At 37.9% G+C, this 102,399-nt stretch overlaps 6 protein-coding genes across 6 annotated transcripts; all 6 read right to left on the bottom strand.

Moving 5' to 3' along the window:
* Positions 1-10,857: 10,857 nt before the first annotated feature.
* LOC106156185 (polycystin-1-like protein 2) lies at positions 10,858-32,004 on the bottom strand. Its single transcript, XM_086997860.1, has 27 exons — positions 31,869-32,004; positions 26,824-26,881; positions 26,009-26,189; positions 25,167-25,387; positions 24,712-24,927; positions 24,072-24,407; positions 23,697-23,782; positions 23,453-23,482; positions 23,047-23,181; positions 22,706-22,793; positions 22,368-22,453; positions 21,800-22,021; positions 20,859-21,330; positions 20,366-20,511; positions 19,643-19,876; positions 18,892-19,062; positions 18,309-18,463; positions 17,040-17,904; positions 16,630-16,735; positions 16,073-16,320; positions 15,328-15,502; positions 14,544-14,639; positions 14,174-14,287; positions 13,543-14,007; positions 12,774-13,343; positions 12,063-12,367; positions 10,858-11,701 (listed from the first exon to the last, which is right to left on the bottom strand). The coding sequence occupies exons 1-27, from the start codon at positions 31,878-31,880 to the stop codon at positions 11,276-11,278; spliced, it is 6,219 nt and encodes a 2,072-aa protein (XP_086853986.1). The 5' UTR covers positions 31,881-32,004; the 3' UTR covers positions 10,858-11,275.
* Positions 32,005-39,682: 7,678 nt separating this feature from the next.
* On the bottom strand, positions 39,683-51,543 carry LOC106156191 (uncharacterized). Its single transcript, XM_086997585.1, has 6 exons — positions 51,276-51,543; positions 48,717-49,484; positions 43,101-43,234; positions 42,610-42,843; positions 42,156-42,250; positions 39,683-41,810 (listed from the first exon to the last, which is right to left on the bottom strand). The coding sequence occupies exons 2-6, from the start codon at positions 48,781-48,783 to the stop codon at positions 40,949-40,951; spliced, it is 1,392 nt and encodes a 463-aa protein (XP_086853711.1). The 5' UTR covers positions 48,784-49,484; positions 51,276-51,543; the 3' UTR covers positions 39,683-40,948.
* A 2,612-nt stretch (positions 51,544-54,155) lies between these two features.
* LOC106156194 (uncharacterized) lies at positions 54,156-72,149 on the bottom strand. The gene is made up of 15 exons (XM_013531315.3): positions 71,964-72,149; positions 68,395-68,617; positions 66,981-67,301; positions 66,324-66,570; positions 65,111-65,258; positions 62,879-63,076; positions 62,485-62,648; positions 61,981-62,134; positions 60,937-61,035; positions 60,408-60,621; positions 59,387-59,594; positions 58,685-58,835; positions 57,802-57,930; positions 56,672-57,024; positions 54,156-56,358 (listed from the first exon to the last, which is right to left on the bottom strand). The coding sequence occupies exons 1-15, from the start codon at positions 72,000-72,002 to the stop codon at positions 56,304-56,306; spliced, it is 2,703 nt and encodes a 900-aa protein (XP_013386769.2). The 5' UTR covers positions 72,003-72,149; the 3' UTR covers positions 54,156-56,303.
* Positions 72,150-83,719: 11,570 nt separating this feature from the next.
* Positions 83,720-88,449, bottom strand: LOC106156187 (techylectin-5B-like). The gene is made up of 7 exons (XM_086997435.1): positions 88,278-88,449; positions 87,332-87,852; positions 86,899-87,032; positions 86,354-86,450; positions 85,907-85,990; positions 85,629-85,793; positions 83,720-84,927 (listed from the first exon to the last, which is right to left on the bottom strand). Exons 1-7 carry the CDS (start codon positions 88,349-88,351, stop codon positions 84,650-84,652), a joined length of 1,353 nt encoding a protein of 450 aa, XP_086853561.1. The 5' UTR covers positions 88,352-88,449; the 3' UTR covers positions 83,720-84,649.
* Positions 88,450-91,651: 3,202 nt separating this feature from the next.
* LOC106156188 (microfibril-associated glycoprotein 4-like) lies at positions 91,652-94,534 on the bottom strand. The gene is made up of 6 exons (XM_086996459.1): positions 94,385-94,534; positions 93,787-94,070; positions 93,334-93,467; positions 92,997-93,093; positions 92,427-92,591; positions 91,652-91,944 (listed from the first exon to the last, which is right to left on the bottom strand). Exons 1-6 carry the CDS (start codon positions 94,456-94,458, stop codon positions 91,667-91,669), a joined length of 1,032 nt encoding a protein of 343 aa, XP_086852585.1. The 5' UTR covers positions 94,459-94,534; the 3' UTR covers positions 91,652-91,666.
* Positions 94,535-95,880: 1,346 nt separating this feature from the next.
* On the bottom strand, positions 95,881-102,167 carry LOC106156190 (microfibril-associated glycoprotein 4-like). Its single transcript, XM_086997596.1, has 6 exons — positions 101,999-102,167; positions 101,363-101,625; positions 97,728-97,861; positions 97,322-97,418; positions 96,764-96,928; positions 95,881-96,241 (listed from the first exon to the last, which is right to left on the bottom strand). Exons 1-6 carry the CDS (start codon positions 102,070-102,072, stop codon positions 95,964-95,966), a joined length of 1,011 nt encoding a protein of 336 aa, XP_086853722.1. The 5' UTR covers positions 102,073-102,167; the 3' UTR covers positions 95,881-95,963.
* Between the last annotated feature and the right edge of the window lie 232 nt (positions 102,168-102,399).

The raw sequence follows: 102,399 nt of genomic DNA, 5'->3' as shown, positions 1-102,399 counted from the left end.
AGAGATAACAAAGATATCTGATTTTTACTGACGACTTGCGGAAATCAGGCACATTTTGCCAAATTGGTTAACGGGCCTTAAATTTTCCAAAATATGTAAACAAAAAGTACACTGGCGAAAATGGAAACGGTTTGAAACGACGAAGAGGGACACCTTATAGATTATGACAATTTCTTTGTGTAGACAACAAAGGAAAATCCACACAAAAGGGAACTAGCTTTATTTGGCAAGGGCTTGAAGTGTTTTACGCCTTCTTTTAGGTCACCTAACGTTAAGAGAAAGTGGGTGTACAGGTAAGAGATAATTAAATACTATTCATTAAGGATAATTACACACGCGGGACCTCTTAAAACATACAGTTTCATAAGCAAAACGTTCATTAATTAGCTTGTAAGTTTACCCATAAATGAAAATTATCAAAACAAGCAGAAAACGTCCATACCGTTAGGTTACGACCCAAAAAATTACATGGATTTTAGATTTTCTTTTAAACAGAAAACAATCAGTAAAAGTCGGTTTTTACTTCTCGGACACAATAGTTTTAAACACTGGCACACCCCAGTCACCTTGTTTATATACGTTATTCACCCACGACTGTGTGGCGAGGGAGGAAAATACATTTTTAATGAAGTTTTGCCGATGACACAACTTTAGTCGGCTTGATACACCATAATGATGAGATGTCATACAGGTAGTCGGTTACAAGTTTAGTAAATTGGTGCACAGACAATGACTTGATATTAAATGTGAGCAAAACAAAAGAAATGATCAGAAGAAATCAGATAAGTAAAAATCCCTTAGAAGTTAACGGTAAAGCGGTCGAACAGGTTTCTAATTATAAATTACTAGGGATTCAGCTGAATAATAGGTTAGCCTGCGGGCGATAACATCACGAAGGTATTGTAAAAGGCACGTCAACGAATGTATTTCTTAAGGAAATTGAAAGCTTTTACCAGAAATGTGTTTATTTTAATGAACTTGTACAGGTGTGTTTTAGAGAGTATTTTAACTTATTCAGTAACTGTTTGGTATAGACGTGCAACTGTGGGGGAGAGAAACAAGTTAAAAAAGATCGTCGAAACTGCAGGGATTGTAATAGGAACAGATCTAACTCCCGTCCATACTTTATATCTAGACAGGACTAAAAAGAAAACATTATCAATAGTGACAGACAGTTCCCATCCAGCCCATAACCTTTTTAATTTTTTACCTAGCAATTCAAGACTCTTGGCTTTTAAGGGTAGTAAGCGATTTTTAAATAGCTTTTATCCTTCGGTAGTAACTATTTTTAACTCTTACATGTAATTTTAATGTTCATTCTTTATATTTCAATGGCGCTACTACAGGGCAAAAGATTTCCTATTTTATACATTTGTATTTTATTGGTTTAATAAATTATTATTATTATTTTTATTACATTTCTTCTTTGTTGAAGACTTTTTTGATATTATTTTATTATTTTTTATAGTTTCGATAACATGGGAATGGGCAGGTGTTAGATGTACCGTACTTGGATTAAGAATGTGTACATTTACCCCGTGGACCATTTGAAGATTACACTGCGATTAATACGGTGGAAAATACAATAGAGAGAGTGTATAATGATTGGGTCGCTAAACGATTGTTGACGGCATATAGTAACTAGCCTAATCCCCTGGTCGCCTGGGTAGCCACGCCCCCTTAGAGTACTTATGTAAACAAACGGTCTCCCGTAGCGAACTATCCTTTTGTTCAACAGCTTCGCGCGTGCAGCTGATTATGTATGTAGTGACACTATAGCTAACTGCATATAAATTTGTGCTAGCTGTTATTTGATTCATTCTGCTGTGTCGGATGTTGTGGATCAGCCCACTGGTTCGTCGACTTATGTTTTTCTGAAGTTTGGTGGTGCAGATTTTGAGTGCTTAATTATTTACCCTCCTTCTAACAAGAGAAAGGGGAAGGGAGATAAAAAGAGAGAGTGTCAAATGAAACGGGTAATGAGTAATACATTACATTAAATAAAGGGACTCGCGGTGGAAGAAACGATAGACTGTTTTGCATCAAGGTATGCCATTATAATCCGACATGGCCCATAACATGATCCATAACATGACTCATTGTTGTATGCCTTATATTTGTGCCGACTTATATTTTACTCTCGTTCATTTCGTGAAACTATTTCCTTGAATAAAGTTTTGCCTGTATAAATTAACTTTGTGACATGAAGTAATTAGTAAAACGCGCCTGTTGAAAAGGGGGCTTTTCGTAACTAATAAAGGTTCACTATTCAGAAAAATATCGTCGCCGTTCGTCGCGGCTACCTTCAGGAAAGCGTACCCTCCGCGTGGATCACCGGCATTTTTGATTATCTGACAAATTAGCGCAATTTACGTTTTAGCTAATAATTCTGAATTTACTAATATGTTGGACTAAATTCGATGTCAGATTAATAGCAACGACGGAGAGCCGCCAGAGTAACTGTTTAATTTTCTAAACTAATCAAACTAGAACGCGTGGCGATAAAATGTGTCGCTAGATCTTGTAAACACTCAGTGAAATGCACCTAGTGACTATATTCAATTATAACCTTGAGAAAGACATTATGCAACTTAAGGCAAAGGAGTTATGCAAAGTTCTTTCAACTCGTGTGTGAATACAACACTTTCTTTGTCACTTTTACAAGACAATGGAGGCGAGCAAGTAGAGTAATTACAATATACAATAAAAAGGACATTAGTATAGAAAGCTTACTTCGGGTCAGCCCTTTGCTTGTTCGAATGAAAGAGATAGATATCGCGCCGCAACTCCCTTTATTAAACCTTCGTGTGATTGTGTAAAAGTGTGAAAGACAGACAACGGTCTTTAGTCGCTGTTGATATTGTTCGCGATTAATATTGAAGTATAACTCCTTCGCCTGCATGTAAACGTGTTACTTTTCCTCATGTTCACTATATTTCTTTTAGGTGGTTAAGACAATGGGATGAGATCGATAAAAGTAAAGGTTAATCTAAACAATATTAGATGCGATTTTTGTGAAATGACTTATTAAGTGATGTGCATGTACCTAGCATGTTTAAATTCTTGAATTTCTAATTTGTTAAATCTTTCATACACGGCCTCATATATGTATTACTCTCAGGCCTTCAATATTATTGTGTTACACGGGACTCCTGGAAACCTGAAGCACAGGTCTACGGAGTCTTGTTATCCTTCATGCAGTTTTATGGCTGGGATGAACACTGCGAAGTAGAAACAGGCTTTAGTTAGCTTTACTTGATGCACGACAGTTTAAACAAAACCAGTCTGCAAGGCTTGCTTTGATTTGGCGTTAACCTTACACTGGGTTTAAAAGAACAAATATTAACCCATTGTAGCCCTCGTCATCAAAACAAACGGCAGCCATGCTGGAGGGAGACCGGAATCGTCTGCTGCGCATGATCATGTCTACATGTACAATTCAGTATTTTATTTTTGTGTTTTCTTTGATATTAAACCGAGTAAAATGATGAATTACTGCAGGGTATATGATAGAGAGAAGATAACTAACTTAACAAGCGTTCACAGACTGCCTGCAGTGGTAACAATCCAAGGTGTAGGGACGGAAATCGTAAACAGAGGAGAGACCGAGGAGTGGCTTTGAATCAAGACTCATCGGACAAGTAAAGGATAAAACTAATTTATTTTACAGCAAAGAATGAAGACCCAGCAGTGCAGCCTTTACCATAAATGAAAAAAAGTAGAAAACCAAAGACCGAGGGGTAGAAGTTTGGAGCGCACGTACACTGCATGTTACTAGTACCCAAAAAGTTTGGGTGGAGACTGTGTTGTAAAAACGTGTGGAAATACCCAGGCAAGGTTTCGACTTACATTATAAAGGCTCTCTTCATTGGCTTGGGTGTAATTTGTTATCAGTTATGGTGCTCTTTGGATTTTATCTGCTGTCATCTACCTCTTTAATACCTGGTTAGCATTATTGTCAATTAGTGTCAAGGCTACAGTACAATGTACATTTGTACACAGCTCAGCTGGCCCAATTAAATCAATTACCTGTGTCATGTGTATTTGTAAGTTATAGTGGCTTGATTTTAGATTTGGTGTAGTGTTAAGAGTAAATCTGTTTTGAAAGTATATATTCTAGCTCAGGTATCATTTAATTGAAATATAACTTAATGAAATGAATTTGAAAAATGTTAAATTCTGTGTTTTCCTACTGTATTTCAAGTTACAATATGAATAAAAATAACTATTGTTACCTTTTTTTGTTAATTTACATTTAGGAAATTGATCTGGCATTTTCCCACCAAGCCACACTGAATGATTGGGTGCAAGTAAATCTTGATTATCAAAAAAAAAAAAAAAAAAAAAAAAAAAAAAAAAAAAAAAAAACAGGTGGCAGGTACAAAAGGCAGCTAGATGGCACACAAGGTAGAAGCAGCAAAAGAATATACTATATCTTTGTGACCAGCTGAGGAGACAGGATCTGAACATCAGGAGAGTGAAATTCAGTGCATGACGAGTTATTTAATTGGATTTGTTTGTTTATTTAATTGTTCATTTGTCGTTTTAAAGTTATCCTGATAGCTTGCAAACAACAAGGATAGGTATTCTATTTATTTAAAATTGTGAGCAGAAGCACAAGAAGAAATGAAAACACTTTTTCTTCCTCATATTTTTAAAGGCTATATGGAAAAGTTTGCAAGAAATATAATACTTTGTATGCTGCACTTCTCACAGATGGTCTGATATGAAGAAACAGATGGCTGTCCTGTATCAAGAAAGGATTAAGCTCTTCTAGGTTGCGCATTTTTTAAATTTTGACCACCAGTTGTGGAATTCTCCTAAATGAAATTACAAACTGCTTAGTAACACCATCTAAGGACTTATATGTACATACCTACACACAATTATTGCACACAGCACATATCAATTTGAGTCTTCAATCAAGCATTTCTGTAGACATAGATAAAAATATACCAAACAGGTTTCACAGATTATGGTGACTTGATTTGACTTGATATGCTCATGTACATGTTGCATTGCATCATTAAAAGTATGGAAATATTTTTCATGTCAGTGTTATCAACCAAAAGGAAAGGGACCCTGATAATCTGTCATTGAATTGTGCAACAATGTCAACAATGTTTTGCATTTTATGTTAACTTTTATTTATACAAAAAGTGCATTTTCCTATATTTTTAATTAAATGAAGATCAATTCATGAACTGACTTGTTGTTATGCTACATTGGATATCATAAGTTTGAAAAATGCCTTGCTTCTGTGAATGTCTGGACTTATAATAAAATGTTGCTAATGTGAATGGTTGAATTCATAATAAAACTTTGAACTCTCAAACAACAGCCATGTTACATGTACTTCCTAATGAACCAAAATGAAGTACAAGAATACTGAAATAATTTCTGACAGCTTCACGCTGTTCAGTTAAATCATATCTGACAGCAATATTTCTTGTTATAAGACAACCCTGCATACTGTCTTCTTTCAGTCCTGAAGGGTCGATCCCAATGGTCAGCTCAAATTTCTCCTTACATCTATCCTTTATGTAAAAAGTTGCTTCTATGAAAGGTTGAACTTATGATTACACATTAAACTCTCTAAAACAATAACTGTTATTATCCAGTGAACAAGAAAAATGAAGTACAAGATAACTGAACTAGCTTCTGACAATTCCACGATGTTGGGATAAATCAGGATTTCTTGTCTTTGGACTGTCCTGAGTTTATATGGGTCGATCCCACTGATCAGCTGTAGTTTTCACATGTATATACACTCTTCCTTTTGGTGTACTTGATCGCGATATGCATTTTAGTTTATTTTATTTGGTTTACCTATATTTACGCTACTAATCCCCGTAGTTCTTTCCCTCCAGTATGGCTGCTGGACTAGTGTTACGGAGCAAATATGACGTCACTGTAATGGGTTAATAAATATGTTCGATGGATTAAATGCCGGCTTCGTTATATTTTAACTAAATGCGTTCATTTGCACAGTTACACAGATAATATTTTTAAGTTGTCTGTCGTTCAGCACGCATTATAGGCGAGTAGCTAAATAGTGACGGTGATCAATCCAAGCTCAATCTTGGCAAGTATCGTTTACAAAATAGTTCATGTTGAATAAACTTAATTACGCTTTAATAAATAATCAACACACGGTTCGGTTATTGTCACTTGAAAGCTTTCGATCAAAGACGTTCAATGAAATCACAAATCATTTGACGATTAAAAAATGGACATGTTCAAGGGGCAGTTTTTGTTTCAGCTAAAGGGACTTCAGGTACAGGTAGAGGGTTCAGTTACGTGTTTCATCGGATGATAGCATCATGCCCTAGGTCTAAGCGAGTTGAATAGAAGTTTTTTATCCAAACATCCTATTCCTAACTACTGAGTTAGGACAAAGGTCTAGTAACATGCACTGTGCAATTACTATTAAAGGATCAGATGCATACTTGGTTGTTTTTCCTCTGGTGTCGCACGTATGCATCCTTTCTTGAGTGATCTAAAACAAGTCGCTAGTGTACCATGCTTCTCACTGTAGCAAAATATGTTCGACATAGTGTTTCTGAACGGCAGCCGGAGACACAGTAATTGTATAGGCACGCTTTAAGCTTGTTCGAAAGATAATAACAGTCGGGTTTAACAATAGATAGCGAGCTATAGTAAGTAGTACCTGCGTTTCTCACTGCATATTTAATCAATTCAAGGTTATTCCTATAGAATAGACAGGCCAGCTGTGTCTGTTGTTTCAGCTGACACACTGTTTACCCAAATCCCGTGAATGGATTTTTACCTTTCCTATTTTATTCACTTTAAGTTTGTAATTACGATGTTGTGCAATATTAGGTGCCATGAATGCATTTTGTTTTTGTTATAACTGAGGAAATCAGAGGGGATGTATACTGTTATTAGTTTGCAGGTCAAGATATGAAGCCATTTCGGTTATAGGAACAATAAAGAGGCCATATAATTCGTAAAGGTACATTCACCTCAAATGTATGTGGAAATAGCCCTAAGCCTTGACATATGACTCACATGGTTTAATGGTTAAGTTTTTTTTTTTTTTTTTTTTTTTTTTTTTTTTGGGGGGGGGACTATAAAGTATCTACGCTTTTGTATCGTACGTATTAAAGTGACCCGCCCGGCTATGAAGTCATCCATGTCGAACATATACACATGTGATTCAAACCAAGTGGGGTGTCGGCAGTATCTCTGTTTTGTTGGAATGTGGACGGAACAATACGTTTTATGAATGTGTTCCTGACAGACCGAATGGCCAACCAGGTGGAATAATAGTAGCATCCATGTTTCCAGGATACCCAGAACACCCATCACTACATTTGTCTACCTGGGATAATTGCTCTGAAGACCACGCCTATATTGACTGTCAAAAAAGGGGCTCTGCATTTTGGATTCAATCACCGTCTATGTATACTTTATCAGTGACGTTGAAGAACATAGTATTTGTCAATGGCAGCACAGCACATCAAGTCGAAATACCATGCCGTGGATCTGCCATAACTGTCAGTGGTCCTGTTAAACTTACACTAGAAAACATAGCATTTTACGGGAACTACAACGACTCCCATGTTTCTACACCGAATTCCAAACCTTCGCCTGTCATCTTTGTCGAACACGTAGCTCATAGTTCCAGTCGTTTTCTTTTCCTAACCCTAATTGGTTGTGTGTTTCAAAATAATTCTAACGGGGTTCATGTCATTTCAAACCAAGACGTGACAGCTGAGGTTGAAGGTTGTACATTCCTTGACAACGTTGGCCATTACTCATCAAGCAGTCTGTATTTTGTAACTAAAACTCGTCTCATTCTATGCATGACTGAGTGCCATTTTGAATCCAACTTGCAGTTACAAAACGGCAGTGTCGTAAACATCCAATCAGGCCGTTGGAGCTTTATATCTGTAGTTGATGTAAGCTTTGTCAATAATAGAGGAGTCCTGTCTACTGCCTTAAACACAACATTTGACATTCTTATGGGTGTTGTGTTGATCAATATAAATCACTCCCATGTTTCTGCAGAACACTCTCATTCCTCAATCAATTTTAAAAGGGTAAACCTGTCTAATAATTACTTTCCCCATCAAGGAAGAGGTTTAGACATACGATGTTACTATGGTCGTTCTACGAGCTCAATGGATATTGTCATGGATAATGTGTACTTGAAGAACAATACTGGGTATTGGCATGGGGGTGGGGTCACCATCATGACCACATCGAATACCCTTGTTGTAATTTGGAACTCGACTTTTATAGGTAATAAGGCATTAGGAGAGGTAAGTTATGGTGGTGCATTGTATCTTAGCGGTAGCAGGAGCGTCATAGAATCGTGTACATTTGTCAATAATTCTGCATTAATGGGAACCACTCTGTTTCTAGACGAGTATCACAACACATGCGACATAAAAGATTCTATCTTGCTATCTGACCTGGCTCGAAACGCGACAAGTATTGTTCACTCATTATCAGGAGATTCACTGCGCCTGTCTAATTCCACTGTGCATGCCACCAGTGGCTCTTCGTCGCCAATAACCATTATGACTCGGGAACCACTTGTACCGGAATACAAACCCAAACTTTACATTGAACTTGTCCTTGGCTCGACGATTGTGTGTCCTGTGAAATACAACTCTGTTAAAAATATGACTATGTCATTTGCTCATGTGAACATGTTCCAGTGTTATAAATGCCCCAAAACTACTTACACGCTAGACGCTGCACAAATATCTGATCATGCTTCTGCTAACGAGACTGATTTTCAATGTCTGGATTGCCCTGGTGGTGGTTATTGTTATGATGGAGATCTACACGCACGGTACAATAATTGGTGCCAACAGGTAGTTTCAGGCAATGAGAAACGTTATGTATGCATAGCATGTGCGCCTTATACCTGCTGCGACGAGCTCACTTGTAACAATCCACAGTGGTGTAGCGGGAACCGTGAGGGTACGGCATGTAGCCAATGTAAAGAAGGGCATTCGTTTGCTTTCAGACTCTTTGACGCCATCACCGTGACAGACAAGTGTTATTCGAATGATTTATTGCGTATTTAGAAACTTATAGTTCTGCTAATTTCCATTTTATTTATAACATGTATTTATTTTGTCTGGCAATATTGCTGTTCCTGCACGAAGAGCACAGAAGAGGAGGAAAATGGTGGAGACTTCACAGAAAATAAAAAAAACGCTGGGGTCTGCTCTAAAGACTTTATATGTGCAACCCATGGAACGTATTGCTTCTGGGCACCCACTAGGTATAAGTAAGGAGGTATTATATTGTGTTGATGTAGTGCAGTTTGGATTGTTTCTTTTTCCAGTTTTATGTTTATCGATTTTAATTTTTTATTGTTTTGTTATTCTATTTACAGATCTAATTTTATGCATTTTCAAGTGTTGCAAAAAAAATCTATGCAACCTAAAATCTATGCAACCTAAAATCTATGCTGGAGATACATATAACATGATGGAGAAAGATTGTGAAATGGTACCCCTTTCACCAATGGATGAATCAAGCTCACAATATACAAGCGATGGACCTTTAAAGAGTTATTATGGGTCTTGTGTAAGTGTAGATAATCATGAAGAAACTGTAGTAAAGTGTATAGACGGTTAGCTTCGGTTGGAAATATGTTAACAAAGGTTCCTCAACTGAACTTCCAATTGGAGGACATATATTTTCTGACTCAAAATGACATTTGAGGTTATGAAGATGCAATGATGTTATTGAAGCATTTCAAGGATTAATTTGATATTTTAACCATTTGATGTTTGATTTGATATTTCAATGTTTATAGGTTGACATTGTCATGTATTTTAGCTATTTTTATCATATACAATCCTATTAGTTACAGAGATAAATAATGATGATTATGATTATTATTTTTTATCATTATAAACAAAAAGCAATAGTTTGTTGAGGCCCTGTTGGTTTTTTATATAATTATGTACAATATAAGCTTTTTGGTTTGGTTTAATTAAAATGTGTGTCTTTGTACATGTGGTTATAGAAGTAAACATAAAAATGCATTCCATTTACAACATGCGTATTACTGCCTTTCATCAAACGTACGATTTTCTATGTTGATATGAATTGAGGCATTATATAGTGACTGGCCGTTGAAACACACTCTAGGTCGGTTTTACACGTTTTAAATGCATTGATTATTTGATTAATATTTGTGACGTAGAATAAATTTCCTTCTCACAGATAATATGTTGTTGATGTATAAACCCCTATGTATACGAAAACAATTTTAGTTTGTTTTTTTTGTTTTTTTTTTCACCAGCTAATGCTATGTGCATGTCACAAGTATACTTTCCATACAGAGGAAATGTTCCATGTCATATTAACATTGTAATATTTTTGCTTTTGCGCAATTCTTATTTCCTGCACTAGAATAAAATGACATTTTACTCCCTGGTTTGATTGTTTGTTGACTTCTTTATAAAGGAACTGAGAAACGCATATTATTCTTTAAATAAACGGGGTTAGCAAGTTGATAGTATACACAGGCGCGGATCAAGGGCAATCGGCCATCAGTCGTGAAGTTAATATTGTAATGCTCCCTCAGTTCGAAGACTACTCAAAATCGGGGACGGGAAAAGGATGGAGAAGCATTGCAGAGTAACCTCTCAAAAATCACCATGCATGCATGTATGTAAAATCTTGATCACTTATCCAATATACAATCTTCAAAGATCTCATCTATTACCGGTAGCTTACATGGAAGTCACACAAGTTTTGTAGCTCGAATAAGCAGAAGAGCACTGACCTCACAAGCGATTTAATCAGAGTATTAAACGTGAAGAGAAACCAATCCACTGGTTAAATGCGCTGTAAAATTAGTAAATTACCTGAAAATATTTATTTGCAAAATTTGATGAATTCCGTTACAATATACTGTATTGCATATTCGAATGTACACTTATGTACCTTAAGATCACATTCCAAGTTTATTCCAGGGACGAAGGCACCAGAAATAAGCACCGATATATCCGAAAGTACGTTCAATATTTAAAAATTCACTCGGTCAGTATACACCCCACCAAATATTCAGTTGACCATTTAACCAATCCAACGGTTAACATTCATGTTACTTTTAAACAATACATTCAGTTAGGTATAACCGCTTCAATTATAACGGTTTATATACGGTTGTTTTTATCTATACAGACTTCTGTGAAGTGCTAAGTAACGCGGCAGAATTTCAAATAATTATATGCTCTGATATATCCTTTATGGGGCTGTATGAAGTTTTGAAAATTTAGTGATTTGAAGGAGATTCGTTCACAATCCATGCATCTGAATGCCCCGGAGTATGCCCGTGATTTGATTGTTCTGTCTTTGAAGATATCAGCTTGTCATGACCAGATTTTTCAACATCCACCAAGTGACCGTTCTGTTTCAGTGGTGTTTTATCACTCTGTTCAATATCCATTGCCCAGGCCACAGAGTGTCCACGTTTCCCAGTTCTCTTATGTTCTCGAGAGTTCTCGTCGACAAATGATATTGGTAAATTGCGCGCGCACCTTTTTGTTTTACGCTCCATGTATGCGCTTTCTTCTGCCTTGTTTGCCGCTTGACGTTTTTCTAATAAATGTTCTTCCATAATTTCGCGGAACATTCGCTCTGGCGAAGTTTCCTCTGCGACAACAAACTGGTCAAACAGTTTGGAAAATTTGCTCCTCATCTGAAAAGGGGAACGCATTTATTAGTACACAAAAATTACAAATGTGATGATGAAAAAGCCCCTTAATATTATACTGATACACATACCAGTAGGATTTACGTTTGTTTATATTTTATAATACCATTACAAGAATGTAGAGACAAATGTAAATCTAAATATAGATCTGAAGTAGTAATAATAAGCTTAACGACCAGGTGGATCTTTCAGGCTACCATACGTCTGCATACTAGCATAAGTTCAGCCAAAAATATGTAGAGACCTTCTAATATTGTGAGAGAGAGAGTTAGAGATAGAGAATGCCCCAGTAATTTCCGAAAAAAAAAACTCAAAATATCTCGCTTAAAACTAAAACAAATCACACCTTGTCCAAGAGCCCCAGTGTGGTATCTACGTCACGATCGACCAAGTTCTGCCAGACTTCCCCACTTTCCCTCGTCCCGCTGTCCAATATGTACTCCTGGGCAGTCTGGCTGTGGATAACAACATGGCGCCTGCTGGCAATTACGTTCTTCGTGTTATTTTTCTTCTTTTTTCTTGGAGTTTCCGAGGACATTTCCAAGTAGAGTTTAGACTCTTTTGGCAGCACGTGACCCGGTGAAATATCTCTCGTCTGTTCATTGGGCGAGGTTACTGTTATGGCGGGAGTTTCTTCGGCACTCATTTTCACTACAGCACATAGAAAAAAGCGTGAATAAAACTGAAGAAATAAACCAACATTAGGGTGTAACTTACACTAACAATTGAAGACTATAACCCACGAAAGCATTCATGCCATACAGTACATTAGATATTTACATACATACTTGCTAATAAATTTAACTATCCGTTAAATCTACGAACGGTATTTTGTGTTTTTTAATGTTGACTGGCGACTTTTAAAATATTTTAATAAGTTATATCTTTGGATAACAAGAAAATGTTTATATAAGAGCCAAAACCTATGCAAAAACATCTCAAATGCTTCGTGAAGGGACACTTTTTAAAAAGCCTTCTTTAAGTCAATCTTTTTCATTTATTCTTAAGTTGATTTGTGCTTTAATATTTTATGTAAACGCACGTTTATTTTACTTACTTGAATATTTCCGTTCGGGACGCACTTGTTGATGTTTTGGTTTCTTTTTGAAGAGCGACCGGAACCAGGTATCAATCTTCATGGTCAAATGATCCGCCAGTTCTTTGTCATAATCCTGTTTTGAGTCGTCCAACTTGATCTCGTACAAGGTATCATTTATCACAGATATAAACATGTTTATTATGAGAAAGTTCATCACCATAGCGAACATCATAAAGAACACTTTTAGCAACAATGTGTCTTCCGGCACGACGTCCTCGTAGTCCAAAACGGCCAGCATGACCCCGCAAAGATTAAAGAGGGCCGCCCCGAACGTCCGGAACGATTCCAAGGTGGCGCCACTGAGTAAGTGAGTCCCGATTCCGAACGAGGTTAAAATTATGACGATGATAAGGCCGTAGGTAAAGAGGTATATTGACGACCGTGAGAGAGACGCCCGAAGAATGGCTAGTTGCTTATTGAAGGAAAGCGGTCGGAAAAGCTGCAGAGTGGCAAGAAAAAGGCTAAATGCGATGGTTATTGAGTAGCCATAGTCCCAGTTGGCTACAATATCGAAGCCGACGAAGCGACCTAAAATAGATGGTGCCATGGTAAATAATGTGTGTATAAAAGTACTGAGAGCACCATGTAAAGGGCCAGAGGCAAATATCTGTTCTGACATCTTACCAGTACTGTTCTAACACAAGTTTGAACACAACTTTCTAAATACTAAAAAACGGTTAAAATGGCAAGCATACACTTTAATTGTCTTTTAGCGGTGAATAATTACCTTGGTTATTTTTTACATCTTCAACTGAGCGAATAATGTACACGGTCCTGAGGACAAAACAGACCATACTGGTCACAGCAAAGACTAGGTCCAACAACTCCACGTAGTGCCACAACTCCCTAAAGTACTGGACCCCCGTCTTGACCATCTTAATGACCTCCTTGACCAGCAGATAAAACACCACCAACGCCCAAATCACCTGGATGACCAGCAGGACGAAGTCGAATGGATTCACGTAGGGGTAGGGCCGAAAACTGACCAGTTCCCTGGTGGTGAAAATACCGCCCACAACCGGAAGTTCCACCTTAATTCTCACCATGGAGAAAACGTTGACGTTCATGTTATTAATGGTGAATTCGACGAAGATGGCTCTGGTCAGGCGATCGATCCAGCTGTCCGCCTTTAACGTGGCCAGAACACTTGTCCCCTGTGATAAGGAGTTAATTTCCACAAAGTAACCGCCCCCTGCAAAAAATCAGCATAATACCCAGCATTGTAAATTCAAATCATCTCCTTACCACGCATACGCATGACCAGTGAGGTAATGTCATCGTATTGGAATTGTTGCATTAATTTTGGTACTATTTCGTGTTAATGATTAGTTGACGAAAGACAAAAATAAATCAGTCACCTTCATAAGTGGCAAACATTCCCGTAGCCGCCATGTCTTTGTCTCCGTCCGGTGTGGTGTAATTAAAGCCAAGAGAGGGTGCTCCTGTGACGTTTGCTGTTGGAACCTCCCAAGCTAAACATTAAAGGTTAGTATTCAAACATTAATTATAACGGGTTTTCAAAACATTTGATATGATGATTAAAAGCAAGAGTAGCTATTAAAAATAAAAGCAACTGCAATCATCAAAATTGAGATTGTCCGTTTTCTTGTGTTACAATGTTAAGAAGGCTTTGAACGCGTGTATTACAGAAAAACAGAACGCAGTTCCTTAGAGATAAATTCCACCTTCAAAGGTATACTCAGAGAAGAAGCACGCGTGTTAACTCACCAGGTTCATAACTATTCTTGTCTTGTTTCAACACGCGGTAATCTGAGTTGCAAGAATTGAATGACATCTTAAGGGGAAAATCGGCCGTGCACAACTCTGAAACAGATGATAAGACGTGTGAAAAAAACCTAGCAACACAGACAATGGTGAGTCTATAGGGGATAATATACAGCGTAATCGTTGTCTTCTCTTTACTCCAATGGTACCCTATTCTGGTGTTGAGAAACTTGGGGTCCGGTGTAGCAGGAATGGATGTCCTAGGAATGGAAGTCCGTTCTCCCATATGATTAGTAAAGCTGAGGGTTAGTTGGAGTATTGGGGTTAGTATATGGGACGAATGTACAAAGTAATGGGAAGCGGACTACGGTTCCTAGCGGACTTCCATTCCTGTTACTCCGGCCGCTCTCCGTCAGATTCAAACAGCGTTATGATAAACTTGATGTCACTGGGTTAAAATCTAGGGCAGGATTCATCAGTGCATATCAACGGGACTTAGACCCCGAATCACTGAGATCGGGGTTGTATGCATGGCACCAGATATTTCTTTATATATGAATATATACTATGAAATGTATTTTTATTTAAAAATGATACTATCAAATCAATCATGATGGCATGGTCGGCAATATCATATAGAGAAAACCCAGGCAATATATAACAATAAATATGTGTGGTGTTATTAATTTTACCACGGGGAGATACGTAAGAGTCTAAAGCATTACTCCCATCCCATGGTCAAAACTATAACTCCTTCAAACAGCACTTTATACACATATAATCCTACCTTCCACCACTCTCTGTTGTCGTATACGCAGTGGTCCAAGTCTCAGGCCATAGATGTCCTTCATGAACTGCTGGTCATACGTGTCCAGGGCATCGTTATTGTAATTTACAGTAGGAAACACGATCGGCAAGATACGGTCGCTCAGCCAGGCAAAGATTGCTTCGAACCGTGAAACCTACAAGAGATTATGGGTACGTATATATTATATATATTGACAACGTGTATTCTGTTAAAAGTTCCCCATTCAAAGGTAGCAAATGTATGTTCAGCTAACTCACCCTTTAAAGTTTAAACAATATAGTATTTTTCTCTAGTTGGAACCTCTTATTAAATGCAAATTCAATAACGCCTGTTTAAAACATTTCAATGTACCTGTACCTCTATATAAATCAAAAGTATCACAGGAATCAAGAAGTTTCAAAATAATCCATACGCTACACACACTGGCGGATCCATGGTTTTGTTTAGGGGAGGGGGGAACAAAGGAAAAGATATTTCAACAACGAAGTGAGACAAATATAAAACAATGGACAACCTTTTTTCTGTTATACACGTTGGGCAGATTTGGAAAAATGTCTTAGTGTTGTATCGCTCATATTTCTCCCTTCAAGAAGGCGGGTGGATAGGGAGAAAAGTATGGGTACATCCCACTCCGAGAGTCGAGCACGTGCCCTCTGCCCCCTGCCCCGTACCCCCCATACCCACCCCCGGGAATCAGCTAACGCCATACACAACATGCACATACCGAATTCGAAGAGGTCTCGTACTGATCCAAGCTGTTCCGCAACGCCTCGTTTTGAAGGAAGAAGTTATTATCTCTGTTGGCAAAACAGATGAAGATGAGCAGAATCAGATAGATGATATGTATGAAAATTTCTCTCAGGGATCCGGACAGCTGAGCGTCGTGTTTTCGTCGTAGTCGTTTACGCTCCTCCGAGGCATAATCTATTGTGGTGTCGCCAACGGGAATGAAAGGCGGCTTCGGTATGGGATCTGAAAGTAGAGAATGAAATATATATGTAATGTTTTACTTGATGAAATAAAAATCACCATAGAGAACGTTGTATCATAGCAATGATTAAATGGTGTGGGTACACGTTTTTGGTGCGTATTTTTTAAAGATTAAGACATGCACAAAAAATTTCCTTTTGTAAGTATTTAAATCTGTACAGCGTAATGCGTACATAAAAATACCGACGGGTTTTCTCCAGTTAATAAACTTTCTAGCGCGTGTTAAATCAAACATCTCATTGTATTTATATATTCCATTAACAAATATCACGGATATTTCTAAAAGCTTACATCCTCTAGGCGGAAGCTCGTGATCAGCAATCACGACGTCATCTTCCGTTTCTCCGTCTCCTGACATGCGCAGTATCATCGACATCACCACAGCTACGGCAATCACCTAGGTATAATAAGGGGGATTTTAAGTAAAAACTACCAAATCAACATATATATTTCGATAATTATAAAAAGAAGAGGAAGAAGACAGAATTACTAGAATCCAATTTACCTACAGACACAAGATCGTGTTTCTAATTTGACTATGCTGAAGCTTCAAATTAAAATACTGTGCATGTATATACTTTTAGTTCCCTATTTAACACGCTATGCAAAAACGCTCTAGCACTAAAGGCTAATTCAGAAGGATTTTTAACACATTTCTGCCAGATACATTCCATTTTAGTAGTATGTATACACACACATACCTTTAATGGTTGAACGATGATCACAGACTCCGTGAAAGCAAAGAACATCGATAAAAGCCAGTTAGAAGACTTGGTGGCACCCCAATCTAGACTGTACAACAATACAAAGAAAGCCGACGTTGCAATAGCCAGAAATGACAATATATAACCAAAGACGATGGCCCACCAGGGGAAACGAAGTGGTTTTCTTGACTTCTTTCCAGATGGCGCTGTCGTCGCCTCGGGAGGGCTTTTAATATCGTCTGCAACAGCACCTTTCTCTCCAAAATGAGAAACCTGGTTTTTGAATTCCAGCTTGTCGTGTTTGACTTTGTAATTCTGACAAATCAAGAGAGCTTTTTCCACCGCTTCATAATATTCGCCATTTTCTTTCGAAATGGTACTCGATGACGGATGTTTCACTTCCTCTTTTGGTGCATGCGTTTTGGTATAAGGAAAAATAGTCCTGCTCGTAGTCTTGGGTTTACTTCTTCGGAAGATTTCCAGAATAACAAAAGTTGGCGGAACGACTAATAAACTACTGATTAACCCTACATAGACTTGTCTGAATGTTATAACGATGGGGCCGATTACAATACCATTCGCCGTATCCTCACTCTCTGTATAAAACATGGCGTTGGATATCATACACAGAAACAAGACGGCTAGACAGGCCGTCAGACGCTGGACTCGACTCAAGCGGCTCGGTGTCGGTCGCTTGGCAACCGAGAACCAAAGGTGATCGTCAAAGAGGTTTTGGCTAGCGTTATTTTTGAGGAGAAAGTTAAAGTCCTCCAACGAACCATCGTCTGCGGCCGACAGTAAGTGGTCTGTTTGTCCACTTCCTTTGTCCAGGGATAACCACTGGTTACAGAGGAAGAGTGATCTGGAAGTTATGAGAAAATGCCTATTTTACCTATATCCCGCACAGAACACGTAGATTATTTATAAAAAACGAAATAAACTATTAAATTGACAGTTGCGTTGGTGAATATGTACTGTTTCATAGCCAGGAAAATTCCAAGCTGTAAACTGGATCGAAAGAGCTTTTTTTCAGTGTGTATTAATTGCTCATTTTAACTCGTGATTACCTTTGAGACAACATGATGTCCAATTTTTTTTTTCATAAATTGCTTCGAAATGTACATATTCCATTTCCCATTATCACCGAAACAACTAGGCTTTAAATGGGTGCTGATTTAATCAGTTGGGCGGACTTACTCCTCTGGGTCTGTTTTCTTATTCATACATGTCCTTTTTCTCATTTAAGTATACAATATGGTCCCATACCTCTCTTTCCTTTGCACGTCGTATACTATAACCCGATCTAAAAACCAGTCTGCCTTGCTGTCTAGATCACAGTGCCAGACATGGAGGTGAGTCAGTTTACCGAGGGTACGAGGTGTAGACAGAACAAAGTTATACACGCTTCCCTTCTGGTAAGTCTGAAAAAAGCATTTTTAGATCTTTTATAGCATATACATGTAGCCAATTTATCCATTGCACTGTTATGAGTGATTCCCAATCGCTAACATAACAAATATAACACCACCACCAGTTACGTTACAAAAGTCTTTTCTCTAAAGTAATTATTCCCATTCAGAAAACAATAATAATGGTAATAATCCATTTCTTAAAACCACGCTTCACATGCGTTTCTGCATTGTTTGCATATGCATATAAAACAAATTAAAAACCACAGGTTCAAATATATAAAATGAAAACTAATATAAAAGTGGTTAAAATTACAAGATAAAAGTAAACCAAATATTATTTAAATACAAAGGTTATATACACGTAGATTCTTCCTTTGTTTATCTTTCATAACTTCGCAATTTCATCTCAACCAGCTACGTGTACATGTTGTACAGACCTCTCTGCGCAAGTCCAGAAGTACCTTGGGTCTCGTCTTACCCTCTGTGCCGTAGAGGATAACAAACGGCACCACCTTAGTGTGTTTGGGGGACTTGGACCCAGTGAACACGCTGATCAGGAAGTGCTGGTGATCCATGCGCTCGTTTTCCAACACATGGTGATGTGTCCACTGAAAACATATGATATGATTAATATATAATTAAGAACGATATACAACAATGTGCATTTTATGAAAAAAAGGGCTAAAATGTGGACTGTTCGTCAAATGTAACATTTTTATCAGCAATGCTCTTATTTGGAAAGAACTTCATGGGCGACAGCTAGTGCATTTGTTTAGACCAAATTTCAGCTTTCTTCTACCCAAGGTAAATCAATCATTGTCCAGTAAAATAAAGTGCTGTATCTGTTTTATTAAATGCAGGACTGGTCAACGGTTAGAACGTATTGCTACTTTACTTGTATCAGGTTTAGTTTGGATCGAAAAAGACCAAGGTATAAAGTTTAAAATATCAATGTTTGGTCTTACGATGTTAATGAAACATTGCTGCTGCTTTGGTGTGACAGGAATGGTAGTGCTAAGAATAGACGTCCGACGTCCCAAGTGATAACTACAAGTTATATAGGACGAATGTCATCTGTATAAAGTAATGGGAATCGGACTATGATTCCTGGCACACCAGTAGTCTCACATTGTGTTACCTGCATTGTTAATTGCGCTAGGTGTGAAACTGCTCTAACCAACCACTCACCATCAGCATGTCCTGCTTGTCCTTTCTCCTTGCCCAGATCAACAGTAAGAAATACAGGGCCACAATGGAACACATGAGAATGAGGACGTGCGGAGACTGGGCCAGGAGAGCGCCGAAGTTGCCAAATACTTTATCGAAGTCGATGGTGTTGGGAGGGATGAAAAGTCCGGCAGCGAAAGAACCGAAGAAGTTGCTCTTGAAGATGATTTTGCTTGACTGTGACGCCCCGCTTATCTGAAACAGGAATTGATATATATTAATATAATTAAATAAAGGCTTTGGAGCTTCGTAATGGTGAATTTATTGTACATATATACACATTTTAGTAAAAAAAATAAACACATTAGCAAACTATTTATTACCTCAATGGCTCGTGTTTGACGATAAGTTGTATAAGGAAGAAGAAAAAAAACAAGAAAAGAAGGTCTGCGAACTACAATAACCATTGCAAGATTTGAAATATGAATTATGCCAAATATTGAATGAGACATTTATGTGATACTAGTGAATTTCCTGTTATGTCGATCCCTAGGCGCGATTTTTATAACCACAGTCATATACAAAAGGAGCAAAAATTTCCAGGTTTACTTTTACTCACTATAAAAACAATTTCAAGTACTGGGGTATCCATATCTTTGCCCATACATATAATACAAGGCGCATATTTAACTCTCATATACTAAAAGCATGAGCTCTAAATTGCAAGACGAGCTGATTCCATACCTGTAGCCCGGATGACGTGCCCCACGTTTTAGAACTGCTGTTGTAAAAACTCGGTTTGATGGCAGTTGACAAAATGGTGACATTGGAATCGGCGACCGTCGCCAGCAGTCGTCTCCGGCTGGTCCCAGTGGTTTGGGCAGATGAAGCTGCATTTAAGAAATATCGACTTTACATCCAAAGAAATTTTTGGATACGTCAGAATTCAGTGTCATCTGAATTAAAATTTCATGCAAATAAATACAGTAATTAAAAGATTTATGTTCAATATGTAGGTATTTTACTTTTGAGTAACTTGGGATTGCTGTGTCATTTTGTAATAATATAATGTATGATATTACGTAACATTTTTAATGTTAAAAATTAAAAAAATATAAAAGACCGCCCAATTCCAATACGTTTTATAATAAATTAACTGAATTCTCATTTATTACTCCTACAGTAAACAATGCCCCCTAAACCTTATAATTATAAAAAACACTCCCACGTTAATTACCTGTCCCTAGGAAAACAGATATACCCAGCGTGGAAACGCCATCTATCGTCGATTGAGGTATAAACATTTCCAGGGAGCCGTTCACGAACGTTGTTGTCAGGTTCACTCTCTCGTCCCTTGACTCGATCACTGACGACGTGGAATACTTAAAATCATAGCTCTGTTTGGTGGCCTCGCCTCCCACCTTCCCGAGGACGACCAGATTCAGACTTGTCGGGAGGGTCACAACGACATAGATGGCCGAATTGTCAACGGTCAACACTTGGGAGACGCCTCGGTCAGTAGTCATGTTGACCAAGCTAGCGATTGCCTCGGCGAAGGTCATCGGGACGGTCATTTCGGCCTCAACTTGAGATGACCCAAGAGGGACTAACTCACCTGTCGCCGTCTTCATTTCGAACTGCAGCAGGCCTGTTGTGAGGTTTTCACCCCCTGAAGACGCGGTGAACGGGTTCCTCTTTAAGTACATTAGCTGGAATAGGTATAGTAGGTATGAGGAGTATTATATAATTAAGATCAAAAGCAAAATGGATCAAATGTGTTATTCAAGTAAGTTTCTTTTTCAATTAAACCAAACATTAACCAAATATAGTACTGCGCAAATACCGGGGGTATCCCTATCTGTATATCTTCCTTTAAATGTATGTATGCACGGTCTGACCCTTTGTAACGCTCGTTCTTTCTCATTAACTCTTCTTAATTACACAAATATTTCGTTTTAAATACGCATCCATTTACAAGTACTTCTTTGAACATTTTACAAATCACCAGCTAAAACCGACATTTTAATCTCTGGCATTACGTTTCGGTTTTCCTACTCAGTACTTTGCATCAAAACGTAAAATATGCGTATAAATACTTCTTCGCACACATCCTAAACTACCACAACAATCATAATTTTCATCCCCCCTCTTATATAGATATGATATCAAACAATTTACCTTCACGTCAACAGAGCTGTTCGTCTCCAAGTTCCCCGGCACGGAAACCTGGACAGCGGTGGTCGTAAAATTCTGTACACCTGCTTGACTGCCGCCCACCCTCTGGGCGATAATGTCCACTAGGGCGTTTGATATAATGACCGGCGGTGAAGTCTCGTTTAGGGTGTCTATGATTGTGTCCACTACTGTGTTGAGAACCTGGACGGCTTTCTCTGCTCTTGCCTAGTAGGAGGGAGTATATATTGTGACAACGTGCTTGTAAAAGAAAGTAAGAACGAAAGAAAGACAGAAGGAAGGAGGGAAGGGGGGACGATGAAAGGAAGGAAGGGACGGAGAAAGGAGAGATAAAAGAACAATAATGAGTGATTCCGATAAAAATTAAAGCGCCTTTGACGTCCATTTAAATCCGTTTTGGACAGAATGCACCACTGGCTAAAATGTGAGTGGATGGTATATATACCTGTATAAGGTAGTCCATCTAGAAAAAGGACATCACAAAATTAAACCTAGTGTCATTAAGCTTTATAGCGTCTATTAACTACAATATTTAAAAGCAAATTTGACATACTGTTTTCCCCGCAGTTTCATTGGCGGTTTCGTTGCCTGAGTCCGTTAAGGTGTTGTCCATAACGTTGCTGATCGAATTGACTACCTCTGAAACATTTAATATCATGGAAACCATTATAAAGAAAGTGAAAGTGGGTGTAGTATTAGGTACTGTATATATGCAACTGCTCCATAACATAGATATACAGATTTATTTAGGAGTTTTGTACGTGCACAGGATCATCTTATCAAAAAGACTATAATTAATACGCCATGTTTTTGTGGATACGGTTTTTGTTGTATTTATGTATGTTATTACTATTATAAAATTGTATGAATTGAATTGCCTCAGTTACTTACCTATACTTATTGTAGTTAACTCAGCAGTGCTGATGTTGGCGCTGGACAGTTTCAAAGTGATCGCCTCTGCAGCAAGGACGGATTTATCCTGCAACGATATGAAATTGATTTTAAAGACTCTATAAAACTGCAATGCTTTCAATGTAAATATCAACCTCCCTACTCTCTCTCTCTCTCTCTCTCTTTCTCTCTCTCATCGTCTGTGTGTGTGTGTGTGTGTGTGCATAAACATGTCCACTTTATCCACATTTTCCATTTATTTTAAAAGTACGAGTAGAATTAACATAGACTCCTTTAGGACTCCTATCAGAGAGATTTTAAACGTCTGTGCAAAGTCTCACCATGGTGTCCTCAGTGATGGTGTCAGCCGAAGCACTAGTGATGCTGGACAAGGAGGAGGCCAAGTTGTTCAAACCCGCCGCGTCGTTCACTGAACTGATTGTGGAGGAGATGGCTGTGACGACGACATCCCTCGCCTGGGAAATGGTATGAGTGATATAATATGGTAACGCAGCAATCATATAATACAACGTGTGAAATGTTATATATATATATATTGGTGGCGATTCATTTTTTTATGATCTGATCAATGTCGATGAGACCGCAGTGACCGATGATATCCAAAGGAAATCATTTTACTTGTCAAATTTTAAGACGTGGGGGAGGAAGGGCTTCGCCATGATTTGGTAGGTACTTTAAGAAGTTTTATTTTATTATTTGTGATAAATAGAGAACTTTATAACTTACCTGTTGAAGTTCTGAAGCCGTGGAGGAGGTCTATAAGAAAAACATCACAATATCTTAAAAATCAAGCAGCATTAAAGGACACTTTTTTGGCATTTCCTAAACAACCAGTATATTCGAAAAACATAATCTCCGCATTTTGAGGGGACATGAGGATGTATCACTCATTCATAAAAAATTATTTCGAATCACTTTATATGTAATTTATATGTAATTTCTTATTTTTATAATCAAAGCGTATACCTACCGCATTCGCCACAGCCGCTACTGCACCGCTCACAGCTTCCGGTGACGTCAGCGCTGACGCATTGAGTGACGTCAGTATACTTGAAGCTGATGAATAAAATAGGCAAAGTTGAAATCATCGGAACAGAGAATCCTTTGTTGTCGACATAAGATACAAGAAGCCAATATTTTCAACAAAAGCATCCCCAAAATTAACACCCCCTCTGTCATAAAAGAAGAATTACATCACATGCACTTTCCTCAATTATTTAACGAATCAACGTTTTCTGTAAAAAAAAAAAAAAAACACAGGGCACACATCTTTATCAGGAACAGGAAAAGAACTATGTGCTGTACCTTACCCTCCCTGGAGATAAGCTTTATATGCCCAACTTACCGGTAGTGGCCATATTGGCTGTCGTCGTCAAGGATTCGTTTGTAGTCTCACTAGTCGTTTCAGGTATTGTGACTGTGGTGGTTGGGGTTTCCATCGTGGTTACCTCATTTGTTGTGCTAAAATCGGTTGTCGCCGTGCTTAATTCGGTCGTCGCCGTACTTATTTCGGTCGTTTCCGCCACTGTTGTTATCGTTTCCGTGGTGGTTTCAAGTACGGTAGTACTGTCGGGAAGTGTGTCGTTACAGAACTCGGTATAATTGCCGTAGTCTATGGTACCCTCTAGGTAAGCTGCTTGAAGAGCACTGCAGTTAACAGGCGGAGCTTGGGTTGGGGGTTCTAGATATAATGTGTAAAATACAAAAATATATATTTTTAAAGTTAAAGTTGCTTGTTTTAATATGCTGTTATTGTTTAAAAATATTCCCCAACCCTGGAGTATGCAACACAAACCATGTTCTACGTTAGAACAGAAGAAACGCAGGCCATCTGTAGATTTCCTAACGCAAAGAAGTTCTTACGTTAAGGATTCACAATGAGTATACTCAGTATAACACTGATGTAGAATACAGGACTGGGCTCTACAAAGCGACACGTTGTCGCACAGCCATGGCGCCAACCAAAGTGACGTCATATCACTCACCCTCGCAGTACCCAGTAGAAACATCTTCGCTGTACGAGCCGCCCACACACTGGATAGTGGAGCTGTTTAACCCCGTCAGGACGTAGCCATTGTTGCATGTATACGTCACATTGGCGTACTCATTACAACATAAATTGCTGCAGTTAACGCCGGCTGTAGCTGTCCATGTTGCGTTTGGAATCGTTAGTGGTGCGGAGCAGAAACTAGGTGACTTGTCTATAAGAAGAAATTTGGGATTTTAAATGTCGGACGGTTCTTTATTTGTATATGCTTTCATAATAAAATGCCAAATAAAAGGCTATCGTTCCCTCACTTGACATTCACTTAATAACAGATTGAACAAAGTTTAATTTCAGGGCTAAAGGGTGAATACGAAGCAGGTTCATATTATACTGTTAAGTATTTTGTGAATTATTTTTAAAACGAAACAATATCAAACTTAAGGGCCTACTTACATTGAAAACAAATATAATATCCATCTTCAGTACAATTGTGTTGGCTCCACGCAATATTTTCGTCCGATTTTGCTGCATAACACTCGCCAGATGGCGCTGTGGTACTACCGGTATAGCCGACGTCCCATTTCCCGTTGTCGGTCACGCTGGTACCCGAGTCGTACACCCAGCCGCCCCCGTCACTACTAGATATCCCTATCCAGGCTCTCTGTCCTGTTGACCTAGTTTTAAATAAAGGGGCACCACGTGATCAGCACGTGACTATTATGTCATTTATTTGTCAGTGCAAAATCCGGGCTGCTGCGAATCCCGTACAAAGCAAGCAAAATAGAGGGATGTGAGGCGAAACTCTGTGAACGGTTTTTAAAAACGGCATATACAGTTGTATACCAGATCTTGACGAGAAAGTGAAATTTCTTGAAGAATTAAAATGTCGCTTAAATGGATAATAACTGTTCGTTTTGGCCAAAAAAATGAATTTTCCCGGAGTAAACAACAATTTTCCCATACTAACCAAGGGCTAATGAATCCATTTCTGCATTCAAAGTTACTTCCTGTTTTTTTCTAAAAAGTTTGATTTTATGTTATAATTTCCTAAGAGATTACTACAGAGTATAGCCATCTATGGAGGTCACGTGGTCTGACGACAAGCTCAGATGTCAGAATAATACCTATAACTGCTTTTATGGTAAACAGAATATTTTATATTTCTATAAGTTGTTAACAATGTTTTTATTGTGAGACATAGATCTCTTATGAAGAGTTATTATCTCTTCAATTAACTTCAAGCGTTCATCGTGCGGCTTTTAAGCACTACTGCACTGCACCAAAAATTCACTTACAGACTGTTTCCGATCAAAAGATCGTAGGCAAAGTCGACTACGTCGCCTGAGTTAGAGGACTCCGGGAGAAAGCCACATAATGCGTTACACGCGGTTCTAGCCGCGTAATAGTCGGTTTCGTAGTCGGATATACACCAGTCTAAGTCTGGGTCAACGTTCATCGTTGGACATGCACCATACGCTGAAACAAACCAGAGTTCAGGGTTAAAGATAATACAGCCATTTATTACGTGATAGATACAATACAAGTACCTGAGCTCTACGTGAAATATTACGAGTGTATTGTCAAACCGCAGGTGAGACAATACACGAGTAATTTTCACGTACAGCTCGGCGACGAGTGTTGGCGACGAGTAGCTGGCTTAAACCACGGCCTATGATTGGCTACTACAGTACACTACAGTACTACTAGGAGTGCAACAGACCGTGGAAGGCACTCGTACACAACATGCTTGTATGTCGCATGCCGAGTCTTTTGTTCTGCGAGCTAGCCGTGGTTTAAATACACGTATAACGGAAAATAATGATAACGCTTTGGTCAGATGCTAATGGCCACAAATTGATCACATATACAAAATAGACAGTACTTTCCAACACATAAATATAACCCTTCGTGAATTTAGGTTTATTTTTCATGCATAAATTTATACTTTATCATTGTTGCCGCCGTGATGAAATCCTCGCCCTGACCTCCATCTATAAGAAGGTGTGACAGAATAGTAGTCCGTTAGGAAAAGTAGTCCGTTCCCCAGCCCTTATTTTGCAGATGTGACATATGAAATACACGAAATATACTTATTTGATATCAAACTCACCATATGTATTGATAAATGTAACCACTACTAGCACCTGAATTGGAACGAAACGCAGGACCTGAAAAAATAATGAATGATAGATGTATTTCAACAGGGGCAATACGCGGCAGTTCAATTTTCAAGCGACAAAACACAAATTTCAGGCATATTACAAAATCATAACAACACAAGCATAATATTACGAAACCCCGTTCATATATAGTGACTTGTTTGTTGAAAAAACGGCGTTTTAACTGTAGCTGTGCCCCATTACACGTTTTTCAATAGTTTTGTTTTGTTAAGATTCAGACAGTTTTAACAAAGCTGCTTTAAGACTGAGTATAGACTTCACTTCAGTGTACGGTATCACATGCATTACTTTTACCACTCTCTCTAAATTCTAAGTGTTTATAATTTTGATATTTATTTTGAAGAATGATTCTACGTTTTACTGGTTCGTTGCCCAGTGAGTGAAACAAAATCACTCAGGCAACCCAATGGCTTCCATTTTCGAAAATGGCAGAATTCACACGCTATCCGGGTTTTTTTTAATAATGTCACGAAGAAACAGATCTGCGTATGAAAAGAGATCGCTCAGCGGTTGTAGAGAGAGAGAGAGAGAGAGAGAGAGAGAGAGGCTGTGACAGGAATGGTAGTCCCCAAGGAACCAAAGTCTTTTCCCCATTACTTTTGTACAAGTCACATTCGCCTCATAATCTAACCCATGCTTTCGACCCAAACATTAAGTCGAAAGAGTGATTTCTATATTATAACCAGGACTATTTAGAGATTGATATCACAATACTTGAAGAAAAATGGGTCTCTTTTTTCATTGTCATAAAACACCAGGTGTGGTCTTTCAAGGCCAGTCCACAGAGCAATGCCACTTAGTTAGTCCTATGGACGATACATGCATATTCCTGATCTTGAAAGCATTGTAATCAGTGAACCGTAAGGCTAAGAAATTTGAGAATTTGGCAAGGTTCATTAGGGTCATTCTTTCAATATCTCGTATTCATATCGGCAAGAGTTATGGGGACAGAGGTAAATATTTCAGTGTATTTATATCACATGGCCCATTAAGTACCTTATTTACTTGTTTACTCGCCCTCCCTTGGGGCGACAAAGTTGAATTGTCATCCCGCTCGCCTTATAAATTCCGGAAGCAGTTAAGTAGCGCCATACACTGAACGCCTGCATTAAAACGGTCATGCATTTAAAGTCTGACGTACGAGCAATATGAAACCAGGTACTAGTATTTGTATTAATAGTATGAATACTATTAATACTATTAATAGTATGAATACACGGTTTTATTACTTGATTTATTAAGCGTTGATATTAACTTTGGCTTATAAAAATCAACGTCTTGGGGTTTTTTGGAAGGCATCGAGACATGTATGCGTTTGGTAAAACAGCAATACTGGTGGCACAAAAAGTGTTTTTGCGAATAAAGATTTTCTTTCTGAATAACTTAAATAATAAGATAACTTTACCTTAGGCATACAAAAATGAATAATGGCTCCATATCTAATTGCCTATAGTGCGTCAGATTTTAATTTTCAAGTAGAATATCATGTTAAAATTTATCCGATGTCACTATGTCAGGATAACTTTAGGATTAATTACGTATCTATAACAGGGAGAGACAATAAAAGCGAGCGCACTTAATCGATAATCGATATTTTGCCACTCAGATCGCTTGTATTCCCATCGATCGATACGTCCACGTGTCGATAATTAGCTAAATGCTGGGATGAGTATACTGCAGATGATTCGCTCTGGTGCGTCCGTATGAATTTTTAACCACCCTATCTAAGTACAACATCACAAGAATGATAAGGTTTTAGCATTAAATACACCTCATCTACAGATGGTGTTTAGAGCATTTGTAGCATATGGATGTAATATATTAACTATGGTATGACCGTGATTATAACGTAACTTGGTGTCATAAATGACCTTTAAAGAATAATTAAATTTTTATTGTTATTTCATACACAAAGTCAATACAGGAAGTTTACAACACAATGGGTCAAAGACTCCTTCCTCATGCCATTCACACACTGAGAAATAATACTTGTAAATGACGATGAAAAATGCACGTAGATATACTTTTAAGTAAGAGAATCTTGGTGGGCTATAACAAAGCATGTTCTTTTCCAGCCATAAGGATGGTTTTTCTACAGGTATACTCTCCCATTTTTCCTCAGATCGGCCAGGATTCAGTAGGTATAATGACTAAAAAACTTTTTTTCAAATACATTTTGCAGGCAACTTAAAACTTAAAAAAATATTATGTTAATTTTAGATTTCTCTCCTTTCTGAACTGTATATATTTAACTGTCTCCAATGACAAACAACGAACGTTTCCAGGCACGATGTCAACGTGACACAGTCCTCTCTGTAATAGCATGTCCAAAGTTAAAAATCAATTCAGAATATTGAGGAAAAATAATTTGAAAAAAAACTTTAACATGATCTCCCATTATTTGAAACGGCTAACTGCGAACGCATATTCTTTGTGTTAACCAAAATTTATACTTGTCGTTAATTAAGTAAGGGTGGCCCATTGATTTTTAGGAGTTGGGTTGCTTTTATAGCGTCCGCCCCGACGACTATACCAATAACAACACAAAATAACTGACGCACAACTACAGGTAAACGGTTAATGAAAATATTTAGGATCTATTATGTTACGAGCCATGTGGTATTGGTCCTTATTAGCGATCCAATGTAAGTCCCCCTGTACCAGTTTTTGACGCACGGCAAGATATAGATGAATACACTTTTTTGTATTAGCTGAGTATACGTTCACGTGTTTTAATATTGACTTTAAGGCTCATGGGCGCATGTTCTTTTACTTAGGATCTAATTGATAGAAATGTATTTGAGAAAAAACGTTACTGGCGGTTGATTCTATAATAGTAATATAATAATAATAATGTTTCTTTCAGTTTAAAATCCCAGATTTGATCAGTAGAGTTTACAATGCGATTTGAATAAATAATGAATAAAGCTAGGAAAGGAAAGCAAAAAAATAAATGAAAACAGGAAAATGGATTAAAACAAATAACAATACTGATACTGACTGTTGTCACTCCGTGCAAGGGAGTCCGCTTTTTTTTTCTTTTTTTTTTTTTTTTTCTTTTCACCCTCATATTACAGGTAAAGTGATATTGGTCTGGAAATTATTTTCTTGTTTGAGATAGAATACCAAAGGAAGGCGATCCTTTAAAAAGCTGCCGTATTTTTAACATAACTCCGTCAATTTTAAGAATCAAACAGTAGGCGAAATGATGGCGATTGCTTATCCATAAAGACGATTTTGCCTTGCTCAATGATCATTTTATTATTATTATTATTATTATTATTATTATTATTATTATCGGCTCTTCGCACATTGCAAACACTAAGTAGCACAAAGCCTATTAATTTAAAACTTTTTCGTGCATCAAATCTTTTTTCTTGCCTTTAATTTTGCTACAATAGTTTTAGTCTCAAATAAAAAAAAAACTACTCGATTTTTGCTATCGCGATGGCAACTAAATGATCACCGATGGCAACTAAAGTGACATTCTAAACAGCGGAATCATTTGCACTAGGCGGGGGGGGGGGGGGGGGGGGGGCACACAATAAAACTTAGCCTCGCTTCACTCGGTAAATATTGAACAGAAGGACAAAAACAAGCTAGGGCATGGATGGAAAGTTGTATTGTCTCGTTCCACTTGCTATAGAGATTTTTAGGGGCGGGGGAAGGGTTATCTCAAATCAAAGACAGGAACATATCTCCGATGCTAACCTCCCTACCCCCATCCCCTGTCCTCCATTTTACTTCATTCATGAGAGACAGAGTTGACCACTGGCGTGATCTTGTGCGTGGCCTTACTGTTTATTTGAGTTCAACTGAGCTTGGCGACAAAGCGTGTAAATTATGATTGCTGATCATCGTAAATCGAAGATCAGTAGTGATAGTTTTTGTGTGATGAATGACTCTGTGTTCACGCCCCAAATCTACAGTAGTTGAACACGTTCAGATGTCAATGTTTGGCGACGGTGAATTCAATTATGGTCCTTCTTGCTCGCGATAAACACTCACGTCGCCAATCGTCTCTTGGCGGAGTTTTTATCAGTTTAATTTCAATATTTAAATCAATATGGAGACCCTATAATTTGATATAAATTTTATAAATTTACCCGGCCATACATGTACCTTCGATTATATTGTAAATATTGGAAAAAATATTTCAGATTCCCAAATTATCGGACAACATTTAAACACCACGTTTTCTCAAAAAAAAAAATTGACAAAAGTATAAAAATTCATCCCAACATGGACACATGACATATAAATGACAATAAATTGTTATATCCCTTACCAAATGACATTAATTTTAAGACCCCGAATTCAATGATGATATTTATAGACAACGCTGAACAAGTAATTAAAATTACTGCCTAACGTAAACGATATAAGGAACATCGCAATCACTAATACCTAGGAAACGTCATCCTATTAGCTAATTATCCAATTAGGCAAATTATTTGGCTAATGTCATAAGAGACGATATATGGATTTATAGTAATGATTATTTGTCATTCTACATGTATGTACACACGGGGTACATTGTATGTGTGGCTTATGTCCAATGCCTATATGCCTACAACTGATTGAGTGTATTTACAACTTACACAGGGATGGAAAATTAGAATTATTTGGTTTGAATATGCTGTTAGTAAAGACGTAGTGTTAAGTCGTTATAACTCACTGAACTAAAAAGTCTTTAATCAAACTAAGCGTATCATGATAAAATAAATTGGAATCCGACTGTTTGGTCCATGAATCAAATTCTTGCCTTATTAATTGCAAATAAAGAATATGTGAAAGTTTCTGTACCACGCACCTTGGTTTTCAACAATACATCATATGTCGTTCCTAATGACGATGTGTCAAAAATCGCCAACTATCTATTTGCATTGTTTTCAAGCTAAGTTTAATCTTCTCCTTATTTCCATCCAAAGAGTATCATAATTAATTACTCATTAATTATCATCTTATCACTTACCTTAAGAATCATCTTTCCGTCTTTTTATTATAATCCTTCGGCGAAGAAAATCGTCTGTCCATATGCAATAAGATAAAAAGTGAAACTTGAAAAAAAACGTACGTAATCCTTTATAGCATTAAAGAGAGGAACGTTCCATTAACGTAGTCCAGGTGAGCGTGTTCCGTTGAAGACGTAATAATATAAAACTGCTCTAGAATGAAAGACAAGAATGAATTCCTCTCTCCAATATGAATACTCTACATACGTGTTATCATCACTTGCAATAAAAATACAAGGCGGAAGAAATAATGGCACCGGGCAAAGTAAGTCTTCTTAAACTTCGTAGAAATAGTCTTCCGTTTATATCCCAAACACAGTTAAATAGATGTATACCCTCCTCACTTGCATTAAATGTAATTTACAATATCCAGGAAAGAAATGTCACGTCTCCTCTTTACAGCCTTCAGTGTTCTGTCGTCCTCGAGCATAAGCATGCAAAATGTTCCGTTTGTAAACAGCTTTTAAACGCGGAAGGAAACGCCAGCACTATGGCAAGGCGTTCGTGTTAACACTGGCCCCTTAACACCATCGTGTATTGTGTTTTCGATATGGATCGCCTGCTGTTGACCTTATCGATTCCCGAATGTTTTTCAAGAAATAGTGAGTATCGAAGACAGTGACGTCATTGGCTTTCTTTTGAACACGTGATAAAGAAGATGGATTCAGTGTTGCGCACACAAAAATCACGATGCGCGATCGTGTTTTCGGGGACTTTAGGTGAATGAGGTTTTGTTTTCAGAAAAAAATAGCTATAAATGGCCATGTACTAGTGAACAGTATAGTGAAAATGCAGTTTATATCACAATTACACATATGGTAGAATATACTGGTATTCTACATCATCTTCAGGACGGACGCACTACAGTTGCAATGCTGTTTGTTTAAAACATCCGCTGTTTACCTAACAAACACATTAAAAACCAGAGCTAACAGAGTCATGCAACTGTACTTTATTCACCCTGCACATCGTACCAAAATATTTTAGCAGCGCGTGTGCTGAAAACAAGATTATGCAGCCCCTACCCCTTAGCTGAAAAGACACCCCCTGTCTTTCCCCCCCCCCCCCCCCCCCCCCCCATAAAAATAAAGATTAAAACGAGCAAAACGACTCAAAGCCGAGTAATTCTCCACCCGGGTACCCTACAAAGTATAGATTTTTCTTTCTCTCTGGTGTTTTTACATACAAAATCAATAAATAATATATTGACATTTTATTTGTTTTTTATTGTTTTATCCTCCCCCCCCCCCCCCAAAAAAAAAAAATAATAATAATAATAATCCCGACTCTGGACACTTATTTCCAACAACTCCACCATCCCCACCTAAGCTCTTCCATTAACTTTCCCTAGCCCAGGTGCCCCGACGCCCCGGGGGTGACTCCACCCCCCCACCCCCGACACCATCATTTGCCGGGGGTTATCCATACGCAAACAGCAATGCAAAAAAACTTTCACTTAAGCTTGTTTTTTGTCGTGTCACATCACAATGTCTAAGGTGGGGCCATATGAGGTCGCGGCACTGAATAATTACAATGGTATTTATTCACGGTTCTAAAGCGCTGTTTGGGAATGAGGTTCGATTCAGCCCGCGGTTAAGTCGTTTATTGTGTTGCTTTAATTAAATAAAAATGAAAAGGTTTGGGGTATAACCTTCTTAGTTGACATCGTAATAAAATGATGTGCGTTCAAAATAGGAGCGAATTAAGATACGGGTACACTTGAAGTGTCTTTAAACTGAATATGAACGCGATCAGAGTTACGTCAATATATACCGTATTCACGCAGCATTGTCATTTTTGTTTACTATTATTATTATTTTGAATTGGCCTTACACCTTTTGCCCCCAAACTTTAAACTTTTCTCTTTAATGAAAATTGAGTTGACGCTGTTGAAGAATTAAATTTCCCTCCATGATTAGATTTTTTAATGATGTAAAATGAACACCGAACTCGGTTGTTTCATTGAGTTTGTTGTTTCAGTTTATGGCTTTGGAGTTTGTCAAATAGATTTTGCTTAGACGTAAAATTTCCGATAACAACGGCTGCTTTTTATATTTACTGCGTCTTTGAAAAAAGCATGATCGGAGTGTTCCATGAGTACAAATAGAATTCCACATTTTCAAAATTCTGTCTCATAATTATTTCTCATAATTATTGATAAAGAAATAAAATTAGGGTTTATGAGCTGCTATTTCTCAATTATTCCGCGGGCGTTCATTAAGTCATTGATAAAGACAACTTTAATATTTTAAATGTATGTTATGTATGCGCTTGGAGATCCATGATTTTGATTATTATTCTTTCCCTCAATCGACAAATATAAATTAGCTGACGGGAACAATTCTGTAAGATTTGTGAGGCACAGGGATGGAAAAATGTTGGGTTTTATCTGGTTTTGATTCTTATACTAATCCTTATTTTTCCATCGGTTGGGTTGAGAAAATGGGATGCCTTCTAAGCTTATTAAGATGGGCACTTTGCCCCTCTGCCCCCCCCCCCTCCCCCCCCCCCACCATATCCGCTATTGATATTAGTAATCGATTCTTGGTGGTCTACCAAAAATATGTTTTATTTTCTTTTATTTTCGTTTTTCCCCGATATTGATATTCGCCGTGGGGTTTAAGGACACTGACATGGGACCGTTGATGAAGTCACGGCTCTCTATTTGCGCTATCGATGGTGTGTCTGGATGAAATCCGACAAATAAAATAAATCTATAACAAACAATGTGTGTTTTTAGATCAGTCTTTTTTTATATTTGAACCCGTTGCATTATTTATAAGTTTCAACAATTAAAGATTATTTTCTTCGGGTGACGGTTCACTATTAAAACAATCAACTGGCGCGTAATCTTAATGACATATGTTTTTTTTTTTATTTTTAACGGATTTAAACAATTGAGAAAGCAAAAGTCTTACCTGATAATTAAATACAATTTGGTCAATTTTTTCCTGACAAAATTTATTTGACGCTCTTATTTGAGGTAAAACCATTTGTTGATTTATTGGGCAAATGCCTTTTTCAAAATGAAGGGAACTTGTGATTATGTGTTCTTTCCATTGATCTTTTTCACAGCCACCTTGTAAAAAACACATCCGTTTACTAAAATTGCTTCAATAAACTTAACTACTTGATTTAACGTTTGATTTTTAATAAAATAAACAGTCAAAAACGTACATTCTGTGTATGCACAGGTATTGGTTTTTCAGGATATATCGAAGTCAGTGACTGATAAAGGTTAAGAAAACTGCTCAGGCAGGGGCGGATCCAGGATTAACTAAAGGGGAGGGGCTGTGAAGCCGACTCTCACTCCCCCCCCCCCCCCCTCGGCGTGGGCGGGGCCGCGCGAAGGAGCCTGAATATTTTGGATATTTTAGAGGGCGAACAGTACAATTGGTACGGTTTAGAACTATGATTCAGATCATCTAAATTCTAATTTTAAGAGGGGGCCATTGGTGGGATTTTTTTCAGAAATCGAAAGGGGGTCAGGACCTCCCTGACACCTCCCTCTAAATCCGCCACTGTTAGGGGAAGCTGTAGAAATCCAGTACACATCAGCAAGTCACGTATATCCTCCTGTAGTACTCTAGACTCTGGCTGAAGAGAAAAGGGAAAAGAGATTTTTGATTGGATAGGAGAAAGGAAAAGGCTAACAGATCCCGAAAAATTGTATTTCAAAGATCTCAGAAGGCCCCCAACCCCAATAAAATTAATTGACAAATCGCATCTTTCGGTCCTAAAATATAAGCAGTGTATCGAAAGTACGTAATAGACTGCACAGTTGCGGTATATGTACTGCGTAGCCGCACAATGACGCTGAATGGTGCGCAATGCTTTCACCTCAACCAAGAACAGCTAACACAATACAACCTGCCTCTTTGCAGCCCGTTATCTACGACATTAAAGGTATCAAAAATTATTTGAGTTATGCCCCAATGTCTATATATCCTGTAAAGGTATCTATCTTTTCCCAGTCAATTCAGACTTTTATCATAATTAAAGTTAAGGAAGACTTCTAGCTATAAATTAATGTTTTTTTTTCTTTTAGGAAACTTAAATTCGACAAATTCCGTATAGAAACGAACCACCCATTATTACAAATTCTACTTTGGGTTTAGGCGTGATGTCATCCTTGTCACAGTCTACATAAGTCCCCCCAACTCTGTGATCAATGAAAATGCAGACCCATATGATAAACTTAAAGCTGAACTTACAACAGTGTCAGCTAACTGTGATATAATTATCCAAGGGGATTTCAATGCCAGAACGAAAGTTAACTCAGACTTTATCACAGATGACAGCACAGACTTAACCTTAATTTCTGGGGCCCATTATCTCAGTGATGCATACAACCCACCCCCTCCTAGAAACTCAATGGACTCCCAAAAATCCAATGCATTTGGTGGAAAGCTGCTAGAGTTATGCAAAGATTGCAATTTAAGAATCTTAAATGGCCGTAAACTAGGTGATCTACTTGGCAAATATACTTGTTATCAACCAGCTGGTAACAGCGTTGTTGATTATGTCATCTGTAGTGCCACTTTGTACAGCACCATCCCATACTTTCACGTCAATGATCTGTCAATATTTTCTGACCACGCCCTACTTGAACTTAAACTGTACTGCAAAACTACTTACAACAAACATACAAAATCAATTCAGCTGATACCAAAGCCAACTAAATTCATTTGGGAAAATAATTCTCATATTAAATTTGTTGAGGCCCTGGGTAACATGGAAACAAAACAAAAAGTTGATTACTTTATGTCACAAGCTCTCTCCCCTGAAGAGGCATTACCCTTAGTAAATGAAATATTCACAACTGCAGCTGAAAAGGCTCTTAAATCAAGAAAATACACCTCAGTCCACCCTCGAAAAAACAAGAAAAGGGCAACATGGTACAGCAATGACTTAAAATCTCTGAGGTCCCACTTAAAAAAACTTAGCAAAACTTAGGAGCAAGAAACCCTTTGACAATTCAGTCAATGCATCATACTACCAAACACTCAATCGTTATAAGAGAGGATGTAAGAAAGCAAAAAAAGAATATAAAAAAGGCCTACTTCAAAAGTTGCAATCCATGGAAAATGCAAATCCCAAATGTTTCTGGAAAGCGGTTAAAGATTTAAATATGGAGTCTACACAAACTGAATTTATTGAACCAAGTGAATTTTATGAGTATTTTAAAAGTCTTTGTGAGGAAACTGAATCAAGTAAACACAACTTTGATAAAGACTTCAAGCTTAAAATAGAAAATAAACTAAGGCAAAGTGAAATGAATTCTCCAGACAGAACTGCACTTGACCATGACATTAGTGCTGATGAGATCATGAGCAATATAAAAAAATTGAAAAACGGCAAATCAACAGGGGAAGACAAGGTAACCAACGAAATGATTAAATCAGGGAAGGATTATCTTATGGATGTAATTGTAAAATTGTTCAATATCATATACAAAAGTGCTAAGTACCCATCAATATGGAACAAGGCATATATAGTCCCTATCCACAAATCTGGTGATGAATCAAATGTTAACAACTACAGGGGAATATCTATTACAAGCTGCCTCGGAAAGCTGTACAACTCGGTCCTGTTAAACAGAATTCAAGCACACGCATACCAACAAGGGGTACCCCTACCTCATCAAACTGGGTTTAAACATGGTCATGGTACTTCAGATAATATCTTTATATTTAAGTCCATTATTACAAAATTTATGAAAGGAAAGAAAAAATTATACACATGTTTCATTGACTTTTCAAAAGCATTCGATAGTGTTTGGAGGAACGGACTACTGTTCAAACTAAGTACTCTAGGAATAAGAGGACTTATGTACAAAAACATTAAAAGCATGTATGAAAACTCCCAAGCATGTGTTAAGACAAGTAGTGGTATATCCCCGGCCTTTAATACAACACTAGGTGTAAAACAAGGTGACACATTGAGCCCGTTTCTTTTTAATATTTTTATTGATGACCTTCTAAGATCAATTGATGGCGAAAGTGCTGCAAGTCCAGATATAAATGGAATACCAATACAAGGTTTACTCTATGCTGATGACCTCATCCTTATGTCCAAGACCCCCAATGGGCTAAGGCAAAGTTTGGAAATAGTAGAAAATTTCTGTAACAAGTGGAGACTGACTGTAAATGTCACCAAAACTAAAATAGTTATTTTCAACTCAAAATCAAAAGCTCACAGTGAAAAATTTTTTCTGTATGGAAAACCAATCCAAGAGGTCAACAAATACATGTATCTAGGTCTCCTTCTAAATCGATCAGGAAGCTTTACAGAAACCAAAAATAATCTCCTACAACGTGCTACAAAGGCATTCTTCAGTCTGTCCAAGTCTCTTCCACTTCAGAGTAATGTTAACACATCCTTAAAAGAGAAATTATTTGATACCCTCATTTCCCCAATCCTTACATATTGCTCAGAGATATGGGGCTACTCGGTGTCAACGGATAACTGCCCTACAGAAAAGTTGCACTTAAAATTTTGCAAACAAATCCTTGGCCTCCATCAAAACGTATCAAACTATGGTGTATACACTGAACTTGGCCGCCTTCCCCTCTATACCAAAATACAGTTTGCATCTGTCAAACTATGGTGTAAAATTATTCAAATGTCTGATGCTACACTAATGAAACAAGCGTACATACAAGAGATAAATAGTTACAAGTTGCTGACACCCTATGTCCCACCCGCAGTCCACACACTCAGACCAGCTTGTATGTCATGGTCTGAGGGTATTCGAAAAATCCTTTTCACATTTGGCCTTGGTGATGTGTGGCTTAGCCAGTCACCTCCAAAAAACTTCACCACAATTTTCAAACAAAGACAAACTGACCACTTTACCCAAATATGCAACAGCAAACTTCAAGCCAACAGTAAATTATCTCTCTTCCGTATACTTAACCAAAAGTGTGAAAGGGCAACTTATGTTGATAAAATAACAAATTACGACACCTTGTCAACCCTTGCTAAACTACGTCTGAGTGACCATAAACTCCACATCGAAACTGGGCGGCACACCAGGCCAAAAACTGAAAGGTGCGACAGAATCTGTCACCTGTGCACACAAGGGGTAATTGAGGATGAATACCATTTTATATTCCAATGCCCAATGTACAAAACAGACCGAGTCACCTTTTTCAGTAAAACCTCATTCCTAAAAGCTGATTCAAGGTCACCAGACAGTCAATTATGCCATGTATTTAACAGTGCCAACAAAGATACTTTAGTGTCCCTCTCCAACTTTATAATCAAATCATTCAAGAAAAGAAGTGAAGTGGTTGCTCTGCTTGGTAACTCCTAGCATATCCCTTAAAATGTCAGTGTATGGTGCCACTGTTGTGAGAAGTGACTCGGCAGTGGGACTGAACATGGCACAATATTTATATCTGTGTAACTTATTTACTTATCTGTCTTATGTAATTGTCATTAATCGTAATTATCAATGTCATCAAACTGGCTTTGAACAGCCATGTAAACAGCTATGTAACGGTGGTTTTTAAGTTTTAAAAAAAAAACATTCTTTTTGTGTAACATGTTTATACTATGTTTATGTTAAATTTATAATCACACCAAGGTTTATCTCATTGCTTAGATAGAATATTCTATGAGTGATTTTACTAGTACTTATCTTCATTATATAAAGATGGTAATGCACTAACTGTATTGTATCATCATTTGTATATCATATTGTACAAGGTCATGACAATCTATGTACCAGTACAGAAATAAATTGAAAATTGAATTATTAAATGAATAGTTGATATACACAAATATATAACAGTTGCATGGATCATTTATTTAACGTGAACGTGAACGTGAACATATAACCTGGGATGTAAAGTATAGACTACTGTGCTAACATCCACAAATATGCGGGAAAACTCAGCGCCATGGTGTCTTTTCTTCCAGTTCTCGTTCTTGCGAGAATTAAATTTCAATAACCAATCTCGCGAGAACAAGATTTCAGGTTGAAAAACTCAATGTGATTAAATGTGTGTGCTACAAACCGTTTATATTACACACAATACTTTTCTAATGGACTTTTGCCGTGATGTACATATATATGAGATGTCTGTCTTGATTGTCAGATAGCATACAGTCTTATAAAACTAGTGACATATACAGATACCACCAACGAACAAATGAAGAGTGACAAAAAAGCACTGAACCAGTTGAATGAATATGTGCCTAAAACGCATCCCTAACTAGACATGACTATGTAACATCGAATGGATAAAAGGGCATCTTTGGATTATGTGAGTTTCAAAATAATGGTTTCGATAACCAGTGTCTTTTACTTCTGTTAAAATCCGTCCCACGGGTAATTAAAGCGCCACAATTCAGTTTATCATATGTTTTGTTTTTTTCTTATCGATATCATCTTAAACTACAATCTGCCTCTTTTATGCACACTCATTATCACATGACGTATTATCACAGATGATCTAAGTAAAAGAACCGGGAAGTTAGGGCGCATTCCCATAGATTTTAGATCGATCTATCCCCGTGGGAAGTCTCACTAGATTACTGTCAGATAATCCGGCTTAAATGTCCGTCCCGCCTACTACAACCCCCAGGGAGTTAGGTCGATCTAGTTGGATCGATCTAATCTCTGGGAATGGGGTCTTAAAATGAAAAGATATTGCGTTCTGTCCTCTTTGCCTCGTTCTACAGAGTATTTTCATTGGCTTTAAATTTTAGTTGAGAGACACATTTTTAGCTATATAATTGGCAATTTTGATATTTGCATGTATATTGTATATTCTACCGTTTCATCATCTTAGCTTCTTTTATGCAACCACCATGCAGAAAAAAAACAAGCCTTATGTTGCAAACTTTTCAACCAAAGAGCATCGTCTTCTTTGACTTTCGTTGTTTTTGATCCGAGGACAATAAGTTATCGTACAATAAGTTATCGTGCCCCGCTATTTGAGCAATTAATTTTTTTTCAAATATCACAATTATGGAAAAACTGTATCGGAATAAACTGGAAATAAAAAAAAAGTTTATATTTTCATATATGTTATTCCGTTATGGATTCTTCGTCCTTTTCTTCCTTCATCTCCTCGTGTTTTTCCACATTATTATTCTGCACCGCTGCTCGCCGCACGTTTCCCCTTATAGGAGGTAGCTGACCTCCTGGTAGATGCCTAGCGTTTCTTAACGGCGGCAAGTGCCCGTTGGGCTCGCTTTCCAGAAAATTCGAATCCACGGCCAACGTCCGTAGCTTATCACTACCTTCTGTCAAACCAAACATGTCGAAACTGCCTAATTTGATCTTGTCGTTACGATGGATTAAAGTAATGCACTTCGTCGTTTCTTTTAGGCCAGCTTTAACTGAATATGGTTCCCCGTTTGATAAGACGTCGCCATTGTGGGACATTCTTGACATGCGACCGTTTTCCAGAGATTCGTTCACACTGATTTGTTTTTTATACAGCGCTCGAGTACTGCTCATAGGTCTCGATGCACTGCTACTTACGGTCTGAGTGAGCGAGACTTCACTATCGTTCATACTGTCAGAAACCACGCTTTTAAAATTGTCATCTCCTTTCCCGTCGTCTCCCTCTTCCTCTTCCTCCCCCTCCTCTTCATCGGGATCGACTTTATTTTTATTTTTGCAAAGACAGAAACAATACAGCACGATGCCCGGGACGGCTAGGAAGACGATTAAACAAGCTAGGATGATTCCAAAAAGTGCCGCACCGCTAATGGGCAAGGGGTTGTTGTCTCCCCCGCCAGATGGCGACTGCGTCGTCGAGGAATTTGAGGACGTCAGTCCTTGCGCTTCCGGTGACGTCACACAGAGATTCTCTGAACAGTGATTTGGCGAGCACAGAGAACAGCTTGGGCCGGCGACGTAGGGAGCGGCGGAGAGATTAGCACTGGAATAAAAAATAAAAGATAAATAAACAGCAGTCGTAAATACAATAGATTCGAATGATTTACACAATATTATCAAGTTACCCAAAAGCTCGACATTTGCAATTGACTGAGTCTCATGCTCAGTGGAAGACTGTACAAAACTAAGAAGAGTCAAAACGATTATACATGTACACTTATGTGGTAAATAAATGTACATGTATATATAAGTGTGAATCAAAGAAATCGTCGTCAATAAGAATTAAACAGCGTTGAAGATTTTTCTATTAAAGACAAAGTGAAAGTTTTAAGTCTAAGGCGCAAAATCTGAAATGGATAAATTGGCAGTGACGTCAAATTGAACGTACCCAGAAGAGTAGTAGCAGACGAAAAATTGACCTTGACCTTGACCAGAACAGTTCTGCCAGCCACAGCCCACTGAGCTCGCTTCGTCCCAAACCAACTGGAAGTTAATGAAAATAAAAGCCTTTTAGTGTCAAGAGTGTTTTTCTTTGCATGTATTAGTTGTGGAGATTTTCTTTCATAATATTTTGAAATCTTGAAATTTTTCAGATTTCGACCACTTTTTAGTTATAAAGAAAGCTATTAACTTTTAAATTAAAAAATCCGATTTTGTTATGTTTACCAGAATTATACTTTGCGTGTAGGAGAAGTAAAACGTGACCTTAATTATTTTAGACATTGAGCGCATTAAAAGAAAAGTTTTTCAGTAAGGAAAGCAAAGTTTTTCTTTCTAAGGTTTATTCATAAAGAGGGCCTACTGAAACCATTACTTCTATACAACACCCACCGACAGCTTACCTGTACATAGTTATCACAGTGACCGCTACAAGAATGATTAGAGTAGGTGAAATACTGGCCCTCTATGAACCAGTCTGAGATCGTGCCTGCGACAGAGTGAGGGCCGTGTCCTGTCCATATCGTTTGACCAGGACGGGGTCCCGTCACACTCGTGAGACTATTCGGGAGCCCTCTTGTCCCCGAGCAGCCATCGGCCCAAATCTGGGCGGCATCAGCTAGCTGCTGACTCCATGTCTGGAAACAATTAGAAAAATTTGATATATTGCATTTATTTTTCACAATGGTCTTTCTTCTCTCTCTTTTTCTCTCTCTCTTTCTTTCACACCCCACCTCCTCTCTTTCTTTCTTCCCCTCGCTCTCTCTCTATCTCTCCCTTTCTCTTTCTCTACAATACATACACGCTCGCATGCTCGCACGCACACACACACACACACACACACACATACGTGCGCACGCCATATGTAGAGATTAATTTGTAAAATAATCCTCACCATATACTGCATATGGGCTGCGTTAGGTGAGACAGCTCCTCTGAATTGATTGTGTAGATTTAATATCTCCTTCGATTCCGTGGCAGTAAATACTGAACTTCTTACATATTGTCTTTCCGTTGTGTATGATGCTCCTAAATTATACAGGTACAGTTGGTTAGGCGCAGTATAAAATAAAATTTTTATTGTCATATTCATACAATTAAAAATGAAAATTTATGAAATCTGCCGATAAAGTGATCAATTCCCAGAGTAAAAATCGTGTCTAAAGTTGCAGAAATAGTATAATATATATGAGTTGAATTTGCAACTCGGAAAGGTGGGAATAATTTAAAATTTAACTACTGTAGCTCACAGGTCGCTTGCAGCAAGTCAACTGGACCAAGAAAATGCAAACGGAGGCGAAAGATTAACATAGTTTAGAACATGTTTGCTTCGGATATATTTGTATTATGAAAAATGTAAAGAGTATGAGTGTTTAATATTTGGTGCTTGGATGCTTCCATGAATGAAGAACAATTATAAGTCGCGTTAATGTATAAGAATGTCAAACATTGGTTTAATCGTTACGAAAATGCTGTCGGCATGTGGGAGCCGACCTTTAACTGCTACGTGTATGTTTACATGTCTCATAAATTACACGAACCGCAACCAGCGTTTAGCACCTGTGATGGAGCTTAATTTGTACGTCACTGTGGCTTATCTGACTTTAAAAAAAAGAGATTTGAGAAAAACAAATCACTTCCGAGAAGCAAAACTTTCCTGAAATTACTTTAAAACACTATAGGAAATATTTCAACAGCTGTTATATTATGACAGCTACTCCTGTGTGAGATTAAAAAGCACTAATCGTAACTCGATTCTGGTCAATTTCCTTTACTTGACTATAACAGTAAGAAGTAGATTAACATGAACCGTGTACTCGATCGATTTCGGAACCTTTTAGATTTGACGTGCAAACAAATGTGAAATAAATACCCCAACAAGTTGCCTTCATTTGATATTTTTATAGCCAGTCTGTTTGAGGAGTACACTTAAAGGCTCGTGTACGTAAAGCGGTAATATCAAGATTAAAACCTTCTTAATTTCTACTTGAATTAAACATTTTATCCTTGAATGACGTACTAGGGACAACACCCTTGGAAACATTGACGTGAAACTGTATTGTACTCTTGCTCATATACTTTAAATGTAAAGAATACAATACCGTCTTATCTAAAAATAAAAGCCCACTATATTTTCGTGAACTTTATTTAAAAAATCTCTCGGATTAGGGAATTTCAGTACAGTCTAACAACAGCCATATATATATATATGATAGCTAAGTTAGTACATTATTAAAATGTCTATTACAGAAGCAAGTCTGTTACTGGTGTGACAGGAATGGTAGTCCGCTACAGTACGCAGCGTAGTCCGTTCCCGATTACTTTGTACAGGTGATATTGGTCCCATATACCACGGACGTCCTTGCATATACTAACCCTAACCTGTACTGCCCGGACTTCCATTCCTAGGAGTTGCATTCCTGTCACACCGCTATATAAAGAAGGCTAACCATGGGTGTGTTTATAGGCATTTTCTAAATCCCCACCTCACGTGCCTACAAGCTGAATAACTTAGTGACAATCTAAGATGACACTCCGATTCATACGCACAATGAGCAAATTAAACATTATTAAAGTGAACAAAGAATCTATGCGACATGACCTTAGTTTTTGTCAACAGTGAGATGTTAATTATAAATGTGTGCTGTATGCGAGGAAAACGAGCTCACGTGTATTAAAATGCCAACTTATTACAGCTGTATTTGCTGCGAAGACAGACAGGTTTATAAATCGTAGCTTTAAAGTTCTTCTTCTTTCTCTTTTTTTTTTTTTTTTTTTTTTTTTTTTTTTTTTTTTTTTTGACTTTTTGCAAATTTGCAAATGTTCTACCGTGAGTTTCATAGGTTTTTAACAAATATTCCGCAAAGTTTGCAATACAGCAAATCCCCTTGCTTAACCATGTTATATATAGAAAAAAATCCACTTGTCAATTAATTAACAGATGCTTGTCAATTGTTATTTGTTGTATTTTTAAATTATCGAATTCGTCAGCCACCACACGAGCTATTTACTCATAAGGTTTCCATGGGCGAAGTTAGTGATATTCACGTATCCTTTAATGAAAAAGAAATAACCAGTTCTAAATGTAACAATTTACCATTAATATCCCAATACCTTTAAGCTATCCTCTGTTTGTCATGCTAGTACACTGTATCTCTACAAATATTAAGCTCCGCTGCTTATTGCTCTATTGACAAGCTATTCGCACCTTATGTTTACACTAAAAACATTCCGCCCTCCGATTTTTTTCCAGAGGTTCCATTGAAATAATACATAACTTCTTGACCTTCGGCGCGGTATGTTTGCTCAACATCGACACGAAAACGCGCTTCAAAGCTGTGCTTGCTTACGTTAACTTCATGGTTATTTGATTTAACTGGTTACGAACACAAATAAAGTAACCCTTCAACATACGATATTTTTTTCACGGCCTTTGACGGCGACGGCAGTTAATAAAGCTTGGGTAGCGCTATTGTTTAGGGCAGATGTACTGGTACAGAATATAAGCGCTATGGATGATTAAGTTTATGTTGAGTCAGTGGTTTGTTTTGTTATCGCACAAGGTTGTCAATGAAAATGACAAATATGTTACGACATTACGTCAACTAGCCCGCGGGAAATGACAACAGTCCTGGGCAATGTCCACTCTGCGACGTTCTCACGGTAGCCTTCCTCAGCAACCTGACAAACTTTGAAATAGGTCTGACACACCGCGGCCTCTGCTGAATTGAATTGAAAAATAATGTTAAACATCGGTTTTAACTCAATAAAACTTGGAACCAAGTTTACAGGCAAACGTTAAGGGCAAGGCAAATACTGTTTTCCCTTTTTATTTATTGTTTTATTATAATTTTCGAAACTTTTAGCCATGAAAATAATACAACCACCAGTATGCTTAAGACAGGCAAGCTATAGATTTGAATCGTTGATATCACATCAAGTAAAACTGAGTTTCTATATAGATTTCACAGATAATCTCGTTCGCTACACGCGTCGATACAAACGCATACTCCCGTTAACTTGCTTATCGCGCGCCTTATCTTCGACTTCATAGCTATACCTGTACATGGTCAATATTTACCTTACCGTTATAATAGACTTAACATTCAATTAGCCGTAAGTGTGGTAATCCAGTGTGTTTGGCGTATCGTACATATTTAGAGGCCGTTCATTGCCGTTCATTACGTCGTGTAGTAATAAATTCTGTTATATTGCTCTGTTTATACTGTATATAGGCGGATTCTACTAGAAGTAACAAGCCGCTGGTTCTGAGAATATTGGTATCATCTAGTAGATAGAGAGGGGGCCGTAGCAATAGTCCGAAGGTTCAATAGTCCGAAGGTTCATTGGTCCGAATGTTCACTACAGAACCTTCGGACCAATGAACCCTTGATTAAAAAACCGATGAAAATGTTACCGTTTTTCGGACCAATGAACCTTCGGACCAATGAACCTTCGGACTATCGAGACGCCCCCGATAGAGAGTATATTACTTCTGAGTTAATTCATTTTTCATTTTCTGCCTGTTATATAGACATAGGTGTAGGTTTCGGGGGGTGGGGGTGTCAGAAGAAGGAGCTAACCCCATAACCCCAACCCCACAAATAAAAACGTGCACAACTTTTGAATAGTCAGATTAATATCTGTGAATACCTAGTGAAAAAATTAGTCCTGTGTCCTTAAGGAGGGTCCCCCATGTTTTAAATCACACCTGTCCTGCGCAGTGAAAGAAGAGGGCTTAAGGGGTCCAGTCCACTTCGTTAAGCCAAATCTATACTCGATCATAAAAATACACACACGACACGCTTATCTGAACCGATACCATAGGCCAGAAATAGTCTACAGACAAAACACACTGTTACAGTTACTGCATCGTTTTCGATAAATCGTTCGAACCGTGGCGAAATCCCCGGGTTCACCAAGGCGATCGGACGCCTCATTACCCAGGGCAGAATACCCATGGACGGTCGACTGGTCACTCGACAAAGCCGATCAGGGCGATGAACCCTATTCAAAATCGGGACAAGTGTAAGCGAAGCCGTTAAATTAACGTTCTGGGGTAATTCTCTCATTGGAACCTTAATGGGAAATTCCACTATTCTTCTTAAACTGACACCACCTTTTTCTCTCTAAATGAACTTTCTTATCGCTGGGTGGAATTAGATCTATATTTTAGAGTCGATTGAATTTATTTGCCCCCCCCCCTTTCTCCCAGCGGCCTTGTTGTCGATACAATGCGCTGTTGCGATTGTTCATTTTTACCATTCTTTGAAAGAGCATTTTCCTTTTTTGTGAATGCAGTTATGACTCAAGGGCCTAAAACAACCCCTGTCAATGATAGTACCACTACACGACTCAAATGCTGAACTTGTCGCAAAATAAAAAGTTACAGAAAGCAGGATTAAGTCTGGTGAAAAAGGTTGTCTTAAAATTGTGCATTTTTGGGGTAAGGCGATGCCGGGGGGTGTAGAATATTGAAGAGAAGATTGTAATGTTTTACTTTGTTCATTTTACGAGTATCTACACGGACCGATTAACTCAAATAAAGGCAACGAGCATGACAAACAGAGCAATTGGAGAGAATTTCATTATCAAGTGCACTAATTATCAAACAGCATATTGAATTATTATCCCTTACTTATTGAAAGGATTGAAAACAATCGAACTCTACCCCATAAGCAACCACTGATGTTTTGTTGATCTATCGGATCTTGCCAAAGGGTAGTTTGACAAGATTGATTTTCTACAATAATGCGACCCTTTGTTTCAGATGCTGAGTGGAATGTTTCTGAAAGCCTTGATTAAATATTTTGGAAAATGGCCTCCCAGACCCCCGTGTCCTTATCACTTTGTCATTTCTTCGGGTCACGGGGAAGGTTTTGGATATTACTCCAACATCAACCTCCTGATTGTAAACGTAAGGTCATATTTCATGTGCGTCATTTGTTCATTCATTTTGAGGTCACTCCACGGAAATTTAAACAGACAAATACCGTATGATTATAAAATCATGATGTACATGTATATACCAACAACTTTCGTTGACCATGAAGTGGTTTCTCAATTAAGTACATTTATCTTTTGGCCATCCTGTTTAACCCGCTTAGTATTTTGTATATCCATGCCCAGCAAAGCATGAGCATGATCACACAAACCCTCTGCAATTTAATCCAAATTCAATCACGATTCAATACTGAAAGTCGTTTGTATCAATGTGATCAAAACGGTTATCAAATTATTCTAGACCATGCTGCTATTTACGATAATTGATCGAAGTCAATTACACGTGTTTAAAAACAGAGGTACTTCTTCCCATTTTATTTTAATTTTTAAGTGTGTGTGTGTGTGTGTGCGTGTGTGTGCTTGTGTGGAGGGGGGTCCACCCTGCCTTCTCCTTCTTCTTCTACTACTACTACTACTACTACTACTACTGCCTCTTACTACGACTACTACTACATGTACGACTACTAATAAGAGTGCTACTGCTATTATTACTACTACTACTACTTACCAGTTGTCACAGAGGCGGTGATCCCCGCGAAGATGACACAGAAGATGTCGTACTTCCACCTTGTCATGGCGTCCACTGTCACCCATGTCACGTCCAGTGAACAGCTGTCACGCACCAGGCGCTGAAGACAACGCACATCACGTTACTAGTAGTGGCGTCACTTTTGTTAAAGCACCTTACGCTGAGCAATAATCCACCTATAGGGTAGCTCGTCTTAAAGCAGATTTGGCATACTAGTATTTTGCTTGATTGCTGTTTTTTTTCTTTTGTGTTATGAGGAGTTGACTAAAATTGACACCTCCACTAGCGTTACAGAGTTTGCTGAACGCTAATAAAACGATGTGGAGTTCCAATAACAGTCGTTTAACGTGGCTGAAGATAAGAGAAGTATCTAGACTTCCTTGTTGATCGACAGATCAAGATTGTTGACCTGCTTGTCGCTGTTCTCCAGTATCTCCCGTTGTTACTCTCGCCCAAGTAAGAAAAGTACAGCCCAATTCGTTTTGGGTTTTTTAAGTAATCAGTAAAACTTGGCACATATACAGATGAATGGGCCAGAAGACCGTTCTGTTATATCAAGTAGTTATGATGTATATATCATCTTCATTGGCCCCAGTCAGAATGGGTTTATGTTTGATGGGTTTACAGTTTGGTTTGCACGGAAAAAGAAATCCTCAAGTGCCGTGTGTGTATGTCTTGTCTGTTGCCTAAAATCCCAGTTTTGTCCTTCGTATCAAACCCGTGATATGTCAATTCCAGACGGCGGTTCTGAAAGAGATTAAAATATAAACTGTTGTATGTCAAAAAATCAGAGAGTTTGTGGCAATACATGTTCCACACTATGGGAACTTGCTCTCACGACCATGAACCGGATAAGGCAAAATTTGCGTTTTGTAAATCAGAAAATTGTGTGTTAGTCCGGTTTATTTGTCCTCCTTGCTCTAACAGCAAATATTTTGGCACTGCATTGGCAATAACCACTGACTATTGTTTATAATGGTAACAGTACCAGTGCCATTGTCTCTGCCTCAAAGTTTCTATACAATTTCTAGTGTTCATAACATGAACTATGTTCCATTAAACATGCATTTCTATAATAACGATAATTCATATTGTTCTGTTCTTTATGATGTTAAGTAATGTTCTAAATGCCCAATCTTTATATCGCAATGTTCTCTTATTAAAATGTCACAGTACTCATACAATGTTCATTGTACGTATCAAGAACAAACTTCCTGGTGAAACAGCGACAATCTTAAAGGTAACAATGCGTTGTATTGTTCCAAACATGACGTTACTCCATTGTAACACAATTGTCAAATCCATAAGCCAAGAATGCTAGAACTGCATTGTCTGCAGTGATCGAAACGCATCATACCAAAATGTTCTCTGTCTGATCAACGATCCTTGATGATAGCAACGGGTTACAGGTTCATCCTTTGCTCTTAATTAGTCCATCACTTAACAATTCAGTAGATGTCTAATTTTATAGCTACGGATTGCGTACTGTGTGTCATTTCATATGTGTCAGAATTTTACACGTATCTAAATTGAGACATTTATGAATGTTCTACTGACGAAGTGACAAACCCCGTCGCATTTATTATGACACTTGATAGTTCTGTTAGTGCTAGTTTCTACATGAGTACATGTAAGCCTTTAACCTGTATAATTAAAAACAAAAACAGGGTCTCTACCTAGCATACTTGATCAAATTTATAAAATCATTTATGAAATCTCTAATACAAACTTAAATGGAGGGCCTTTCAATTCTAACGACCATTGTTTTATACAGTCTGGAAAGTAATAATTACTAATTCAAAAACGTCTGAATGGCAATTCGTTAGGACAAAGCCTTAGGCATGCACCTTGTTCAACAAGTACCAGTAATATTACATATATGCACGTACCTGTACACTATAGAATATTAGCATAAATGATCAGAGACATAGGTTACCTTTCCTAACAGTGCTTCAAATTCGGCAACAGTCTCTTATTCTAGTAGCCAGTAAATGTCAGGACGACCGTAGTTTACAAGTCCTGATACATTTAGCTAGACTTAATTGTATCGTCTAGGCATTTACCTAAATTCCCAATGGTTAAGTCTGAGTCTTTCTGGCGGAAATCTCTGTGTCTCTTTATCTGTCTGTAGGGAATCCTGAATACACTATATGTCCGGTCACATCTGTAGGGAATGTCTGAAAGTCGATATTACTACAGAGTGTCTCTAAGCATAGATTATATAAGCCTCATCTTCTGACCAATCACGGTGCTTCTCTCATAAAAGTACAACGTTGGTTCTATCTCCTCTGCTTTGTTCATTAGTATTTTTTCAGAGCGATTTGCATAACGGCAGTTATGAAGTATTTCGTGAGTGAAAAAACTTTAGATTAGAAAGTGATACGAGCTATTCGACACACTGTTTATACCTTTAAAATCAATCCGCCTGTATGTCAAAACGCAATAAAAGTTCACATATTATCTTTTATAGGGACTCTAAAACCTGAACATGTTATTGTATTAAGCTAAAGTAAGTAGCTTAACGGGTGTAGTATTTACCTGTTTGAGGATCCAAGTAACGGTCACCTGTCTGTTTCCTCAGCTCTGTTTCGTTCACAGGTAAACAAGGCCGTTCTCCAGAATGTACAACAGACGTCCGTGCTGTTCAATCTCCCGACCGCGTTCTAAACTATGCAAACATCGTTCTTTTGCTCCGCAGTGGATACAATATAACAGTAATGCGTGTGTTTATGCCATTGTGTATGAAATGTACCATAGCAATGTATTAAGTTATTCTCTATACTAGCCCCGTAGTATACAGGCTAGTAAGTATACAAAGGGCTCTCAAAGGGAAACAAAAGGGGAGGGAGAAGCGGGGTTCAAAAGGTTGAAATCCGCAAACAGGACATCGGCGTTTTCTGTGTGTGCGTTAGAGTATCGTGATTTCTCATTGTGGCGTTTCCCATTTGCTCGCTATTTAAGTGTTGTCATTTCGCCGCTCAATTCGATAAATACACTGGAGATATCAATCACAGTCTTTAAGTTTTGTGTGAAATTGAAAAGCTGGGTGACGTAAGGCAACGCCTTGCACTTAAAACTAGTCGTCTTACTGCAATTGCAGGTTATTGTTTTCAAAAGGACCGGTCTGTGCCCCCCCCCCCCCCCCCCCCCCACAACAAACACACACACACGCACTAGATAAAACTATTTTTATGAATATTCGTTTTGCCGCCGAAATATTTTCAATGTAAAAGGTAAACTCAAACTTACTCTTAACATGTATGCTTTCTTAACTTGGTTTTTGCAAAGTGATAAGTTGAATTCTCATTTTTATCGGATCTTTTTTCATTCTATATAAATTTGTATTTTAGAGCAAAAGCATTTCAATCATAAAGAGAAAAGTTTTATTATTTTTAAAAAAGCAAAGCGTGTCTCTAAGATAAGGCATAAGTCTAGATGCACATGAAATAGCGATAGATCAGAAAATCGATTTCTCTCCTGTCTCGTTTAAAAACAAGCATGTTTTAGGAACATGGTCACAGCGAACTAAAAAATGATACATTTTAAAAAAGGAATTTTGACCAGGTCTCTTGTATTCATTTTAAGTAAAATTTCAAACGTGGAAAAGTTTTGATCGTACTAGTATAGGCGACTTGGTTATGTTGACAGGAATGTAAAATTGAAAAAAAAATCTGTATTGACCACTAGAATGAATATACTACCTTACCCTATTCAGGCCTCGGCCAAGCATATCGATATATCAGGTAACATAAGGAGCCCCGTCAGCTGTGATTATATAAATATATGTTCATAAACTGGATGAACGGAGAAATAATAATAATAATATTAATACCAAGGCGCACAGACTGTAGTCACCTAAGATTTGGCGAAATCAATTTTCGACAGCGAATTTTTATTTCCTGTTAAAACGTAAAACAAACGCTTGGATGTTTCTCGGATATTGTGCCTATTCTGTCGTCGAGATATTGAGTCGAAATATTCTTGTACAAATGTAACCTTTTTACAAATATGATTCCGGTGCCGTAAAACGAAAGGCATTCAAGACGCTATATTTGAAGTAGTGAGGACACAGCAAAGCATTTGTTTCTGATTCAGGCATTTGTGTTTCTATTTCTATTCCATGTGTTTAAGTTTTTTATTTTCATTCATATATTAATTTTTATCTGGGAAGTGATCATTTTTTATCGCTCCACAAATTAATGTATGTTTTTAGATGGCACAAAGCAGCAATGGTTTCTAGACGATAAGTATCTTTTTCTTATACTATTAATATTTTATTATTATGTAACATCACCGCTCTTCCAGTTTATGACTTAATCGTTGAAAGTTTAGAGCAACTGGGGTGAATAAACAGCGTCCCGCTTTACGGCACCGGAATCAGATTGGTAAAAAGTTACATTTGACTCAATTGCATTTTATTTCATTTTATTTATCATTGTTATTATTATTATTATGTTTTGGATTATTTTTATTAGTTTTCGATTATTTTCCATATCCTCCCTTTTTCCTCATCCATTTATGGCACTTCATACATATTCGCGTTCTATACACGTGTACCAGTTTTGGTACTGGACGCTACACAGGTGCACGTGTTTATGAATGTGCATGCGTGTGCATCCTTAACCCATTGAAAAAGAAACTTTTCATGCCCACTTGGCTTGAAATCTCAGTTACTTCAATACATAACAACCTGTTCGCCGAGATCAATTACAAATTATAACACCGTTTCCAAAATGTTTACACCGCAGGAAGAAAAACATTCTCACAATATAATCAACAAACAAAAATAAACTCAAGAATGTGTAAGATCAATACCGGAGTATTTGCTCTTCGCTATTGATCCACCATGCGTAAGTTGTTTTCTGGTTTTGGTTACACACTGACAATTATAGCACATTATATGGTCTAATCCCCGTGCCGTTGACCGAGTAGCGCACGGAAAGAATGCCGATTAGCTTCATTTTCGGTGCTATGCCCCATTCATTACCTGGTTTAAGTCTTAGCGCGAAGAACGCATTTTAAGGCACAACATAAGCGCTTTGGGCCTTCAGTTGTTTACGTGAATGCAGTAGCATTCTGTCAACCTTCAAATTTTTTGACGACATTGATTAAATTCTAATTGCGGTGATGATAATTATGATTATGTTTAAATTTTTAAATCTAGTTCTCTCTGATCGGTGACTAAAAACCGAGCTTCGATACAGACATGCCAGCTGATAAACAGTGCATGTTTCGCAAATACACAAATATCTATAATGAATATTAGCATTATGAGCATTAACTACCCTTAAAAAACCCTAAGCGGCCCAATAAGTCATCTTCGTCGAAATAGATGTATTCTAAGATAAACACGCGGGCGACGTGGCAGATTAACAGTGCTACAAAAAAAGTATTAATAAAAAATATATAAAAACACTATCAACTTTCCAATCATTTATTGCCCTGTGTCCCAAGCAAAGAACTAAAATTCAACAATTCTTTCCGTTTTTTAACTCCTTTTAAATTAACTTTGTAGTAATTGAAATACAAACAAACGTTGTGATTCGTATTTTCCGTTTACTTTGTCAAGTATCCCATAAACATCATAAAAGTACGCATTCCCACAGTTTTTCTTGTATGACGTTACACATTGTTAATTTATTGTCAATGGCACCATTAGATGAATATTGTCATTGCAATGCGGTATCAATTCGCCTTGAAGTATCACAAAAAGTTAAGTGACACTTTTTTACAACGTCAAACAGTTTCATTGTCAGATAAAGGCTCAGATTCTATTTCTTCCTTTTTAAATCAGTGCTGTGTCATATTGTAAATTATCGTTCGTGCCATGTTCATATTGCGCTGTAATCTTTTTTAATTTTTGGTGCTGTTACCCTAAAATCTGGGTCATTTCAGATCATATAGGTCCATGATTTTTGATTCGGCTCCTTGCACTGGTATTTTTTAAATTCCTTTTGATCATTTCATTATTCATGGTGATTCAGTAGCATTATCTGCGCCACGGGCTGTTCATGGCAATACATTGGTTCGACAGCAGCTGTGTGCTTGCGTTCCCAATGGCGGCGTTCCTACATGAACGGTTAACGCTAACCAAATGGTAATGAAAACTGTATCCCACACATTTGTAATACTGGACATGTAATCGTTTTCTTTCTTCAGCGCCAAATCAAACCGACTCCTCCTATAACATATACCGAAGTTAATCCCTGTTTTACCTGTGCTCCCTCTCCCACCAAATGGCAATGTGGTAAACCATGGACAAAAGTAACTTTGCCCATTTTTAAACAAACGAGGTGTCCTCTGTTAATCACATTTGACTAATTTTGAAGTCAGAAAATGATAAAATATTCAATAATTTTCAACCTGTAACACACGTGTAGCTCTACCAAATATGATGTGCTGTCACCTTTTGGGTGCTGGAATAAAAGGATGTAAGCCGTGTGGATGTGGAATTATACGGTATACTGGTTATGCTGCTAGCAGTGAATCGGATCCCGTAGTCACGCCTAGACCGAAAAATGTTAAAAATATGACCGGAAGAGTTTTGTGTGTGGTTGGTTTTATCCCTCCACCTGTAACCTGAAAAATACAATTGTACAAATGCCCATACAAGATGCGCTGGAACATGTACATGCAAATATACAATAACCCTCCACGTATACTAGGTATGTTAAGAAGGGATGGCACAAGAATGGAATAATACCCATACACCCATGTCATGCATATAATCCTTCCACATTTTGGCAAAGGAAGTGTAGCATAAGGGCAAAAGATGTTCTGATATATAGAATACCTATCTTTTTGCAGGGTAGGTGGACATGCAAATAGGACTTTGGAATATTTTTTTAGCCGTGCATACAGTATACATTAATAATACTTTTAACCATTCTTTTAAAAGCGTGTTAAAATCTATACAAATTAACTAATACATCTAATCCCTTAAGTTGCAGATCGCAGAAGTGGGTTAAAACGATTAGAATTAAACGAGCAAGAAAGGCTGTTTCGTCCTATTCATCTTCCCGCTGCTTGAGAAAGTCTACAACGTGTCCGTGTGTCATGTTGAATATCGTTGTGATTGAGACAGCACGTGTGTTTTGGGTGACAGTGTTTTGATTGTCAAGTGTCTCGTCAGGTGTCAAATTTAGTCGCTTTGTGAATTGCATGGCGTCTTCGATGTGACTGTGTGTTAAGTCAAACAATTCAGGAATTGTGTCATTGTGTTAGGTTTGACATTACATTGTGTTAGGTGTGACAGAGCATTGTGTTGGGTGACACATCGAATTGTGTTAGGTGTGACATCGTATTGTGCTTGGTGTGACACTGCATTGAATGGTTCTCCAGTGGTTGACCTCAAAATGCGTGGCATTGTGTGATTGCCGAGCGCTAAAAAGAAAGGTAAAAAAAGTTGCAATATTGTACACAGGGTTAAGGAGTGTATTGAATTCAGTTGTAAATCGATAATGACTGTCTGTCAGTGTATATATGTGAGCACAACATTTTCGTGTGTGGTGTGTCGCGGGAATCTTCAAGTGATGTCCGTCTCTGTCAGCACACGTTGTTTCTCGTCTAGAATTTGTCTTCTCTCTTTCTTCTTTTTCTTCTTTGAGCCTCGTTTATCAATCTGATGGAAAATACCAAAACACATAGAGTTAAACAAAAAAGATAAACCGAATATTTATTATTATTATGAGAATAATTTCAGTGCTTAACAAGCGTCTCATCAACCGTGCACAATGATTAATCAATATGTATTTTATATTACAATGAATTAAAAAGGCAAAGTCGATGAATTAGAAAAAGATTAAAAAATATGTTAAAATTAAACATGAACAGAATGCTTTAGTTTTCGTTATTTTATACACACATCGAATTCAGTTCACCTACAACATACATTAAATAGATCTAGGTCAAAATCAGAATGGCCTGTAACTTACTCCCCGTCCTCGTCCACTAAGCAAGATTCCGCCATTAACTTCCATTTTTCAGCCTTGGGAAGTATTTCGTGGCTGAGGTCTCTCCCGTCACACGTTCTTTCATCATTGGTCGGATCACCGTCGAAGTTCCCAAATAACCCTTCCACTTTACCTCGGTAATGTCCGGGTAAGGTCAGACCGAGGTAGTGCCTCTTAAGACTGACTATAAGGTTAATTTTCGCAGCAGTTTGAATGGAAATGGCTCGCTCGTTGACAGTTTTCCCTTGCTTTCCGCGGCGGTGGTAATACTTGTTTACTAATTTGATAGAAATTCCATTTTCTTCATAAGGAAGTGTCACCTCTTGATCGTCGACCTTAAATGACAAAAAATAATAACACATTTCCTGTATAAAAATTAAAAGTTCAATTATAGGAATATTTTCATGAGAACAGCAGCCCTGAGGACACCTATTTGCACTGCTAGTGGTGAATCTGGGGGTAGTCAGGGGGGCCCTGACCTCCCCTACAATTTCTGAAAAAAAATCACACTACTGGTCCCCTCTTGAAATCAGAATTTTGGCTAGCAGAATCATACTTCTAAACCGTACAAAATAACACCGTTCGCCTTTTAAAATACGTATCTTTGGGCCCTTCAAAGGGTCCCGAACCCCATGCCAAGATGGGGGGAGATCGGTGTCGTATTCGCGCCCCCCCCCCCTAAAAAATCCTGGATCCGCCCATGTATATACATTATGTTATATATATGTCTTGTTGGAATTTCAAAATTGGCATGGAAGGAAGGCCTTTCGTTGTCTACCTCGACCACTTTTGCGACGTATTCTACCTCTCTGGGTATAATTGGCGATTCGTCATCTACTTGAGTCTTGCCTAGATGGACTTAATACGTCCTAAGTGCCGCCATGTTATTTTCTACGTTTTTTATCCCTGCATCACTTAGTTCAGATGTTTGAAATCAAATACAGGTTTCTGGTGTCCGAATCTTGAAAGGAAATTATGTGATTCTCGTGGCAAAATATTTTTTTTTTGCCTAAGCTCAATTTTCTGGTCACATAACGGCGCGATTCAGAATCGCTTGACAAACTTTTCATAATATGGCCCACCTATTTTCATAAAATGAAAATACACTTTACCTGCGCAGTGCCAGTGTTCGAAACCATGATTTTCTTCCCGTATATAAACATTAGCCCAGCTTCCACGAATGATGTTCCTCTTGCAGCTACTGCTTTACTGACAATCTTGAATAACGTCTCTACGTCACCCTGGGTAAAAAAAAACACAATTAAGCCCAATCACTACGTATGACTTACCATTTACGAACAGGGAATTGTAACGGGATGCTGTACTGTTTCAAGAAAATGATAGATGGTTGTGATGGATATAGCTATCAGATATCGCCACAATTCCCCACCTTGTCAAGAGAAGCTCCCCCCCCCCCCCCCCGGGCCCCCATCCTCTGAATAACTTTAACACTGCCTAGCTCCTCATTATTAATATACGCCTTAAAAACAGCATAAGGATTTTGTTTCATACATGATTATTAAAAAGTATCGATGAAAAAAATTATGAATGGTAATATTGGAAGTCAAACAGGTTCACCAAGAGGTAAATAGGTAGTTTAATACGGTGTTACACTTGAAGACACACACACAGACGGATTCTTGTGCAGACAAACAGACAAACAGACAGGCAGACAAACAGACTGGCAGACAAACAGACAGGCAGACAGACACGCAGACAGACTAACAGACAGACAAACAGACAGAAAGACAAACAAGCAGTCAGACAGACACAGACAGAGAGGCAGACATAGACAGACAAACAGGCAGACAGACAGGCAGACAGACAGACACAGACAGAGGGGCAGATTAACTGACACACAATATGAAAGAAAGAACCAAAGGTGCAATTACTACGTAACAAACGCAGATAACCACTAAACAGAGCGACATGACGACTGGTAGATAAATATAGGATAATGAAGCTACGGGCAGGGTTGACCAAGACAAAACATACCCGATAAGGTTCAGCCACTCTGCTTAACAGGAACAGGCCGGCATCGCCGTAACTGAATGGCTTGTGGTCCAAGGAATCCCCGTGTGGGTCACCTCTCTCATCTCCTCCGCCACTAGAACAATTGGGTCTCAGTGACGTTATAAAACATTTGCTGAAAAAAAAATACCATCAATGTACCACACTGTTAGATGTGTATATTAAAATGTTCACTATTAGATATCTAAATTATCTTCTAATATTTTGTTCTGTACTTTCGTTCCATCAGAACTTCTTAATCGTCATCTTAAATGATCTTTAAGTCGCGTTTAAAGCTAAGATAAACTGGAGAGTACATGTAGCTAAAGTCGTGTTTTAAGCTAAGTGTAACTAGATATGACAATAATTTTGTTCACATGCTTTTACCTCTTCTCCTCTCACTCACTCTATTTTATTTACCCATCTTCCTCTCTCTCGCTCTCTCTCTCTCTCTCTCTCTCGCTGTCTCTCTCTCTCTCTCTCTCTGTGTGTGTGTGTGTGTGTGTGTGTGTGTGTTTGATGAGCTCTACATGTACCTCTCTTTCAATATTTAATTTTCTCTCCCTCTCTCTTTCTGTTGAGGTCCACCCCTCCCTCTCTCTCTCTCTCTCTCTCTCTCTCTCTCTCTCTCTCTCTCTCTCTCGATATCATCTGGCACAATAATAAAAACTCTTTTAAACCACTCACTATCCAGTGAAGCCCTGGCCAGCCTCTCGGAAGAATCTCGTCGGCAAGTCGTACGGCTGGAGCGTCCCTACAACCTCTGCCGGGTGTTCCGCGTTCACAGACACCTTCACGTTGTCCGTGTCGTTATTACACTGTCCAGGGTCCGGGCAGGAAAGGACATCAACTTTGGCCCTGACAGGCGTCTCCAAGGAAATTTGCAAAATGGGTGCTGCAATGTAATATCATTATCGTATCATAATCAAACGAGAGAGAGAGCGAGAGAGAGAGAATTAACTAGGTAGAGGGTTGGGATCGTAAATTTGGTTGTGTAATCATTTATTTATTCGTTTGTAAATTTGTACAAAACCTGATGTGGTAAAAGCAGTTATCAAATATGCTTAGGTGACCCTGGAACCAGCACCTACTGTCCGTGTCGCCCCCTGGTGAGATTTGTCTCTCAAAAAGGGGGACTAAAGCCTCACTGGCCAAACGAATTCTCAAATGAGAAATGAGTATTACATGTATAAATCATAAACAAAAACGAAATACAAGTACCGTTCATGTGAACGAGGTAAGAATAACAATGCCAAGAAAATATCCTTATGTACTAGTAAGAAATACATGAGTTGCTTGGATCATCAACAGAAAAAAATTTAAAAAGCACACAAAAAAGACTATTTTTGTAATATTTATAACTGCGTCATATCATTTGATATGACGCAGTTATAAATATTACAAAAATAGTCATATCACTGAGATGTCAAGAAGTGGAAACGTCAGTTTTGCTGAACGATCGGAGTAGATTTCGGAGGGGGGTGCAAACTGAAATGTTTGCGATATTTTTGTGGCTCGTAATTCAGCATTTTTTCTTGTTCCGATAATGGTCAGGCCACGGCGAAGTCAACCTTGGTAAGAAAACGTTGGTGTCCGCCAATGGCACTAGCCGATTGCCAACAACCTCATATATTAAATCTAGTTAATAAGACACCTGAAGAAAAAGTGTCCGACTTGGTATTTTAAATTCAATAACATTCTCGCTTACCTGATTCTACGGGAAGATTCAGATCCTCTATCAATTCTCTAACAATGGTTGCCGTCAGTTCTGCTCCTCCCAAAAAGTAAGCGAACGTGGTATTCCAATCCTGTGGTGGATAGCTCAAAAACAACCCCGTATTGAGTCGTAATTCAGTGAAAGACCGGGTTCCGCCTGCAATGAGGGTCCCATCATACGTTGGTGCCGAAGACGACATGTGGTACTTAAAGAAAGAAGAGATAAACATATTTATCAAACTATAAAATACAGAGATAAAGATCTTCACAAAAACGGACAAGAAAGTAGAGAAGTTAGGGCCTACGACACTGTCAGAAAAAAATATCAAAAGATTGAAAATAAAGGAAAAAAATGACAAACATAGACATAGATGAATATGTGTACAAACAAATGAAAAGACAGACCCGTTAAGTAGGAGAAATTAAAATTTTCTTCGAGGGAAATAACATATAGATTTGGCGAGAAAACGTATACCGGGGAAGAACACAAGTATTCTTACGATTTATGCAAAAATACATACGACAGGTGGCGTGTGTGAGGTTCCTTCGCTCTCTTTCCAAGAGGCGCTGAATTGCACATTGCCAGTGCGCTGCAGATGATATGTTACGAACCCGCTTCCCTAGGATATTATAAGAAAACATATTAACATTTTGTTTCAAGTTTTAAGAGACTGCTTACCCCATGTGCAATAAGATATTTATTAAGAGTTCTTTTCCAAACAAGAGTGAAATCTGCCATTGCGTGCGATATTGTTTGTGGGATGTGGTTAATTAGATTCTGGACCCTATTCACATCGCGCAAACTCTATACCGTTCCACTTCTTGAAATTAAAAACCTAATAGTCTGGAAATTACATAGAAAGTTGTCTAACCTAGTTAAAATGATTCATTTTGATTTGTCTAAACAGCTCGAAGTGAACTTGTGAAATTGAGCAAAACTTCACGTACCACAATGACAGTTGAATAAGTATATCGCAAATATATGTTAACATATAATAATATATGATAATATATGAGCAGGGCCTAATGTTCACTGTGCTTTCACAACTAACGTCGTAGAAAATTGAAACTGACTCCAAGGGGACTCTCGCTGAAGTCAACAGATTAAAAGATCTTTCGGTTTCGAAAGAATGTAAACCCAATATTCCCCTCTTGAAAATTGAATTTTAACTTTGTGAACCACAGTTGCCCCCCAAAGCACCAATACCGCTCTCTTTACCAAGAGGGCGAGGGTCGGCCGCAACCTAGGCTTGTCAATCATAAAAAAATCGGACCACCCCCTTCAAATAATCCTGGATATACACCCTTGACATATAATATCATATTGAAACAAAACAATTACAACATGAGTGCAAATATGTAACATCTCCTCGCCTATCTTCAAACGCTATACTATAAAAGATATACTATTCAAGATGGGATAAGATTAAAATATATATATTAAAGTAATCATTGAAGGAAAATTGTAAGAATAAAATACATTGTTCGTCATTCCTTTAAAGTTAAAAATTCACGAAAATCGTTCATTAGTACGTGTAAAGGCACTATGGAATAAAAGTCTGTACCTGTGTATTGATGGTGAATTCTCCACTTATCGTGGCGTACACAGCCATTGGGAGGCAAACTATACGCATTGGAAAACCAAAGCTGTACGCACACAGCGCAAGATTGAAGCGTAATATAGGGGGTCCTGTTGGTATGGTAACAGTCCGATTATCACTGGAACAAAATTGAGAAGGGTGATTAAGAAGCAAATTACCAAAGCTTCCTTATTTGGGTTTCAATGAGACTTTCTTGGTCACTGCAACTAATTTTTTTTCATTTTTTAAACACAATTACGACTACGCATGTTACACATTTTGTCCAATGGTTTCGTCAGTGTATCAAATGCACTTGTGACATTGGCTTAGAAAGTTGCATAAGAGAAGCATCAGATATAAGTAAAGGTTAATGGTTAATTTGTATATTTTAGCTTTCTAAAATTCCTGTTTATCTAAATCCAATCACATTTGAAAACAGCAATCTGAAAACAAGCTAAACCAAAATGGAAAGAAATGCGTCAGACTCACCTGCAATTGAAATCCGTACGAAAATTGACAGCGTAATTCACAGTTGTGGAAATGTTAAAATCAGCGCCATCTATATACGGCGAAGAGGTATTCAGAAAGAGGCTCATACGTAGCTGGGTTAGAAAGTTCACGCTCGCCGATGCACTGAAGACGCTGCAATTGGACTGCAACATACAATACACGATGTATTCAGCAGTGTATGTCGTTTTTGTTTGGCAATTTTTAACATGAATACAACAAACGTCTCTATCACATGTCGCCCCGTGTACATGTATGTCTATTTTTTTTTCATGTGTGTGTGTGTGTGTGCACGCGAGCGCGCGCGTGCGCACGCGTTTACAAGCGTTTACGTAAGTGTTATGCCAGTGCCTACCCAGAACTGCACACAACTCACCGTAGACTGTGCCACTGTCACTGACATCGACGTCGGGAAGATGTTTGTCCCGGTATGGTCCAATTGTCTTATCCTCCTGTGGGTTTCAAAGTGTTGGTGTTCGCTGACCACTCGTACTTGGTGAGAGCTCACGTCGATGACAACGACGGCAGCATACTCGATCAGCACATAGTCTCCGTTCGTGACATTTCGCAGCACCTTTAATAAAGTATCAAGTTGTGAATAGGTCTGTAGTAACAAACTTGGTGAAAACGCCGGTGGGAAACATTGTCATAATAACTACTCAATTCTTAAATGGCGCATTCCATAAAGATTTTATTTTGTAACGAAATGTATTGACAATAAAAAAGGACGCAATAAAATGATCTGATGTTTTTTTCTAAAATCATTAGAAAAAATGCCTTATGAAATAATTACAAGCACATTGTAAGCTTGATGTTAAGATATTAATTTTGGGATAACTCAAACATGTTAAAAATGGTGTTTTTTACATGTATAACGACAATTGACATCAAAAATCTGATACTTGATACTTATACTTTACAAAAGCAAGAAATATTGGCACACGTACGTGATGCAAGCGCAAATCAGGGCCAGAAATGCGCAGCATTCACGCGATACGCGAGGGCGCTACAGTAAGGCTTCACGTGACTCAACTAGCCGATCACAGCACAACAATGGCATCGCACACAGACTCTGTGATAAGTGCTCAGCCCATTATCAAGTAGTGTTATTTCATGGTAACAAGCGTCTGACATGTGCAGAGAAGTTTATTGTAATATATATTGTTCTTATTGTTCCATTATTAAATCTAACTCTGTATCCAAGTAGTAACTATGCTGTACCAAGTCGGGTACTGATGATGTGCAGAGGTCATATATTCCAGAATAAGCCATTACCACTAATTTATAACTTTAATTTTGTTCAATATGTTATTCAAGAAAGAGTTCATGAAAGATTATTTTAATTTGTTTTAACGATTAAAAATCGTGATCTTATTATTTTTATATTCAAATAATTGAATAATGTGGGTAAAATTGGTCTTCCACTTCTTATTTGCATTTTTCCTTTACTACAAGATTATTTTGGAACAGTTGCAGCATTAAAATTTAAAATAAATAGCAATCTGAAAGAAGAATTTTGCATTATTATTAAATGATGATAGGAATTTTGGATTAAGAGATTAGTTAAATACTGAGTAGTGATATTGTCAGTCAATTTATGTAGAATCTGATAATATGATTGAAAATACTGATTGAATTCTTGGCCTTGCACTGGGCAGTTTCACATTTGTGCCAAGTGCTTTTTTTGGACTCCATTGTACAGTGGTAAAAGTTCTTCAATTGCCATGATAAGTTTTTAATCAGACTCTGTATGGTGCTGCTACAGTGTATCTGCTGGTGCTATCGGCAACGAATAAGTTTGCCTTTGTTTCTGAGTGAATCTACTGTCGAAAATCACTATTTCTGAAAATATGTGCGTTTTGCTGAGGGTAGGCTAGGCAATACACGGCAAACTTCTTAGTACGTGTGTACAACGGATTTTTTTTTAAACCCTAGCGATATTTGGTCAGGAGTTGCTTGAAGCATAGCACAACGTTGCTGTCTATCGGCATCAGGCCATAAGTTTATCACGAATTACCCACGAATCGTGAACCCATTCATTTTCCTATGGCAATCTAGCAACTCATTAAAAGTGCACGCATGCGCAGTGGGCTAAGCGTGACGTCATGCAGTGCATTTCTGGGGATGTTTATGATTTAATAAAAGGTATAAATATAGAGAAGGCCGCAAGGGACGTTTTACAAAAAAAAATTGGTCTGGAAATTGGTCTAAACTTTTAGTCCAAAAACTTTCTTCAATTCCAAATGGTTGACCATTCAAATTAAGTTCCAGGGTCCATTTGGTCGGGGGGTGGGGGGGTTAGTGGTCACAGTTCACGGTAAATAATACAATAAATTAACAGTAAAAGCATTTAATTCTTGTTTCACTAATAATGCGAGTCGAATACTGTATCCTGAAAATCACGAATCCCCGACTATGATGACTTTGTTTCACGGAAGTCGAAGAATAAAAATCTACGAGTCACGGGAATGGGGTGCTTCACGAATCACGCTAAATAATATGAAATGTTTCGCGCGTATTGGGAAATAAAAAAGTGGCTTTCACGGGTAACGAAAATTCCCAGTGGGACCCTCAATTAAGGCGGTCCTAGTTGTCTTTGTCATCTCACCTCACCAACGATTGGCCTGCATCTCCTTCCGACGATGACGTCATCATTCTGTAATCCGCTGATTGGTCCATCCATTATCATTATACCGGGTTCTCCATTTCCGCCTGCGCAGGACGTGATATTGGGGCTCCGAGTCCAACTTTTAATGCTGAAAACGCAAAAAAAGCAGTGAGGAAAAAAGGTCGTATTTATTTGTGATGGAGAAAAATAGCATTCACAGCCAAACTTGGTCCGCGGACTAACATGTCCGCGGATCAAATATGGCCGACTAACTTTAAAACTTGCACTATTATAGCCCAATATACAGTGCATAGATTGCCTGCTGGGAATTCGTGGTAAGTGGGCCGGCCATATTTGATCCGCAGATCTGTTAGCCCAAGGAACAACTAGGGTTGCGAATGCAGCCTAAGCTCTAATTGCAATGTCTGCCAGTTCCAAAATTCTCAAATGTATTGATTTACGCGCTTAGCAGACTATGACAACAGATATTGTAGTTGCAGTGATTGCACCGGAAGTACTAGAAGCACAACTAGCACAATCTCAGCCTCTCCACTTATAATTTGCATAAGTGAGAAGTAGTCCTCGTGACCCTCTAGCCTTTTCTGTGCCGAGTTAGGCAGACATTTTAAAAGTAGTGAGACAGGCAGGACCTTCGCTTAGGAAACCTTAGACTATAGCAAAAAAGTAAGCATATGGCATTTATGTTATTTTATAACAGTGATGTCATTCACACTTTATTGTTACATTATAAGTGTACGTTTTAAATTAGAGAATGTACTTTAGTTGCTACTGGTAAGTGTTTGGTCTCACAATAGTGTAACAACAGGGGACTCTCTGTCACGTTACATCGACTCCATCTCGAATTCAAACTACGATGCATAATAATATCCCAGAGTCAAGTTCAAGTTCTTAGTCTAACCGACTCTGATAACATTTTTTTCTTGTCATTATTATTACCAACATAAAAAAATTGCCTTTTATGACTCGTCATTTATCCAAACAATCGAATGCAATTCCGCTGAAAACTACTTCATTATATTTTTTCTACCAAATAATAGTTTTGACTCCAAAGTGTACATTTACAGATGTACAGTTTCTCCTGGCCTTCCATTCTTACTATTTTATTTTTTCCGGTCTCTCTCGCTCTCTCTCTCTCTCTCAATTCAAACAAAAACAGACAATTTAAAAGCAATTTCCAGTGAAGAAAACTTACTCCAATGCAGTGTCCCCGTTTTCAAATATTTCACAGTGAGTCAAGTCCGATCGAATGTACGAACTTCTGTCCCCACTCTGCACGCTGCTGACAGTTTCCACAAATCCTTCACAGTCGTTGCTAACTATAATATCTCCTGGTTTCACGGGAGGGGCCTCTTCTACCCTCATTACTGCATAATGAGAATCCACTTCTTCCCTGTGCTCTATATCATACTTATGTCCGACGCACTTCCTTATAGAAATATCTGAAAAGTTTACATTTAAAATATTATAAAGATCATAAAAGAAGATTTTAAATTATCGTGTTTCTTCTACTAAAGGAATTCAAACCGCCCTGGTTGACTTTTGACTTCATATGCCTGCATTTATATATTATATGCTGGTTTAAATCAGCCACTTAAAAACCTCCTTTACACTGGACGGCGTCCTTTCTGCGTCTCGTACTACGGTCCCGATTGAGAGTAAAAAAATAATACCTTACATACTGACCCCTAGCCGATCGTTGAGAATTCATTTTGCAACCAAAGCGATACATGTGCCTCTTTTCTACGACCACAGCGATGCCAGTGTCATGGTCGCACAAAGATCGTAGAAGGATGGTGCGCGTCCAGTGTAAAGGGGGCCTAGATCACACGGAGTTGACGACATACTTTACCTTGTAGTTTGTGCACTGTAACGTTGCTTAAGATGAGCACGTGAGCAAATTCACTCGGCGGAGTCCCACCCGGCAGGTTTGGATCGTAGCTCGGGTCTGCTTCGTTGTAGGAATAAACGTTGTAGTCAAACCCGTTCAGGCTGACCGGTTGCATGTTAGGATTGTAATTCATAAGAGTGTGGTAAAGGCAAGGTTCGGGTTCGTGTTCGATTGCTTTCAGACTGGGAATCACCTCTACCACATCGAGGACGTCGTTATCCTGCACGTCGGTGAATAACTCATTACCTGTAACTTCTTGTGTCGCAAGTAGCTTGACGGCACCTATATTCAGCATTGAACATAAGGAAACGATTAAGGATTTCTTTATAATATACATGTACAAAGCATGCGTCCACGTTTGTAACTTTTGTTACATTTGTGTACGTTGAAGATACAAACTATTTTACCGTTAAAATGACCCTGGGGTTGTTCTGTCGACATGGATTACCATGTATAGACGTGGATTGAATTTAGCTATAAAATCAAAAACAAAAGACATTTAAAAATCATCAATTATAGGCCTAACTACGCAGGGCTCCGTTGATCGGAAATGATAGGCGAATTGTATGCACCTCTTTATCATTTAAATCCCTGGTAGCGCCACATTTTGCATCTAAACGAATTTTGCGACGGTTGCGAAATTGGTTCGGTTCCAGATGCAGCTCTACACCCTTTTTACATCGATCGTTTTATCCTTGCTTTGTTTTTTATCTGATGGAGCAGGGCACTTAACTGGACCAATCCACATTGTGAGGTTGACAATTGTAATACAATATTTGTTGGGTAACATATTCACCTAACGGAGTCCCTATATAGGCCGCATTCAGAACAGCGGTCTATATAGCCAGTGATTCAAACATGGCGACCCATTTGCAAACTTGCCGTCTAATTCCCTTATAGACACTGAATAGATTATGATTATGCAACAAGCATTCAAGTGGGTCGGCCATATTTGATCCGCAGACCAGTAAGTCCGCTGTTGTGAATGCAGCCCAGGAGCACATTCAGAACACATGATCCGAGGACCAACTGATCCGCCAACTAAATATGGCCGACCCCACTTAAAAACAAAGCCGTTTAATCCCCTGATGGTTTCTGTCTGTCTTCCTGTCGGCTGTCCTGAAATTCTTTATATACTCAGGCTATTGTCTTATACATTTCTCAAATCATACCGTACAGCCCTATCGCTAAGGTCTAACGCTCAATCCCTAGCGAAAAAGTCCTATAGGATCCTATAAGATCCTATAGGATTCTATAGGAAATTGGCCCAATTTCCTATAGGATCCTATAGGATCTTATGGGATCCTATAGGACTTTTTCGTAAGGGATGTGAAAAGTCTTTAATTTAATATCGCACAGCGCAAGTTTAACTTACCGTCGACTTTCATTCTGACCACCTTGTGGCAAACACCACCGCTCTGTTCGCTTGTAATGATTTTGCCCACTCCGATTTCAGCGAATGGCGTCAAGTCGTCAGTAGCAACCAAGACGCCTGGGACCGGGCACTTGTACACATATTCCTCCGAAGGTAAAGGTATAACATTGTCTGCGGTGTGAAACCCTACTGAACTGTGTATGGTCCACGTCGTGAAGATGACCTGCATTTAAACGGAATAATAATAATAATAATAATAATAATAATAATAAATTAATTAATTAATTATAATGATAATGATGATAATAACAATAATCATAATAACTCACAGAGCAAGTACTTGCGATTTATAATACAGTAGATCGAACAATCATTATCTATCATAAGATTTTTTTTTTTTTTTTTTTTTTGCATTTCTTTACAGTTATTCGTACACCTTATAACGAAGTCTCCAATTGTCGAATTAAAATATGGAATTCGGTATATCTTTGCAAGATTATTGTTCAAGATGGCCATTGTTGGCCTCTCATTCCAAACATCTCTCAAGATTTAAAATTTCATCAAAAGTTATTACTTAAATTATGTTTATATTATGCAAATGCATGTAAATATCACAAATTCAACACAAATGTAAGTAGGTAGCAACGAGTTTGGGCGTCATATGAATTGTTTTCCAAGTCCAATCAAGCCAAGCATTTAATCAGTATCTATAGAGGTAAACAGCAAGTATATTTTGTAGTTAGTGAACTTTTTTTGTCTTCAGCAGAAATTGCACATAAACAGACTGAAACGCAAAATAGATCTGTAGCTTCATGTGCAAAATCTTTCTCAAATAGGATAACTACATGTATAAGCTATGATTGTTTTGTTCAAGATGGCCTATGATATATCTAATTATTATTTGCCTTAGGTATTGGACACATTAAACAAATGTGCGTGGATCGCGGCCATTTTCCAAGAGCAGTTCAACGATATGACTTCTCTAAGCACTTAGGCTCTGTTCTCACAACTTTTAGATCGATCTATCACCGCGGGGAGTCTCACTAGATTACTGTCAGATAATCCCCCTTAAGTGTCCGTCCCCGCCTACTACAAGCTTTAAGGGGTAATTAACTTTCGTGTCCGCCCGGCTGACAGCTATTTAGCGTGAACCCCCAGGGAGTTAGGTCGATCCAATGTAGGTCGATCTAATCTATGAGAATGGGGTGTTAGACCACGTTCAGATTTAAACATTAATCCAGCTGGATCGACCAAACTCAGCAGGGAATTCTCGGTAAAGTGCACTCAGTGTTATCAACGTAATTGTCTGACATGTTGGCTGTAATGGTGTACCCTATACCAGGGCCACGGATTGATTTTTGACTAGATATTAACAGATATGTCTCTGTTTAAATGGATGGCGTTTCTGTGCTATGGCACCGTGCTGAAATCTCAAGGATAATCAGATGACTGGCATATGTTTGAGTAACTACTCAGGCCCTGCCACTTATCAATGATTACATGACTTGTACATGTTTACATAACTACTCAGGCACTGCCACTTATCAAGTCCCTGTCAAGTCCCCCTGACAGCAATCAAACCAGTTAACCGCTCATCTGTGACAATAAAAACAGCCCCCTATGAATAATGGCTTGTTACTTCAGGGCTGGGGTAAATAACACCGAACTAGCTGGATCAACCAAACTCAGCAGGGAATTCTTGGTAAAGTGCACTCAGTGTAATCAGCTTAATTGTCTGACATGTTAACTGCCATGGTCTACCAGGGCCACAGATTGATATTCAGTAGATATTTACAGATGCGTGTCTGGTTACAGGTAAATGGATGGCTTTTCTGTTCTGTGACATTGTACTGAAATCTCAAGGAAGGTTACATGACTTGTATATGTTTGCATAACTACTCAGACACTGCCACTTATCAATGATTACATGACTTGTACATGTTTACGTAACTACTCAGGCCCCGTCACTCATCAAGTCCCTGTCAAGTCCCCTTGACAGCAATCAAACCAGTTAACCGCTCATCTGTGACAGCCCCTAATGAATAATGGCTTGTTATTTCAGGGCTGGGATAGAAGATCTATATTTTGGGACATAGTTCAGGGTGTTCCTTCAAACCACTTGTTTCAGCAGACAGAAAAGACAAGCTGCGTAACGAGCGTTACACATATAATGACATCGGCTCCCACTGAGCTTCGGCACAGCGGGTACAATGCCACCTGCACGCGTACAGATTTAATTGCTTCCATCTGGCCAAAGGTTACAGGGTTGCGCAGCTAAATGTCCACAAAATAATAACTGCGGCCCTGGTAGAATGTAGTTATGGTCCACTTGTGACTTTGCTGAACTTTGCTCTGCAAATTCAACATCAATAGAGCAGAATGTTTCTTGTCCTTCGTTTGGGTTTCTCCCCTGTCAGTGTCACGAAGCAAGGCATGGGGTGTTTGGGAGATTTGTATTTGGTTGCAGAAAAAAACTCTCCCCATCACGAGTTTTTCATCGTTTTATCTATTTCTCAATTTGAGTTAACTGACAGGATAAAAAGGTCCAATCCTCAGGAAAAAGACCCCTTCTCTGACATCGCTGATTACATTAAAGGTTATCTATTTTCTTTTACAGGACTGCGATCACCATGGCACACTAATTTAACCAATGAATATGAAGGCAACCTTTTCCAATGCCAAACACAATGGTTTTGTATTTAATTTAAGTGTCAAATCATATGAATATAAAATAGAACTAGCTATTTTTTTCAACTCTGCTCAGTCTATTTGAATATGTCTTTATGTCTTGCTAATCAATGCAGAAGATTACATGTGCTCTTTAATGCTAATGACCTTCTCCTATTTGTGTTTATGTAGTTGGTTGTGTCATAAAACCTGTTGCAAAAATACATGTATATACATGTAGTTAATCAATTTCGAACAAATGACACATTTTGTAACTTGCCATTTAAACTCAATATTGCCTTTTCGATACTTTCAGATTCAGTTGCTTTATAAAATTAGACTTGTTTATCAAACGGGAGATACGAGAATAAGAGTTTAATTGCTTTGCCAGAGCCCGCATATAGCATATGTCAACATATCTGAATAAATAACCACTAATATGATTTCGCATTCCTTATATTTACCCCTGAAGCTATCACGGTATATTAAAAACCAAGATTGCCTTGGCCACAGTCTTTGTAAACTGTGTTTTAGTACCAGTGAGGATTATTATTATTATTATTATTATTATTATTATTATTATTATTGATGATGATGACACGATTAAAGCCAGAAAACGCCGCACTTAAAATGTATCAAATAATTATTAGGCTTTTCTTAAAGCAGAAGTATGACACCTTAGCTGTCCAAGTATTTCATTAGTGGATTTCTTCCGTTTTGCTGTCCTTTTGTATACGCGTACGAATTTCTACATACGAGTAAGCGGCCGAATCACTTTGCCCTAGCTGTCTAATCAACATTTATCTTAAAAGAGAGAATGCTATATTTTTCGCTTTTTTGTATATGTGTCTTGTGTTCCTCCACTACTAGAAATAATAAAGATACATGTACATGTAACTTACCCAGATAATCGCCTCCAAAGTCTTCATCTTCATCTTCATCTGATATATTTCCTCAAAGACTACTCAGTTCACGGTCTATTGGGGTTTTATAGTGACATCACTACCAAGCTTCGTGAATCATTCCAGAAGTTTCTGATTGGTCAGATTAAAAGACATATGGCAAATTAACATGTATGAAATCGAGGGAAGGGAAATGGTATCGTGATATTATCAAATTCATAATTCAAAAGACTGACGTGTGTGCGATCTGAGCGCCACCTGGGGTATAGTCAAATGACGCCATTATCGGTGAGTAAGAAGCTTATTTATTAGGGATGGGGAGCATACCCACGATAAATCGATGCACTGACATTTTCTCTTGATTTAGTGTTTAAATGTAACAATAAGCGTTATAGTATAATTCATTAATCCAGCAGTCACTTTAGTTTATCAATTTATAAATAAAAAAATAACAATGGCAGCAGATCACGTTAGAAGGAGAAAGAGGACAGGGAGAAAAACGTAGATGACGTCAATCAGTATTAATGTAGAACAAAGAAGCAATGTCTGTAAGTAAGGAAATGTACTTCATGCTCTCCGCACGCCTACCCCTATAGCAGCCTTCACCGCTGTCTTTTGACGATCACCTTGATGGATTTATGTGATCCAGTATATATACATGTATATCTTAGAATTTACTAGCGTCTTTTATCTAGATGAAAACCAAGACCCCGTTTTCACACTATTTTCCCGATGTGTAGGTTTTATTAAGTTTTTTTTTTTTTACTTGCTGTCTTGTTAAAGCAGATGCTGCACATGTTCAGTATCATATAGAATATCAAGCGTCATTTTGCATCAATTCTCCCATGTTTTGGATTTATATTCCTTCACTTTTTTTAGAACGCAAGCAGCATATTGAGTATCATATAAATTCATGTGCACACTTTTTCTCTTTCTTAAACCTTAATGTCAAAGTGTGATTAAATTCTTCATGTTTACGTGAGTTTGACTATCAGCAATTCTTATCGCTAGGAAAGGTGCAATCAGTAGAATATCTTGTTGTTGTTGTTTCCTTTTAACAGTGATTTTCGCAGTAACCATGAGCCCCTTGAACTCGGCATTCTTCTACGAAGTAGTCGGACATGTCGTATCCAATTGTTTACGCATTAGTAAATCTGTCCTGAATATCGCTTGTTTCGTCTACTGGGATGGTGCATCAAGAATTTCACCGCACATGAATGATTAAGTGACTAGTTTATACGCTGTTCGCGGTAGCTGGCTTCTGTATGCACTTTAGCAAACTTGCAACGTTTAAGGGGGCTTTCCCAGAGATTTAGATCGATCTAAAGATTAAGTTTTAGATCGACCTAACTCCCTGGGGGTTGAGGCTAAATTGCAGTCAGCCGAGCGGACACCATAGTTAATTACCCCCTTACAGCTTTTAGTAGGCGGGACAGACGCTTAAGCCGGCCAAGCTAACAGTAATCTAGTGAGACTCCCCTTAGGGATAGATCGATCTAAAAATCTATGGAAATGGGGTCTAAATGTTATTCATATATGTCCGCATTGACAACTAAAGTTGATCCGCGGACTAACGGATCAGATATATCCGACCTGATTGAAATCCTGTGGCGTAATCTCTGCGGGGAATCAATTCAGTGTCCATTAAGGGATTGTGCTGCAGGCTTTCAAATGGGTTGGCCATATTTGATCCGCGGATCCGTCAGTCCTCGGAAGAACTGGTTCTGAATCTGGTCAAACAGTAACAAATATATATATATTTGTTTGTTTGTTTTTTTTTTTTTTTTGTTTTTTTGTTTTGTTTTGTTTTGTTTTTTTTTTTTTTTTTGTTTGTTTGTTTTTTTGCTCAAACAACGAGAATTTTAATCTTTAGTCTTTTTGGAAAGTCTGAATACATATGCATCTTTGTCATACACGCAGAGTATAGCTGTTTCCGCGATCGAGGAACCATGGTCAATCATACTGATTTAAAACAGCCAAAAAAAAACACAAAATGGAATTATTTGATGTGAAACAAAAGGGTTACAGATATTTCAACTTTTGCACTCTAGTTAAATTAAAAATAGCATCTCAATTGTTTGGACTTCAAAGGTAGAAATAATTGCCCTGGTAAATTTCACGAGCCAGACGTATGAGAAACGAATGCGAACTTCGCCGCAACATGTCACCTTTGTAGATAATAGTACAACAAAAAGTACACAAAAAACATGTTACTAGGTCATATTTTTACCAGCTTTCCTACTTTTATAATACATGCGCATTGTCAAAATCTATAATTCATGTGTGTATTAATTTTTGTAAAATCAAGGACGTCATTTCACGTCCTTGGTAAAATACATTGCTTTCACATGATCTGGAAATTATCAATTATCCATGTTCTGTAGGTATTAAATAAAACTTTTTTATAAAATACTGAATTTTTCCTGCTGGAGGCTTTAATTGTCTTAACAAAATACAGATTTCAATGTGAGCTTCAAATTGTTGATTATCTTTCAAACATATTCAGGCAAAAGCACATGGAGACATGATCCAATTTTGCAACTAGTTCTTTTATCACCAAAAAATAACATCAAAAAATAACATCCAACTAAATCAGAATTTCAGTTAATTTATGTATAGGTTCTGGGATCAAGCCCAAGTCTTAGGACTGTGCAACATGGTTTAATATTGGTACCTGCGGTTTGAAATGCGGATCCCTTCCCTTATGCCTGTTGTAGAAACAAGTCATATACGTTTACTTTGATCGTTGATTCTGCATTGGTTTGCAACCCACACAAATGTACGTTAAAAGTTCAAAGTCTAGTGTATAAATGTGGATTAAGGGCTTATTGTGAAATTGTGAGATACATTCCACTGCAACCACATTGTTTTCAAGATGAGAACGCCTGGCTGGAAGTTGTAGAGTACATTACATTTATACAATTATTGGAAATCTTTTCCGCATAATGGCCTAACGAAGGCTTTTTTCTACAGTCTACCTATTTAAGATGTTGATTTTACCATACTAAATATACACAACAGCAGTGTAAATGAATCAAATCCTACTTCATGTATCCAAAATGACATCAATGTACACTTCTTTGTTTCTGGTCAGTCCCAAAAAGAGCGTTCTTGGAGCAGACATGTCCAAGGGCGAACTGAGCTCCCAGAGTCAAAAAATATATATACTTATATATAAAGGAAAGGGGTTTCATAAAAAATTGAGAAAATGAAATTTGGATGACATTGATAAAATAACAAAAGGTAGAAAAAGTAGAAGAATATATGGGAAGTATATACGAATCGCTTATGTTTATTTGCAAAGCATGCTTGCCACAAGGTGTCTGCTACGGTATGAGGAAATCGAGAGACCCCATAACGATCCTACCCATAACTTCTGCCCACTGTTATCCGTACACGTTTTCTGGCGGTCAAAATTAGGAGCTTTGTGACTTTATCCTGATTGTAATATGTTGCTTACATTATGTCTCCAACGACAATTCAGAAATATTTCTTGTTCTTATTATATACTACATCATTTAGAAAAAACATATCTTAATTAAATGTTGTTATTTCGAGTTCCTAAAGGTATTTTCACTGGTTTATTGATAAATGTAAACAGTTGGAGGTCTGTTAAATGTGTGTGTGTGTGTGTGTGTGTGTGTGTGTGTGTGTGTGTGAGAGAGAGAGAGAGAGAGAGAGAGAGAGAGAGAGAGAGAGAAAGGGGAGGGGATGGAGATATATATACAACGAAATTTTAAGAAAATGTAACAAATGACGTGACATTTGGAAAAAAACTGTATCAACTCCTTTTCATTTAAGATATCCGATGAGTACCCCACAACCTTAATCTGGGAAAATTACGAGACATTTTGGAGAAACAGCACATTTTTAACTCATTATCATAAAAAATAAATATGGGTCTTAAACTACCTGTAACACGATGCCGGTGGACCCCGTATGCTGGGCGCGTTGTTGGCTAGATTGTATTTTTTCTTGTCATCTGCTTCTTTGACCTACCCAATAACTTGCCAATAACTGCCAAAAGTTTCAACAAGAGGATCGGGTAAACTAAAAAATTAGTACAAATGAAGCTGTACTTACAGTTTTCAAATTTAAATTTACATATGTTCGGACATGCATCAAAGTTGCAAAGATGCATACAGATATTTACTTTAAAAAACGGCATTTTTTTTTCATTTAGAGATGCAAACTGTATTTCCATGCACACAAAAATACGTCCTTCAGATAAGGGTCGTTCTAATTCGCGTGTTTCTACACGTATGTGTAGGCGCCGCACCCACAAGCAATACCAATGTAACGCACCTGCACATTGTGATAAGCAATGAACAAAGTACGGGTTAAATAAGGTTAAGTTTACAACATAATATAGGTTAAAGATGCATATTAAGACCATTTTTTTCGCAAAATCCAACCAAATGCAAGCATATAGTTTCAAATAGTATAACTATGAGAATTACCAAAAGACATTGTTTAATATTACTCGAAAAATGGTATTTTACAGGTTTCTGTTAGCTTTCTACGCTGTATATACATGGGGTAGTAAAGTAGGTGAGATAGGTGCGTTTAATTTCTGACCAAAATTTAAAGAAAGGAGCGTTCTAAAGTTTTTTATGGCTGATCGAGTGATTTCTTCAGTTTTGTTCCCTTGGCATGTAGACTTGATTTGCGTCGTATAAGAAACTACTAGAAGTGGTTTACATTTGTTACTGGGAATCCACGCTCCACCGATACTCGGTTTATATGCACCTTTAAATAAGGTTAAAAGTTTAGAACAAAATACAGGTCAAATAAGGTGAAAAGTTGAAGCGCCATCCCCTACAATCAATAAATATTTCACACGACCTAAGCAAATGAAATGGTGCATAATTCATCACCGTGAAATGGACTTCTGTGAAATATAAAAGTGACTGAAAAAAATCTACTATATCGAATCATTCAATACCATGCGACGATTCTTTATCTGGACTTCTTTTTTATGAAAATTGCTCTCGTGTATGCAACAAGTGTTAATAGTCGTGTTTCAAAATCCAATAAGGGCTTTTGCAAGTGTCCTCAACACTAAATACATGAACATAACCTGTCTCTTAACAAGTTCCCATATTTTGACATGTAAACAGCTGTCTGGGAGTTCTGTGTTTGTTTGCAGCGATGATAAATTAAGACAATTCTCAAAGAGTCGTCTTCATACAAAATAAATATCGAGGCAAGGGTATCGGAGCTGTTTATTTGGTTGAAGGGATTATAAGCCAATTATGAAAAAACGTCTCCATACAAAACCAAGGGGCAATAGTTTTATATTGTGACATGTGAACCAACAGGCTAAATTTGCTTTGTGTAAGTAAAACCCCCTTTACACTGGACGGCGTCCTTTCTGCGTCCTTTGTGCGACCATGAAACTGGCATCGCTGTGGTTGTACAAAGGAGGCACATGGTTGCAGGATAAATGCTCAATGATCAGCCGGTTGTCGGCACGTTAAGTATTATTTGTTTTTACTCTCTAACGGGGCAACACTAAGGGACGCAGAAAGGACGCCGTCCAGTGTAAAGGGGGCTTCAGTGAATCTTTACCAATGAACCCAGAGATTGTTGTCTGAGAACAGTCCCCCTGACGTGACTAGACAAGCTAAAAGCAGGAGCTCTGTTGAAAATAAATTTACTGGACCTTGTTGTGTGTCATCAGGCGAAACACTTTAGTGGCCTTCAACTTTACCTTTTTTAAAAGTGAAACATAGTGTGTGTGTGTGTGTGTGTGTGTGTGTGTGTGTGTGTGCGTGCGTGTGTGTGCATGTTTGTGTACGTGTGTGTGTGTGTGTTTGTGTGTGTGTCGAGCACACAAAAATCCTCCTGCTCCTCAACCATTTAATTGTCGATTGTTTTAGTGTCTGGCGACATTTTTGAGTGAAGCAGCTACCCGAAATCCTGCTGAACATCCCTGTACAAATGAGATATATTTGCTTTCTCCATCCAAACGTCTGTAATAATCTCTTTTGCTCCTATTTTTAAAGCTTAGAATATATTGTAGAAAGTGCTCTGTGCAGAACATGAAATTTGTATGGAAACCGCAAATATCATGATGTGTATGAAAACCGCAAAAAGCAGCAATACCTTGATTTTATATTATTTCAAGGTTCTTATGGTGAAAATTTCATTACAAATCAGTTGCTTTGGAGGGCACTGTCTCAGCTTCAAATATAAGTTATTAACTTCCTTTAATATGTCAACAGATTGTTTTAACCAGACCTTTTGACTGTCATTGGTGGCGCCTTGAACTGTTGGTCTTGATAGGAAAGGAAAGCCAGCATGTCGCCAATGTTGGATGAAGATCTCGTAGGAAACATAGAAAGTCTGTCTGTAGCCGTTTTCTCGTTAACAAGGTCTTAGACAGGGGATTTGGCGTGTTCTAAAGAATGGCGTTTTTGACTGGACAAGACCCGGTGGACATTGAATTGTGATGCTTGCTCTATGGCATTTCTAAGTTGAACCAAATTGATGGGGTCAGAAGGTCCTATTCTTAGACCCCCCCCCCCCCCACACACACACACACACAATTGTTGGCTACAGCCCTATTTCCCACATTTGTCTTAATTTCATCTACTTATTTAATTATTTTGCAAGGTATCATCCTTGGTTGCTAAACATGGGCACCCTTTGTTCACCTCAGACCCACTTTGTGTAGAAAAAGAGGGAATTCGAAAATCAAAATTTTTATTTCCACATCATGTTACAGACGCAGATGTGAATCCGATTTTCTGTTTTTCATCTTAGGCCTACTCAGAGTTGAAAAACTTGAGGCTTGACTTAAAGCGTTAATTTATTTATTTTTCGATCAGTTCTACAAAATCGTAAAGGAATCCACCCCCTATAAATTAATGATACAGTAATAGGTAGAAAATTACAGTAAATGATTGATAAGCAGATTTTCATTGGTATCGCTATGATGGCCGCCTACTGCAGATTGGCTTGTCACGCGATAACGACACATATCGGTTAAAAGTACCCTTTACCAGGGCCGCATGCGCAGTCATTGTTCTGTCACCGAGGCGACAGTACAGAGAATAACCGTGAATTTAACCAGAGACATATCTGTGAATATGTAGTGAAAAATCATTCCGTGGCCCAAGTAGACGGTGGAGGTACAGAGGAACAATTTTGATTTGCCGAGAACAAATAGGATTAAATAAGGTTAAAAGTTCAAAGCCTCATCCCCGATAATCAATAAATTTTTCATACCACCATGGCAAGTGAAATGATGTATAAAACCAAAAAATCAACTTTCTGAAATATGAACGTGACGGAAAGGGCCGGCCAGATGATGAAAAAGCCTGACATTTTCTGGAAACGCATCCTAATCAAACTGAGGATTGAGCAAAAGACGTACTACTATATTGAATCATTCAAAACCATGCGCTTTTCCTTTATGTGAACACTTCATTTTACCATTTAATTAATATTGCCCTTCTTTCTTGTATGCAACAAGTGTTTTAACTTTTAAAAGAGTCGTATTTTTAAATTCAGTAGGGGCTATAGGCTACACTAATAACAAATCGGCTGTAGCCTACATGTTGACCCTACCGATAAAACGGTTGACTGGAAATCAGTTACAAACAACGGTTTATTCGGTTATTGATCAACCAGTCGATTGGTTAACATGGTAACCGTTTGGGTCGGTTATTGATTAATTAATCTGAGGACATTTGACAGGAACATAGAAAGACTGTAAAACAGTGTAGTTCTAAAAGACTTGTTGAATCTTGCTAATTTCTAATTGTTTAAATTTCATTAAAAAATAATGATACATCTTAACAGATTCAGCAGTTCAATGTACCAACCGAGCATTAATCAGTTACATCAACCGGATTATTACAGACTTGACATTTAATATGGAATATTTTTTTTCCAAATCATTTTTCGTCAGTTTTTTCCTATTTTGCTGACTGATATATGAAAATAATTTGGAGGTCAGAACCAACCTTTACCTAAGCCAAGCTTTGACCAGCCCAAAGGAACACTACCCAATTAAATCACTGCATATTACATAATGTAGCATCGCATTAGACATGGAAGTCATTTGATTGGTAGCGACACACCGGTGAGATCGGTGTTTTTTTTTTTTTTTTTTTTTTTTAAGAACGCATTTTTACCTAAGCATTCCTTCGAAACTGAAATATTCCATATTTAATGTCAAGTCTTTAGTTGGACACATATTGAACACTTGAATCAGGATTTTTTCCAACCATTTTTTCAGTTATATTTAACCAAAGTGTTTTTAGAGTGAACACAATATTTCCCACACTAAATACTAGTATATAACCTGTCTCTCAAGGGTCTCAGAGTTTTTTTTTTTTTTTTTTTTTTTTTTTTTTTTTTTTTTTTTTGGGGGGGGGGGGGGGATTCTAAGCTAATTCTGAAAAAAGATGTCTTCACACAAAACCAAGGGGAAAACGTTTTATATTGTGGCATCTGAAACAACAGGCAACTGTGCTGTGTGCAGTGAGTGAGCCCTTACCAATGAACCCACAGAGATCATGTCTGAGAACAGTCGCCCCGACGTGACTAGACAAGCGCCGTTAGGGAACACGTTGACTAAAAGTAGACTCTCTTTCAGAACTTAATCTATGTCTCCATTCTATTAGAGCAGTCTATTAGATCCGCGGATCAAATATGTCGGACCCACTCGAATGCTTGTCTCGTAATCTCCGCGAAGAATCTATTCACTGTATATGGTCGCATTCAGAATTGTGGACTAACTAGTCCGCGGCCAAACATGGCGGCCCTGTAACAAACTTGCCGTCTAATCGGCTAATAGACACTGAATAGATTCCCCGTGAGGAAGTATTCAAGTGGGTCGGCCATATTTGACCCTCGGACTAGTTAGTCCACTGTTCTGAATGAGGCCTATGATGTGGCAAGACTGTCATCCCCTGCAAATGTTGTTCTGTAATGAATGTAACAGTACGAGAACATTTTATGTCTCCTCCATCTCAGTGTACCACAAACTTTTATAGTCTCATTCATAGCAAGAAAGAAGGCAACAAGGAATATTGATTGTTCGTGATTTGGCCAAACAAGGCCGCTTTTATTATATAACCCCTCTATCCTAATCGTTTTAACAATAATAACAATGTAGCAAATTATTGCCTGTATTAAATGTGGTGGGGAAATCCATCAGGTTGTCCTAGAACAGGTTGAGAATATTTTTCATTAGTAGAGAAAAACATCATATTCTAGGAAAGATTGAGAACCGTAAGAGACCGTTAAGTGAGACTAATTTTTGCAGGGGATCAAGCTAAACAATTCAGTGGCTTTTAATTTGTGCCTTTTTATGGACACATAGTGTGTGTGTGTGTGTGTGTGTGTGTGTGTGTGTGTGTGTGTGTGCGCGCGGGGGTGTGTGTCGAGTACAATCCGTGTGATTATTAATCAGAAGTACTCGATTTCCCTATTTACAAGTCTGTAAGCATCTGTTTTGCTTGTATTTTTTTTAAATCTTCCATCATTCTGTGCAGAACATGAAATTTGTATGGTAACCGCAAATAGCACAACCTGTATGGAAACCGCAAAGAGAAGCAATACCTCGATTTTATATTATTTCAAGGTTCTTATGCTGAAAATTTCACTACAAATCAGTTGCAAAGGAGGGACCTTTCTCAACTTCAAATATTATCTAGTAACTTCTTTTAATATATCACCAGGTGTCTTGAGTTAACCAGACCTTTTGGCTATCAACGGTGGCGCCTTGTATGTTAATCTTGATAGGAAAAGATCACCAGCATGTCGCCCATATTGAATGAAGATCTCGTAGGAAACAGAAAATCTGTCTCTATGGCCATTTTCTGGTGAACATGCCCACACCGTTATATGTTGGGGTTAGAGGTGTTGTATTAAAAGGCCCTTTTGGCTGGAAAAATATGCCATGAATTAATTTAAATCTGGGTTCTATGTTATTTCTAAGTTGAGTCTACAAAAGGGGTAAGAAGGTCTGCTTTAAACACCCTACTCCCCCCCCCCCACCCCAACCCCTCCCACCCCATCCCTCTCCCCCAGTACTTTCTCTCTCTTTTGACTTCCTTCCATACACTAATGTAATGAATTTGCAAGGTGTCATCAATGTTTGCGAAATATCCCCCCTCCCTCCCCTTCTCTGGGGACATAGGGGGGTGCAAATCAGAATAATTTATTTTCACGTCTTCTGTCTACACTTGGTACTTGACTGAAGGAGATATAACTTTGAAAATCTGTTTTGCGTCTTACTCTGGAGTGATTGATTGATTAAAAGCGTTTTCTCGATCAATTTTACACAGTCGTAAAGGAACCCATCCCTTAAAAATGCTACAAAGACCATTAGCAGATTGTCGTTTGCGACGCTATAGGCTTAATGGTTGCCAACTAAACTTCGGCCTGTCAAGCGATTGCGGGAGCAAATGAGGAACCAGGGGTCAGGGCACCCCCTCCCTCTTCATCCCCCCCCCCCCCCCCCCCCCAACTCCTTTGTCCCCCCCACTGAGCCAACAGAATTTTGGATCATTTTGTGGATGAGTTATCTTACTGGTTCATTATATCTTTTTAAACTCCGTAAACATCTGTCTCGCTTCTCTTCTATTATTCATGAAATTTACTGTGGGATGTCCTCATTTCCTTATAACTGTGTGCAAACCGCAAATTGCAGCAGTATAAGGTTTTATGCCGTTTCTCGCGTTGTGTCAACTAATGGGGTAAATGTGTTAGGTGTGACATAGAATGAGTGTGTTTTGGATGTGATTCACCACCAAGCCTCACCTATTGTACCATACAAGTTTATAAATGTGTTTGGTATGACATAGAATGAATGTGTTTTTTGGATGTAATTCACGACCAAGGCTGACCTGTTGTACCATAAAAGTTAATAAATGTGTTAAGTGTGACAGGGAATGAATGTGTTTTTGAATGTGACTCAAAACCAAGTCTGACCTGTTGAACCATAAAATTTTATAAATGTGTTAGGTGTGACAGAGAATGAATGTGTTGTTGGGTGTGATTCAGCACAGTCCTTACCAGCAGCTGAGCCACAGTCTCCAGTAGTCACATCTTCAGTGGTCAATACTGGACAGGTCAGTGACACGTAACACATTACTTATTCATGTCAATCACAGTGAACAGTTCAAGGTCAAGTCAAGGTCACGTCAAGGTGAAGATAGTGGTTAGATAGAACAACGTTCCATTTCATCATGTATTTGAAACTGCGGTAACTGTTTTATAAACATTTTTTTCTTTCTTTTCAATAAATTGATCGCTGGGATAAAAAGATAAACGAGAAACAAAAACGGGAATTGCCCGCAAAAATGAATTTTCTTCGCAGAAAAAAGAAAGTTTCTGCTATTCACGAATCACTGCTTGGTCCTTTCAAACGCGCACAATGTACATTTTAATAGAAATAAAAATGGAAAATACCCTATATTAATGATACATTTTCCATCATTGTGATAAGCCATTGAATACGAAATAAAAATTGTGTCTTGCAACAATTTTGCTTGTCCTTAATAATTATAATTTAGCACGCTATTTTGTTTTATTAGACGTGGCGATTTAGTCCGAAAAGTCTCGTTATCCATTCATTGTGCATAAGCAGTATGCTGATTTTTTTTTTTCGTTCTAGCATGAGTTACTGTAAAATACAAATAAATATAAATTGTTTATCTTAAAATGATAACAGCTCTTCATGTGATATTCATTCTTCACGATAAATACATTGTAAACAACTCGTAGAAATATAATAAATTCCAATTTATCACCAAAAAAGCTGTATTATAATAATAATCTTCATTAGCTCTAGCACAATTTTACAAAGGCTATGACCAAATTTCATAGGTACCATATTGAGATGGGTTAATGCTTAGTGTGTATACTTAAATGTAAATTCTGTTATACACCCATTATCAGAGGTGAAAATTAGACTATTTGATACATTCTGTATTTTCATATACTAAAATATACGTTTCCCTCATTTAGTAGGTGGTGGCTGGTAGAGAATACTGGATCTTTCTTGGTTACATATTGTTATGTATCTAGCTAGATTTTGTATTGTGTCATGATTTCTGTTTTGCATTAAAGGTTTGAATTGTTCAGTGTGGTTTGTGTTTTGGACTAATTGTTGGTTTATATTCTTTCTTTGTTTTTCATATTGGGGCCATAGCAACAGGAAGTATATTTCATTCTCTACTCCTTGTCTGCAAAATCTACATATTGCAATGAGTGAAATTTGTGCTTGACGTCAGACCACGTGGACAATCAGAGATGGCTTTACTTCCATAGTAACATCTTACGATTTTTACAAAAAAAACTTTTTACAAGAAAAAATATCGACTAACTTTGAATATTGGAATGTATTCATTGACTATTGGCAAGTATAGGAAAACCGTCGTTTAACCCAGGAATACCCGTTCTGTGACAAAGCCTGCAGTTTTTATCCATTTTTAAAAATTCCGAACTTTTCAATTGAAATTTTAGGATATGAACATTGAACAAGCATTCCTTTTGAAATAAAGTTTTTAAAAAATGAACTATATAAATGCAAACCTTCTAAAAATGCAAAACATAAATTTTACAGTGGAATAACACAAGGGCATATACATGTATAAGTCAAATATTTTACTTGTATTTTGTTTTCTTTGAGAAAATTACAACGAAGCAGCAATAACATCTCCTTATTAGCCACTACTGACAGGGCCAGATTTAAAGCCAACGGGACGAAGTTTCATCTCCGTTGTCTTCAGGGAGTGTTTGTGTCCTCTAAATGCACCCCAGTTGACGCCATCAGCAGACGAGCTGCGATCACCCAGGTGGTACAGACCGTTCAGATTGGATGCGTGGCAACTTTTATACCACCAGGCTCCCTTTAATTTCTGTGCACAATTCCCTGGACTAGCATCGTTATCCCTGTCCTTTGTGCTAAAAGGTTGACCATTGAGAGGGCCCAGTGAATTCCCTAAACATAAAATACGAGATGTGTTACAAGCTTACAGCCATGAAGTGGAAAGCACTGACTAATAGAGCCTAATTACACACCGGCCCTTGTGTTTTAAAAAGTGTTCATATATCCAGGGGCGGATTGAGGTTGTCTACTGGGTATTCTGGAAGACGGTCAGATTTTCAGATTTACATTGACGGGTATCTAATTTTTTTCTATCGGAAGACGGTCAAAAATGGAGGATGGATCAACAAAGATAATTTGGAAGACTGTCAGAAACTGTCTCTGGATCCGCCTCTGTATAGCGCCAAGTGCGCATTTAGAAATAGTTTCTTTCTATAAGAAAATCGAGACCACAGATAGAGTGGACTAAGGGTGCTTTCCCAGAGATTTAGATCGATCTAAAGATTAAGATTTAGATCGACCTATTTCCCTGGGGGTTCACGCTAAATTGCAGTCAGCCGAGCGGGCACCATAGTTAATTACCCCCTTACAGCTTTTAGTAGGCGGGACAGACGCTTAAGCCGGCCAAGCTGACAGTAATCTAGTGAGACTCCCCACAAGGATAGATCGATCTAAAAATCTATGGAAATGGGATGTAAGGCGACATTGTTGATAATGGTGGTGTCCTTCATCATTTTATGTGCGCGCGTGTGTGAGTAGAAATGCAGTCACGCATGAGCTGAACATGTGCCCGTGCAAATGAATCAACTGCCTACCTGCGTTCCCAGAGTAAGCGCCGACAGTCAACTTGTAGTTATCTTTCTCTGACGCGATAGCAAAGTTGTCGTAACGGGCGTAGCGCCAAACACCATTCGCATCTTTCATATCAACACGCAGCTCGTATCGGCTTTGGTTAGTGATGGTGTGAATTTGTTCTTTCCCTGTAGAAAAATGTTATGTCTGTTTCAATATTTTAATTCAGTTGTCTATCCATTTGTCAAAAAGGGCCGAAAAATTATATATGTATATATACTTGAAATAAAGTTGAACTTACTTCGCCAAGCACCATCCGAGTCTTCCCTTTCAACACGCAGCCTGAACCGCTTTAGCCAAGTGATGGTGAACATATTTTCAAGTCCTGTAGAAATATGTTATGTCTGTTTCAATCTTTTAATTCAGCAGTTTATCGATTGGTCAAAAAGGACCGAAAAAAGATATACACCTGAAATAACGTTGAACTGACTACGTCGAGAGTCCAACATGACACAATATCTATATTCTGTACAATATCACAGCTTTTGAAAATGTGCTACATATATTCTAATTTTCTTCACTCCCAGCGTAATTGATAGCAATTTCTACCTGTAGGACAGAAAACAAATGAAATAAAAAAAAAACATTTATCATAATCTCCAAATGCATTTTTTTTTTTCAAATGCCATTTTTCTGCAGGTTCTATGTTGTTGGGAAATATGGCAAATGTTTAATCATGCCCCATTACCTAACCAGTGTTCCCCGCCCATTTCTCCGAATCCTTGCTTATAATCGTCCCAGGGACGATAGAAGTCCACAGAACCGTCCTCACGCTTCTGGAACACCTGAAAGCACAAAGTGATAGAGGGTACCGGAGGAGACATTATTGTACCGGAAGTGACGTGTAGTGGTGTTAGACGTGAACCTGAGTGTTACGATACTTGAAGGTGCAAAATCGTACTTAATTTGCAGTCAATTTGGTTTAAAATATATGCTGCATCGACCGACAGCGCGACAAAGAGTGTCAAGGAAAAAGAATTCCTGCGAGGCTGTAAATTGTTGTCATGTGGAATTTTTGCATGTATGTAATCTGATAAGCCCATATATAATTATTTTTGGGTGTCGTACGGTCCATTCCTACAGATATTTGGATCGATATATCTCCCTGGGAGTCTCACTAAATTGCTGTAAACTTGGGCGGCTGAAATATCTGTCACGCCTAGTAAAGCTTCCATGGGTAATTATCTCTACCCCCTAGCTGATTTGGTAGGGATGGACATTTAAAAATCGTACCGTCCATCCTCCACCGTCAGTGGTCATGTCACAGTAGACGTTAAATGGACTCCGACTGTCATCTGGTGTTATGGTATACACCCCGTTCAACGTCTCGCCGTCCTTGTACAAATCAGCGCAGTCCCGAACACTTGCTGTAATGAGCATGTTTCGTTATATTCGTACTATCAGCGTAATATATTTGTGTTAATATCATGTTGACATATGCCTTAAAACGAGAACATGTCTCCATTGTCAGCATTCAGCATGTATCATTTGTAAAAAGTTATCTAATTATGGGGGCTCTGAAAAAAAACAGTGATTTAAGTGTTTTTCTAGTAGTTGCCCACATCATAAACAGAAATGCATATAAATATTTCCCACACTTTGTAAAATAAAATAAATATAATATGAATTGAACAAAAGCTGCCATTTTTAGAGAACTGCAACTTACCACCTGGCTTTTCTGCAGTGAAGTTTGCGAATTTCTCTTGCAAATCTGTTGTCATCTGTAGCAGTTTAGAATATTTATCCACCAGATCATCATATCTGTCTTCCAACCGTGTCTGTTCATCTCCCAACCGTTTCAGCTGATCATCGAATCTTACTTCCAACCGTGTCTGTTCATCTTCCAACCGTTCCAGCTGATCATCGAATCTTACTTCCAACCGTGTCTGTTCATCTCCCAACCGTTTCAACTGATCATCGTATCTGCCTTCCAACCGTGTCTGTTCATCTCCAAACCGTTTCACCAGATCATCGTATCGGCCTTCCAACCGTGTCTGTTCATCTCCCAACTGTTTCAGCTGATCATCGTATCTGCCTTCCAACCGTGTCTGTTCATCTCCCAACCGTTTCACCAGATCATCGTATCTGTCTTCCAAGCGTTTCAGGTCGTTCTTCAGGATGTCAAGCAGGGCGGATGTTACTGAACACTCAGACTGGGATGTGTCTTGCACATTTCGGCGCTTGATGCTACAAGAAAAATATTACGTATTTTTAATGCGCCATAAACTTTGAATCAATTTCACAATAGAGGCATTTCTTTTGTCTGCGTGCTGTCTATATATATAGTTATTTTAATCTGTCAAAATATTCATCAAATAAATTCATTTATCATAATGATCCTTTTCACCATGAAAAAAAAACTACCACGTTGATAAGCATTCCATTTTGACAGTATCTCCTATATTGAAGAATGTCAAATATTTTTTTCAATAGAAGATTATAAATAAGTAACGATATTGTACATGAGGAAAGAAGGCTGAGGCAGCAACTTGGAAAGTCATCTGATATTAAATATTAATAAAAGTCAGTGAAAAAATTTGCTAGTTGCTAATACGTAATTCATTATACTAAAATATAATCACTAAGAAGAAACGATTAAATGCAGCACTTACTCATAAGTTTGAATTCCCAGAGTAGCGTCAAGAACACAGAGTAAAATAACAATATACATGTAGGTCAACTCCATCGCTCTTTACGGCATATGTATCCAACAGAAGAACGCAATTCTGATCTTTGCAGCGATATTTAAGGATGATCTAGTCACGCGACACGGTCATTTCGATTTGACACAGAATTTCTGAAGGCGTATGGTGATTACGCATGCGCGAATTTCTGAGAAATCAGCAGTGAGTCAGAAATAGGATTCAGTCGATCAATGTATCTACCGTGCATTAATCAATGACATCAACCGGATTATAAGTTTGACACATATTAAACAGTTGAATCGGGATTTTTTTCAACAGTTTGTCAGTTACTTCTAACCCAAGTGTTTAAGAGTGAAACCATTAATATTCCCAATACTAAATACCAGCACATAACCTGTCTCTCAAGGGTCTCAGATTTGTGTCTTTGGTTGGTGGGGGTGGGGGGGGGGATTTTAAGCCAATTCTGAAAGAAAAAGTCTTCACAGTAAACCAATGGGCAAATGTTTTATTATGTGGCATAGCCCATCTGTCTATATTCGTTTTCTGGTGAACAGGTCCATACCGTTATATGTTGGGGTTAGGGGTATTGGATCAAAGGTCCTTTTGGCTGGGAAAGATCAGCCATGAATTGATTTAAATCTGGGTTCTATGTCTTTCTAAGTTGTATACAAAAGAGATAAGTAAGTCTGCTTTAAAGACCCCCCCCCCCCCCGCCCCCTCCACCCAGTACTTTTACTTTCTTTTGTCTTCTATGCATACAGTAACATAATGATTTTGCAAGGTATCATCCATGTTTGCGAAATATTCCCCTCCCTCCCCGTTTGTGGAGGCATGGGGGTGTGTAAATCAGAACAATTTATTTTCATATTATGTCCCAATCAATAGCAATATAGCAATTATGTCACAATCATAAAAAACCCATCCTCAAAAAACGCTACAGAGACAGATAAAATATTACATTTAACGCTTCATAAGCAGATTTTCGTTTGCTGTGCTATAGGCCTAATAGTTGTCTACTACACTTCGGCCTGTCATGCTATAACGCCACATAGGGAGCAAATTAGGAACCAGGGGTCAGGGTACCGACCCCCCTCCCCTCCCCAAACTCCTTTCTCTCTCTCTCTCTCTCTCTCTCTCTCTCTCTCTCTGTGCCAGCAGAATACAGGATATTTTTGGGATAAGTTATCTTACTGAATTCAATATATCTTTTCAAATTCCATAAACCTCTGTCTCGCTTCTCTTCTATTATTCATGAAATTTACATGTGGGATGTCCTCATTTCCTTATAACTGTATGCAAACCGCAAATAGCAGCAATATCTCAGTTGAATATAATTATTTCATTCTTGTTTTGAAAAGTTTTCAAATTAAGCAGATTTCGTTTGCTGTGCTGTAGGCCTATTGTTTGACTACTACACTTCGGCCTGTCATGCGATAACGCCACATAGGGAGCAAATTAGGAACCAGGGGTAAGGGTACCAACCCCCCCCCCCCCCCCCCCCCCCCCCCCCCCCCCCCCCCCCCCCCCCCCCCCCCCCCCCCCCCCCACCAACCCCACCCACCCCACCCCCAAACTCATTCTCCCTCTCACTGGACCAGTAAAATACAGGATAATTTTTGGGATAAGTTATCTTACTGAATTCAATATATCTTTTTTTTTAATTCCGTAAAAATCTGTCTCGCTTCTCTTCTATTATTCATGAAATTTGCTGTGGGATGTCCTCATTTCCTTATAACTGTATGCAAACCGCAAATAGCAGCAATATCTCAGTTGAATATAATTATTTCATTCTTGTTTTGAAAAGTTTTCAAATTAAGCAGATTTCGTTTGCTGTGCTGTAGGCCTATTGTTTGACTACTACACTTCGGCCTGTCATGCGATAACGCCACATAGGGAGCAAATTAGGAACCAGGGGTAAGGGTACCAACCCCCCCACCCCCACCCCACCCACCCCACCCCCAAACTCCTTCTCCCTCCCACTGGACCAGTAAAATAAGGATAATTTTTGGGATAAGTTATCTTACTGAATTCAATATATCTTTTTTAATTCCATAAACATCTGTCTCTTCTATTATTCACGAAATTTACTGTGGGATGTCCTCATTTCCTTATGACTGTATGCAAACCGCAAATAGCAGCAATATCTCAGTTAAAAATGATCATTTAATTCTTGTTTCAAAAAGTTTTCAAACCAAAGCGTAGCTTAAGATAGCATTTGCACAAATTCTAACTAAACTTTCGTTTCGAGGTAAATAGGCCTGTCAATTGACTTTCCATTCTGGCCCCATCAAATTGTTAGATGAAGATATACATCGCTTGCATGTCGCTAATTGATCGAAGAGCTCGTGGTTAACTTTCTCAACAGGCTAGTTTAATGAGTTTAATTGGGTTATTGTCGGGAGGTAACTGGTTTCAAAAGAACCAGTCTTTAAGTCTGAAAAAGACAAGCTATGACTGACAAACTGATATGAGTTCAATACCGTTCCTAACGCTGTGTCAATTAATTGAGTAAAGAGTAAAATCCACTTTGAAATTGCTGTATGAAAATGTGTTAGGTGTGACAGAGAACGAATGTGATTTTTGGTTGTGATTCACCACCACGTCTGACCTGATGTACCATAAAAGTTTTTAAATGTGTTAGGTGTGACAGAGAATGAATGTGTTGTTGGGTGTGATTAAGCACAATCCTTACCAGTAACTGAGCCACAGTCTCCAGTGGTCACATTAACAGTGGTCAATACTGGACAGTGACACATAACACATTGCTCGGTTCGTGTCAATCACAGTGAACAGTTCAAGGTCACGTCAAGGTGAAGGTCAGTAAAGGGTTCCATTTAACCATGTATTTGAAACTATGTTTTATAAATATATATAGGATAAAATTAGCATGGAGTTTGTGCTTGACATCAGACCACGTGGACCATCACAGATGGTTATACTTCCATAGTAATATCTTAGAAGATTATTACAAAATACTTTTTACAAGAAAAAAACATTGACAAACTTTGAATATTGGGATATACACTGTATTCATTAACTATTGGAAGGTATAGGGAAATCGTCTTTTAAACCAGGAAAATCGGCTTTTATACCAAAACATACAATTGTTATCCATTAAAAACATTTCGAACTGTTCAATTGAAATTTAAGGTCATAAACATTGAACAAGCATTTCTTGAGGGCTTCCAAAAATTAAATTACCTTTAAAAATGAACTCTGTCAATGCATACTGTCTATAAATGCAAATGAAATTTAACAGTGGAATAACACAAAGGCATTTACATGTATAAGTCAAATATTTTACTTCCATTTTGTTTTCTTTGACAAAACGACAGCGTAATAGCAATGACATCTCCTTAGCCACTGCTAACAGAGGAAGATTTAAAGCCGATGGGGCGAACTTTCATCTCCGTTGTCTTCAGGGAGTGGTGCTGCCCTTTAAATGTATACCAGTTGACGCCATCAGCGAATGACCCGTGATCACCCAGGTGGTACAGGCCGTTCAGATTGGATGCGTGGCAACTTTTATACCACCAGGCTCCCTTGAATGTCTGTGCACAATTCCTACCATCTGCATCGTTATCCCTGTCCTTTGTGGTGAAAGGTTGGCCCTTGTGATTACTCAGTGAATCCCCTAAACATAAAATACGAGAAGAGTTACAGAGCCATGTGAAATGAGAAGTGCTGCATATATGACGTACAGGGGTATTGTACATAGTTCATTGTGTTCTCAAACAAAAAAAAAACGTTCATATATCGCCCAGCATGTTCGAGAGCACAAAAACAGTGAACTAAGACATGGTTGGTACGTATAATAGTGGTTTTCTTTAGTGTGTGTGTGTGAGTGTGTGTGTGTGTGTGTGTGTGTGTGTGTTGAAATACAGTCACGCATGAGCTGAACATGTTCCTGTGCAAACATGTATCTAGCTATACCCTAATTCCTTGACAAGACCGATTTAAAAGATAATTTATCACAGTGTGTGTGTGTGTGTGTGTGTGTGTGTGTGCGTGCGTGTCTGTGTGTGCATTTAAGCATCGATGTGCTCTCTAAATCACCGCTTCACTGCTGTTTATGACTGCAATGAAACTTCAAAACAAGATTAACTAATTGTGTACCTGCGTTCCCAGAGTAAACCCCGACAGTCAACTGGTACTTAGCTTTCTCTGACGTGATAGCAAAGTTGTCGTAATGGGCGTAGCGCCAAACACCATTCGCGTCTTCGATATCAACACGCAGCTCGTATCGCTTTTGGTTAGTGATGGTGTTAATTTGTTCATTCCCTGTAGAGAAAGTGTAAAATATGTTTCAATATTTTAATTCAGTTGTTTATCCATTTGTCAAAAAGGACCGAAAATATATTTATACTTAAAATAACGTTGAATCAGTAAACTTTCAATAGAGTCCAAATGATACAAAATACACGATACACACAATATTTATATTCTGTACAGTGTCAACAGTTTTTGAAAATCTGCAACATATATCTAATTTTCTTCACTCTCAGTGTAATTGATAGCAATATCTAACTGTAGGACAGAATACAAATGAAATAAAAGAAAATATTTATCATAATCCACTTAATGCAACTTTTCATTCAAATGACATTTCTCCTCAGGTTTCTGCATCTCTATAAAAGCTTTATATTGCTCGATGAACATCACGAATGTTTAAAAATGTCTCATTACCTAACCAGTGTTCCCCGTTCAGGTTTCCGAATCCATGCTTATAAGATTGCCAGCCACGATAGAAGTCCACGGAACCGTCCATACGCTTCTGGAACAACTAAAAATATACAAAGTACTTAACAAAATATTTTGTCCAATAACAGGGAAAGGCACTAGATTCAAGAAAAAAGTGACTAACGGCTTTAGAGAAAAATTTGGCGCTCCTTTAACCTGAGAAATGGCCAGACCCCAACAAACCACCCAAAAAACGGAAAATCCTATTGAATCACATCTAAAATATATGATAATTTTACACATGAAAATTAATCTAAGTTCATTGAATTAAACAAAACCATACCGTCCACCCTCCCCCGTCAGTGGTCATGTCACAGTAGACGTTAAATGCGTTCGGACTGTTATCTGGTGTTATGGTATACACCCCGTTCAACTTCACTCCGTTCTTGTACAAATCAGCGCAGTCCCGACCACTTACTGTAATCAGACGTTAGCATATTTCGTTATATTTGTACTATCACCAATATATATTCACGCTTTATCATGTTAACACATGCCAAAATGGGATAGTTACTTCATTACCTAAGGGTATATTCCCATTGCTGTCAGTATTCAGCATATATCATTTGTAAAAAGTGATCTAATTATGGAAAGTTTCGAAAAAACAGTGATTTAAGATTTTTTTCTAGTAGTTCAGTTGCCCACATCATAAACAGAAATGCACAAATATTCCCCACTTTTTATTATATAAAATAAAAGCAATTGAATTGAATTAAAGATGCCATTTGCAACTTACCACCTTGCTTTTCCGCGGTGAAGTTTGCGAATTTCACTTGTAAATTTGTTGTCGTCTGTAGCAGTTTAGAATATTTATCCACCAGGTCATCGTATCTGCCTTCCAAGCGTTTCAGTTGATCATCGTATCTGTCTTCCAAACGTGTCTTTTCATCTCCAAACCGTTTCACCAGATCATCGTATCTGTCTTCCAAGCGTTTCAGGTCGTTCTTCAGGATGTCAAGCAGGGTGGATGTTACTGTACACCGAGGCTGGGATGTGGCTTGCACATCTCTGCGTTTGATTCTACAAGAATTCATCGAAAAAAATCACTTATCATAATGATTTTTTTTTCATCACGAGAAAAAAACTGCCAAGTTGATTAGCTTGCCATTTTGACAGTACCTCCTATTTTGAAGAATTTCAAATATTTTTTAAAAAGAAAATTATAAATAAATAGCTATATTGTAGATGTGAAGGAAAGTTAAGACAGTAACTTGTTAAGCCACCTGATATTAAATATTAATAAAAAACAGTGAAAATATTTGCTAGATGCTAGTATGCAATTCATTATAATGAAATATAATCACTAGGAAGAAACGATTAAATGCAGCACTTACTCATAAGTTTGAATTCCCAGAGTAACGCCAAAAACAGAGAGTAAAATAACGATATACTTATAGGTCAACTCCATCGCTCTTTACGACATATGTATCCTGCAGAAGAACGCAATTCTATTCTTTGCGGGGATATTTAACGATAATCTAGTCACGCAGCACGCGTCATTCGATTTGACACTAAATTTCTGAAGGCGTATGAAATAAAATGGTGATTGCACATGCGCGAATTTCCCAGAAATCAGCTGTGAGTCAGAAATAGGGAGCAGTATACCTGTATATTAAAACACCTTTCAATACAGAACAGACGTTGATCAAAATGGTCTGAAAATTTCGCAATATCTAGTTTCTATATGTAACCGTAGTAGAAGTAACAACGCTAGTTGATCATAAGAAGATAATGGCTCTATAAAGAAAAACGGTTTCCAGCGTGTCATGATTCGATGAATTGATTAATTTTTTTTTAGAATTTTCTCTAGTATTTAATGCCAGCAAACATTCCGAACACAGGTCTCACATATAATGTCACGTTAAAACAAACAGATCGAACCCAGATGTTCCACATAAATATACACTGGCGGTTTCTTTTGCTTAGGGATGGCACAAGGAAGAAAAACTTCCCTCTCTTCCCTGTACAAAGGAAAACGACAGACTATGGCAATTGTACTTTTTATGGTACAGGAAAAAGTAAAAACCGGTAGACACTGACAATTAATGGGTGAAATATATTGTGGTAAGAAATAGAAATGATGGACAGCTCTCGCTTTACTAACACCCCTCACCTACACAGTTTTTTCTTTCTCAACGAACGTCCCTGCCATATATTACCAAACAAAACAAAACTAGCTTAATTAATTTAAGACACTGAAAAAGAGTGCTCCCCCCTCCACTCCTACATTAATTTTTATAATATCTAGGCATTACTGGCTCCTGGAATTGCCATTCTGATAGAAATCGTTATGAACATCACGCGCTACGTTGACGATGTAGTGTTACCCATCACCACACTCTAACAGAGTGAAGAGATAAAGGCAGTGGCGGTGTACGTTTACAACAGAGGAAATCTTTTGTGTCGTTTAAATCTCAGATGATGTTTGAGACTAAATCAACGATGCAAAAAGGCATTGGCAGATTTCAGATATGAAGAACTAAGGGGGAAGGGGGAGAAGTCAAATGGTCTCGCCTACCCCCCTCCTACAATCCTTCCCTCCTTCCCTACCTTTTATATATCACCTATGAAAGTCTATTGGCGAGGAGCAAGGCTTTCCCCAGAGAGCACGGTTATCATTTGGACGGCCACTAGCCTCAAAAGATGGCCTTTATTTTCAAAGTCGTAACATTGACATTTATCTGCATGAGAAATTATTGGGAAATGAAATGGAATGTTAAGCTTACTACTACTTTAAGGTTTCGAAAAGTCACATGAAGTTAAAAAAATGGATTCTATAAATACAAAATGTCCATAATTCCAAAAGATAAATTTAACGATGGAATAACACAAATGCTTGTATAATCCAAGAACTTTTACTCACATTCTGTCTTCAATATGACAAAATTACAACGTAATAGCAAGAACATCTGCTTAGCCACTACTAACAGAGGCAGATTTAAAGCCGACGGGACGAACTTTCATCTCCGTTGTCTTCAGCGAGTGGTAGTACCCTTTAAATGCATACCAGTTGACGCCGTCAGCGTACGAGCTGTGATCACCCAGGTGGTACAGACCGTTCAGATTGGAAACGTGGCAATTTTTATACCACCAGGCTCCCTTGTATAGCTGTGCACAATTCCTTGCGTCTACATCATTATCCCTGTCTTTTGTGGTGAAAGGTTGGCCCTTGTGATGACTCAGTGAATCCCCTAAACATAAAATACAAGAAGCCTTACAGAGACATATGAAGTGAGAAGTGCTGCACATATGATGTACAGGGGTATTGTACATAGGTCATTATGTTCTCAAACAAAAAAAGGGTTCATATATTGCCCAGCGTGTACGTAGAAATTGATTTTTCCTGCATGACCGAGAGCACAAAAACAGTGAACTAAGACATGGTTGGTACGTATAATAGTACATGTAGTTCCCTTTATTGTGTGCGTGGGTCTCTCTCTCTCTCTCTCTCTCTCTCTCTCTCTCTCTGTGTGTGTGTGTGTGTGTGTGTGCGTGTGCGTGTGTGTGCAGAAATACAGTCACGCATGGGCTGAACATGTGCATGTACAAACATGTATCTAGCGCTATCGATTTAAAAGATCATTTCTCACAGCGTGTGTGTGCGTGTCTGTGTGTGTGCATTTAAGCATCAATGTGCTCTCTAAATCACCGCCTCGCTGCTGTTTATGACTACGATGAAACTTCAAAACAAGATAGATTAATTAATTGTCTACCTGCGTTCCCAGAGTAAACCCCGACAGTTAACTTGTACTTAGCTTTCTCTGACGCGATAGCAAAGTTGTCGTAACGGGCGTAGCGCCAAACACCATTCGCGTCTTGCATATCTACACGCAGCTCGTATCGCTTTTGGTTAGTGATGGTGTTAATTTGTTCATTCCCTGTAGAAAAAAAGTAATGACTGGCTCAATCTTTTAATTCAGTTGTTTATCCATTTGTCAAAAAGGACCGAAAATATATCTATATTTAAAATATCGTTGAATCAGTAAACTTTTAATAGAGTCCAAATGATACAAAATACGCAATACACACAATATTAACATATGTACAATGTCAACAGTTTTTGAAAATCTGCTACATATATTGTAATTTTCTTCACTCCCAGCGTTATTGATAGCAATATATAACTGTAGGACAGAATACAAATGAAATAAAGAAAACATTTATCATAATCTACTAAATGCAATTTTTCATTCAAATGACATTTGTCTGCAGGTTTCGACATCTCTATATAGCTTTAGGAACATCAAATGTGTTTGATCATGTCTCATTACCTAACCAGTGTTCCCCGTTCACGTTTCCGAATCCATTCTTATAAGATTGCCAGCCACGGTAGAAGTCTACGGAACCGTCCATACGCTTCTGGAACAACTGGAAGTTCAAAATACTTCACAAAATCCTTTGTCCAATAACAGGGAGAAGCAGTTGATTTGATGTACTGTCTTGAAAAAAAACGAACATAAATGAGTACCCACCAATAATTTTGACAAGAAAAATGTGATTAAAGGCTTTAGAAAAACATTTGGGGTCCCTTTAACATAAAAAATGGCCAATCCCCCCCCCCCCCAAAAAAAAAAAAAAGTTCTAAAACGGAAAATCATTTTGAAACACATCTGAAATATATAATAATTTAACATATGAAAATTAATCTGAATTTAAATGAATTAAACTAAATCATACCGTCCATCCTCCTCCGTCAGTGGTCATGTCACAGTAGACGTTAAATGCGTTCGGACTGTTATCTGGTGTTATGGTATACACCCCGTTCAACTTCACGCCGTTCTTGTACAAATCAGCGCAGTCCCGAACACTTACTGTAATCAGACAGTAGCATGTTTCGTCATATTTGTAACATCACCGTAATATATTTATGTTATATCATGTTGACATATGCCTTAAAACGAGAAGATGCCTCCATCGCTATCAGCATTCAGCATGTATCATTTGTAAAAAGTTATCTAATTATGGGAGGTTCGGAAAAAAACAGTAATATAACCTTTTTTCTGGTAGTTGCACACATCATAAACAGAAACACAAAGATATTTCATGGACCTAACTAGAGGACAAGTAACGCGGAGAAAGATCAAAGGATAATCGGCTTAGCGCGAGCTCTTCGCGAAACGATGTGCGTTCGGATCACGTGACCTCCCGTACAGGTAGCGAGCATATCGCGGCTGTTGATGACTTTTTGTGTCATTTGGACAGGTAGCTGGTGATAACGCGAGGAAAACGTTCGGGTGGATGAGTCAAGACACTTATAGAGATAAAATGTAAGTACAATTTCTTTTGCTATTTTGGATGCTAGATGAGAATAAGGTATGTTTGTTCATGGAGGAATTCAAAATGCCCAATATGGTGAAGGCAAGCGTGTTTGTTGCCGTAAAATGAGTGTTTAAAATTGTACAACTGCGGTGTCGAATACTTGTCTTTAGCTATGATCCGATAGAAAAATATTTCTAGTCTTGAAATTTTACCTCCATGTAAAGAATTAGCCTTAGATGCGGCAATAATTTAACCTCAAATCGTGTTTTGAATTAAAATGACGCAATTCCTCTGCGATTTATTCGACTCGCCGACATCGTTTTAGGTCTGGTATTTTTTACGTACGGTTTAGATAAAGGGGGCATCAACACCGCTGTGTACATGTTTATGTTACTTGCTCATGTGAGCCCGAATTATGGAATGATAATTAATATTTTTAACTCTTAATATGGGCTCTCGTTGCAACATGGCACCACACATGCAATTGTGACACACAAAAACGCACCTGTGATCCTTTTAATATCCTTTTATCAAAGTTGACATTAACACTGCTCTGAAGCATATATATATTTACACATTACCGGCTACAGTCAGCTCCGGTCTGAGAATGATAATTATTATTTTTTTAACTCTCAATATGAGCTATCTTTGCAATATGGCACCACACATGCAATTATGACACACAAAAACGCACCTGTGATCCTTTTAATATTCTTTAATCAAAGTTGACATTAACACTGCTCTAAAGTATATATATATTTACACATTACCGGCTCCAGTCAGCTCCAGTCTGAGAATGATAATTATTTTTTTTTAACTCTTAATATGGGCTATCGTTGCAATATGGCACCACCCATGCAATTGTGACTATTGACAAACACCCTCATTGGTCTTATAGTGAAAGTGTATATGTGGACATGTACACATGCAAAGTTCATGATTATATTTATTTGGGTAATGGTCATAATAGTAGATCTTTATCACATTTGTGATAACAGTCTCACCTCTGTAATTGCCTTGCTACATTGCATTATCTTGTTATCAGGTGCTTGAAATCTTTGAAATAATACTGAGACATGCCTTTGGATAGCACCTAGCTGGCTTTATCAAATCATCAAAGGGCCAGACGGTTTAGTTACCTGGCTGATAATGATCTAGAAAGTCCATGCCTAACAAGGGAAGTAAATTTCACTAGAGGGAAAATCTACCTGACAGGTAGAATCTTGAGATGCATTTGATAAGGCTTACCTGTGGCTCAAATGTCCAAGTAGAAGTAAAAAAGGCAATTGTCATTTATAGTAGTTTGTGATAAAAACATTCTTATTCTCTTCCAGATTCTCTTCACAAGATGCCGGAAAGTTAAAATTGGACAATGCACCATTGCCCAAGAGGAGACGCACTAATTAAACATTTGGACAATAATTCACATAGGTCAATAAGAAATTAGTTTATACCTTTTATAAATAAGTTAATACTACTCGTGATACAAATAGGAAAGAACTCCAACATGACTTTCACAAAAATGACAAGACAAGAAAACTTAACATGTATTGTATATTCATCATCACTAGCTTTGTAACAAGCATTTTTAATGTTTACTTTTTTAATAATAAATATTGGAATGTACTCAAGTTGTTTTATATTTGCTATCTTATAATGAAAAAAAAATGAAATGTAAAAAAACATGGATTATATGTTTTGACAGTTTTTTCTTGCTTGATTGAAATTGCATATTCAATTACCTCAGAATACACTAACTACAGGTTTAAAAAATCTGATCCTGATAAAATTCATACTCACATTTGACTTTGACCCTCTTGCAGTGATATGCGTCTTATTTGTCAAATCTTTTATTATTATAATATATTAAGTTGTGTAAAAAAAAAGGAAGTGAAAAGAAATAAAAAGAAGATTTTTTTATGTCAAATATATGCATTTTTATTACCATAAGATCAGTATTGGTGAAATTAATCTCATATTGTAAACGGGTAACTTTTAATGAAAAATAAAACGAAATATAAATGAAAGATAGTTGCTGACTGAAAAACCAAATATTATAAATACTTATAATAAGTTCTTGAATTATGACTGCTTTTCAGTTACTGAAAACAGAAAGCCATATTTTGGTACCTGGTGTATTCTTTTTCTACCAAACTAATACGACAAATCTGACTTTTAAATAACTAATTAAAATTAATGTAAACCTAGATGAAATTTCTAATATAGAACTTAATTGCTAAGTGAAAAAACCCAAATGTTATAAATGCACAAGATCATACTGTCTGTTTGTCGAAAATCTAGGTAATAATTCAAGCTGTAATTCTACTCTTCCTTTTGAGAGACTTTCTCAATCCTTTTTCTTTCGTAGGTGCAGACACAGATTCTTGGTACTTTTCTTTAAGCTGTCTGCGAAATGAGTGGCCCCTAATGGTAATATATAATTTCACAAACATGCTAAAAAGGTCCATTTTAATTTGTCTGATTCACCAGCAGTCAGTTCTTGTGTAAATTTGATTGATCTTCCGGGGTGTCACAGCTACTGGTACATGTAGGAATGAGATTTCCGGTCGTTGGGTGCGTATTCCTGTCCTGTCAGAGACTACCTCACGGACAGGGAAAGGCAGCAGGTATTGAAGACAAACTTCACACCCCGTTTTTATGAGGTAACGGGGAAAAATGCCGAAAACCCCTCAATAAATTTCCACGTGTTGACGGAAACCTGTGTGCTCGCAACTGCAAGATGGCGGCAATGCTGTATCATAGCAACCACGAGGGACTGCGAGAAATTGCGTTATCAATGCAGAGAAACAATAGAAATGCACTGAAGCACAGCGCGCGTTACCTTGATAATAAGCTGTTCAGACGCCCGTGGAGCTATCAAAACAGATTATGTGAGACAATAGGCGAATGTTTACCCGAACGCACATAGCTGCAAAGGAAGATGCCGCGTTACTTGTCTCTAGTTAGGTCCATGGATATTTCAGACAATTTATAAATTAAATTAAATAAACTGAATTGAACAAAAGCTGTCATTTGTAGAAAATGCAACTTACCACCTTGCTTTTCCGCGGTAAAGTTTGCTAATTTCACTTGTAAATTTGTTGTCGTCTGTACCAGTTTAAGACATTTATCCACCAGATCATGGTATTTGCCTTCTAAGCGTTTCAGTTGATCGTCACATCTCCCTTCTAAGCGTTTCAGCTGATTGTCGTATCTGTCTTCCAGACGTTTCCTGTCGTTCTTCAGGAAGTCCAGCAGGGTGGATGTTACTGAACACTGAGACTGGGATGTGGCTTGAACATCTCGGCGTTTGATGCTACAAGAAAAAATTCATGTAGTTTAATGGAGCCATATACTTTAAGTCCAACTTCAAATATAGAGACATTTATTTGGGTATATATTGATTTGGAAAAATATTCATCAAAGAAAATCAGATTCTTTTTGATCGTGAGAAAAAACTGCCTCGTTGTTGTTGATAGTCGTTTGGACAGTACCTTCTATTTTGAAGAATGTCAAATATTTTTTTTTCAAAAATAACAATTCCATTAAATAACGGTATTGTAGAAGTGAAGGAAAGTTAAGACAGTAATATTAATTAAAATCAGTGAAAATATTTGCTCGATGCTAGTATGCAATTCATTATAATGAAATATAATCACTAAGAAGAAACGTTTAATTGCAGCACTTACTCATAAGTTTGAATTCCCAGAGTAACGTCAAAAACACAGAGTAAAACCACCATATACTTGTAGGTCAACTCCATTGCTCTTTACGGCATATGTATCCAGCAGAAGAACACAATTCTATTCTTTGCAGCGATATTTAAGGATGATCTAGTCATGCGACACGCGTCATTTCGATTTGACACAAAATTTCTGAAGGCGTATGAAATAAAATAGTGTTTACGCATGCGCGAATTTCCTAGAATTCAGCTGTGAGTCAGAATTAGGGAGCGGTATATATTAAAAACGCCTTTCAATCCAGAACATACGTAGATCAAAATAATAATTGACAATTTTGTTATATCCAGATTCTATGTAACCGTAGTAGAAGTACATGTAACAATGCTGGTTGATCATAAGAAGATAAT

This window comes from Lingula anatina, chromosome 10 (assembly GCF_051362555.1).
Source record: "Lingula anatina isolate TDL-2025a chromosome 10, LinAna3.0, whole genome shotgun sequence".
NCBI classification, from domain to species: domain Eukaryota; kingdom Metazoa; phylum Brachiopoda; class Lingulata; order Lingulida; family Lingulidae; genus Lingula; species Lingula anatina.
This window is presented reverse-complemented; position numbering and strand designations above follow the sequence as displayed.

Excerpts from the sequence above, each read along its gene's own strand:
- LOC106156185 (XM_086997860.1), bottom strand. Across the intron at positions 23,182-23,452 it reads CGGCTTCAGAACTTCAACAG|GCGAGGGATGTCGTCGTCAC; the intron begins GTAAGTTATAAA and ends ACCATTTCCCAG. Across the intron at positions 17,905-18,308 it reads GACGTGCAAAGGAAAGAGAG|ATCACTCTTCCTCTGTAACC; the intron begins GTATGGGACCAT and ends CATAACTTCCAG.
- LOC106156191 (XM_086997585.1), bottom strand. The coding sequence starts at position 48,783 with ATGACAAGGTGGAAGTACGACATCTTCTGTGTCATCTTCGCGGGGATC. Across the intron at positions 43,235-48,716 it reads CACCGCCTCTGTGACAACTG|GAGCATCATACACAACGGAA; the intron begins GTAAGTAGTAGT and ends TGTATAATTTAG. Across the intron at positions 41,811-42,155 it reads GTCTGCTACTACTCTTCTGG|TGCTAATCTCTCCGCCGCTC; the intron begins GTACGTTCAATT and ends TTTTTATTCCAG.
- LOC106156194 (XM_013531315.3), bottom strand. The coding sequence starts at position 72,002 with ATGAAGATGAAGATGAAGACTTTGGAGGCGATTATCTGG. Across the intron at positions 66,571-66,980 it reads TACAGTGCACAAACTACAAG|ATATTTCTATAAGGAAGTGC; the intron begins GTAAAGTATGTC and ends TAAACTTTTCAG. Across the intron at positions 57,931-58,684 it reads GAGTGGCTGAACCTTATCGG|GGTGACGTAGAGACGTTATT; the intron begins GTATGTTTTGTC and ends TTTTTTACCCAG.
- LOC106156187 (XM_086997435.1), bottom strand. The coding sequence starts at position 88,351 with ATGGAGTTGACCTACATGTATATTGTTATTTTACTCTGTGTTCTTGAC. Across the intron at positions 87,853-88,277 it reads CTGGGAATTCAAACTTATGA|CATCAAGCGCCGAAATGTGC; the intron begins GTAAGTGCTGCA and ends TTTTTCTTGTAG. Across the intron at positions 84,928-85,628 it reads CGCTTACTCTGGGAACGCAG|GGAATTCACTGGGCCCTCTC; the intron begins GTAGGCAGTTGA and ends TTTTATGTTTAG.
- LOC106156188 (XM_086996459.1), bottom strand. The coding sequence starts at position 94,458 with ATGGAGTTGACCTATAAGTATATCGTTATTTTACTCTCTGTTTTTGGC. Across the intron at positions 94,071-94,384 it reads CTGGGAATTCAAACTTATGA|AATCAAACGCAGAGATGTGC; the intron begins GTAAGTGCTGCA and ends GAATTCTTGTAG. Across the intron at positions 93,468-93,786 it reads CACCGCGGAAAAGCAAGGTG|TAAGTGGTCGGGACTGCGCT; the intron begins GTAAGTTGCAAA and ends GTCTGATTACAG.
- LOC106156190 (XM_086997596.1), bottom strand. The coding sequence starts at position 102,072 with ATGGAGTTGACCTACAAGTATATGGTGGTTTTACTCTGTGTTTTTGAC. Across the intron at positions 101,626-101,998 it reads CTGGGAATTCAAACTTATGA|CATCAAACGCCGAGATGTTC; the intron begins GTAAGTGCTGCA and ends TTTTTCTTGTAG. Across the intron at positions 97,419-97,727 it reads CTGACGGAGGAGGATGGACG|TTGTTCCAGAAGCGTATGGA; the intron begins GTATGATTTAGT and ends TTGAACTTCCAG.